We start from the raw sequence: 105641 nt of genomic DNA, 5'->3' as shown, positions 1-105641 counted from the left end.
TCAAGACGAATTTTCCATTTTAGTGTACCAGTGGGTTTCTTTTTTGGCATTTTATAACATAATTCTGCAGTTATAATGGCGGCTGTGCTATACATTAATTGGTTGGTTTCATATAGTGTGCTGGATGGGATGGAAGTTAAAATGTTGTTCACGGCAGTTAACAGATCTTTCACTCGTTTGCTATGCCCTTCACAAATGATAGTCTTTTTCTTTCTACATTTTCTTTGATGTGGTTTTCAATTTTTTCTTTCAGCATTTTTGCTGGATCACTTAGCTCTAACTTCCAAGTTGTTGCACAGGAAGTTCTTCATCCTGTTTGTTTGTTTCTTCCACTGGCTGGTCAATTTGTTCAGGCATTGGAGCAATTTCTTCACTTGTTCATCATCACTTGTTGTTTTCTTTCTAGCCAATATTTCTAGATGTTGCATTTCCACTTCTGTGAAAATGTTATTACAGATGATGAATCGCCATTGATCCATTGATTATTATTGTTGTTATTATTATTAATTTTTATTATTTTATTATTACATTTGTTTGACTGCCCATCTCTCCACAAGGTGATTCTTGTATTTTTCTGTTTTGTTTTTGTTTTCTGTTTGCTTTCTGTTTGTAAATTTGTCTGTTTATGAATGTTAAGAGTAAGTATATTGTTTTTTTTTTAATTATTTTGCAAGCATAAGAAAATACATTTTGTACCCGAAGTTTTGTTGCAAGTTAAAGTAAATTTTGGATCTGGATAGCACAAGATAACTTTGATAGATAAATTACTAAGTTCAGGCTTTATTATTCTAATTTTCAAAATCATGCAAAATGAATTTGTTACTGACACTGATAACTATAGAGATTTTCCATATTTATACAACATAAACAAATAACAAGCTGTAACCAATTATTACTAAAGATATGAACTACAAATGCTATAAATACATTAAACTGGATTTTTTTTTCTCATATCAGCATTCCATTGTAATGTTTCTATCACTGTTACCCAAGATGAGAAAGCATTTAGTAGTATATTTGTAGTTGGCCCATAGAAGGTTTCTATGGTTTCTATGAATTCCTCAATATTTATTACCTAAGAAATATTCTCAGAATATTCTGATTCTTGAAATCCTGAGAAAGGAAAAAATGGTAGAATTTATTAACACCCATGATGATGGTGCAGATTATAAGATCTGCCTCAGCTGCCCAATCGGACCCAGCCAGATTCATTGAGTAATTAGATATTGCTCAGAATTACATTTCCAGGAAGCTTAATCATAATTTAAATTTGGAAGTAGGTTTTGAAAGAGGTAAACATGCTGTCCACTTGAAAAGTTATTCTTAGCATCAATAAACTGCATGCATCTACTTTGGAAAGATAAAGAAAGGCATGTGAAATTACTTTCAAGAAAGTGTAAAACATGTACTTCTGCATTTGGTATCATGGCAGAGTGAGTACACCCTACTACATTTCCTCTAAAGAGACTTCAAAAATTGCTAGGAAGGAGCCTCAGCAGGATGGAGCAATTTCTAATAATAGACCTGAAATGTTTGCAATAATAAGTAGAGATGGAGAGATGTAGTTTTACATGTCTTATTTTTCTCCACTTTTCTTGTAAAAATGTTAAAATGCATGAACAATGTATTTCAAAATTTTAGAATTTCAGTGTACTGATCACTGCTGTCATCTCAGCAGCTGGCAACTCCTGGCCAGTTTTGAGTTAGGGTGCCAGGCTGTAGACAGAACTCAAAAATAATCTTTTAAGAAGGCAATGGCAAATAACTTCCATAACATTGCCCAGAAAACTGCATAGAAATTCAACTGGGCGTTGAATTTGATTTGAGGGTGATTATACTTTATACTAAAGGCTATCCTTTTAATTTTTATTCTAATTATCTCTAGGCTATCATATTTGGTTTTATAGAATAGGAGAGTTAAAACCTGCTGTTAGTCCAATTTTACCTGAAAAATCTGGCTTTGAACCAAAAGAAGAAAAATGTTGGAAGGATGAAATGATTGGGAACAGTAGGCCTGTTCCTTTGCTGGATGAAAAGAATAGATTGCCTCCACTGCCTTCTCACAGTCACTCCAGTCAGACATCCTGCTGTCAGAATATTTTACTTGAAAAATGCTTAGGACTTTTTTCAGGCCTCATTAGGAATCCAAAAAAGCCCCTTTGCTCAGAGGATAAGGAATGTTTTGCTGAGTGCCTGCTATAGTGAGAACTGATGAAAAACTCCAAGCAGGAAAGGCTTTGTCTACTTTTCCAGGAAGGACTGGTCTTGCTTGAGGAAATACTACCAGAAACCATACAGACTGAAACAATTAGTTGTTGGGTAAAAGGTTGGGAGGAAAAGAGCTTTGTTATGACCCAATTTGAGACAACTGGTATGAAACACAATGAGTTATTTTCATAGTCAGGAGCTCTCTGTTTCAATGGCTTTTCCCGCAGAGCTCAGAAAAGCCATTTAGGCCAGCAAACCCCTTTCCCCTGCTCAGTGCAAAATCCATATTAAAGCATTCCCAACAGATGCTTGAAATCCAGCACAAAGGAGCCCATTCCTTCCTTGGGTAAATGGTTTAAACTACTCAGGTCAGCAGGGATGATGGTGTTGTAGGTGTTGGTGCCTTTGGTCTTTATTTATCAGAATCTTCCCTTCTATTATTCAGAGAAAGGCAGCATTTTCTACACTGGGAATCCCAATTCTCCAGCTTGATGATAAAAGGCCTTCTGGGGATGTGCTGCCATAGCAGAATAACAGAATAAGAGAGTTGGAAGGGACCTTGGAGGTCCTCTAGTCCAACCCCCTGTACAAGCAGGAGGCCTTACACAAGTCTGGACAAATGTCTGTCCAATCTCTTCTTAAAAACCTCCAGTGATGGAGCACCCACATTTCTGAAGGCAATCTGTTCTCACCGCCAGGAAATTTATCCTTAGTTCTTAATTAGTTTAATTAGTTTCCAACTATTGCTTCTTGTCCTGGCTTCTGGTGCTTTGGAAAATAGATTGAGCTTCTTTGTGGCAGTACCTCAAATATTGGAACTGCTATCATGTCACCCGTAGTCTTTCTTTTCACTAGACTTGATGTTTTAGCCTCCAACCCCTAAACATCTTTATTGCTCCTGTCTGCACTCTTTCTAAAGTCTCAACATCTTTTTTATATTGTGGGAACCAAAACTGGATGCAGTATTCAAAGTGTGACCTTACCAAGGCATTATAAAATAATATTAACACTTCATGTGATTTTGATTCTATCAATACAGAGGATTACATTGGCCTTTTTGCAACTGCAGCACACTGCTGGCTCATATTTAAGTACTTGTCCACTAGGACTCCAAGATCCTTCTTGCAATTATTGATATTGACTCAGGTTCCACCTGTTCTATACACTATACATCACTAAGGCTGTATGTCTGAAATAATTCTATATTGCTATAGTTCTTATATTGCCTAAACAATGAAAGAGTGCTTTAACTTGAATACTGACAGTGCTGATGAATCTTCAACTGACTTTTACCACAAAAATAATATTGGACTTCATTACACTTGAATAAACAAGATTGCCTAGAACAGCATTTTATTGGAGGTGTAATAAAGACACATTTCTACAATTTCCTATACTTACTAAATTTTGGGAGAAAATAGTGGACTGTGTACTTATGATTTTATGATAAAAGTTAAACATTTCAGATGGTAATATTCTCTTGAACTTCATACCTAGTACATGGGATTTGATGATGGACAACATAAAACCAATTTTCTGCATCCTCACTACAGCGAAAAGACTGGTATTGCAGCATTAGAAAAATAAATGTGTAGTCTCTTAAGGTGTCAGGCTAGAAAATGGAAAACAATGAGTTCTAGTCTCACCTTAACCATGAAAGCCAGATAGGTGACTTTGGGCTAGTCACTCTCTCTCTGTCCACTTCACCTCACAGGCTATTGTTATGGGAAAAATTAGAGGAGAGAGTATTAGATATGTTCTCCACCTTGTGTTATTTAAAAGGTGTGTGTGTCTCCATGTGTTTCTGTGTACAACAGAAACACCACATAGAATCTGAAGATGTTTTTTCTTTGCATCCTAGGAAGGAAACATCTGCTGCTACCTGGAATTGAACTCTCAAATGTGAAGCCATCCATTATCTATACAGTGCATTCAGAAAAATTCACAGCCCCTTCACTTTTGTCAGTTTTGCTGCAGCCTGATTCTACAGTTGTTGAAATTCATTTTTCCCCTCATTAATGTGTAGACTCAGTACCGCATAATGACGAAGTGAAAGGCAAGGGGGCCCCTTGAGCTAGACCAATTTGATCAAACTCAATTTCATTAAGGGCCACATCAGCGTTGGGTTTGACCTCGGGAGGCGGGATGGGGGTGGCCAGCTAAACATCACTCATGTCAGGGTTGCCCATGTTGGCCCAAGAGCTCTGGAAAATGGGCTGTTTCCAGGGTGGCCCTGCAGGTCAGAACTAAGCACCCTGCGTGCTGGATCCAGCCCCCGGCTCTTGAATTTGACACCCCTGAACTAGACAAATCCGGAGAATGGAGATACCTGACAGCTTTCCCCAGTCAGACTGTGGAGAACTTGTGGGAGAGATTCGACCAGATGAGCATCAAGGGGATGGTACAAGAGTGTAGATTCGAACTGCCCAGTGCAATCCTGAGCCAACCTAACCTGACATTCCCACCTCACTACAGTCTGGCTCCAGTGGCAGAGCTCGGTCGGCTAGCCCTTCACTGGCACAGTTGATCCCAGGCCCACAGCAAAGCCTGCTATGCCACCATTGGGTGACAAGTCCACCTGGCCATACAACCCTCCAGGGTGGCAGGGACCCCCACCATAGGCATACTACCCAGAGCCAACTGGATCCTGGGACAATGGCCTCTGGCTTAGATGCCACCACCTCCTCCACCTTGCCCAGATGCCTCTTTTCCGAAAGCCACCTTTCAACAGGGATTCAGAGAAACTGACATTCTTCCTGAATCAAGTATAGGCTCATATAAACAACCATGTGGCTGACTACCCAAGTGACCAGGCAATGGTCCACATTTTGAGCATGAATCTGGAAGGGGAGATAATGAAATAGGTGACCCAACTCCACGACGAGAACGCACCAGAACTGGGGAACATTAACACCTTCCTTCAAGAGCTGAGGGGATTGACTGGTTGGTATCACAGCAGGACACAGCAGGATGGTTATGGGATAGTGGCGCTTCATGATCACAATACCCAGCCGGTACCTGCTTGTCAGGAGACCCTACGGGGCCAAAACCACCTGGAGGGGTGGTGAAGAAAGGAGGGATGCATTGTAGATCATGAGGAAAGAGCAATTTCCTCATTTGATCCAAAGAAAACCCTCCTGATCGGCAGCAGAGATGATGGCCATTTTTCAAGACCAAAGCTGTGACAACCATGACAAGAAGAAAATGTGCTGGAGCAATTTGTGAGCAGAGGATTGAAACTGGATGAGACAATTTTCAAGTTTTATATTAGAGACTTAAGCCCAAATAAAAAAATATTTTAAAAATATTGTCCAAAACATTAAGAAAGTGGCAATTTATTACATGGAGAAAGATTACAGACCTAAAAGTGAACTAACCAGCAAGGGAAGACTGTGAAGTTTTAAAATAGAAAAGAACTAGACTGGACCTGTTAGCAGCATGAAAAGTGATTTAATTTGTGGATAATATTGCTTGATTATTGTAAGAATTTGTATAAAGAGGAACTCTGTATTTTATTTTCTTATATTTTCCCCCTGAGTTTTGCTGGGTTTAAAGCTGGATTTTAGAGCAGAGGTGCCATCTACTGGTCAAAGATGATATTATATTAGTGCTTCATGAGAATAACCTTGGAAAGTAATAATTATTTGAATATTATTGGATAATACAAAAATAACAAGAGAAAAGAAAAAAAATAGTAAAAGGCAAACAACACCTGGAAGACTTTTTTATTTTGGTTTCATATCTACTGGAGTTTTGGCTGCTTAGTGAGCCGTTTGAAGATTTTTAAGGCAAGGTAAATTACAATTAACAAGAAACATCCTTGAAACTGAATGGGCTAAAGATATTTGGGGATGTTTGGTGAGCAAATCTGGATTATTAAGATCATTTGACAGAACATTCTATGAGGCAAAGAAGAAAAGGTGAATAAGACTTAAAAATTTGGAAAACTTACAGGGTGCAAATTGGAAAATTTTAAGGACTATAAATGTAGGGGATTTTGAGGAACAGTTCCAGGATGGTGTAAATCTTATTAATATTGGTGTTTTTGGAGTCTCTGGACAATTGGGATATTGAAATTTTGGTGGAATATTGAACAGTGATTAGTATAGTATATCAGCACAAAATGTCTCAGTAGGGGAAAACAAATGCAGTTTATAAATAAATACTATTGATATTTCAATGTATTAAGGAAGATATAACAAGGAATCATGGGGAAATGATGGAGTTGATGCAAGATACTGTGAGATTAGGAAAACCCAAGCAAATAGCAATAAAGAATAAATGAAAACCTCAGAAAATAGAGGAGAAACCAGAAAGAGCCAAAGAGAGAATAGAGGAGACAATTCAAAAAATGTTACAAGCAGACAAAGAGATGGAAGAGATAGCAATAATCTCTAACCCAGAACAAACAGAATATTTTTTTAAAATTCAAAAGAGAAAAGAGAATAAAGAGAAAGATCTCCTAAAAATGGGAGAACTGGAGATGGATGCTCCAATTACTCTATATATACAAAAGTTAGAAGTTGAAAATTTACAATTATGTATACTTAAATGGTAGTAGTATTATCAGAATTGAATGCAAAGTATATCAACCCAGATAATACACTGTTCACCAAGTACTTAGGGATGTTAAAGAAAAAAAATTATATAAAAATAAAAGAGCTGAGGGCTAAGTTCGAAGACGACTCCCAGGCTAATTGGAATCAGAACAAATCATCAACTTTGAGAATATAGTGCTGTCTTTAAAACAGTAACAATAGCGATAGAAATAAACTATAGTGCATATAGAATCTATTCTCTAGAACACAGAATATAGAACATGCAGTAATAAATATAGAAGGGACTAGAACATGTTCAACCTCCAGTTTGGGTAGGAAATCTATATCATTCTTGACAAATGGCTCTCTAGTCTCTTTCTGAAAACCTTCCTCTACAATCACCCCTGAATCATCCCTTTTCTTGCTTATTGGTGGAATAAGAATGAAGTTGTCAAGGAGTGAATGAATGAATGAATGCATTTAGTCTCTTCTCAGAAAAGAAATGGGTTTAGATATTAATAAAATACTTTCATTAAGTTAACAATTTATATTCATAAGGAATCCAATAGAATCTGATAAAAGAACCAGATGTGATCGACAATTTATAACATATTAAACAGAATAGCCTACATATTTTTCAAAAACTTCTTCCATCACACTCTCTAAATATTTGTTCCAAATTTCAGTACTATCTTGCCAAGTCACTCTCTTAGACATCTTCCCCTCAATTGACATCAGCAGAGAAGTGTCCTTTTTAACAAGGGATTAGTTCAATGATGTTTTCAGTAAATTACATAATCTTTGCACTATAGCTATTGCAACCAGAAACTGTTAGACTTAATTGGAATTTACATACCATAAAATTATTAATTACCATCTTCAGATAATTTGTAATTCTAAGAGGCATGCCAATTCAATGAAAATGTCCACTTAGCATTCCTATTTTTAATCATATCTTGGCAGTTAATTATATGTTGGAGAATATATTTTATGTTTTAAATGATTCTGTAGTTCTACATGTACTAGTGGTGGGATAGCTGAGGTTTCTGATGCAGTAACATTGTATGTAACATTGAAATTACCTGGTTTAAGTGAAATGCCAATTATGGAGAGGAATATAGCATGGTTGTTCTTACTTACTAAAAACACTTACACCTTTTCATATTTTGTTAATCAAAACTGCCATCATGCATGAGAGTTCAAGACTAAACATGATTTATCAATAAAACATGAAGACGAAATATTCATGTATTAGGATTGGCAATTTATTTTTTTTGAAAAACACATACATAGTACATATTCCCATAAATCAAATGAAAATCCAAATCCAAAATTGAAGCCAACATCACATATGTCTTGTGATTGTTTCATCTGTGGCACTGAATTAAATTAATATTTTACAGTATATTACATGTAGTCACTGCAGATGAGCAGTAGCACTTCTAAAGAAGAGCAAGATTATGTAATCTAGCAGTAATATACACTGAAAACCCAGTGCTTTCCTTGTGCACTATCATCATAATTATTAAACATAATACAATGAACATAGTTCATTATCTTCAATACCATGAAAAACAAAAATCATACATTAATTTTATTTAATGGCAGATTTCCTCAAGTTATACATGATCTACAGTTTTTTTTTCATATAACTGAAACATGTTAAGGGAATGGAATAGTTGTAACATATCTAGATGAACCCAGTCAGGCCTATTTTGAACCATAGACCACCTGGATAGCAACAGATTAGATTTCTTATTTGAAGCATTGTTCACCAACATGTTCTCATTTTGCAAGTCATATTGTTGGGAATTGTGAAAGGGCACTGCCATGTTCTCATTAAATACAATGGACATGCTTGCAGAAATTGCTGTTAGTAGACTCTGACACAAGCATATAGGCGAGCATTATTTTTCATCCCAGTTTAGCAAATTTGTAGATATTACTATTTCATGTCTCCAAGGTAGTCTATCAAATAGATTCTTCTCTATTTTGATAGTAATAAGTTGCATAGCTCAAATATTGCAACTTAATTAACTAAAAAGTGGCAATTTCAGCATATGGCATTCTAAGCTATTCATTTTCTACCATAATCACTGTTTAGTTTATTTTAAAGCATCTATTGCAGAATTGTGTAAACTCTTGGCTCACGGGTTACATCAGGCTTGTGTAGTATGTTGAAAGTCTCATTCCAAAATAAATGAACCCAAACTTGCTTTAGGTAAGGGTTTCAGTTTTGGTTTTTTTTTAGAGATGAAACAGGTAACTTAAGTCACAACAATGATTAAGGCACCCATTTTTCCTTTAATCCCAATAGTAAAAAAAACACATACACAAAAAACGAATACAAACAAACAAACAACAAAAACCACCAAAAAGAGAATGTGTGAAGTTTGGCCTTTGTTCCTTTTGTAAGATCTTGAAGCTGCAAAAGAATCACCTGCAATATTGTAAATATTTTTATATTTGAAAATAAAAATAAATGGTTTGGAACAGCTAGATGGTTTAAATTCACTTAATGAAAAAAAAGAGTGATGTGTTTCAGGTACATCTATAAAGGTAATCAACTTTCTCCACAAATATATTTAAATAGTCTTAAAGAACTAAAAAGTGTTCTCAGTGACTATTCATTCCAAGTTCATGAATTTGGTAACTTGCTATTTTGGCTTGATATAATTCTGAAAATAGGTTATTCCTAGACCCTTGGCACATAAACTGAATCAAGAGGACTACATATTTAATGTTGCTTGTAAACAAACTGGGAAGAGATTTGCATTCTTTCTATTAGGGATGACCATTTTAATCTATCACAATGCTTCAAAGGTGTAGGCAGGTGCATCTAATTTTCACACAGAGGCACCTGAAATAAAATAAGCATATATTAATAGCTTGTTATGCTCTTTTCAAATGAGATTCTTTTATAGTCTTTTCCTAGATTCCTTCTGAATGTACATATGTATCTAGAAAAGCTTTCTAATATTTATACATATGAAATTAAATTTTAATTGTTTCTTCCAATTGATTGCATTTTTCTGGAACAACTGGAAGTCTGGGATCTTCTGCCCCAACTTAATGCCAAGGAAAAATGTTCTGCCTTCAGATCCAAGATACTTTTCTGCCATCTATAGACAAGGTGTTCAAAGGTTTCTTTTCAACAGTGAAGAAGATTAAATGAAGCAGAAAGAAAAGCTTTCCTTTGCTGCAATATTTCTTACATTTTAAAGTAAATTTTCAGGCATCATCTTTGATATAAATTCTGGGACAAAAATATATAAAAGATTATTGATTTGGACAGTGCCTTGTTTTTGGAAATTGCTTTCTTACTTTACTTATTTTAATGCTATCATTTACATATCACTATTTTGTTTTTCTAGATGTAATAGCTTTATGCTATGCATATTTCCTTACAAAATGGCCTGAAAGGTGTTTTTTTAATGAGTTATTCTCCAAGCAGATTAGACTGCCATATTTATAAGCTTGCAGTCCGAGATGAAAACATTCCATTGTTTGTGAAAACACACATAACAGATAAGTATATCTGTGTTTATGTACTTATGGTATACTTCAAATATACTAGGAAATTCATTGATATCAGAGATATCAAATTGTTTCTATTGATCTTGCAAACACTATTACAGACATTGTTAATGATGCCTTTCAATATTTTCCTGTATGAGTCCGAGTGAGATCTACTGATCCAACAATTCCAGTACTTTAGTCTCTTTAGCAGTAGGTTTCAAACTTGAGCTTTCTCTAGGTCTTGAGAAATTTTTTTCCAAACCTATAAAGGATTTAGGGATTCACTTCTCAAATATAAAGGCCACATGCCTTTATATTTGATTGTACGTCGCCCCGAGTCCCTTCGCGGAGAGGGCGCGACTGATAAATTGAATCAAATAAATAAATAAATCTTATATATGCCATGACATGTAAGTTATGCATACACAGTTTTACAACTGTATCTGAAAACAAATCTGTCAAAGTGATTTCACACAACTAATATGTTTAAATGTTATACCTTCTGTGTCAAGCTATTCTGTGGAGAAGTAATAATACTTCTGTTGGACCTATTGCAAGTCAGAAGCAGGAGGAGAGATGATGCTTGATATGTTCCTTTAATGAAAAGGATATGGTTCCACCATCAGTCTTTTCACTAAAAGAGATGGTAACTGAACTGCCCTAACATCTAACTTACACTCACCTTCCTGTCATAAAAAGATCTATTAGCTATGGCACCTAATTTGTAAGAGCTGCTTCAACTGGTATAAGAATATGAAAGCCTAATATACTGTATTTTTTGGAGTATAACATACACCTTAGTTTTTGGGGAGGAAAATAAGAAAAAGAAAAATTCTGCCTCTGCTTACCAGCATCCATGGTATTCAGCTGACACATGGTAACAATGTCAACCAATGAATAGGCATAGCAACTAAGTCAGCCAATGAGGGCTATTTGGACTCTGAAATTTGCTTTGTGAACAATAAGGAGACTGGAAGGAGCCTGGCTTAGCCAGAACTGAAAGTAAAACTGCTTGTGTTTTGCTTGTATTTACTGCTACCTTGGAAACTTTGCTTTTCGTAATGTATTGTATATTATTATTATTGTTTTGAATCCTGCTGAATCAGTTACTTGTGTGTGCTTTCTGAATGTGATTACTGCTGCAAACTCTGACCGGCCAGGTCAGCTTTAGGACATATTGCAGCCTGATTCAGCACAGCTGATTGGCAGATGGATCGGACTGCCGGAATACCCCCAATCAGCTGTTCCAGGCTGCAGGGATTGCCACAGACCATCGCTGCCTCCATGCCTCGTGTTTTTGGCCTCTGGTGGGGGTACATTCGGTGTATAAGACGCACCCAAATTTGTACCCTCTTTTTTGGAAGAAAAAGGTGTATCTTATACTCTGAAAAATACGGTAACTGTATTTTTGCGTTTCAGTCAATTTTCCTGAAAGGCTTTTTACACAGATGTATGAAAAATCTTACCACAACAATTCAGGTTACAGCTGCTACTCATTTAAACAACTTTTTGGGGTGCTTAAGAATTGGAACACACTTTTACCCTACCATTTCTCCTCTCATATCAATATCCTTCCTACAAATACTTTTTTTTACCTTTCTTAAATGTGCTTTCCCAGCTCCTGAGCGGATTGCTTCCATTAAGGCCTGCCTTGAATTCCCTGGGTTATCTGTCATTCTTGAAAGAGAATGGGCTTTTTTCATTCTCAACTGTGCAGGAGATAATGGCAAAGGAGGTGGGGGTGGAGGACCATATTGTTTTTCTTTTGCAGAGTTGCTGTTATTCTTCAAAACTTCTTCTGCATTTCGGAATCTCTGCAACTCAGCAGAAGCAAATGAAGAAACCTACCAATTAGAAAAAAAATGTTCACAGAAGAGATACTCAAATAGCAACAATTTAATATAAGGCAGTTTAATATCCCATCTGAATTTTCAATTATTAAATTTCTATGCAATTTTATTTTTAAGACTGAACATCTGATCCTGTTTTTTCAGCTCTTCCAAAAGGACTGACAATCACAATTAAGGAATTAGTTTTGATGTGAAAATTCAAGCTTTATTGTTATTTTATTATTTTTCACACAGGAAGGAAAAATGGTTGGCTAGCCACTAGGCTAAATTAAAAGTAACCAATGCTTTATTGAATAAATGGTACTTGCTCAATGGCAGTAATTGTGGAGAAATCTAGATATCCTAGCGGAGAATCACATATGTCTGAGCCAGCAGTGTGCTGCTCTTGCCAAAGAGCCAATGCAGTCTTAGATCCCCACAACCATTAATCGTATGCTTTAGCCTCCAGACCTCTGAAGATCTTTTTTAGAATGCATTTCTCTGCACTCTTTCTAGAATGTCAACATTTTTTTTAGTACCAAGGTGTCCAAAACTGGGCACAGTATTCAAATATGGTCTTAATACTACATTATAAAATGGTTCTAGCACTTCTTATGATGTGTCTCCCCTATAAAAAATATAGTGAGGTGTAAGTTATAGAAATCCATACCAGCTCAATTGTCGCATGGATTAACAAGGACCATGCTAGATGTTGGAGTTCCTGGACATCTGGTGAAAAATGGGCTACAGGAATCGGGACTGTTGGCTGAGCAATAAAGGCCAGCAGCTGCATAGCTACTGGAAGAAATGGTGTTTACCCGTCGCAAATACACAGTAATTGAAACAAGAAATAATGATCTATTATTATTATTACAGGTCGTCCAACATGATGAGGATATTTGAAATTAATGCACCTGTTCTGGAAAGAATAACATGCAGAATCAGAAATAATAGAAATAGTAAAAGAAGAATTTTAAAGGATGAAAATGTTTTTGAATGCATTTCGGTTAATATAAAAGGAAATCACCCAACCAAATAGGAAATAATGAACTTTTTGCAAACCTAAGGAGTACAAAAAGCATACTATACTAGTAATGGAGAATATTAAGTACCCTCCCTTACATAAATTGGAAGACAAACTGTGCAGCAAATGAGAAATCAAACAGGTCCCTGATGAAACCAACAGACAACTTTATCACCCAAAAACTATAGTAGGAACTAGTGGGCCAGCTATACTGGACTGAATCCTTACTAACAAAGATGAAATGATAGAGAAGGTTGAAGTTGTAGGAACTTTGAGGGAGAATGTCCATATCGTACTGGAATTCAACATAATGGAGACTCAAGCAATAGAACAAAGTCAAACTAGTGTCTTAGATCTCAAGACAGATGATTTCAATAAACAGAACAGCTTGGGAAGGATTCCATGGACGGAAATCTTAGAGAGAAAAATAACTTAAGCAGCATTGGAAACTCTGAAAATTGAGTTTATAAATGCTCAGTCTAACTCAATATCTCTAAGTAAAAGAAATAAAGAGACTCCAGATGAAACTAGCATGATGGCATATAGAGCTTATGAACTTTCCATTCCATCTTGGCTTGGTTGATTCAGTGGTTGGCTTGGCTGGGTTGATTGTTGGAGACAAGAGAGCCTGTCTTTCACCACTCCAGTATGGTATTCCCAGAGACAACCTTTTCTTCCTTTTTATTTAACTGAGAGATCATCCATTGGTTTTGGGTGAAATGCCATCAATATTATCTTGGGTAATCTGAGTAATGCACTAGAATGTAATCCCCACACTCTAGAATGTATTCTTTATTGTGCAAAATAGGGAGGGGATCAGCTGGTATCCTGCTTTCCATTTCTATTCTATTGTCATTATGTATATAGAAGGATAAGAACCAGAAAAAAAACCCAACCAGAACGTCTCTCAGACTATCGTGCTAACTATTCAAGTATTACTTTTAGTAGTCTTTTGAATATAGAGATATTTTGCAAATTAACTATATTTGGTGTTTGAGAAGCTTAATCTAAGTTTATACCTTGTCCAGTATACTACTATATTTAATTCTTGTGAGGGCCTCCTTAGCTGAGTAAGACGATAGATATAGATACAAATAAAGGTATATATTTTTTCTAAAATATCTCATCTTATCTACTACTGGAACAGGAGGCTGAAAAACAATGTTTGCCCAGTTACAGCTGAGTTGTCAGATGTGACTATTTCTGGATCTGGTTCTAGTGAGTGTTAATCATGCATCCATAACCTCTGTGGATTATTGGGACCGCCTCTGAATACGACTTGGAAACTACAATTTATTTATTTAAACAATTGATAAGACCACCTATTTTGTAAAAGTGACAAGGATTAAGTGACAAGGATTAAACAAGGATTAAAAACAAGACAATTTAACAACTTCTATGCCCAAGGCCATAAACACAATCCATCTTATTTAAAAATCAGTATTAACCAACATTAACCAGCAGAGCTCACTTAACTATCTGATGCAACAGCTGGGGTAGTTACAGAATATTTTACAAAGGGATAACAGAGTTGGGACTATGCTGATCTCCAATAAATTCTACTTTATAGAGCAAGCGCTGCCACAGAGAAGGGCACATTCTGGCTCCCCCAACATTATGTTGTTTAATGGCAGGGACTCAGAACATGCTTTACCTGCTCTACCTGGTGGGGTAGAGCAGAAACCAAAGTAGATGGGCAGTTCCTCAAATATGCTATGCATGTTATATAGGTGAAATCCTGAACTCAGAATTGCACCCAGAAGCCCACTGAGCATCAAAATATTCATGGAGCAGTGCTGCTACATAGGACTATTGAAAACATAATCACATATACAGTATCTATAAACAATTCTTTAAAACAGCTTTTCCCTCAATCTTGCAGTCACCGTTTGTGGCTGCAACATAATTCCAAAAAGTTGTTGCTAACGAACACTATGCAAGCAATTTTTCTATTCAAATCCAAAGGGCTGTTCCAAACTATTATAAATCAAAAAAGAGCTCCAAACCTACATGAAGCTAGCAGCAGAAATACAAAAATCAATGAAAGTGAAGTGAGATGCATTAAAATTTACTACAATTGCTATGTTGCAATAGTTTAAATATTTTGTTGATTCTATTTGCAGATTTAAAAGTGAACAAACTATTTTTGCTACATAAGGACAATTTTTAGTCATTTAGTATCTTCTGCTTTGACTTGAAAGATTTACCAGGATGTTAGTTGGAGATCCCTTCAACCTTCCTTGAATAATTTTAAAGCAAATATTTAGGACCAGAGTTAGGATTTCAAATTAGAATGGATTTTTAATTACATCTTGTTAAATTACAAATATAATGCAGTGCAATTAGAATTACCTTTCTTAACACTGAGATTCCACTGTGCCCTCTAATAGATGCCAAAAGAGCTGAATGCTCAGTCTCTGTTTCCATGAACTTTGACTCTTTCGGACTTCCACTTACAGTACTGTGTGAAATCTGACATATAACAAAACATATATATATATGTATTTATTTTTTTAAAACTTAAAATTTGGAAACATGAGTAATATCTGATTATTTTTTTGTAAATTTACCTAATTTTGGCCTTTACCTGACCTGAATATACTGATATATGTATAAAAGCAGCTTTGCAAAATACTATAATATGCAAAATACTATAATAAAATACTTTTGTTTCCTAGTATGTTTGATTGTTTTTTAGTATCCTATGACTATCACTAAGTATTGTATCTTATGACTCTTGATGAATATATTTTATTTTTTCTTTATGTACACCGAGCACATATGCACCAAAGACAAATTCCTTGTTGTCCAATCACTCTTGGCCAATAAAGAATTCTATAAATCTAATAGTTATATATACTAGTATATATTCATATATATATATATATACAATCTCAACCTTACACGGGAAAACACCCGAATACAACAAAACCAGTAGGTATGCTGGTTTTGTTGTATTCGGGTCTTTTCCCGTGTAAGGTTGAGATTGTCTTTGCAACGTTTCGGCAGGATCACACCTGCCATCTTCAAGCTGTGGGCTTAAAAATTTTTAAGCCCACAGCTTGAAGATGGCATGTGTGATCCTGCCGAAACGTTGCAAAGACAATCTCAACCTTACACGGGAAAAGACCCGAATACAACAAAACCAGCATATATATATATATATATATATATATATATATATATATATATATATATATATATATATATATATATATATATATATATATATATATATATATATATATATATATATATATATATATATATATATATATATATATATATATATATATATATATATATACATACATACATACATACATACATACATACATACATACATACATACATATATATATATATATATATATATATATATATATATATACATATATACATATATATATATATATATACATATATATATATATATATACATATATACATACATACATACATACATACATACATACATACATATATATGAATTTTGCATACATTTCATGATAATTAACACCTCTTTAGGACAGGATTAGTCTGTTACACTATCTATAATCATAGCAGCAAATGTTACATATATGAAGCTGTTATGGCTGTTGCATAATACCAAATAGCATGTATAGAACTGATGGTAATCTACTACTGTATCTTGGTAATATGCAAATTTTAGCTTAATGGGTCACTGGAAATAATGATTATTATAAAAGTTAGTTATAACTTTGATAAAAACAACAACAAACAAGCCCACTCCTGATCTTATAGGAAATGGTGCTTCATCCAAAGCTGCTTTTACCCAACAAATATTTACCTTTCGGAGCTTGTCTTTTCCTCCTGAGTTTTGAATGGCTTCCATTAAAGCACTATGTAGTGATGTATTTTTTGGAAGTGGCTTCTGGATAACTGATTTAAACTTCTTCTTTGGCCCAAAAATATTGTAGATGTTGTCCTCTATTCTATTAGAACAGAGTTTACTTTCTGCCTTGCCAAGATTCTCATCTTTTTCTAAAGTTGTTTGGTTAACTATTGCTGCTGAAGGTAAATCGCTTGATTTTACATGGGAGCTAAATATTGTGGCAGATGAATCAGCATTAGGTTTGCTAAGAAAAAAGGGAGAGCTAACCTGATCAGATGGCTTTTTTATTACTGCAAAAGTAATTTCTCTATCTGTTACATCTTGTACTAAATCATGAACGAGTTCCTGTTCTGAGAGATTGTTTTTGTTAGATGTTATTATAGTAAATGGCCCACTAATGCTATTAGTAGATTTGTTTTGTTTTGCAGTCTTGATATTTGATACCCTAGGATCAGCACAAAATGGAGTGGTATTTGACACATTTGTACTGAAGGTAGTTGTATACAGTTTTTTTGTTTTTGCTGGCTCTGTTTCCATTGGGCAGTATTTCGCCGCAACAGTACATCCTTTAGAAAATGGCGCTATTTCAGTTTTCATTCCTTCTGTTTTATTTAGTTCTTCATAATGCTTTCCTTGAATGGTTTCAAACTGGGTTAGATCATTGGAATTGGCAACAGTTGTGGTTAAATAATCTTTTGATGATTGTTTGGGAGGCATCTGAAACTTGAAATCCTTCCTACTGATCACAGATGCTAAGACAGTTTTCCCTGAAAACTGGGAGGTATTACTAGGGACTTTTGTTTCATCTGGTCCAACAATATTTTCAGAATGGGAACCAACTATTGGCCAAGTTGTTTTCAGATTCCTAATACAATCAGGTTCAGTTATGGACGTTTTATTAGGTTGTTTGGAATTAATGGTGATCTCTGCTTCAACAGAATGGTCTAATGGTAATCCTTCAGTTTGCTTTTCCATAGAATTTGACCTCTTACATTCTTTATCTCTGCCAAAAACATTTACTTTGGAGGCTGCATCTACTATAGTTTTTCTAGCATGACCATTATTAGGTTTTACTAGGTTACCTAACTCGTCTATTTTAATGGCACCAGTATAAAGAGACTGATTTCTATTAAAATCTCTCATTTTGGGTTTGGGAGGAACTACTGTAAAAGTTGTCAAGCCAGTTTTAGAGCGATATATTCTACTTCTATTATTAATACGACGCCATGGAAATTGTGTTGGATCAGATTCTTCTTCATCAGAGTTTTTTGCTGATGCACCTTTCAATTCTAGATGACATTTATTAAGTTCATCAATGACATTTTCATAAGTATTTCCTGTAGAAACTTTTTGTGAGAAATTCTTAGGTGAATAGGAAGATCTTCTTACTGACAGTTTCAATTCCTTGCTGACAGATTCCTTACTGACAGTTTCAATATTTTTATTTGTGTTGAAAAATTTAACTAGATCAGTCAATTTAACTGGATTATTTCCACTAGTTTCTATCTTAGAAAACAATTCTTTTTCTTCTTCTTTATTGGAATGAGCAATGGTATAATTTTCTGGAACTTCATCAATAATTGTCACTGGCACAGGAAATGAAACATCAGAAGGATTCTCAGCTTTTTGTAGCAGTGGGCTGGATGCACTTTTCATCTCAAAGACAACTGATTGGCTTTTAGAATCATTACGTATATTTTCCGTCACTGCAAATATTGTCAACAAATTATTTCAAAAACTATTTACAATGAAATGGCAACATTTTGCAAAATTTTATAATCAAAAGCTACTATGTGTACATATGTGCATCAAAGCTACATATGTGTACATGCGTGCATCAGAGGTGGTTGCTAATTTTTTTACTACTGGTTAGGATGTGCTCTCACGCACCGCTTCTGTGCATGCACATAAACGTCTGGGCAGGTGGGCGGAGCCTCCCGCTGCCACTACTACCATTTTGCCCGATTCGGGCGAACCAGCAGCAACCCACCTCTGATGTGCATGACTGACTGACTGCCTGCCTGCCTGCCTGACTGACTGACTGACTGACTGCCTCTCTGTCTGTCTGTCTGTTTGTCTGTCTATCTATCTATCTATCTATCTATCTATCTATCTATCTATCTATCATCTATCTATCTATCATCTATCTATCTATCTGAATTCAATAATTTACCTTAGCTGAATACCACATAGACAATAGAATTTTCTATAATTTTTCATTTCTTCTGTGATGGAATAATCAGTCTTCCAACAATGTATCTAAATAATACTTTTTAGAAATTCATTCTCTTGCTCTATGCCTATAAATATAATAATCAGTGATATACTGCTTTTTTTTGTAATAGTGGTATACTATTTTTAAGAACTGGCTCTGTTGGCCCCATTGCTGTTACTGTGCCTAGCCCTTAGCCATGGAACAAAGGACCAGCATATTAGGCATTAAGGTTAACCTTTGTTCTTAAAGTTCCCAGAAATTTAACTATAAAGCTGGAGTGAGCCAGGTTCAACATATCATTGAATGTAACTATAGTAAGAGACATGACTAAAGAGAGAAAAATAAGTCTAATCATGGAAGTAGAACAATTTTATTGGCATAATATTCAATGAAGCTACTAGGTTATGACAGGCAATTATATTACCATTACTACTTTCTCCAATTTGGAGATTTACAGAAATCTTTTAAACCTTTCTAGTACATTCTCTGCTATTATTTCCTCCTCCTTTCTATTATGTTTGCAGATCAACTTCCACCTACCTGCTAGGTTTTTGTCTAGTGCAAGTTGAACCTTTTGCACACCAGCAACCATAAACGTATCAGTATTCTCAATTTTGGTTTCCATCATTCTGCCATCAGCCCTGTATTATGAAGACATTTGGTTAATTGCTGATTTCTAGCAGGGCTAATCATACTAATACTATAATTTGGGTGAAGCAGTGACTTTACATTGGGCCAAGGAACAAGAAAGTCAAAGTAGGTCAAAATAAGTCAATATGCATTGTAATGATTATAGAAAGGCCTTCAACTATTTCAACTATGTCAAATTATGGAATGTCCTCAGGAAAATAAGAATCCAGAATGTTTCACTGTCCTCATACAAATCCTATATATACAGAATAGGAAGCCAGAGTCTGGAGTGACTCCAGATTGGCAAGAGTGAAACAAGGATGTGTACAGTTCCTAATTACTCAGACTATGCACTGAATATATATTAAGGGAGGCTGGATTGAAAGAAGTGTGTGATTTTAAAACTGGGGGAAAAACATTGATGATCTGAGCTATACTTATGACACTATTCTGACAGCTGAGAATGCAAATGCTCTACAAGCTCTTGTAAGGAAAGTCAAGGAACACAGTAAGAAAGTGGAATTAGAGATCAAAACATAGTAGATATAGTAACCAGCCTTAAAACTCTCAATGAAAGTACTGAAATGTTGGATAGCTTCAGCCTTATAGGATCAACTTTCAACAGTAAAGGAATCAGCAATCAACTTGATAATGTAGCATTGGAAGACATGACATGTCTATACCTGTAAAGATCAGAATCATGTAGGCAATGATTTTCCCTGTAACACTTTTTGGAAGTGAAAACTGGACTCTGCAGAAGCAAAGAATAGGACAGAAAGAACAGTGATGCTTTCGATGTTGGAGAAAACTCTTGAGAATACCATGGATACCCAAGAAAATAAACAGATCATCAAACAAATCTATTCTGAGTTTTCATAAAAGGTACAAATGACCAGACTCAAATTAACATATTACACATACATTATGAGAAGACTTAGCTCTCTGATGTAGGTTACAATTCTAGGAAAAATGGAAGGAAAGAGAAGAAGAGGACAACAAGATGCAAGGTGGATGATCTCAATTACAGTATATATCATTGGTAAATCTGAAGGTTGGGGATATACCATGCTGGAGGAAGTCTATTTATGTGGTGACTAAGATTCAACACTGAATTGGCGGCCTATATTTTAATTAAATCCCACAGAACCAAATTGCTTTAAAATTACATGTAACAATAAAAATATTAAAACATTAAAAATTATATTTCCCTTGATAACAGAAAATTGAGCGGATTAGAACTGCTTGCCCCAACTCAAGCAAGTAAAAAAAAATGTGCCCTGAATTTCTCTAATTTGTATAGGGTTGGAGCATAGTCTAGACTCTACGGGCACAAAGACCCATTATTAATTGCTATCATGTACTAAGTGAGAGGATGGGGAGGAGTCAGAGGATGAGACACAGAGCTTGGGTTTCTTATTTGGATCAGAAACTGAACAAAGGGAGTAGAACACAAAGCAAAATTCTGCAAGTCTGCTCTTTAAGACAACCAAAAGCCAGCCAAAGGGCTGAGTAGCTTGTCAGCTCTTGCTTTAAATCTTAGATTTTTCTCTGAGTTTGTTGCCTGCTTCATAGTTCTCACCTTGATTTACTTTTTAAAAAAAACACAAATAGTCTATTTTCAAAAATAAAGCAAAATAACTTTTGCAAAAGAACTAGCTACAGTAAAGTCGGGGTGTTGTTAACTGTATGTTTAGGCCCCTGACAAAATTTATAAACTACTTGTTTTTTTGCAGCCAGCTATGCCAAAATAATAAACTTGCACATCATCTCAAAAATGTAACTTACCTTTGTTTAATATTCTCAGATTTATCATTTTTAAAGGAAGCATTATTTACAGAACATCCTTTTGCAACCAATATGGAATCTATTTCAGCCGAGGTCTTCTCTACAACAATAGATTTGTTTCTTGAATTTATGACATCTTTTTGAAAAGCCCGATGTACAATAACAGGGGGTAAATTAATAATTTTATTGCATTCTGGCTTAGAACAACTGCTGAAAGAGTTGGTTTCTTCTACAGTGTCTTCTTTATAAGTATGTGAAAGTTGAACATTTCCTAAAGAAAACACAGGAAAAAAGTAAACAATGAAGCTTTCATTGTTTGGAATCATACTGCCTAATTCATTGCTGTCTTCAAGTCTTGCCTTCACCATGAAAACCAGTTGAGTGATCTTGGTCCATTCTCTCTTAGTCCAACTCAGCTCAGAACAACTTTCCTTTTTCCTTTCCTTTTTTTCCTTCTTCTTTGAAAAGGCCTATAGTTATATATAAGTCCATCAAAAATTGTCAAGATGAATAGTTTAAAGTAACAACATCTTACTCAAAGTAGTTGCAGCTACCAGAATTGCTCCTCTATTCGGTAATTCTGAAAAGCAATTTCTTTCAGAAACCCAAAATATTTACTAGTTAAATACAGATTAAATCACCTTCACTATAGTATGTTATCATCTTCAGACATATAAAACCCAATTCATCTTCCAATATACACGTGCGCGCACACACGCACACGCACACACACACACACATGTATATATAGACATACTATAGAAGATGATAGATAGGTAGGTAGGTAGTCTTTAGAAATACTTTCCTTCTTACTGCACAAATGGGTATAGTCTTATCAAATAGTAACATGATAACTTTACATACACACACACAATCTAACTGTGAACTTTTATTTTTTTATGTGTAGATCACATTTATAATCTCATCCTTTCTCAACAGAATTATTTGAAAGTGTAACATATGTCTATCTGAAAGTTTACTCCCATTACAGGTATTCCTTGATCAATCACCTTTATGTTACAAGTGGTGATTGGTAAGCAGTCATCACATGACCGTGCCTGGTTTTACAACCTTTTTTGTGGCAGTTATTAAGCAAATGCTGTTCATTAAGAAAACACTGCAGTTGTTAAGGGAATCAATTTTTACAATGAGTGGTTTTTTTTTTGCTAGAAACCAGAACTAAATGCTAAACCAAAAACCTGCAAATATTGTAATCATGTGATGTTGGGATGCTGAAAACAGCTCTAAATGTGAGCCAGTTGCCAAAGTGCCAAAAATGCATTTATGTGACTGCAGGCATATATGTGCGGTTATCAGAACTTCAAAAAAAAAAAAAAGGTGGTAAGTAGGAAATCACTTCCGGTCCCGGAGGCGACAGATATTGCCGTCCGCTGCTCGTCTCTCCGGTGGGCTCCTTTTAGGAGCACAGGGGGTCTTGGAGGGTCCACCTGCCGTAGGATGGCTTGCTGGAGCCCCTGGAAGCGGCAGCAGCTGTCGGGGGGGCTCGAGTCTCGCCCCAGGAGCCGGGGAACGAAAGGGGGTGCATAGCGCAGCTGTCGGCTGCCTGCACCTTTGCTGAATGGATTCCAGAAGGAAATAATCAATCAGAAGTTGCAGTAGAAGTGCTGGAGGTGAGAAGTTTGCCCTAATCTCTTTTAACACCATTTAATTGATGAGCAACAACTTTTTGCAAGTTGTGGATTCAATCTATTTGAAGTTGCAAGATTGGAGGGGGGGGTTCATCCCCCTCAGTTAAAGCGGCATTTGGACTATCTCTCGATCTCGGAATGGAGTGAGAGAGTAAAGCGTTGAATTACCCACTTATACTAACTATGAGAAAGATTTACATCACAATTGCAAGAAGTGATTCCTGAGCTGTTTTAAAAGCCTTATGGAAACTTTGGATGCCTTGCTCCCTGGTTCCCTGTGAAAGGGGAGCCAAGATGGCCCACTTCCGTCTTCTTCTTTGCTCTTATAAATGAAACTAGCCTTTTGAAACTACCTTTGAAGGGATTTCTGGCTTTATATTACTATTACCTCCCGAAGGTCTCCTGGACCCCCACCCCACCCTGTTTTGTGGTTTTTCTGGATTTGGATTATTTGATTTTCTTCTTCTGGCTTGGAACTGTGACTAAGGATTAACATTCACTTCTGGGCTTGTCTGCCTCCTCGGCATCACCCAGCTGCGCATTCCATAAGACTTACACTTATCTCTGAACTTAACAAATGGGGCCTAAAAAACCACCTCCGGGTAAGGCAGCTTCGGCACCCACCTCCTCTACATCCAGCCCAACGACCCAACAGACAAAAATTTCATCATTCTTACAACAAGAAGGGGCTGGAGAGAGTTCAAAGGACTTATCAGTTACCCAAATGTTCCAGGCTATTATGAAGGGACAAAAGAGCTGACAGATTTTAAAGAACAACTCAGAGACGTACAGCAGCAAACAACAGAAAATAAACAGAGGGTTGGTGTACTGGAGGAGGGCATGGTTGGGTTGAGGGAGGTGGTGACGGCAACTCAGAAGTGGAATAGAGAATTGGAAAACTTCGTGGTAAAGATGGAACTTGAAAGAATGTCCCTTTTTCTCTGATTCCAGAACCTACCCGAGACAGAAGATGAAGATCTTAATGATACTATGTGTACAATTTTAGCAGAATACATTAAGAGAAATAAAGAACAGTTGTGGTGGGATATGGACCTGGTTTATAGAATCAATTCAGAATATGCCAGAACACATAATGTTCCAAGGGAAGTCCATGTTAAATTTCTTAGGAAGACCACGAGGGATGAGGTTTTGGGAGCCCAAAGGGGGGGAACCACTAAAATATAAAGATAAAGAAATTGCCATTCTTAAACAAATTCCGAAAAAATAAGAGATAAGAGGAGGAAGTATTCCTCCTTATCAAAGGAATTATATAATAAAGGAGTTTGGTTTAGATGGTTATTGCCAGAAGGAATGTTGGTCTTCTGGGAGGGAAATAGAATTAGAATCAATTCAGTTGTGGAGGCAGAGGCCTTCATGAAAAAACACAGTCCCCTCCTAGAGGACGAAATCATAAGAGGTAGTGAAAAAGGTGATAATACACAAGATATGAGGGAGGAAGGGGCTGTGACTCCGCCAGAGGACAGGGGGGAGGGAGCAATATTGAAAAGACTCAGGTCACAAAAATAAATGTATTTGAAATATTATTGTAATTGTTGATATATTAGAAAGTGGTAAAAGAGATGATTGAACATATGGTTGATACAATGTATAACAAGATGCTGTTTTTGCTTATCTTTTATTTTTTGTTTTCCTTTCTGTAAAACTTGTGAGATTTGGAGAGATTTCTACTTTCAGTACCATGTAGCTGCCAAAAAGTTTTGTATATCCACCTACCCTTCCCTATAAATGTTTAAAAACCAATAAAATTCTTTTTTAAAAAAGGTGGTAAGTACTGGTAGCATTGGGAAGGTCAGTCATTGCTTTGAATGGTGGCTGTCATTTTTTTCTTTCTTTTGAAAAACCTATTGATGAATTTGAAGTTGTCCATTCTGGTTTTTTGTTTTTGTCTTGTAACTCCAAATTTTTCCCTACAAAACATTTCTGATCCATTATCCTAACCGATATTCTTCACCCCAGATTTTATATCCACTGAAGAAAACTAAGCTTCTTTTTGGATGAGAAGATCCTTCTTGTATCACAATATGAAACTATGCTCCAGTAATTCATACAGAAATTTAAATGCTACAATTTAGATACTTCATTACTAGGACATCTTTCTTTTTAGAATATATCAAGAAGGATTTAAAACAAATAATAATTCTATCTATATTGATGCTTGGAGGTTTAAGGCATATACCTTTTTCTTGTGCAAAAAGATAAGAGATTTTTAATCATACATTGATTGGGGAAGGTGATTAAAATTTACTTGTCTTAAAACAAAAACTCTACAGTTAAATCTTATGAAATACTTATGAAAACTAGAGGGGCCAACAGATTGGAAGAGGTCAATCTACGTTACAATACAGATAATCCTCAATTTACAACCATTTGTTTAGTGAACAAAGTTACAATGGCACTGAAAAAAGTAACTTATAACTGTTTTCACACTTATGATGTTGCAGCATCCCATGGACATGCATGATCAAAATTTGGAAACTTGACAACTGCCACGTATGATGGCTGCAGTGTCCAAGGGCCATGTAATCACTTTTTGCAACCTTCTGACAAGCAAAGTCAATGGGGAAGCCAGATTCACTTAAGAACCATGTTAGTACTTTAATAACTGCAGTGCAATACATTTAAAACTGTAGCAAGACAGGTCATAAAGTGGGGCAAAACTAACAACTGTCTTGCTTATCAATGTAAAATTTTATGCTCAGTTATAGGTAAGGAAGTACCTGTACCTATAAACAGCAACTTAACATATTGTACAATGACCTTAATTTCACATGCTAGCAAAAGAATGCTTAGGATCTAATTTCAGTCTATATGCTGAATATATATTAAAGGAAGCTAGATTGGAAGAAGATGAAACTGGGAAAACTGAAAGAAAAAAACCAGCTCTATGCACTATGCTGATTATACTATATTGATAAGTTGAAAATGCAATGATTTGCAAGCCCTAGTATTGAAAACCATAGACCACAGTGAAAAAAGATAATCACTGGAAACCAGCATAGATTTGTTAAAAGAAGGTCATTTCAAACAAATTTTGCCTTTTTTGATAAAATGGCTAAATTAGCAGAGCAAGAAAATGCTACAAGTATAGTATACATAGTATACATTTCCATAAGTTATTTGAAAAATAAGCTGCAGCCTACTTCTAGATAAAATAGAACAATGTGGAATAACCGTACCACTACCAGATGGATATACAGTTGGCTGACCAACCACACTCAGCATGTGGTCCTCAATGGAACTACACCTACATAAAAGGAAGCATCCAATAAGATATCTCAAGGTTCTACCCCGGGCTCAGTGTTCTTCAACATCTTCCTAAATGATCTAGATGAGGGGATAGAAGAGGAAACCATCAAATTTGCAAATAACACCAAGCTGATTGGTGTCATTGCTGACACTTTGGAAGATATACTTAAGATTCAGAAGGATCTTGAGAGACTTGAGCATTGGGCCTTATCCAACAAGATACTGTTCAAAAAGTAAAAAAAAAGTAAGGTCTTGCACTTATGCAGGAAAAACCAAATGCATAGATACAGAGTAGGCAGTACCTGACTTAATGGTAATTACTGTGAGAGGGATCTAGGTGTCCTCTTCAGCCACCATTTAAGTTTGAGCCAGCAATATGATGCAGCTGCCAACAAAAGCAATGAAGTCCTAGGATACTTTAAGAGGGGTAGCACCAAGATCATGAAAAGAGATAGCACCTATCACTTATTAGTATGCAATAATAAGACCACACTTGTAATATTGTGTCCAGTTATAATCAAAATACAAAAAAAATGCTCAGGCTCTAGAAAGACTACAGCAGCAAAGAGAACAGCAACAAAGATAAGGGTTTGGAGGCTTAATTGTATAAGGATTGGCAAAAGGAACCAGGTATGTTTAGCCTAACAAAGGGAAGACTGAGGGGTGTTGATAGTCCTCTTTCAATACTTAAAAAGCTGTCACAGAGAAAATAATCGGTTTCCCTCCCTCCCCCCGCCCCCCAAGATGGCAGCGTGCTTAGACGCTGCGGCTTTGAGCTCCTGGTGCCACAGTAGAGTTAGGCAAAAACTAGTCTATATCCGCAGGGAGTTATTAAAGATTGGATCTTCTAGTTGACTAGATATTACCAGCGACTTCCAGAAGTCTCATAATATATCGAATGACATGGTAAGACTGCCCGATCCATCTTCATGGATCATTGTTGGGCCTAGAAGAGAGCGAAGAGAGCAGAAGCAGAAGCGGGGATGCAGAGCTCATTTGCTAGTTCGGTTACAAAAGCAGCCTCACAGACCAGCATTACCAAGCATTTTTCTAACCAACTCTAGATCCTTTGTCCACAAAACTGATGAACTAGAGCTATGGATGGCAGCGAATAAGCTCATTCGTGACTGCTGTGTGATGATCACCATAGAGACCTGGCTTCATCCACTTGTACCACGTGCGCTAACTAACCGCACCACACACCGCTTTAACAGAAACAGCAACTCTGGTAAAAGCAAAGGTGGAGGACTTTGTATTTACACACATAATAACTGGTGTACTAACAGTAGAGTTGCTTATACTCACTGTGTTTGCAGTACTGTTAACTGTCATTTGTCGGCCATTTTATTTACCTAGAGAGATTTCGGTTATAGTTATCACTGCTGTCTATATTAGACCTGATGCAAATGTTAGTGCAGCACTCTCTAAGTTATATGATGCCATCGAGAGGCAGCAGCAAACTTAACCTGAAGGTGCTTTTATCATGGCTGGGGATTTTAATCACGCCAGTCTAAAGTCTGTTCTCCCTAAGTTTGTGCAGTATGTGCAGTGTACCACCAGAGGTAAGAATATTCTAGACAAATACAATGAAGCCAGGGCAAACTTGAGAAGAGGCATTAAGGCTAAACAGAAATACAACCAAAAGGTAGAGATTTATCTGGAAGATAATAACTCAAGACAGGTGTGGCAGGGGCTACAACACCTAACAAACTATAAGGGCAATACGAAAAAAATAGCCAATGCTAATGCCCTGCTAGTAGAGGAGCTAAATAGCTTCTTCCCCCGCTTTGAGGTCAAAAGATCAGTCTCTGTGGCTCTAGCCCAAAGGCCTCTAACCTCCAGCCACTCAGCCTGGATGAACATCAAGTGAGAGCTGAGCTAAAGGCTGTAAATCCCAACAGAGCCGCAGGTCCAGACGGGTTGTTGGGGAAAGTGGTAAAAACCTGTGCTGATCAATTAACAGGGGTCCTCACAAGGATTTTTAACCTCTCCCTGCAACAGGCTAGAGTCCCATCATGTTTGAAAGCAGCCACAATTATCCCAGTTCCGAAGAAAGCAGCCATAAAAAGCTTGAATGACTATAGATCCATTGCACTGACATCTATAGTGATGAAGTGCTTTGAGAGACTGTTCTTACAAGACCTCAGGTCCTGTCTTCCACCAAATTTTGATCAACACCAGTTTGCTTATAGAAGCAACAGGTTGACAGGGGATGCCATCACCACTGCTCTACATATTGCACTGAGCCACCTTGAGAAATCTGGGAATTATGTCAGAATGCTTTTTATAGACTATAGCTCGGACTTTAACACCATCTTACCAGGAATTCTCATTGAAAAATTGACTGACCTGAATTTCCCTCCTCTCACTTGTGAATGGATCAAAGATTTCCTGACCGATCGTCCACAAACAGTAAGGGTTGGGTCCTTTACATCTTCCACACTGAAGCTCAGCACAGACTCCCCTCAGGGCTGTGTGCTCAGCCCATACATGTACTCGCTGTATACATATGACTGCATATCCTCTGATCCATCCAACATCATAATAAAGTTTGCAGATGACACAACAATGCTGGGTCTCATAACTGGAGGGAATGAATCGGCATACGAGGAAGAAGTCCAGAAGATATCAGCATGGTGCTCAAGAAACAACTTACATCTAAATACTAGTAAGACAAAGGAGATGGTGCTAGATTTCCAGAAGCACAGAGAGGAACCTGCCCCACTGTATATCGAGGGGGACTGTGTGGAGAGGGTTTCCTCTTTTAAATTCTTGGGACTGCTTATTAGTCAAGATCTCACTTGGAAAAACAACATGTCTCTGGTGATTGGAAAGGCCCAACAGAGACTTAATTTCCTTAGAATCCTGCGAAAAAATCAGGTGGAACAATGGCTGATGACCTCTTTCTATCGGTCCATCATAGAAAGCGTCCTCACATATTGTATTACAGTATGGTATGCTGGTTTAACAGCTGTGGACAGGAAGGCACTACAGAGAGTGATCAATTCGGCACAAGAAACCATTGGTTGCCCTCTGACACCACTGGATGACATTGCCAGATCTCGCTGCTTTAGCAGAGTAAGGAAGATACACAAAGATGATCCACACCCTGGTCAGTGTCTCTGCATTTCTACCATCAGGCAGAAGGCATCAAAGTATAGCCAGCCGAACAAACAGGTTTAAAGATAGTTTCTATCCTTGGGCTGTGAAACTTTTAAATACAACCACAATCACTCCATGCACATAGTTTTTTTTTTCTTTCTTTTTTCATTTCTGTTATAATTTTGCACCAGTGAGGTTAAAACCAATTTCATTGTATTTAAGTACAATGACAATAAAGATTATACTTATGCTCTCCAAAGCATCTGAGGGCAGGACAAGAAACAATGAGTGGAAGCTCATTAGAGGAGGATCCAAGAAGCAAATGAGAACAGTTGGATTTATACAACTGGATACTACAACCTGCTTCAAATTCTTCCCTAGATGTAACATCAGCTCTGATCAAATTATCAGGAATCCAACAAACAGTAAAGGGTTTAATCTCAAGGCACATTATCTGGAGTTGGAGGAAATATCAAGTTATCCCTTGTCATTGTCATTGATAGATCACCCTTTGATTGTCTGGAATACTTTATTCTGGTATTCTATTTTCTGCTGGGAAAATATGACCCATTTAATTGGTCTATCCCAGGTAACTGACATACCCACTGGTATTCAAAGTTCCTGAGAACAGTCCAATTAAAGTTTTAATTTCTTCTTTGAATGTAAAGATGACTATGCCCTTATATCAGCAGCATCTGTACAGCCTCTCTTTGAATACAGATCCCAAAGGTTCTAATTTTCATAAGAACTTCAGAAGATGAAATAACAGAAGAGATGTCTACAATGCTACTGGAGGAAGACAAGGAACAAATCTACAACACACGAGCAAGGGCCTTTTTAAGGATTGTATGATTATAAAAATGGCAAAAATGTGTATTTTATCATGTTGATTGCATCTGTTGACTATTATCTAGCTATCCTATTTAAGGCAACTTATTCTGTCCTGTGATAGGTCAGATCATCATCTGTAGGCCTGATGTGAGGAATTTTCTGGTATCTGTCAAATAAGATTTGCTCTGAACTAGATTCCAGCTGTATAGCATGGTTATCTGAGGAGTGTTTCCTTCTGCTTTTTGTTGCTTATGTTTTTGCTTCTGAGAAAGTTTAAGAATCCTCAGTTGTTAGTGAGACAACCAGTTTATTAAAACACTGCTCTTCCAAATTGGTCACATTCCCTGGGTTGGGTTCAGGAATTCTTGAGATAAGGGGTGGTTCCCCTATGCTTACGGAAGCAGTAATCCTTCCCATATGAGGACCTGACAATACTGGATAATTTCTGACCAGTTTCCAAACTTTCCTTTTCCAAAGAAAAAAAGTTGTGGAAAACACAGTTGGGCTGCAGCTTCAGAAGGCTCTGGAATTAACAGATTATCTAAATACCTAAAGTGGGATCAGGATGAGGTAGTGCATCCATCTTGGACCTCCTTAATCTTTCAGTGACCCTTGATATATTAATTAATGAGGACCTGGCATAACAGCAATTCTTTCTTCCAGAGTTGATTGTAGTTGGCGGTAATAGGAGGTGGTGATGCAGATCCCAACATTTGTTTTGGATAGTGTCTTATAGCTTGATTCTCTCTCCACTTCTTTTTCACAACTACAGTATATAAGGCTGCAGGGGGGATTCATCCATCAGGATAGGGTTAAGAATCTTCAGAATGCTGAGGACACCTAATTATATATCTCATCCATGGTTATTCAAGTGATTGCTCACTGTTCTGATACAATGTCTGGAACCCGTGAAGATCTGATGAGTAAGGAACAGAGCCAGGCTCAATCCTTTCAAATCCATGTCTTGTTTTGTGAAGCCCAGGTATTAGATTAGGTGATTTTGTAAACCATCTGGATTGACTGCCAAATTGCCTTTGCCATAACTGATTTACTTACGTTTTAATCATTTATTTAGTATTGTTCTACCATACTTGTAAGCTGCCTTGAGTTGCACATTGAATGGGTTACTATATAAATCGACAAATACATAAACATCTAAGAGGCATTGTATTGGGAAATGAAACCAATAATCAGTTTTACATGAAATTAAGGAATAGCATAAAGATTAATAAGATTAACAAAAAATGAGAAATGTGAGGATGGGTGGGGAATACCCAGTAAGTCTAAATTTTATGAAATATAATATATACCTCTTAAGACTTAAGAATGGCATTAATTCATAAATTTTTGTTTTGTTTCATGTTTACCAAATTCCTCTAATACTGTTTAAAAAGATTGGACATTAACTTCCTGGTTTTGTAAGTAATTTCAGGGCTCTTAATTCATACAATTGGATTATGGCTCTTTTTTGTCCTCTCTTATTTTTCATACAGGTAAATATATATAGTTCTTAAAAATGTAAATATATAGTTCTTAAAGATGTAAATCTAATCTAGAAAAGATATTGCTCAGCAATTCCTCAGAAAAATCAGTCATAAAGTCCTTTTTTATAAAGTTGACAAGTGAAAAAATCAACTATGTACTTGGCACTACTCTTGCTATGAGCAAAAATCCAATTCCTTCTGCAATTATAGTCTGTATAGGCAAAATCTACAAGTGGGATTAGAGACTACAAATAGTAACACTATTTCTTAAGAAATAATATGAAATGTAAATAATAGCCATTGGCTCACAAAGTCCAAAACCATTAACTACTATGTTAAATGCTTTCACATACTAATTTACCGTAAGTAATATTATGAATTCTATTATTGAAGATTTTTTATAAACATTCCTACGTGTACTTTAAAAAATACATAGGAAACATATAGAATTATTAGTATTTTAGTATTTCATACTTCTGAAATATTTTATTAAAATTATTACTTCTAGTATGTTATTTGTTGGAAAATTTACTGCATACATGGCTATTATTGTTATATTCAGATGGGCGTGAAGAAAGGATGAGAAGCTGAATTGAGTATCATCATAATTTAGGTGGTATATAGGCTGAGTTTCTTTACAATAAAATTAAGGAATTGTTTTAATATCGTATTGCAATTCCCAAGGGAATAAAAATAAACATTAAATGAATTAAATAGACATTCAAAGCACATTCACATTGTGATGTTCTTCCTCTGTCAATGGAGCAGTTGAAGAGAATCTTGTGCTAACATTATCTGGGGAAGTCCAGTTACATATTATTTTAATAACAGTCTTGTAGTATCCATAAATTCCCCACATTTATTCTGCCAAAAGTTTGCATCATCTACATAAACTATTTATTAGACAATATAGTACCAATGGGCAACAATCCATTATTTCCAGAAACAATCCACTGGTTTTAAAAAATATTTTTAAATTTAAAAATAAACTGCAAATCAATTTGGCAAAACAAGTTGTGTCACAAAGAAAACTGATTTGCTTTCTTGAAAGTAAGAGACAGATTTGCATGAATTGGTTTAGCTACTATTGTGAAAGAGATCTACTGTTTGAAGTTAAATTAATTGTTCTCCAAATTAATTTATGTAAATTAATTATTGCTGTTAATGCTGTGAAAGAGGATGCCTGTCTAAAGTTTAGTTGTTCTAATTGTCCAAGAAATTTCTACAATCTAGAACCAAGGAGAAATTTCTTGACAGTGAGAACAATTAATGAGTAGAACAGAAATTTAGCTGCTCCATCACTGGAGGTTTTCAAGAAGTGATTGGACAGCCATTTGTCTGGAATGGCATAAGGTCTGCTTGAGCAGGAGATGGGAATAGAAGACTTCCAAGGTCCCTTCCAACCCTATTATTCTATGTCTAAGAAGTTTCCAAAATAGGTAACTTAATGATTGCCTGCAGCATTTGCTAAGATAACTAGAGTGAAAGATCCTGAAAACAATCTCCACAGCATTTGCCAAAATTACTCAGTAAACAAACTCTTTGACCAGCACTGCAAAGGAAAGGAGCCTTCTCTTTTTTGCAAGATTTCCTGAAGATCTTTTTGACATTTAACATCGTGGACTTCCTATAAAGAAGAGGTAAGCAATTTAAAAAGGTGATCTTTCCTTAGCCAAAGTCAAGCCCCTGCACTCTCTCAACAATTCATTAGCTAACAGTTCAGACTGTCAAGTAGCATGAAATGATCATTTGCATACTACAAGGTTTTCTCTATTGCTCTGTTATGGCAATTAAAAGGCAACTGGCATGGAAAGACTGTCCTCCACCAATACTCCTGCCTTCTATTCTGGAAATCCCTAGTGATAATAAATAATACTTATGCACAGCATCATATCCATCAGCACACCATAATTTATTAATATAGGAAAGACAGATCTGGTAGTTTAAGCAGAAAGAATTTCACAGTCTAAGGAATTTCACAGTCTTTTCAGAAGGAGATAGCAGCCTCAAGTCCTTGGCCACTGAGTGTGCCAACTGATCTCCTAACTAGCCTCTTCAGCATGCACTTTGGACAGAAAAGCACTCACTGAAAGGTCTTAGGCATGTCCATATCTTACATGAGCTATAGGATTTCCTATAACCTGCAATAAAGCCACCAAGTATATTTGCAAGTAATTATTTTATCTCCCTCACCTGCCGCATTTTCCAAAGTAGGTACCTATCAGATTATTCCCATAATGAATCTTTTATACCTGTGCCTGAGACAATAACCACTTTATGTGCAAAGCAAGTCATTTTCTAAGTGTATTCCTCACATTTTTTCATCTTACAAATGCCTCAACATAAAATTGATAACCACTTTCTGTGAAGAGCAAGTAATTTTGTGAGTGTGTTCATCAATGCTTTTATCTTACAAATGCATTCTTGACAAGTTGCCTATCCTCAATATAAAATTTCTTGCAAGTCACAGATTAATTTCAAAGGGGAAAAATAATGCCCTACACAATTAGCATTTGTATACCATTTTCTTTCAGCCACATTAAAAGATTTGCAATGGTATTTCTTGAACATTTAAAGTAAAATTCATATTGATTGCATTAGATAAAGAAAATATTGAGGAATATTTTTCTGTTTAGAATGCATTTATTTGATTATATATTAAGAAAAGTACATGATCAGCGACAAATAAACAAAATTATAATAACCACATGCTTTCAAATCAACAAATAAAACTCTTTTAGGATAATCTTCAGGTTTGGAGAAGTAAATTTCCCACCTTTCCTTTTTATTGTTAGCATATATACCCCCTTTGTTCTGTTGAATTACCTTTCTTTTTCTTATTAAGACAAAATAAACAAAAAGAATTAAAATTAAATTAAAACTCTCCATCTGAAGGCTAATGATGAAATTAGGTAATTACTCATAATGTTGTTATTAAAACTTAAATACAAAAAGAACAGCACTTTTGCTATAACTCTTTTGCACAACTCTGAGTAAATAAACATTTGATAGGCAAAACTGGAAGTAGGTTCCCCAAGTGGCTTAGTGTCTATGATGGTATTACGACTCACAAACTCCCAATTTTTAGTCTGCTACCTTAACTAATTCATTAAGCTCTCAATAAATAGGTATTCTATTCAAAAAATTAATTAACCTATTTCTCACATGCTATTTGGATAAAACAGTGGGACCAGGCATAAGAACGTGATTGGGACCAAATCAAAAACTAAAATTTGTTAATTTTAATATACAAATAGCAATTGAATAATTTGTAATAAACAACAACTGGGATATACGTTATTTCTGGATTGCCATAAGGGGTTTGATTCTGCGTGCCCATCACATCTGGGCTGGAAAATCCGAAGCACAACATGGCATCACAGAGTTAATGTTTTCTATGTCTCTTTGCTGTGGCTCTAGATTTTGCAATTCAGATGTGTAAACCCAATGTCTACATACAGTACTGTAGGTGGTTAGTTTTCCTGGTGATAGAAAATTAGAGAACAAGAGAACAAAACTATTGGCCTGTTCCTTTAATAAACAAAATTACTTTCACTTAGAGCATCTTGTCCTCTGACCCTGAGATTTGGTTAACTGCTAAATTCGCCTCTTGATAAGATTTGTCTTAGAAGATATGAGATACCATTGAGTTACAGTCTTAGGAAGAAAGGCCCTAGTAAACTTAAATTCTAACCCAAATAATAAAAACTTTTCTTCCTTCTTTGATACTTGTAAGAGCATACAAACTGTATCTATTCTTAGCTCAGAATTATCTCCTTTGCACGGCTCTGAGTAAATTCATATATAACGGAAGAAAATGAAGAAAAAGCAGGAGAAGTCTTACATATATATTTCTCCTTAGTTAACATGAGAATTATCTTCCAGTCTAATGCTGAAAACAGAGGCTTTCTCAATGTACTGATCTCAGTAAAAGGTTTTGACTTGACACTACTTTGAAAACTGTTGATATACTTCTTTAACATATTGGAAATAGTACATAAAATGCCAGTAGTAAAGATGTTTGTATTATAAATTAAAACTGCTATGGCTTTAATAATATCCCATCTCATATAGAGATCAAATTTTCATTTGAACATTAATGGTAATTAATGCTTGCTAGATGTTTAGAAATTAACAGATACATGTGACTTTTAAAAAAGAGCAAGTTTTCCAAATCAATGCAGCATATTAAGTAATCAGAAAAAATCATAACCTTTTGAATGCAAAATAGTTTTGTGTTTGAATATTATTTCTGTACTTTTAGTATATGTGAAGTTCACGTTTATAGCTTTTTATATAAATATCAGTGCTTAAAATGGACAGTTCTGCTAAATAAAAAATGCTATCAGAAATACACACAAAAAACAATGAACATTATTTCTCAAACTAATACAAAAAGAACTCTATTGAATTAGATTTGCCATCAAACAGTTGAGAAAGTATTTAATTCAGAAACACACTTAATTTAGCATATGGTAATAGAACCACAACAAGATACTTAAATGCAGTTAAGAGTATGCAAAGTAGGAAAGGTAATGAATTAGTCTACATTTATTATATCTTCTGCATATCTTCCTATGTAGTGGTATGTGGGATTTTTGCTGAAAAGATGCTGCCTAGGGAATGGTTAGATAAAAGGGAGCATAGCCTACAGCTATGGACAGAGCAACAGGCTCAAGAGGGACCCACCCTAAATTATTCTGCTATAAAGGTGATGGTGAGGGAACTGTAATTTCAGTCTTCAAGATTCTGTTAATGTTCCTTTAAATAAAGTAGAATGAGTTTATCTGGCCATGTTTGTTCTGGTCAATCTGATAAGGCTGACATCAATCTTGTAATTCAGAAAGTACAATTCTCCTACCATCACTTTTACAGTTGAAATTTAGGACTTTTCCTTGGACAGGATCACTTTACACAATCTCCTAAGGACATTCCCACATACTATTAAATCCTGTGATTTACTTTATACATCATCAGGCAACATTTTGAAGCATTTTTATGATTGAATTGTCTGTTAATGTACTATCTTTGACAGTTCCTATTTGAACTTACTTCAACATCTATAGCTTTCAATTCTAATCCCTTATGAGAGGTTGATAAATCATGTTGAACAAACTGCAGAAGTTGGTTCTGACTGGCAGAAACCAAGCAAGCTGAACTTATTCATGTGACATGAAGACATAACTGCTATGTTCAACATAATAATAACTCTTCAACTCTATTCAGAAATAAATCTTGCCATTCTGAATGAAGTTCATGTAGAGTATGTATGGGTTTAAAGTCTCTTACTAAAATTCTGAGATAAATCCATTGGAATCAATGAGCTTGATTCCTATATAAACAGGCAGGAATGTAATCCTAAACAAACAGATCTTGCTTGAACCAAATGAGGGAACAGTATAACCATTTATTTATATACTATTAAAACTCTTCGTGTTTGTAAACTTTAACTGGGTGAAACAGTTCACCATAAGGCAAAATCTTTCAAACAAGTGTGACTCAAATTGCAAAACTTACAGAATGGATTCAAATTAGAGGATCCCAGAATCCCATGGAATTAAAATTTAGCAATTTTTATAAACCATTTTATGATATAAAAATGATCTTAAGAGCATAATGTAAATGCAAAATATCATCAAACATTTCCTGTGGTCAACCTCTGATATTTGTCTGTGACATATAGTTCAATATGGGCTACTTTCGAGACAGATACATGTCAGAGTATCTCACTGAATTTTAAAGAACTTTTCAGTACATTAAAAGCTCTGCCACTGTTGATGGCACTGAGGAATCTGGTAATATTTCTTAAGTGGTGACCCATGGGTTATCTATTGTCTACTTAGAATTAATCCCCAAAGCGTTAGATGCCTACATTGCTTTATCTCTATATTAAAACTTTTCTGAGCTCATTGGAAAACTAACACAAGGCCCCTTGTATCATTCATTACCTTGCTTCATTAAGGCGTGCCCAATTGCATAGAACAATAGAAATAAAATGTATATGGATCTAGCACAATGTATAGTAGTAAATGTATACTTGAAAAGGAAAAAATAAGAAAAAAATAGCATAAATGTAGTTTTTCAACTTCAACAACAAAACTGAGAAATGTCCTCCATCGAAGTCATTTTTTTTAAAAAAGCATGCAAATAGTCACTCAGCTGAAAACATGTGTCACTGCAAAATAATAACATATGAAAAAAAAATTGAAAATGTCATTCATGTAAGAAGAACGTTTTTCCATATGAAGGGAAAAGGCAACATAAAGATAGGTAAGGCAGCAGAGGCAATAGTTTTCAGAAAGATGGAGACCATAGCAAGAGCCAAACTGTATCAGATGGGCTTGGAAGGTGAAGGAAATGATGCACAACAATAAACTGTTGGGGAAAAAAGCAAATAATGCATTAAAAATTGAAAATACTGTAAGGCACACTCCTAATTTACTAATCTACAAATACACACTACTATAATCAAGTATATTTTAGACCTTCAAGAGCTACTAATGAAGATAATAGTAAAAGTGGGGAAGCATTCTTGAAGAATAACATACTTTGTCCAAATAAGCTTTTTAAAACTCACAGATGTTATATGTTACATTTCAATATAACACATATTCACAAAGGGGTGAAAGATATTTTATAATCTTTGTTCACAAAAGACTAGCAATTCTAAATGTAACATTCTTGGACAAAATCAATTTACATAATTGGAGCATGCAGTTGTTATATACCTTACTGTGTGAATACACATACACAACATATATAAACTACAAAAATCAAACAACGACAGCATAATTGACAGTGTGACTCATTCTCTGAGGTTATTGCTGCCAAGCAAGAGCATAATTCAAGCACATACAATCTCAGGTATATTTCAACAAATAGGGTTCTTGTGGCCAAATAGAATCATGTTTTGAAATATTTCAAATGGTCCTAATTTATAGTGATTATTCACTATCTACAATCCTGTATCAGTTTACTCCTCAGCAGACGCAAATAATGTTATGCTATATCATAAATATATTTATCTTAAGATAAATTCTACTAAACTTAGTATGATATACTTCACAATTAGTAGGCCTTTATGGGGCTGTTAATTAATTAAAACCTCAGCAACTATACATGCAATAAATGTATGAATCATAACAAATCTTCACAAAGTGAAAGTTTGATCAAAATCAGATATTAGGCTAGAAGAATATAAGAAATCATATTAGTAAACTAAAACAGAAAAATCTACTATGGATGGATAATGTGAGATTTGTGTGCAAAATATTTAAAGGACCAAATGTTAACAAGACAGAATTGTACTTGAACAGAACATATTTATTTCCTTTTATTTTTTTGAAGATGTGAAAAACGTGGACATAAACCTGAGAAAGGCAAAATAAAGCAGTTATGCACTGGCTAATAACACAGCTCTGACTTGTGGCTGTTGTGTGTATGTTTCAGGTGCTGCTGCATTCAGAGAGACAATAGGAACCTGGTGGCAGATAACGTTACCTAAGAATTGAAGGTGACCAATAAACCCTTCTCCAATTTTAATACTCAGAATTCCCCAGCCAGCATGGCTAGCTGGTGCATATTCTGGGATTTGAAATTCATGCATCTTAAAAGCTGCTGATATTAGGAAATACTATCCCTACGTACTTAGCAGAAACAAGTCTCTGGAAACAAATGGTCATCCTGATCACATATTATAAAATTATCCAGAAACTCCAGGAAACCCAGTAATAGCCTGTTTTTAAGCTATCTCTTTCCTTTTTCCATTCATTATATTCCAAACTGCAAATGTAATTATGTTTTAACATTTCAATTACAAATAATTCAAATATACATTTCTTACAATTTTTTTTAGATTAATTGTTGCTTGGGAGAACCACTCTTTTCTCTTATATGCTCCTTGCATTGATTCAACATTATTTTTAAAATAAATATTGTTATACGCTATGAAAAATCAGGATTTGGAAAAAGATTTAGTGGTTCTGTAATTCAAGTTCTTAAGTGGTATCAGGGTCATTAAGCTCCGTAAAACCAAACTATTATCTTCATGAGAAATGGACTTATAAAATTCCATAAAAGTAAAAAAAAAAAAAAAGTTAAATAAAATGTAATATTGAACTCAGATCTTGTCATCCAAATGCCAAAAATGTCATATCTGAAATCATGATCTTAAATGACTACTTCCAAAAAGATTTGGCACGATTGACTCAATATATTAGTCAAGTTCATATTATACATTTAAGAATTTTAAAAGGAAACATATTGATAAGGAAAGCACATATATGACTGGAAACAGAACAGAGGAAAGTCTGGAAAAGAAAGAGAAATAGACAATTTTTCAAACATACTTTTAGATACCAACTGGGTTGGGTCTGTAACATCTGCTTCATTGTACAATGCAGCTGGGTCCATAGTATCTTTGTCAGGAGGAGGGTATGATGGGGGAGGGGGAATCACTAACTGGGGTGGATCTCGTATGTTGCCTCTAGGAGGCTTTTGAGGCACTTGCTGTTCATTACCTATAGGGGAATCAATTGGAATTCACTAGTTACTATTACCATCAAATCAGATGCCTATCATATTTGCTCTATTGTACAATGCTTTTTGCAGTAATTTACATCATAATCACCTTCTGATTAGTGTTTGGAAATTACTACTCCAAAGTATTAGCTGTTTGTCAGTTTTAATGTATTTTTCAAGGAAATCTGAAACTCCAAAGCAGCATAACCATATCACAACATAAAAAGTTAGTGTGCCATTTACCATTGCTTTCTCAAAATGAAATGTTTGGTTGTGAGTCATTTGAAATAATCCATTGTTAATCTCTTTTTAACATGTATTATTCTCCACCTGACCTTTGTAATTAGCATACACACAAAACAAAGAAAGAGCCAGTCATATATTTAGAACTGTCATATAATCTTAAAAATTATGTATAGCTCATATAATTTCATTAAAATGTTACTGCCAACATAACCAAAAAAATGTACAAACCAACTTGCATTTCTCTTTATTTATTTAATTGTGTGTCACCATGATTAGTTGCTAACAAGATTAGCTGCTAACACTATAAACAGTGTTTCTGGGCTTTGGCCTCTCAAATTTCCAAAAATGTGAGGCAACCACCTGCTTCATCTGGCATAGGCAGAGTGCACAGGCCACCTCTAATGAAGAGAGGTGATCTACCAGATACTCAAGCATCAAGCCATAAATAAAGTGCTTTATAGGTTAATATCAGCACTTTTAATTGCACTTGGAAAAATAGGAAGTCAGTTCAGCATCTGAAAACAAGTGCAGTATGTACTAAATGGTAACCAACATGAGCATTTGGGCAATCTCATTTTATACAAAGTAAAATTTCTAGATCATCATTAAATGTAGAGTATGTTGCAATAGTCTACATGGGTGGTGATGAGGGGGTGAACCACTGGAGTGAGGTTTTCTCACCATCTTCCAGCCATGGCTTTATATGCTAATCTAGCAAGAGCCACAAGCTCAGGAGGATCTGAAGCCCTCCTGCTCTTCAAAGGGCTATACTCTCTATATCCAAGCAGTAGGCTTAGGGTACCACTGTTTTATAAACAGAACTGTCAACTTACTAGGTTTGGTTTAAACTTATTCTCTCCCAGCCAGGCTCACATAGCCTCTAAACATAGAAACAAGTCTTTGATAGCATTTCTGGCCCAGTTTGGAGTTGCAATATATGATTTGGTGTATTATCAGCATATTTATATCAGACGACAAAGTGCTGGATTACCTCCCTCAGTGGCTTCATGTACATAGAGGGAAAGGGAAGTGCTGATTCCTGAGATACCACATGGGAGAATCTATGCCCTTTGACTGCTACCTACTGAATTGACCACTGAGGAAAGAATGGAATCACTGCAGAACGGTGCCTTCAATTCCTGCAACTGGTGCAAAAAGATACCATGGTTGATGATAATGAAAGCTTCTGAAAGATTGAGAACCAGGACAGGTCATCAAGCAATTTATATTAATAAATGTATGTAGAAAATATAGCACAGTAGTAATGGGAGACTTTAACTACTTTGATTTCAACTGGGAGACAAATTCTGCAGCAAATGAGAGATCAAACAGATTCCTAACCAACCTAGCTGACAACTTTGTCATCCAAAAGGTAGAGGCGAGAATTAGAGGAAAAGCTATCCTAGACCTAATTCTTACTAATAAGAGAAGAAGTGATAAGAGGAAGTTGAACTTGCCGGCACTTTAGGTGAGAGTGCTGACATCATATTGGAATTCAATATAATGCAAACACAATAATGCAACAGAACATAATCCAGCCAATGTTTTAAACTCAGAGAGAGCCTAAGAAAAATTCCATGGATGAAAATTCTAAAGGAGAAAACAAGAAACATGGGAAACTGAAAAATATGATCATGATAAAAGCCCAGTCCAGCACAATATCACTGAAACAGAAAAACAGGAAATCCAAGGAGAAAGCAGCCTGCTTGTACAATGATCTCTCTAATAAACTGAAAGCAAAAAGGGCAAGTATAAAAAATGGAAAGAAGGACATATAACTAAGGCAGAATAGAAGATAGCCCGAATCTGCAAAGATTAAGTCAGAAAAGCAAAGGCTCGGAATGAACAAAGACTTGCAATAAAAGTCAAAGATAATAAAAAAGATTCTTTCAACATATAACAAGAAAACAGTAAGGCAACTTACACCCTGGTCAGCCCTTCTTTATTCTCCTACCATCTGGAAGGAGATATAGAAGCATACGCAGCCGCACAAAAAGGCTGAAGAACAATTTTTATCTGTGGGCTGTCAGACTCCTGAATGAAAAATAACTCTACAACAACATAGTACGATTTATTTGCAGAGCCAGCACAACGTGCAATAAGTTCACATGGTGCAATAGGACTAGTTGTTTGTTAGTAGGATTCACTGGGCTAGGGATTTTTTGTCTTTCACTGCGAGTTGTATTGTGTTGGGGGGGGTGCACGAAGGTAGACTCAGCCAATCTCATTGTACACATGTTGTACTCTGACAATAAAGATTTGATTTGAATTGAATTGAACTAAAAGAGACGATGGCAAGGAAGTAACAGGCAGCAGAGAGAAAACAGAACTGCATCAGATTCTTTGCAAAAGGGCATCAACTTACTTTTCAAAGCACCAGAGGGCAGGACAAGAAACAATGGATAGAAACTAAACAAGGAGAAAAGCAACCTGGAATTAAGAAGAAACTTCCTAACAGTGAGAACAATTAATCGGTGGAACAGCTTGCCCTCAGAAGTTATGGGTTTTTTTTATCACTGGAGGTTTTTAAGAAGAGACTGGACAATCACTTGTCTGAAATGGTATAGGGTCCCCTGCTTGAGCAGGGGGTTGGACCAGGAGATCTCGACCTCCATCTCTACTCTGATTGATTGACTGAAATCATATCTCAAATTTAAAAACCCATGAAAAAGATAGGAAGTTCATCAAACATAAAACTAAATAATCATAAGAAAATTTTCAGCTTCATTAAGCTTGTTAAATTTTTATAGCCAAATGCAACATTTGTGTCAGAATTATGTTATTTTTTTTCTACCAGTTATATAAACTGCCTAACAATGGGAGTTTCAGATAGCTGCACAAATGTGCAGAATTTTTTTATGTTGTTTCCCGTGTTTTGGTGAATGAGAAAAGATCACAAAATGTTAAAATCAGTTAACTTTATCCATATTCCTGGATCTTAATATTTTAATATTAGTGTTAACTAAGAACTTTCCAATTAATAAATACTATTCAATAAATACTGTTCAAATACTATGGCTTTATCTAGCTAAGTAAAGAATGCCAATTCCTAATTAGTTAATTATACACTCAAAGAATGAAAAATTATTTGTCATCTTTGTTGAGAATAAGTCTTGTACTGAAATATTTTATTAACAGATAATATATTTCAAAAATATATTCTAATGTGCAAAAATGTGCTTAAGGCACCTTAAGTATTAACATACTGTACATCATAAAAATTTGCACATATTTATAATGTTATCGTTTATGCGTTAAATCGATTTGCAAGAAAAACATGTTAAAGATTTGAAAAACTTTGTGAGGAAAGACAGAGGAAATTTTTTTTTTAAAATCAAGTTCTAGGATATTATTTGAAGGCACTAAAAATCAAGATTGTTAAAAGTAAATGGTGGTTCATCTGATCATTATTTATTCAAATAGATATATTGTTGTCTGTGGTAACCCTTGGGGGACTTTTGCTGATCAGGAGTGAAAGCTGGAAAGATTTCTTTATAGATGAGAAGTGTAAGAAGTGAATTATGAGAAACGATGACTGGTTATATTTTAAGGAAAGGTAATAAGTTATTAAAATTGTTTATACTTATGATGAAGGAAGAAGGAGACTATATCCTTGTTTTCTTTTTCTGCACTTTCTTGTTTTTCTTTTTTGAATTAAATATTGAAAAATATTTTGAAATAAATTTTAATAACATTACTATTAAAGAAAAATAAATAAATGATCAAATACCTCATTGTTTCCAGACTTTCATTCTGTTATGTTAATAGTAATATTTTGTAAACTGGGATATATTTTAGGATTATTGTTGATGCATCACACAACCTGCAAAGCAGCAAAGATCACATGCACTAGTGTCAAAACTAGTCGTCCTTACCAATTGCACTTTGTCTTTTATTATCCATTTCTTCAAATCTGTTTGGCATTTTAGGAGTTGGTGGAAGAGGAGCACGTCTCTTTTTCTTTTTTATTTCATGCTGCAATGAACTTTGAGGCATCTATAAAGACAGAAAAATTATGTGGACATATATTACATATTTTGTATATTTGAAGAAATATTAATAGGCCAATATTTGAGGCCTTTGTTTTCAGTGCCATGTTCCACTAGACTAGAGACAAAGGCAATAAGTAATCCTTTACTGAAGCAGCTAGTACTTGAAATCATTCTTCTCTAAACTGGCAATAACATTACATTTCCAAGATTAACTACCCTTAATAGAACTGTCAGCTGTGTACATCATCACTTCCCATCTAAAGCTATTAGCCTAATTTATTATAAAATATGTAAAAAAGAAATGTATTTTGTGTATTCTAAACTGTTATAATCTCCCCTGGATTAACCATCCACGTTTTCCATGTATACATGTTTTATAAACCTTGATCATATATCCCTCGTGATTTTTTAGTTGAAAACTCTCCACCAGCCTTTTCCCACATAGAAGAGATAGTGATAATTCCACTATCATTTTATTTGCCTTCTTGCACATTTTTTTGTTTTTCAATTGTGATAATCAGAAGCGCATCCAGTATTTCATGGGCAAATGTACCCATCAATATATGCATATATGGGATTTGCCAGGTTGGCCATTTTTAGTCCTTTTCCTTCCTAGTTTGGAATTGTCTTTTTTACAACATCTGCAGTGAGTCAAAATATTCATCAAATCATCAATTATAACACCAAGATTCCCCCACCCCCAATCAGTTACAGACATCTCAAATCTCATCAGGGTATATGTAAAGTTAGGGTTTTTTGTCCCCATGTGCATGACTTTTACATTTGTTTAAATTTAATCACATTTAAAGGAAAATATTTGTAGTTCAGGGTTGAAATGAGGGGTCCTTGGTACTCTCTGAACTTGTTTATTTTCTTGCAAATGTTACATTACGTTACATTAGGAGCCAAGGTGGCGCAGTGGTCAGAGTACACCACTGCAGGCTACTTCAGCTGACTGCTAGCTGCAGTTTGGCAGTTCAAATCTCACTGGTTCAAGGTTGACTCAGCCTTCCATCCTTCCAAGGTGGGTAAAGTGAGGACCCAGTTGTTGTGGGCAATATGCTGACTCTGTAAACCACTTAGAGAGGGCTGTAGAAGAACTAGGAAGCAGTATATAAGTCTAAATGCTATTGCTATTACCCTAAATAGGTAACATAATTAGTGCTTTGCATAATGTTACCTAGTTAGGGTAATGAAACCTTTGTAAGAAAACAAGCAAACTCAGAGAGCACAAACGACCCCTGAATCACATTTGCCATATGGATAAGCCTTCATTCAGTTTATAAACATCCTTCTGAAGTTTTACAATCTCTTCATTTTTACCAACTTTAATAGCTGGTACTACCTGAAAATTCACTCAATTTATTGTCTAAGCTCAGATCATTTCCTAAGAAATAAAAGATATTTATAATATTATATTTTATCCCACTTTCCCTTCAGGAGCTCAGGGCGATGAACATGGCATTCCCTCTTTCAGTATTTCTTTCCAACCGCCCTTTGAGATACAGTGTGCTAAGAAATCCAGTGAATTTCTATGGTTGAAGCTACAGTCCCTGATCCTAGTTTAACACCTGTTTCACTAATTCACACTGAGTTTTCTTGTTACTAGTTGCTCCAATATGCTCCCTGGAAAAGTCAGTACATAGTACATAGAAACAGTTATCTTTTAGACATATGCAAAGAATGTGTTCATTTTTTCTGCAATCTCTGTATCATGCTTGAACAATGCTTTCATTCCTATGTTATCTCATGGCCCAATTGCTTCCCTGACCAGTTTTCTGCCTTCCATTGACTTTGTGATATCATAGAGGAAAAATGATCTAGAGAATTTGGATAGGGTATGTTGATAATAATCAATTCATTTTTGGGGGCAACATCTTTAGTCTGTCACCCTAAACTGTTGCTTATATGTGATAATCAATTAGGTGAGAGATAAATTGAAACTGAATCCAGAGAAGACAGTGGTATTTACTATCACAATTGCAGATAGATAGTTTTTCTTTTTTGGAAGGATTAAACTCTTCTAGAATGAGCAGATACACAATGTGAGATGCTTCTGACTACTATCTGTCTCTACTTGTCAATAGTGAGGGAATGGCCAGAAAATGGCCAGGACTGTTTCTGATCAGCTAAGCATTGTCAGGAACTTGTTTGATCCTTTGCTTGATGCAGAGACTACCCTAACATAAACAGGGAGACAAAGCCCCCCATTATTATGTATTAATCCATATCAATACATTTCATTGGATTATTGATTACACTACTGAGCAGCTCTTACAATGTGGATTTTTCCTCCCTTTGAAAGTTGAAAAGATAAGTGTAAAGATTGATATTTTAAGTTTTCTTAGTTAATTTTTTTTGCTATTTAAATATCATTACTCTACTAGCAGCAGAAATGTATTTATATGAAAATCAATCAAACTTTGAGGATGAAATTTAACATTGTAACTCAATTTGATGTGGCCCTGAGTAAGATATAAAAATGTCAGATAAAGTATCAGATAACAGTAGTATAAATGCAGTAATTTTATAATATAGGAGTGAAGGAATGACAAAATTAAGATATTAATTCAAGGATAGGAATTGGATAATTACTCTACTTATTGCTAATATAGAGTTGTTTTCCCCCCATCTATGAAAATATAAGTAATTATCATGATTGATAATCTATCTTTTCCTACATAATCCTTTACAAATTATATATAGGGCTCTTGGTCTGGATGTTGGAATCCATTGGTTACTCTTTTGGAGTATTTTAATAAACATGGTTTGAAAACTGCATTGCTTTAGTTTATCTTTCATTCAATTGCTTGTTTTCTATGACTCACTGAACATGTGTCTATATTCCTATAACTTAAAGCAATTATTCAATGTCTTATCTTTTAACATAATAAATACAAATCTTGAGCTTCCTCAGGTACTTGAAAATGTAGCAATACCACATCTTCTCAGGGCCAAATAGTCCCAATTCCTTCAATCTCTTTTTATTTGAATCCTTCTTAAGATGGATTCTTGTTGAAAAAGTGAAATATTTCTGTTGGTAAAGCTTAAAATTGTTTTTGCTTTTCTTGCAGCCTTACCACTTTGCTGATTCACATAATCGGTTGGTGATGAACTACCATTTGAAAGATACTTTGACAAGTAATATTGTATCTTTATTTTGTAAATTTAAAAAATGTACAAAATTAAGATATAATAATACTTGTGAAAATATATTTCTCTCCTCGGAGTTCTCTTTGGTATTCACAAACAGACTGGCATAATTCTCTAAGATATTTCAACTTCCCAGAGGCTGGTGGGAGGAGCTGCTGGTTGTGAGTAGGGAATACTGAGAGGGAGTGCAGAGGATAAAGGCATGGTGAGTTGCCTCCCTCCATTGCATTTCAACTTCCCAGAGGCTGGTGGGAGGGGCTGCTGGTTGTGAGTAGGGAAGACTGAGAGGGAGTGCAGAGGACAAAGGTAGTGGACCGCGGACCTAACGGCACACAAATTATGTAAAAATTCAAAACAGCAATAATACATTCAGGGTAAGTGCATCGGAGATAAAGAACATATTTTATTTCAGGTTTAGTTCAGTAAAATACTTTTCTTGCAGCTGTTTTTCGTAATACTTTTTTCAAACTTGGATATTGTCCTATTTGTAAAGAAATTACTAGTCTACATGGAGAGATTACCTATCTAGAATCTCTAATCTCTGCTCTCCAAGCAGAAATTAGGCATCCAATTCAACCATTCTACTCTATTGATCTGCCGCGCTATCAGTCCTCTCAACCACAAGGATCCTGCAGGAGAAGGGCAGTATGGACCACTGTGGGATCTGTCAGGGTGAGAGCTACCATAAACACAAAGCTTTCGCTGTGTCCTAGCATAACAGATACAGTGCCCTTGCTGACCTTAATAGGGACACTAAAGTGAAATGTCAAGATTGTTGACAAATCTAATAAGCAGGGGATCGTGGTCCAAATTGAAGAACTTGCTGTGTTCCGTTATCTCAGGGGTGCCACAAATAAGAGGGAGCCAAACTATTCTCCAAAGCACCTGAGGGCAGGATAAGAAGAAATGGGTTGAAACTAATCAAGGAGAGAAGTAATCTAGAACTAAGGAGAAATTTCCTGACAGTTAGAACAATTAATCAGTAGAACAACTTGTCTCCAGAAGTTGTAAATGCTCTAACACTGGAAGTTTTAAAGAAGAGATTAGATAACCATTTGTCTGAAGTGGTGTAGGGTTTCCTGCCTAAGCAGGGGATTGGATTAGAAGACCTCCAGGGTCCCTTCCAACTCTGTTATTCTATTCTATATCCTATGTCTCTGATTACCAGAATACAATCTCCTGAAAAGTATGTTTGTGTATTTACACACACACAAACACACACACAGACGCACAAACATTTATACTTTTATAAAATTATACCTAAAGTAGAGCATGAATGGTATTTAGGTTAAAAAAACCCCACTTTTATAGAAAGGTATAAAGCAGTGTGCCCCATTTTCTGCAATGGTGATTTGGCAAATAGCTGTTCTATAATGAAGAGCTATGTAGTCATGATCATGTGAAACAAGTTAAAATGCTTCCTTAAAAGTTTCAAAATGTGTATATAGTAAAAGCTTGCTCATAAAATTGGTGGAACACAATTTGCAAGACTTTCTAGTTACAGAAGGCTTAATGGAAGTAGCAAAACACAAAGAACATTGTGTTTCTTTTGCATATTGATAGAAAGCAAAACAATAGAAGTTGAAAACAATTTGTTATGGTTGGCTGCTTCTTTTATAAAAAAATCAAGCCTTAACAACATCATTTGAAGCAATTGCCCACCCAACTTTATTATAAACACCTCTTGCCAAATGCAACAAATTCCTCACTGTTCTCAGCACTCTTTCAGTATTTTTGATAACTCATTAGCAGACTTCATTTTATTTAAACAGACATTGATCAGCAAAACAATGCAGCTAGAAGGAGAAAACAAAAACAAGAAACCAATAAAAATAAACCACATAAAACATTTTTTTTAAAAGCATGCGTAGTTGAAATATACTGTATAAGTATATTCATAAAATGGTAGGTTATAAATGCCTACAATAAATTATTCTAAAAAAAAGGCATTTCATGAGGAAAGTTATCTATTAGAAATAAATGCTGCGACTAAAAAAATGAAAACATATGTGAATAAAACCCAGTGGAAGATATTTTTCAAAACTCTTTGCAGTTGTGTTATTTTTTCCAGCCAGTGTTGTTTACCAATGCTTTTAAATATTCTTGCTATAAAGTAAAGGACTTCAAGTTCAATACTAATACTAGTATGTAAAACGTATATATACTATATATGTGTGTGTGTGTGTGTGTGTGTGTGTGTGTGTGTTGCATTTGTACTGATAAATAAACAAAGGGAGACTAATATAGATCTATTTTGAGCTAATTAGCTCTCATCAGCTAGCCATACCCTTACTGGGATTCGAACCTGGGCTGTATTATTCTTAGGCAGAAGTCTTAGCCACTAAGCCACAGGATCGCCTCCTTATCAGTTGAGCCAGGGAAATAGGTATGTATTTGTGTTACAACCCCTGGTATGCCTAAATTTGGGAGGAAGGTCACTACTCCCTCATTTCTGTCCTTCGGCTTATCACAGAAGACCATACAGGCAGAAAACCATATTTTTATTTTTAATGTTGCCTTTTTTATATTTGTGTTGTATTTGTACTGATAAATAAATAAAGGGAGACTAGTATAGATCTATTTTGAGCTAATTAGCTCTCATCAGCTAGCCATACCCTTACTGGGATTCGAACCTGGGCTGTATTATACATACCTATTTCCCTGGCTCAGCTGATAAGGAGGAGAGCCTGTGACTTAGTGGCTAAGACTCCTGCCTAATATGTAATACAGCCCAGGTTCAAATCCCAGTAAGGGTATGGCTAGCTGACGAGAGCCAAAAAGCTTGAAATAGATCTATACTAGTCTCCCTTTATTTATTTATCAGCATAAATACAACACAAATATAAAAAGGCAACATTAAAAATAAAAATATGGTTTTCTGCCTGGATGGTTTTCTGTAATGAGCCGAAGGACAGAAAGAGGGAGTAGTGAGCTTCCTCCCATATTTAGGCATACCAGGGGTTGTAACACACATACATACATACATACATACATACATACATACATACATACATACATACATATGTATATACTAGTATTAGTAGTTGTTATATTAAATTTAATATTTAAAAACAATAAGGGAATTGTTTTGTATTACTTTATATTACCAGAGAAAAATGACCAATGAAATATTAAAACTAATTATTAAAAACCATTGTGTAATTTTTTCAAATTTTGTCAGATACTTTCAGCTACAATGAGTCGTGATATGAATTCAAATCTAATTTAAAAAGACTTTGATTAAAATAGCAGCTCTTAATTCTTGGTTTTTATTAAACTAGATTTACAAGGAAATTTCTGCTACAAATAGCTATTAATATGAATTTTCTAAACTTTTTAGAAGTTTCTGACAATTGAACAGAAACAAAATGTCATTTATTACAACAACAATTAAAATTGACTATTGAAACTATGAATTTAATCATCTTTGGATACTTCTTTTGGTACCTTTAGTACCTAACATTTGACAACTGCTAGGGCAAGTCACTATAGTTTTTTTGGCAAAGTTTTTAAGAAGTGATTTGCCACTGTCTGCTTCCCAGGGATAAAAAAATGTGATTTGTGTCTATGATGGGACTAGAACTCATGGTTTCTAGCCTTAATTAGAACACAGAGTTGTCTGGTTTGGATATGTAAGTGTAATTGTAATGTATATTGTAGATACAATATCCATAGCTCACACAGATAAGATGCTTTTATATGGATGATATGCATATCTATCAATCGTTATTCAAAGAAGTAGTATCCCAGCTAATGCCACGATATAGGATACATTAAAAATGTATCTAGGGCAGAGGTGGCATTCTGCCGGTTAGCCCCGGTTTGAGCGAACAGGTAGTGGTGGCGGCTCCACCACTCGCCTAGACATCATCAGGGATGCTCGGTACATGCGCAGAAGCGCCCTGCACGCGCACCCAGTTCCGAATCAGTAGCAAAAATGCTTCATACGAAAAGGAAGTGTTGAATTTTTAAATTTGAAAATTAGTTTGAAAATAACTATGCAACTAACTATGGCAACCATTAAGATGTTTAAAGCCAAGATTCTGAGTATAATGCTATATGAATTCAGCTGTGTATTTATAAGGAAACCCCAAACCTAGAAGTCTGTGACAGTGAAACAGTCATTTCTCACTTGACTTCTAATGCTTCAGTGTGGATAGGCTTAGGCTTGGGGTTTTGAATAAGACTCAAAATCTGGTTGAAGCATGTGTTTGGGGGAGGGGCTTCCCTGGTCCATCTCATCTTGCTAGATAAATTTGGCTCTAAAGAGACAAATTAATATTAACTTGGCTTATTCTGAACTTTTCTTGCTTGCACCTTCTGCTTTTGATCTAGATAAACCTCAGGCTGAATCAAAACAGGATTTTGACTAAATATTTAAATTAATCGATCCAATATTTCCTATCTTTTCTACAGCATCATTCCCCTGCCTCCCTGAATAATGCCCCTAGATCAGGTATGAAATGCTATTATTCTCACTTGAAATTGACCAACAGCTGGAAGACAAAAACTAAATACCCAACATAGGAGAGACTGGTCAAGCCAAAGGAGAGGTCAAACAGGGACTTAGTATAAAATCTCTACATGGGCCCTACATCAGAACGAACCCTACAGGAGAGCAAACTCACTCTCTCTCCCTCCCCCTCTCTCTTTCTCTCTCTCTCTCTCTCACACACACACACACTTAAATTTTATCTAGTCTCACCCAGACACAATATAGGCTTGAGCAATAAATCAGCTAATTAAATTCTCATGTGGCCTAATTGTTCAGGTCTGAGAAAAAATTTAACTTATTCAATAAATTTCTCATTAGTCATCCATCTAATTTGAAAACTTAAAGCAAAAGATAAAACAATCTAATTGGTGACTTAAAGAGAACATCACAAATATTGATTTGGTTAATTCAGAGTACCCACTAGCAAAATGAAGCAGTAAAACTTAGAGGCATTGTCATGAAACAGACAAAGCAGTTGTCCCAAAGGTGCTTTTTCAAGAGATAACTGGACTTTCTGGTTTTTCTTTGAAGATATTTTGCTTGTCATCCAAGAAGCTGAAGAAGAGCTAAAGAAACTTCTTGGGTGAGAAGCAAAACGTCTTCAAAGAAAAGCCAGAAAGTCCAGTTGCCTCTTGAAAAAACACCTTTCGGAGAACCATGAACTCGATGACTGAGAATCTCCATAAACAAACAAAGCAGTTGCATCATCAGTATAATGAAGGGCAATGAATAAGGGATAGATGATGGAATTCTGGCTCAGCAGAAACCTTAAAAATATCACTAACACAAAAAGTTATACAACAATGGCATACGGCTTTAGCTTTGTTTGATGTATTTTCAAGGAGAGAAAGCTCAGTTAAATTTCATAATTCAATTATATAATTAGGAAGATTAAGAAAATATAGTCTGAAGTGACAACTAATTTACTTGAGAATCTTTCACAATTACTGTGAAATATGAAGGGTTCCTTAAGGCAAATTATAATATTTCTCAGGAAGATTATGTATTGCAACACATATACAATATCCATGGTAAAATATCCATGGATTGTAATTATAGTTGGCTGACTGATTATGGGACATGAAGTCATTTTTTACTCTAGTGATCACATATTTTCTTCATGATCACCTATCCCAACCCTATTCTTTCAACAATGTCCTCATCACCACTGTAAATCATCCACCCTGCTGATTTGCCATCTTCTTTTTCCTTCTATCTGTCCCTGCATTACAGTCTTGTGCCAACCATTGCCAGTATGAGCGCAGTGTTTGAAATTTTAACTGTGGAAAGCACAAACAATATTCATTTCTAATAATTGCAAATACTGCTGAATGAAATGGACTAAAAGGACAATTCTATATTTTCTAATTTACCAGAGAAGAGGTGGATGAGTTTCATTTAAGGAAAATAAGATTCTTCTGCCCTCCTATGCCTGCTCTTGACAGTAGCGGGAAATTATAGGAATCCTAAATCCACATGTTACATATTGGAGGTTTCTGAACATGTTTGGAGTGTTTTTTTTCTGTTTTTCTTACAGGAAGTTGGCAAAAGAAAAAATTGGATTCTATTTAGGGGAAAAAAGGAAGATGGTGATTTTTTCCACCAAAACAAACATCCTCAGACCAGTGAAGTCTCTACGTTTCAATGCCTGAGAAAATATTTGGTGATGCAAACTGACTTCCGTAAGTGGAAATAATCCTGAGAATTAATAATTAGATTGTACGGAGAAAATCTCAACAATTTTAGTAACCGAACTTGGGTATTTTTAATGGATATTATTTCCTGACAATTTTAGTCTGTTTAGCTAGTGATAGAGTATGAGTAAAATGAAACTAGGAAGCTATCCTATACTGTTATAAGCCATTTAATTTTTTCAAACTGTCTGCTCCGTTTCCCCAAAAATAAGACCTCCCCAGATAATAAGCCCAATCGGGCTTTTAAGTGCATGCGCTAAAATAAGCCCTCCCCTGAAAATAAGCCCTCCCAGAAAATATTGCAACACAGCAGCAGCAATGAGGTAACCACACTCCTGCACCTCAAAAAGAATAAGATCCCCCAAAAATAATACCAAGTGCTTATTTTTGGGGGGGAACGATACAATGATAACCATAGAGAATTCTTATAAATTTTGCTTTTATATATATATGCATACAAGTTCATATTATACATACATACATGCATATATGCATGCACATAAAGAATTTCTTTTACTATATGTTGAGGTGGTAATGATTAGAACTGTTTATAACCATTGTAACACTTAAGGGGAACAAATTCCATATCTTGATTATGCATGTGTGCAGATATTTTTTCTCAATCCCCCTCTGTTCAATTTCAATGGAAGAGAGGCAAAAAATCTTAACGTTTCCATGCCATGCACATTTTATGTCTGTCTTTCTTGTTTTTACCATAATAATCTCATAGAGAATTCTTATAAATTTTGCTTTTATATATATATTATTTATTTATTTATTATTTTATTTTATTGAACTTATTAGTCGCCCCCTCTCCCCACAGGGACTCGGGGCGACGTACAGAGCAATAATCAAGATAGCACCATAAAATCGTGCAGAGGAGGTAAAAATAAGTCCATAAATAAGCATACTTACAAAGTTTAAAACCCCAAAAATATTAAAAACAAAATTTCCCATTGTAAAATGACCTGGGGTGGCAAGATTATATGCATACAAGTTCATATTATACATACATGCATATATGCATGCACATAAAGAATTTCTTTTACTATATGTTGAGGTGGTAATGATTAGAACTGTTTATAATTTTATATATTAATATGAAAAAAATTTACAAAATTTTCAATTTCTTTCCTAATGCTTCCAAGCCTGGAATTTATGCTTTTCACAGCATCCTTAGACTGTTCTGACGTTTTCATATCCACTGTGATTACAATATCATTTCCTGATCAGTTTTTTCCAGTTCAGATATTAATAACGTTGATTTAGCAATTCCCTTTTTTAGTGACCATTTTAGCAGTTATGATGGCAATGAAAAAGGAACTTTCAGAACAATCCTTACATATAAAGACCTGGTACAAACAAAGAAAAACTGAAGTAAGATCATAAGCACATGATTTCCTCTAGCAATCACTTCCCTTAATGACTAAGTCGCTATCCCAATTGTGGTAGCTAAATGAGGACTGCATATATATATATCCCTTTATTTATTTATCAGTACAAATATCACACACACACACACACACACACACACACACACACACACACATACAATACAATACAATACAATACAATAGTAGAGTTGGAAGGGACCTTGGAGGTCTTCTAGTCCAACCCCCAGCCTAGGCAGGAAACCCTATACCATTTCAGACAAATAGCTATCCACCATCTTCTTAAAGACATCCAGTGTTGGGGCATTCACAACTTCTGGAGGCAAGCTGTTCCACTGATTAATTGTTCTCACTGTCAGGAAATTTCTCCTCAGTTCTAAGTTGCTTCTCTCCTTGATTAGTTTCCACCCATTGCTTCTTGTTCTACCCTCAGGTGCTTTGGAGAATAGTTTGACTCCCTCTTCTTTGTGGCAACCTCTGAGATATTGGAACAATGCTATCATGTCTCCCCTAGTCCTTCTTTCTCTTAAGCTAAACATACCCAGTTCCTGCAACCGTTCTTCATATGTTTTAGTCTCCAGTCCCCTAATCATCTTTGTTGCTCTTCTCTGCACTCTTTCTAGAGTCTCCACATCTTTTTTACATCGTGGCGACCAGAACTGAATGCAGTATTCCAAGAGTGGCCTTACCAAGGCATTATAAAGTGGTATTAACACTTCACATGATCTTGATTCTATCCCTCTGTTGATGCAGCCTAGAACTGTGTTGGCTTTTTTGGCAGCTGCTGCACACTGTTGGCTCATATTTAAATGGTTGTCCACTAGGACTCCAAGATCCCTTTCACAGTTACTACTACTGAGCAAGGTATCACCTATACTGTACCTGTGCATTCCGTTTTTGTTGCCTAAATGTAGAACCTTACTCTTTTCACCATTGAATTTCATTTTATTAGATAGTGCCCAATGTTCAAGTTTGTCAAGATCCTTCTGTATTTTAAGCCTGTCTTCTGGAGTGTTGGCTATTCCTGCCAGCTTGGTATCATCTGCAAATTTGATGAGTTCCCCATTTATTCCCTCATCCAAATCATTGATGAAGATGTTGAAGAGTACTGGGCCTAAAACAGAGCCTTGGGGTACTCCACTGCATACTTCCCTTCATGTAGATGCAGTTCCATTGAGAACTACACGTTGAGTGCGGTTGGTCAGCCAGTTACGAATCCATCTGGTGGTGATGCTGTCTAAACCACATTCTTCTACTTTATCTAGTAGTAGGTTATGGTCTACCTTATCAAAAGCCTTACTGAAGTCCAAGTAAACTATATCAACGGCATTCCTCTGGTCCACTAATTTTGTCACATTATCAAAGAATGCAATAAGATTAGTCTGGCATGATCTGTTTTTGACAAATCCATGTTGGCTTTTGGCTATTACTTTGTTTGCTTCTAGGTGTTCGCAAATTCGTTGCTTGATTATTTTTTCCAGAATCTTTCCTGGTATTGAGGTTAGGCTGATAGGTCTGTAGTTTCCTGGATCTAATTTTTTCCCTTTTTTGAAGATGGGAACCACATCAGCTCTTTTCCAGTCCTCTGGTAGTTCCCCGGTGTTCCAGGATCTCTGAAAGATATAATTCAGTGGTTCTGAGATCTCGTCTGCTAGTTCCTTCAGAACTCTGGGGTGAAATCCATCCGGTCCTGGTGATTTGAACTCGTCTAGGGTAGACAGGTGCTCACTTACCATTTTCTTCCCTATTTCAATTTGTGTTCCTAATTTTGTGGTGCTGCTTTTGATAGGTTGGACTGTTTTATCCCTTTGTGTAAAGACAGATGCAAAACATGAGTTAAATAGTTCTGCTTTCTCCCTGTTGCTTGTCACCTTCTTGCCACTTTCTCCTAGCAATGGACCAATTGTTTCCTTAACTTTTTTCTTGTTTTTAACATGTTGGAAGAAGCTTTTTTTGTTAATTTTTACTTTTGTGGCAAGCCTTTCTTCATTGTGAGCCTTAGCTTTCCTCACTTCATCTTTACAGGCTCGGGCTATTTGCTGATATTCTGCCTTAGTTATGTCCCCCTCCTTCCACTTTTTTATACTTACTTTTTTTGTCTTTCAGTTTGTCAGAGAGTTCTTTATGCAGCCATGCTGGTTTCTTTTGGGAGCTGTTATTTTTCTTCTTCATTGGTATTGTGTTACACTGGGCTTTTGTAATCTCATTTTTCAAAATTTCCCAAGCTTCTTGAGTTGTTTTCCCCTCGAGGATTCTCATCCATGGAATTTTTCCCAAGCTCTCTCTAAGTTTATTGAAATTAGCTTTCTTAAAGTCCAAGACTCTAGTTTGACTTTGTTCTACTACTTGTGTTTGGATAATGTTGAATTCCAATATTGCATGGTCACTTGCCCCCAGGGTTCCTATGGCTTCAACACCTTCTATCATTTCCTCTCTGTTAGTGAGAATTAAGTCCAGTATGGCTGATCCCCTTGTTTCCTTCTCTACTTTTTGGAAAACAAAGTTGTCTGCTAGGTTTGTTAGGAACCTGTTGGATCTTCCACTTGGTGCAGAGTTTGTTTCCCAGTTGACATATACAGTATGTCTCTATGTCTTATATGTATTGTATCTGCCTGCCTGCCTGCCTGTCAGTCTTGGAAGATAGCAGAAATCTCCTCCCCACTTCCAAGTATAGAACATTTAATCATGGATTTATTTATGCAATTAGAATTCTATATTTAAGTATGAGGGGAAAGAGGAATACCTACTATCATTAGACACACATGCTTCCTATTTTAAAATGATCCTTCAATTGAAATTTATATTTACATTAAGTAGTTAAGCAGCAAGGTTGTTTCACTATTTTAAAGAATATTAATAAAGTTGTCAGTAGAGATAGGAGATTAAGTTTCTCCAATCTGACAAAGTCAGGCATTGTTGCTTTTTATTAATTTATATTATATAATGTAACAACTATTCTACTAAGACATTGGTATGGTTTATAGCATAATAATAAACTTTGTAAATATAAAATATAAATGCAATGCAAATTTTAATCAATAATATAAAGTACCACAATAAAGAGACAACAATGCAACAATAGCATACAGAAACTATTAAATTATAGCAAACTTGAGTGCTGAATTTGTACTGACAGGCACCTGATGAAATTTGAAGACAGAACATTTTAGAGTTTCTTCTCTTCAGAAAAGAAACAATTGTACCTCCTGCTCTCTAATAGAAAGATCTGTGACAATGATATTAAATTCCTAGCAGACTTTCGTCTTATTTGCACATAATGTTACATAAATTCATAAGTTGTTCATGAAACCTAGAATATTTTTTTAATAATCATTGACATTGTGCACTCATGACAGTGTGCTTAAAGTATTACCAATATAAAATTAAGTTTGAGATATTAAAAAGTATTATTTCTCAATACAAATCTACCAAAGGAAAAGTATTAATAACACTGAACAGGCATAGTTGCTAAGCATAGAAAATAGTAGAAATAAAAGGGCAATTTTTATATTATTTAGATTTATATATTATTTTATATTAGAAGGATGTGCAGAAAGAGGTCAAGATTGGGACCATGCTTTTTCATTATAAGTTATCGTGTTTCCCCGAAAATAAGACAGGGTCCTATTTTCTTTTGACCCCCCAAATTTTGCTTGGGCCTTATTATCGGGGAGAGGGGCTTATTGGTTTGAGCTTGCCGGGTGGTTGATCTGTTGCGAGCGGGCACCCGAAGAGCCGGGCACAGCCTCAGGGGCAAACAGCTGTGTTGCACTGTCGCAGCAGCACAACAAAACCGTCATGAGATGACCACGCTCATGAGCAGCCACCCGGCTACGCCCCTTTCCAGCCGGGCAGAGCACCACTCACCAACCCAGTAATATTCCAAAGGCGCTAAGCTGTGTGGTGCTCTGCCCGGCTGGAAAAAGAGATTGTGCGAGCACTTGTTCTGCTTCCAGCTCGCGTGCCTCCCTGCCTCCCCATGCCCAACTCTCCTTGCAGGGCTGGGCCAGGGCACTGCCGCCGTCACATCCCCGCTGCCGCCGCTGCCATTCTCCAAGCATAACCAGCTTCCAAACTCCAAAGATCCTCTGCCGAGTCTTCCGGCAGTGGCTGCTCTGGGACTACGCTCTATGGTTATGGGTCTTCCAACAGCCAGTCCACAACAATGGACTCCCAGAGCGGCCGCTGCCGGAAGACTCAGCAGCAGATTCCAGAGTTTGGAAGCCGATTATGTTCAGAGCATGGTGGCGGCAGTGGGGCAGCGGGGGCGGCAGCGGGGGTGTCCTGGCCCGTGCCCTCCAGGGAGAGTTGGGCATGGTGAGGCATGGAGGCAAGCAAGCGGGAGGCAAAACAAGTGCTCGTGCAACCTCTCTTTTCAGCCAGGCAGAAGAGCGTCTTTGGGATATTACTGGATCAGTGAGTGGCGCTCTGCCTGGCTGGAAAGGGGCGTTGCCGGGTAGCTGCTCGTGAGAGCAGCTGCCCAGCAACCCCCTGCTCCAGCTGGGCACAGCGCCACCCACCAACCTAGCAGTATCCAAAGGCATCAAGCAATGTGAGCACGTTTGCCTCCCCCCTCCCCCAGCTCCTGCAGCTTTGTGCCTTCGGGATATCGCTAGGTTGGTGAGTGGTGCTCTGTCTGGCTGGAGGGGGGAGTTGTCCAGGGGCTTATTATTGGGGGAGGGCGTATATTTTTGTCCACAGGAAAAATATGGCCTGGTCTTATTATCAGGACATGTCGTAATTTCGGGGAAACACGGTATATGGACGTGAGTGAAATGATTCAGTTAGTTCTGTTACTCAAACTTCTGTTCTGTTCAGGATAGTAAAATTAAAAATAAAAGAATTGGGAGGACTTTCAAAAGGATCTCTCCAAACATGTAAATTGCCTTTAAAATGTGCAATTGCAGCTAGAAAGCAACATGTCATATATATATTAGTAAGTGGAATGATTGGTTGTGTGGTTGTATCATGATTGGTAGATTGGTGCTGATTGGTGCAGGCTGTGTGTGCATTGTTGTTGAAACAAAGCCAGCACCCCATCCCCTCCCACCAAGACTTACAGAAAGACGGCAGCTCCGTTCCCATTTTAAGCCCACGCTTGAAGATGGCAGGTGAGATCCTGCCAAAACGTTGCAAAGACAATCTCAACCTTACACGGGAAAAGACCCGAATACAACAAAACCAGCATACCTAAACCCGTGAAAATCTACGAAAACAAATTTTATACATATATATATATATATATATATATATTGATTGGAGACTAAAACGTATGAAGAACGGTTGCAGGAACTGGGTATGTTTAGCTTAAGAGAAAAAAGGATTAGGGGAGACATGATAGCATTGTTCCAATATCTCAGAGGTTGCCACAAAGAAGAGGGAGTCAAACTATTCTCCAAAGCACCTGAGGGTAGAACAAGAAGCAATGGGTGGAAACTAATCAAGGAGAGAAGCAACTTAGAACTGAGGAGAAATTTCCTGACAGTGAGAACAATTAATCAGTGGAACAGCTTGCCTCCAGAAGTTGTGAATGCCCCAACACTGGATGTCTTTAAGAAGATGGTGGATAGCTATTTGTCTGAAACGGTATAGGGTTTCCTGCCTAGGCAGGGCGTTGGACTAGAAGACCTCCAAGGTCCCTTCCAACTCTACTATTGTATTACTATTGTATTGTATTGTATTGTATATACAGAATATACACATTTCATAGTTGTGTATTATAAAAACAACATAATTATAACACCAATATAGGCAGTCCCTGACTACAGCATGACACTTTTTATTCTAATATTTTTTTTATTTTATTAGTTTTTCTAAAAGTTTTACATCAAAAATAGATTAAACATTTGATAAACTCATAATTTCAAATCATCCTAAAGACGACATGCAGACACAGGCAACAGTAATTAAATCAGCCATGGATTGGAAATCAATTCACTGTAACAGACTTGAAAGAGAAGAAGTTTTGTTTGATAACTGAAGACTTGCTAGAAGATGCTGAAGAAGACATTAATGAATTGGACTGTCTCAGGAAAGTTGCTAAGATTTTGCAAAATAGAGCTATTCATGCAACTGTGTCCCAAATTTACTGAGCAACTATGTGCTATGGAGATATGCTCAATGAAGTATCTATGTTACAGAAAAACAGTTGTTGGGAAAGATTCCACTTATAACTTTAAAGAATACCAAAATAAAATTTGTATTAACATAAACTAAATCCATTTTAGATTTTTTTAAAATTTCACTTGTACCAAAACATAAACAACTAAAATTTTACATTTCTCCAATCTTTATAGACTATAATAATGTAGTATACAAATAGACACATACACTTTTATTGTATGTGTTATCTTGGGACAGAATGAGACCGTAAAATCAAAATCACATGAAGTATTATTACCGCTTTATAAAACCTTAGTAAGACCACCTGGAGTACTACATCCAGTTTTGGTCGCACCATACCACAAAAAAGATGTTGAGACTTTGGATAAAGTACAGAGAAGTGCAACTAAGATGATTAAAGGCCTAGACTCTAGAGCAGGAATGGCGAAACTTTTTTGGCTCGTGTGCTGTAAGGGGGGGAGCGCATGGGGGTCGTGTGCAGGGGTGCCACATCCATAATGCAATGCACGACACCCATCCCAGTGCACATGCGTGCATGAGAGGCGCTCCCCCCATTTTTTGCATGCTTTTTTCGCCCTCCCCAGGCTCCTATAAAGCCTCGGAGCCTGGGGAGGGCGAAAAATGGCTTTAAAAAAGGCTTAACTCAGCTGGATAGCGCGCGCATGTATGCTGGCCAGCTAACAGGGCACTGCCTCACGTGCCCTGACAAATGGCTCTGCATGTCACTTGTGGCACGCGTGCCATAGGTTCACCATCCCGACTCTAGAGCTTAAAGCATATGAAGAACAGTTGCAGGATTTGGGTATGGCTAATCTACAGAAAACTACTAGGGATGTCATGATAGCAGTATTCCATTATTTGAGGGGCTGCCATAAATAAGGAGGGGGGGTCAACTTATTTTCCAAAGTACCAGAGGATAGAATAAGAAACAATGGATTGAAACTAATCAAGGAGAGAAACATCTGAAATTAAGGAGAAACTTCCTAACAGTGAGAACAATGAACCTGAACAAGTGGAATAGCTTGCCTTTAGAAGTTGTGGAGGTTTTAAACAAGAGACCGGACAGCCACTTGTCTGAAATGGTATAGGGTCTCCTACTTAAGCAGGGGATTGGACTAGAAGACCAAGGTCCATTCCAACTATTCTGTTCTGTACCCTTCTCTTCTCAAATGATAAACCAGCTGTTTCTCCAAAATTCTACCCAGATTGCAGACTATTCCCCTACCTCTTCTTCAGGAAATACGTCTTCTAATAAAAAATAAATTTTAAAATTTAACACAGTCAAGGAATTTCAATTCCAGAATTAAATATCCCAATAATGTAAACTGTTGCCATTTTGGTGTTTCAGCATTACATTGATTAGCTACCAACTTAAAATATCACTGCCTGCATTTGATGAAAAAGAATTTAAATTAATGTCTTCTATGCTTATGGCTTCATTTTTAAATATTTTTCTACAATAAATCAAAATAGATGTCTACTCCTGAATCCTGACTCATATAATTACTTTTTGGAATGTTCTTAAACATATAGGGTACAGAAAGAAAAGCATTGTCTTTTAAATATTACTGGATCTATTAAAAGATAAGTTAAAAAAAAACAACCTAATATTGTTTCTAAAAAGAAAGCATAATATCTGACACATTAGAAATATCAACAATTCCATTTCTGAGTTTCCAAAGACAGAGCTATACATTTTGTTCTATGTCTTCTTTGCTACACACCCATAAAATCAACTTGAAAAGAATGTGCAATGTCCTGTATATTGTCAACAGGAAATTAAATGATGTCAGCCTAAAAACCCTACAGAGCAATGTTATTTCATAAATTATCTTGAACAAAACATTTCATTGGGAAAACAAAAAGCAATATAACCCCTTATTTCTGGTGAATCCTTGATTTTTCCATTTTCTTCTCTTTTTAATGTGTATCACTACAAAACTATCCAGAAGTTCTGTTTCAATTTCCTTATAGGGCCATCAAAGTGATATGTATCACCTCATTTTGGAAAATCCAGGTCACATAAGAAAAACCCCACAGTGAATTTCCTACCAGTATGTATGCCAATGTTACTTCAGGTCTCTAGAGAATCAATAAAATTATGCAAAGGAGCCTATTACAAAGCCTTTTCCCACACAGGGAAAAATTCCTGAAACAATGTGAGACCAATACCTATCATACGAGTTCATACAAAACAAAAATTCCAAGCCCTGAACAACTTACCGTACTTAGTCCCTGAACCTCATACTTAACTTTGGCTTTCTGAGCAGGAATAAAACTTTTAAAAGCAGTTGCATGAGCTGAATACTGACCATGCCGTAGTAATTTCAAATTATGACTACTTATTCAATTTATATTTCTAATGTAGGTTTCTTACCGGACTTGGCATTTTTTCTTCTCTCTCAGCTTTCCCACCAGAAAAGGGTGGAATTGTTGGTAGGGGTGGTGCTCTTCGCTTCTTCATTTCAATTTTTGCAGTTGCCCCTTCTATATTCCCAAGAGATAATGATGGTGACACCATTACAGAACATAAATTTTGTGAAGAATCTGCGATCATTGTTTCCTGTAATCAGATGAACAAGCCACCATCAAAATTTACTGTGACATTTCAAAGCCATTTATTATAAATTTACCTGAAACAATAACAAAATGCTGCCTGATATTTCACCCTATTTATGTTGGTCCTTCAGAAGGCATTTGTTAACTGTCTGACTATTTTATGCCCTGCTAGATGGTTGCACTGTGACTGATTAAATGCACTTCGTATTTTTTCCACCATTCTGTTTTTACCTTTTAATGTATTTTGGTTGTTTTTTAAAAAATTTTTTAATCAATATGGATTGTTTTATTTTATATACCATCCAGAGTAACCACATGAGATGGATGACTATATAAATTTGATCAATCAGTCAGTCAGTCAAATTACTTTCTCTTATTTCTAACTAATAATCACAATCATATTAATTTAAAAATAAAGCAAATACAAATAACTTCATGTTATTAAAATGAGAGGGTATAAATGAAGAGGAAGGATGAACCTGAGTTAAGCTGCCAGATATGCCAGCAAAGTTGGTCAGGCAGCAACAGCAGCAGTCCTTCGCAGAAGTGTTGATCCTCTCTTTCCAACAGAAGAATTAAGACCAGAACTGTTCTTCACTAAGTCATAGGCTATATGAATGCTTACTACCACTAGCATTCCATCAATGATATCCATGCATTACCCCATCTAGTAAAGCTTCATAATAGCAGAGACTGAAGCAGTCATTGTATAAATTAGCATGAAAAATATCAATAATTTTAAAGAAACAGCAGCAAGTGCAAGACAAATGCACACAAAAATCCTTCAACTACACTTTACAGAAGACCCTGAAACTTTCAAAACAACACTACCATTAAATTATCTTGGAGAACCAAAGAAAACTGCTTGTTCTTTACCAGGAGTGAAGCATAGCATATATGTTTTGCTTCAGCCTTAGAACAATAGCAACAGCCTAATTGAGCATCCTTTTCCACTTTTTCCATTGGCCAATGTACATGACCTGTTTTGTTTTATCTTTCAACCCTACATGTTAATATAATTAATGTAGAATTCAATTCTACTGGCAAGAGTACAATCCAGGGGTGAAATTCAGCAGGTTCTGACAGGTTCTGGAAATTTTGAGTAGTTCGGAGAACCGGAAAATACCACCTCTGGTTGGCCCCAGAGTGGGGTGGGAATGGAGATTTTGCAGTATCCTCCCCCTGCCCCACCCACCAAGCCACGCCCACAGAGCAGTGGTAAATTTCACCAGTGGTACAATTGTATACCCCCAAAGGACTTTTAAACAAACAGATAGACTATAATGAATTATTTAATATCATAGTAGCACTATCTAATGAGTAAATTAGGACTTACATCAAGGCTTTGTTTACGATACAACGTGGATTTTAAAAATTCTCCACTACCCAAATCTTGGCTTCTTCTTGAGGATTTCTCTGCCTGAAACTTAAATAAAAATCCTACATTATATTTTTTAAATAAATATATTACACACCTAACTATGAACAAACTCAGTAGAAAAGTCTGTAAAAGCAATGTATAACTAACCACAGATTCAACTGCTGCTTGGTCATTATTTGGCAAACTGATACATAGATTCTGAAAAGTAGTTAGTATGAGCATGGGATAGAGAAAAATACAACAGATTCTGCATTATTTGAATTATATTTTTTTCCTTAGGCGCAATTAGAAAATGAAACATTACACATTCATCAAAATTGTAGCTTTGACTGGAGATAATCTATAGTATTATTATATAGAAAGTATGTCAATTTTAATGCACAGACAGATGAATACATTTGCCCTGTCCAACTCCACAGAATACAGGGAAGCCTACTAGAAAAGATACCCAGAATTCCCACCCAAAAAAGCATGTTTATAGGAGTCAGAAGCCAGTCCTGGAATGATTCCCTCTCTCTGGTGAGGAACAGAGTCATTATCCTCATCTCTCCTGTGTTTCAGTTCGAAAAGAACTGACATATTTATATTAGGAAGCTTAGATCTAAGAGAAATAAACCTCAATCAGCAGTAATCCAGAAGATAAAGCAAAAATATGCTCTCTTACTATGGTACTGTACCTCTCAAAAGTTATGGAGGCTTTTAAAAAAAAGACTGGACAACCATCTGGAATGGTATAGGGCCGTGATGACGAACCTATGGCATAAATGCCACATGTGGCACGCGGAGCCATATCCACTGGCACGTGAGCTGTCATATCCAGCGTGCATGCGCATGCTGGCCAGCTGATTTTAGGCCTTCTGGAGAGCCAGGGGAGGCCATTTCCGCCCTCCCCATGGTTCAGGAAAGCCTCTGGAGCCTGAGGAGGGCGAAGCACAGGCCCAACAAGCCAACAGAACTTCTGGTTGCCTCATCTGGCCCATTTTTCACCCTCCTCAGGCTCCAGAGGCTTTCCTGGAGCCTGGGGAGGGCGAAAACAGTCTTCCACAGCCCCCTGGAGGAAATACCAAGCTCAGCTTGGAGGCAAGTAGTGCTGCATGCATACACATGTGGGGGGAGCTGCTTTGCATTATGGGTGCCAGCATGCAGGCACGCTACCGTCCACACAGCCTCACATTTTTGCACCCAACAACAAAAAGATTAGCCATCACTGGTATAGGGTCTCTCTCCTGCTTGAGCAGGAGATGGGATTAGAAGACCTCCAAGGTGCCGTCTAACTCTGTTATTCGTTTATTCTAGTTTTTAAAGAATAAAATATTTTATTCTAGAAATATGAGTATATTTTACATAACATAGTATTATAATTTATATCTACGAATGTACATATTTTTTTGAAACACCGTTCTTAACATTTAATTGTCTGAGCAGTCTTACCTCGCAACTTTAACCATATATCTATATCTATCTCTATCTCTATCTCTATCTCTATCTCTATCATCTATATAGATAGAGATAGAGATAGATATTTAGATTGATATGAGCAAAGTCATTAATGTGTGTAAATCATAGAAAATGCATATAGAAGAATTGTACATTTCTCAATTGATATACAGGCAATCCTTAACTTACTGGAACAATTGAGCCCAACATTTCTTTACCTTTACCTTTATTTCGATTTTTATACCGCCCCCTCTCCCCAAAGGGACTCGGGGCGGTCTATTGCTAAGCAAGACAGTTGTTAAACATGTTTTATTGCCTTTGTTGACACAATTGTTTAAATGAATTATCTTAGTTGTTAATAACATAATTTAACAACCATTTAACAGTCAATAGGGAATCTGGCTTCCCTATTGACTTTGTCAGAAAGTCACAAAAAGTGACCACATGACCCCAGAACACTGCCACTGTGATAAGTGTTAAGCCAGATGCCAAGTGTTCAAATTTTGATCATGTGACCATGGGAATGCTGCACTAGTCATGTGAAAAATGATCATAAATCACTTTTTTCCATTGCCCATTGCAACTTTGAATGGTCACTAAATGAATGGTTGTAAGTCAAGGACTAACTGTACTGTATATGACCTGCATATATATACCTGACCTGTATAATATACATTATATGCACAATGCGGAAACAACTAATATTTTAACAAATGTTAACACATCTACATTTCTCAAAATGAAAGGCACAGACTTTCATTTTATGTAGTTCTTTGGAGGGGTAGCAGCTAATGCTGTTTTTTCATTTGCCACTGAGACTTGATCTTTACAAGTTAGTTTAAAAGGCATAAAAAGAAGTAAATGAAATATATATATTAGTTTTAGTGGAAAATATAAAGCAATATTAGGAATAAGAAGATTAACTGTCCTGTTTTTAGAAATCAGGAGATGTTATTTTACATAATATGAGAATGTTCAGGAGGGGTTTGAGATTGTTTGCTGTTGAATATGTAGTTCCGGAGTTGAAACATGAACTTAAATTGTCCTATAACTGCCATACATTGATTTGATATTCATAGGATCATTTGCCAAAACTACTTTGATTTTTTTAAAATCTAATTTAGTCCCAGTAAATGGAATTTATTAGGCACAGTAAAAACTATGTCTCTATCAAGCAATAGCAATAACATTTAGGTTTATATACCACTCCACAGTGCCTTACAGTATTCTCTGGTTTACAATGTCAGTATATTGCCTCCAGCAATCCAGGCCTCATTTTACCGACCCCGGAAGATGAAAGACTGGGTCAAGCTTAAATTAAATCACGATCAAATTCCAGGCTGTAGGCAGAGTTTGCCTGCAATACTACATTCCAATCACTGCACCACCATGGCATGAGTAATAGCTGAGGAATAGCTGAAAGAATGACTATAAACCATGAATCTATACCTATCTGCAGCATTGGATTCTGGGTTACAATACATACATACATACATACATACATACATACATAGATACATAGATACATACATATATATATTTATTTGTGTTGTATTTGTACTGATAAATAAATAAAGGGAGACTAGTATAGATCTATTTCGAGCTAACTCTCATCAGCTAGCCATACCCTTACTGGGATTTGAAATATAAAAAGGCAACATTAAAAATAAAAATATGGTTTTCTGCCTGCATGGTCTTCTGTGATGAGCCGAAGGACAGAAAGAGGGAGTAGTGACCTTCCTCCCATATTTAGGCATACCAGGGGTTGTAACACAAAATACATACATATATGTATGTATGTATGTATGTATGTATGTATGTATGTATGTATGTATGTGTATATATATATTGTTGCATTTGTGCTGATAAATAAATAAAGGGAGTCTAGTATAGATCTATTTCAAGCTATTTAGCTCTCATCAGCTAGCCATACCCTTACTGGGTGGGTACCCATAAGGGTATGGCTAGCTGATGAGAGCTAAATAGCTTAAAATAGATCTATACTAGTCTCCCCTTATTTATTTATCAGCACAAATGCAACACAAATGTAACAAAGGCAACATTTAAAAAATGGCTTTCTGCCTGGATGGCTCCTAGGATGAGCCAAAATACAGAAAAAGGGAAGCAATATGCTCCCTCCCATATTTGGGCATACCAGGGGTTGTGACACAATATATATAATCAATATTTAATTGAGATGCAGTAAGAGTCATTTTAGCAACACCCTAAGTACAAGCTACAAGAGAAAACTTACACAGATAAGTAGGAATCACTAGCTGAATGAACAAATATAGCATTTACCTTGCTTTTCTTACTTGTCCTAAAAAATCCAAGAAATCCTTTCTTTTCTTTTACTGATGTGTCACAACGAGTTGATAGGTTTGTTTCTGTTAAATGCACAAGTCACAATGACTATTCAAATCCAGTTCAAATAACATTTTAATATAATAGCTTATATATTTGAAAATTGAAATCAGAAACCTCTACTGCATAGAGGATACAGATATATATTTAAAATAATGTTTATTATTGTTTTGAGTTACTCATGAGAGAAAAAAAAGTCATATGGCATTCACTCAAATCACTTATTTTAGATTTCAGTCCAAGTTTTATTTACCTATATTAAAACTTTCTCTCTTTGTATCTGTCTGTAGGTATAGATTCCTATCTATACCTTTAAACGTGGAATGACAAATACAGTTTGTTATCTCATACAGTTTATCATACAACTTGGCAATTTTGTATAGACAATTGTTATCACTCCTTTTATTCACTCCTATCAACTATCCATTCTTGCCTAGTCAAAAATTATCTAATATAGCCCTCCCTATTTTGTATACAATATTATAATAATACATACTATTTTCTGGAATCTGCATCCTTTTACACACAAAAAATCACATTAAAATTTAGCTAGTATCTGCAAACGAATAGCAATAGATAATTTATATTGTTTGCAGCTGACATAATCTATGAAAAATTCACAAATGGGGTGTTTCAAGCTAAAATACTATATTGGATGGACGGACAGACAGACGTAGATAAGAGACTAGAATGTTGAAATATATTCACTAATATATGAAGGAGTGAAAAATTAAAATGTTACAATTGATCAAAAAGCCTGATATCAGATTAAAACATTGCCAAAGCAAAAAATTGATTACACAATAAAATAAAAGTTGTGATTGATAATACATATCAATTGATCGGATTCTCACAAATGGCTTTTCTAGGTTTTCTACAATAAGCCAACATATTTGAGAATTTGTGTCCTTAGAAGTCAATTCTTGCAGTTTCTTGCCTAACTAGTCAAGACAAGTCTGTTTAATCTTTAAAGAAGTTAAGGCACCTATTTCACTCCTTAAAGCTCCCATAAAGGCCAAAATATTTGTCTGCATTATTTCCACAAGTGACTTGGATCCAAGTGGTTGGAGGGAAAGGTAACGCACAGCTGTGGATTGCCCATTTTATATAGTTAATGAAAGCTTTGGTCTTAAAGGCTTAAAAATAACTATGATACCCTGCATGTTACAGATTACAGCTGACACCCACAGTTTACTTTCGTGCAAATAAAACTTTTTTTTTGTTTCATTCAAAACAAAAAGTGTTTTATTGTTTGCTAAAATTCATTATGATTCTAGAAATAACAAAAACTATAAAAATATTAATATCAAAACATACAAAAGCAAAGCCTAAAGGGCAAATTTCTCTCCAAGTGCATTTTACAGTACCTCTATAATTCACAGTAGGTTCAGAGTGAGTTTTTGATGGAAGAGCTGCAACAACAGGAAAGTTACACTATGAAACTATGCAATATATTGATTTATTTACTTATACAAGATTTTAATATATTGCCTTTTTTCCCAAGGTTTACTATAAAAATACCACGACTAGCATCCAAAAAGGTAAAGACATTCTTTCTATCATCAATGCCTAAACATATTGAATAATAATAAGAGCTGAAACATCTTAGACAAGACCAGGTGGTTGGGCTATTCCATATCTTAGGAGACATCTATTCCAGAATACAGGAGCAACTTCTAAGAAGATATATTGTCAGATTCCTGCCTCTTTGTGAGGTGAAAGTCTTAAGCATTCCCTCCTTCAAAGACAATGCAGGGTAGGCCAGATCGTATTGGGAAAGTCTTATTTCATAAGATAAGAATGGTCTCCTTTCTGGTAACTATGTCTTTACACCATTAATTAATGATTCAGTTAAATGAATACTATAAAACACATTTGAACTGAGTTTAAAGGAGAAAAAAAACTTCACTGAGTTTACTCTATTTTATTTTTTGGGTAGTTGAGTTCCAGCTTCCAGCTACTGGCCGCCTTACCCTATCCCCAACACTTTTGTACTTATAGGGGACCTAGGAACATCATTAATCTTAGATCCAAATAACTACTTCAGAAGTTAAATGCTTAAATGGCCAATTAAAGGGCAGAAAAGGATCCAAGTTGTGTTAGGATTTCAACGAATTTCATAAAGGTTAATAGAGATTGATCAGTACCTGCCTCAACAATATATTGCCCTATATGGCACTATTGTTTTATGTAAAGGGTTATATATAGTTTTCATTGATTTGAAACACTTTGTGGAATAAACCTGAAGGTATTTGTATAGATAAATGCTTGTTGCTGCTCCTATTAATGTAACTGATTCAATTTGTTCAGTGATTTAGTAATGTCATGTCAATTCAATTCAAATGCTTACAAAGAAATTTCACCTTGAAATTAGTTAAAAAGCTTTTGATGGGTGCTCTGTGTCTTGACAATGTAACTGTTATGTCACTGGAAGCAACAAGAAGTTTTTGATGCTCACTATATTTTATGGCAGATTACTGAGGGTTTGTTAATTATCATAAAACAAAACTAGTTGATTTTTTTTTACCAGATCAGATAATCATAAGTGAAAAATAGCTAAAATTTGCAGTGAACAAGTTACAATTATGTAAATACCTTGGCATTTATTCCAGATTCTTGGATCTAAAAAAAGACAAATTCAATATAATACAGAAAATTAAAAGACATGCCAATGTAGTAAAACCCTGGCACATATTATGTTGCAGCAGCAATTAAAACTTCCAAGGCAAAACCACTGCTCATCTGGTATATGATTCTTAAATTTGTATTTATTAGGATAATTACTCTTTATAAATTATACAGAAATGATATTTTATATATATTTTAAGATTTCCTCTGCTTATTTTACATATAGCTTTAATATTAGAAACATGCTAGTGGAAATATAAACCTGATTCACTTCTTTTCTTTCTTTTTATACTTAAATCAATTTATTTTTTCATCAAGATTAATTCTAATATTTTTGTATACCACTGGCTTAAATGGAATAAAGATCTTATATGAAACTTAAGAATAGGATATACGCCGGTCTGATTTCAATGGGATATGAAAAGTAAATTGTGTAATTGAAAAGTATTTCTGAAATAAGTGATATGGACAGATGCCTGGTTTACAAACATCCAGATTTAAGAAGTCCTATAATCAAAAAGCACCCAGCTAATTATTTAACTAATATAGCAAAACTAAAGCATTACAGAGCATTTATAACGGCTTGTATCAATGTGCTTTGTTCAACTGTACTAGAGAGTTGGTATTAAAAGGGCTCTTTCATTACTGAAGTGTAGCCTTCCTGTGTGCAGGAGGGGAAAAAACAGCTGATCACTTGATTTTGTATTGTTTCTTTTACCATTTCTTTTAAGAGCTACCCAGGTAATTCCAATAAGGCTTTTTATCTATTTCCTTTATTCTTTAAAAAATATATGATTAAAATATAAAGAGAAACAAAACTGAGAAAGATTCATCATGGACAAGCAGAGACTCTATCTTATTGAGATTTAATTTGATTTCATTCAGATCCACCAGGCCAGGATTTCAATAGCATCCCTGTTCTAACGCAAGCTAGCAATACAAAGTTGAGTTCAGGTTTTCTGGATTAGTCACTGACCATAATAAAAATTCTATTATATTATATACAATTGGATGTCATTAGCATACTGAGGATACTGCATCCTGAACCAAGAGATGATCTGCCCCAGCAACTTCATGTTTTTTAAATAGCATGGAGATTAGATCAAGAGAGTACTTAACTGCATCGTTAATTAATTAATTCATTCAATTTGTATACTGCCCATCTGACTATCAAGCAACTCTAGGCAGCTTCCAATACCATACATACCTACATACAACAATTACAGGATTAAAACATAAAAACATAGGGTATTAAAAGTTAAAACTTTAAAATTAATATTAAAGGTGGATAAAAAGAACCAATGTATAGAAAGACTGAAAGTGAGTTCTACTTATCTACTAGCCACCTCCAAAGTGGACGTCCCCATTTATAAACATTAATATTTACAGTGGTTTCCTATGATAATTTAACATAGATCATGATTTACCTTCATTGTTCCAGGCATAAAGCTCCTTTATCCCTAGGTCATTCAATGACTTTGTCAATTCCAGTTTTTCTCCAGTGAAATTATCTTTTAAGAGAACAATGCATTCCTGACTAACTTCACACTTTTCGCAAATGATTGGGATTATATTCTGAAGAGGAACTTCAGGATTCACTCGAACTACTGTCTTTTGTGTCTTCAGATAATTTACTACCAGTCTCACAGTTTTCTAGGGGAAAGCAATTAAAAAACAACCAAGATGTCCAAGCACAATACTTCATCAATAAAATTCAAATAGAATTAAAATAGATCATTTAAACTGGGTGAGGAAACTGAAATATAAATGTGCACTGTACCTTCATTTCATTTTAACATTATAACATTCTGCAGACATATATGAATGAACAGAAATCATAAGTATAATAATCATATATAACACTCAAAAAAATAATCAAGAGAAAGGTAACTGAAGAGAAATCACATTTACTAAAAAAACAGATTGTTGTCTTAGAAAACAAGGATGCACACTATAAGGTCTCCTGATTCCCTGAATCTTTTCTCATAAATTAGTTTCAAAACCTGCAAATGAGAACCATGGAGAATTTACTTGGCCGGAGAGGGTGTACAAGTGGCCGAGAAAGGTGTGTGAGTTACTGAAGAGACACGGGACAAGTGCATTGAGGCTTAGGGAGTCTGCACAAATATGAATGAGAGGTGAGACATGGCATAAGCACACTGAAGCTTGAGAAGGGTGCGCAGGTGGTCGGGAAACACATAAAGAGGTTTGAGGAGCTGCACGAGTGAGGCATGGTGTGAGAGCAGTAAAGCTCAGAGAGGGAAAGAATGTGTGGGTGATAGGAGAGGCACTGACAAGTGCAGTGAGGCTCAAAGGGGTATGCAAGGGTGTACGGGTGGCCGGTGAGGAGCAGTGTGAGTGCAGAGAGCCTAAGGGAGGGTGCACAGAGGGTAATTGATTAAGTTTGCTTGTGGAAAGCCAGCAGGGAAGGTTGTAAATCATCATCATGGGATACTGCAATTGTCCTACATATAAACCAGTTGTCAAGCACCCAGATTATGATCATGTATCTGTGGAGATGCTGAGGCAGTCAGAATTTCGAGGACTAGTAACCACCACTTATTCAATGCCATTATAACTTGAACAGTTATTGGACAGGTGATTGTTAACTGAGGACTACCTGTATGTCTGTTATACTACACATTTTGCATGATTCATTCCTGAAATGATTTTCCCTCACTTTTAAGTCAGACCTAGATGTCCAAGCCATAAGCTTTTTGTATGCTTCAATTAGTTAATTCATACTTTCACTTTTTATTTTAATAAATATTCATATACTGCTTATTTAAAAACATCAAATTATTTAAGATGATAATTTATTAAACTGAATGCAATTCATAAAGCAACCACATTTTCAGGTTTGACAGCCTACTCAAAAGAACCTCCAACTGTAAATTCAATCAGAAGAATGGAATCACTTGATCCTTGTGAATTTGGCCAATGATGCCTATTCTTGTGATACTCGGTGGATTAAAAGATTGTATCAGCAATACTAAAATAATCCAACACAGTGTCCCCTTCTCTATTCCTGGCCATAATGCAAGAAAATGCATCATAAGAAAATGCTTTTACCTCAGGAATCTTTGGTGGAGGCCGCTTGATTTTTTTTTCTTCATGAACCTTCAATTTAAGAAGTATCTTCTGCACGTCTAATGTCCCTATCAAAGTACTTGGCTTGTAAATCAAAGATTGTTGGGTCTCCCCAGACTTCAATTCAAAAGTATAATGGGTTGGGTTTAAGTGGTACTGGCTGCACAACTCTACAAACAGATCCATCACAGGTTTGCTAGGGGGAAAATGCTGAAGGTTATTCATGAAAAGGCCAATTATGAACTAGGATTAACTATAGGCTTTTCTTGAAGATTTTACAATAAATACCTATACAACATACATCACAACAAAAGATATCAAGTCAATGTTTTGAAAAGCCTTAAAAACACTTTAAAACATGGAAATTATAAATGTTCAAAATCTTTTATATATCTGCATTTTACAGAGGAGTGGGCAATTAATTTTCCCAAGAGCACATGAGAAATGGGGACTGTTGTGGAGACCCTAATCAATGGGAAATATTTTTATTAGTATAGTTAGTAATTGTCATTTTATTAACCAAGGAGATGGTTTATCAATTATCATTAAATAAATATTATTGCTTCTCTAAATAAAATCTTCAGGAAATATAATAGGGGATCAAATTAAATTTCTTTTGATTTTAAAAATTTATTAAGGTTTATTATAGCATAAATTACATTAAAACATTTTTTTTAATAGGGGGAGTGCAAGATGGTTAAAAAAAGGATAGAAGAAAAATGTGTTCCAACTCTTCCCTACACAGTAAAATACTTATATAATTATGATCTCAACTTTTTACATCACTTATACTTGCTACAAGTCAGTTCTATAATTGATTCTGTGATTCTCTTATAGAATCATACAGCTTGAAAAGACACTGGAGGTCTTCTAGTCCAACCCCATGCCCACTTGCCCTGGTAAGTTGCCTTGCCTTCTTATTCCATCCCAGATGAATTATCTAATTCCTTTTTGAAAAACTCCAGTAATGGAGCACAACTCTGTGAAACAGCTTTTCCATTGAGTAATATTCTCATTGTCAGAAAATTTCTCCTTAATTCCAGGTTGGATCTTTCTCTGATAAGCTTCTATTCATTGTTTCTTATACTATCCTCAGTATAAATCAATTCCCCTCTTCCCTTAGCCTTTCAAGTATGGGAATGAGAGCCTTCTCTTTCATTACTAGCTCCCTAAATCATATGATTATGCCTCCAGTCCCCTTATCATATTTGTTGCTCTTCTCTACACTCTTTCTAGAGCCTCAATATCTTTGTACATTGTAATGACTAGTACTGGATATAATATTCAATGTGACGCCTTACTAATGCAGTATAGAGCTGTACTATAACTTCTTGTGAACTGGATGCTAAACACCTGAGTTTATGGAGCTCAGGACTGCACTGGCTGTTTTGGCTGTTACAACTCATGGCTGACCCAAAGTTAACCAGAGGCCTATTTGGACACTTAGATCCTTCAACAGGAAACCTAAATCCTCAATGGGTTCTACTGTAGAGCCAGGTACTGACTATTGTGTAGCTGCACAATTGGTTTTTCCTGCCTAAAAGCAGGACTTTACTTTTCTCATCATTGAATCTTGTTAGATAGGGTCCAATGCTTACAGCTGTCAAGAACCTTATAAATCTTATCTAAAATGTTAGCTATTCCCCCAGCAAATTTACTCAGAACATAATAGAGTTGGAAAGGACCTCAGAGGCTTTGTAGTCCAACTGCCTGCTCAAGCATGACACCCTATATCATTTAAGACAAAGGATTGTCCAGTCTCTAGTTTGAAAGTCTCCAGTTGCAACATAACCCAGGTAAAAACAAGGATAGAGAAAGCTCAAACAACATCCTTCAAAATGAAAAAGGTCTTTGCAGTCACTGGCTAAGATTGAAAATCAGGCTTGTCAGATGTTACATCTTTTCTATCCTGCTCTATGGAGTAGATAGTTGGTCTCTGACAGAAAGCCACTTAAAGAGACTAGAAGCATTTGAAATGTGGATTTACAGGCAATTGTTATGTATAAACTGGATTGCCAAAATCAGAAATGAGGATAATGATAAGCCGTCTGGGAAAGCCAAGGGAAATCTTAAAAACCATTAAAAAGTAAAAAAATATTTTGTACATGTGATGCAAAAATATGGTATACTTCACTTAATCCTCCAGGGAAAGATTGAAGGCAAATGAAGTTTAGACAGAAGAAGAACATCATGCCTTCAAAATCTAAGGAACTGATTTGGACAAAATTCAGCAGCACTTTTTCGTGCGGATATTGATAAAAGTAGAATTGCCAACATGATCGTCAATGTCTGATGATGGATATGACACAAGAAGTAGTAGTAGTGATGGAGCACCCCCAACTTCTGAAGGCAAGCTATTTCATTGGTTTATTGCTCTCACTATTAGAAAACCTCTCCTTAATTATAGGTTGCTTTTTTCCTTGGTTAGTTTCCAAGACCATGGTTTCTTGTCTTCAATTTTGGTGCTTTGAAAATAGCTTGACCCCTCATCTTTGAAGGAGCCCTTCAAATATTGGAACAGTGCTATGATGCCACCCATAGTCCTTCTTGTCATTAAACTAGACATATCTAATTCCTGTAGCCATTCTTTGTATGTTATAACTTTCAGCTCCCAAATTATTTTTGTTGCTCTTCTCTGCACTCTTTTCAGAGCCTCAACATCTTTTTTATATTGTGGTGACCAGAACTGGATGTGGTATTCCAAATGTGGTCTTATTAAGACTTAGTAAAGGGCTACTAAAAATTCATGTGATCTTGATTCTATCCCTCTAATAATGCAACCTAAGATTATATTTGCTTTTTTGGCTGCTGCCACACACTGTTGGCTCGTACTTATGTGATTGCCTATTAGGACTCCAAGACCCCTCTTGCAGTTACTGGGTTAAGCCAATTTTCATCTAGTCTATACCTATACAGTTGGTTTTTCTTGCCTAAATGTAAAACCTTATTTTTATCTAAGCTGAATTTTATTTTGTTAGATAGGGCCTACTGTTTAATTATGTCAAGATCTTTTCGGATCTTGAGCTTATCTTCTGGGCTGTTGGCTATTCCTATTAGTATCATCTGCAAATATGATGAATTCCACTTCAATTCCTTCATCTAGATTATCTATAAAGATATTGAAGAGTACTGGGCCTAAAATGGAACCTTGGTGCATCCCACTGCTTACTTTCATCCATGTGGATGTAGTTCCATTGAAGACTACAGGTTGAGTGCAGTTTGTCAGCCAGTTACAAAACAACCTGATGGTGGTGCTCTCTATCCCACATTTTACTAACTTGCCAAGATGTAGGTTGAGGTCTACTTTATCAAATGCTTTACTGAAATCTGTGTATTCTATGTCCACAGCATTTTACTGATCTACTAATAACATGATTTTGTCCAAGAATGAAATAAGATTTGGAATTATCTGTTTTTGACAAACCCATGTTGGCTACTGGTTGTAAGCTTGTTTGCTTCTACATGTTACATATGTGTGATTACATATACCTTTATCATGTATTTTTAAAAGTTGTGGATAGTATTATTTGTTTCAGATATTAAAAACCTTACCTCCCATGTACAGTACTTTTCTGTTCTTCTCCATTTGGAAAAACTATCAGAATTTCCATTGTGGTTTTAATCAGATTTCCCTTCATAGTTAAAATATTCTGATTTGACCACATTCCTAGGGTTGGGATTACTTTATGTTCATTAACATCATGAACAATGGGATGTTGCTTTGGTGGTTGGGGAGCACGGCCCTTAATTTTTTGCCTGAAAAAAGAAAAAAAAGACAATAGTGACCACATTTGCCTTATTTATGTACCTAAGACACTATCCCCTTTACTCAAGTGAAAAGGTCACCTGTTCTGGCATGGCTACTTGAAAATAAACTTTGGTGGCCAGAACTATTACTAACGAGGTCTTTTTTATGTCTCAGGATCCTCACACCCCAGCTTCCAAAGATTTTAGTACTAGTTTGTAATATGATATCTATAAAAAGAATAGATATTAGATTGTGTGCATGTGTGTGCATATATATAAAATGTTTAGATAATTTTTCAGCAATTTTAATAATGTTAACTTTGGCAAAGAAACAGTTTTGAGAACTCTGTTATGAAGTTCTTAAATGCTGTTTATGAAAATGAGAGTTTGCAGTTGGGAAGAAAGGCTCTTACAGGTGGTTGTTAAACCTGTTAAACCAATCGTTCAGCAACCATAATTCAAACTAACAAAGGTGCTGAAGGAGTGGTAGTTATGACTAGTCCTTGTACTTACAATATCATAGCATCCTACAGTGATGTGATTACAATTCTCAATCATCTTTGCTGGATTCACACAAGCAAAGTCAATGGGGATGCTGGTAGGTTACATATGGTGATTATATGATGTCCTGCTTAATGACCCATAGTAATTCCCTTAACAATGGCAACTGGAAATCCCAAAATTTCTATTGCTAAGCGGAATGGTCATGTAATATACTTTTTAACTGTGTCGCTTAGCAACAGAAATTCCAGTCCCAATTACCTTTGTTAAGTGAGGACTACTCGTATTCAATTTTGGAAAAACAAATTATCCACAATATAATAATGCAACCAATAACTTTATAGTCCTGCAAAGAATGAGGGAATCCTGAATACTTGCATTAACTTTGAAAATACATGCCAGCCAATAGAATTTAGCATATAGGATGCCATTTTATTTACTCTAGATCTATTTTCAAACTGGCTGGCTTTATTCATTGCTCAGTGCTATTATCAGCTTGTATAGAAATCCAAGTTTCTTAGATATGGGTTTCTTATAAAAGTTGTAATACTCTCCAAAATTGAGAGTAATTTCATACTCTCAATTTACAACCTGCATCTGGCAGGCTTTTTTTTTCATGTTCCTCTTGTGATCTTGCAACTATTCATCACATGTTACTCTCAACCTGCTGGTGAGGGTTTCATCCAAATAAAGTGGATTAATTTGATTCTGAAATAATACTACATAAATTATTAACAAGATAACCAATCTCAGCTTTGTCACTTACAAAGTTCCTATACAAATCTTTATATCTTTAAACTCATCAAACTCGTTTTTTCCAGAGAGGATAAATTCTACCATATTCCTTTTTCCCCCACAATCATTTTCTTCCCATAATGATTTTCCTGCTACACCTCGTAGCAGACCATAATCTTCTGGAATTGCATTCCATTCAAGAAGTATTAGTGGGTAGTGCAATAAGCCAAGCAAGCTTCAGACTAAAAAAGTCATTTAGAACTATTATGCATTTGATTATCCAAGAAGCAGTCACTGGTGTAACAGCAAACAAAACATCTTGTTCACTGGACCCTTTTTTGTCTCTTTTTCTGTTTTGACAGATCTTTACTAACTCCTGATATAACAATACTTTCAACTCATTTGAAACTCATCATTCAAAGAGCTCAAATTCTAACATTCTATTATAAGAGAACAATTGATTATTTAATAGGAGAAAATTGTGTAGTTATCCGAGACATTTGCAAACTTCAATCAGGTTCTTACAGTCCCACTAGCCTACAAGAGTTGTATATCAAAAGAGGAGGTAGTATTTGTAAACATTGTAGAAATAAAATACCATTATAGAATAACTCTACTTTTCTGGAAATCAGCTCAGATTTGAAAATCAGCATTTGATTTAAAGACTGCAATGTACAAATTTCCCTTTGTTATGTATACGTCATTCCTGGAAACAACATCTATTTGTGAAATTGTGCAAGCATTTACCTTATCTCCTATCTGCTTAACAGATCTCCCTGATGTAATCACTTTTCACTGAACTTTGTTTTCTTATCTTCACACCCTGCTACCTTGCTTAAAACAGACCGCTTTAGCTTGTACAATTATTATTCTGAGTAATCTATTTTTAAGAAGGAAATCAAGTTGTACATCCATGCAGTATTTTGTCTTCCTAATTCCAAACCATGACAAGAAAAGTTAGTGAAGCATACCTGCTTTATGCTGTTATTGCATTTACACAAGATAAACTAGGGATGTATTTCACCACTACAGAATACTTCCTTCATCAGAATATTGAAGAGGACAGTGGCTCTTTGAAGGATTTTTAATGTAGCATAGGATTGTATTGGTTTTTTTTTATGTTGTTACACACTGCTGGGTCATATTTAAGTGACTGTCCACTAGAACTCCAAGATTCTTCTCACATTACTGGTATTCAGCAAGGTTTCACCTAATCTGTACCTGTACATTTGGTTTTTCTTGCCTAAGTATAGAATCTTAGTTTCCTCTACATTGAATTTCATTTTGTTAGATAGGGAATAGTGTTTGAGTCAGTCGAGATACATCTGAATCTTAAGCTAACTTCTGGGATATTGGCTAGTCCTGCTAGCTTGATGTTATCTGCAAATTTGATGAGTTCCCCTTCTATTTCGTCTAGATTGTTTATGAGAGATTGAAGAGTACTAGGCCTTCCAGCAAGCCGGCCTGGCCTGTTAATGTTAATGTTAATTTATTTTAAATGTATTATTTCTTTTTTTAAAAAAATCGGTTTGGTCTTTTTGGAAATGGGTTTAATCTTTTTTTTTAACTTTTGTGATGTGTGTTTTTAATGTTGTACGCCGCCCTGAGTCCTTTTGGAGAAGGGCGGCATATAAATCCAAATAAACCTAAACCTAAACCAGAATCTTGGGGGATATTCACCTATTTCCTTATTTCCATGTAGATGTAGTTTCATTAAAGACTACATGTGGAGTGTGGTTTGTAAACCAGTTACAAATCTATCTGGTGGTGATGCGGTCTATCCCATATTTTTCAAGCTTCTTAAGAAGCTTGATTGTGATCTACTTTGTCGAATGGTTTATTGAGATCCAAGTACACTACGTCCACAGCAATTTGCTGGTTCATTACTTTAGTCACTTTGTCAAAAAATGAAATAAGATTTGTTTTTGACAAACCCAAGTTGGCTTCTGGTTATAACTTGGCTTGCTTCTAGGTGTTTGCAGATTTGTTACTGATTATCTTCTCCAGGATTTTCCTAATCTCAACATCTTTTTTATAATGTAGCAACAAAAACTAGATACACTATTCCACGTGTTTTCTTACCAAGGCATTATAAAGTCGTACTAACACTTCACAGTATAGTAAGGCTATATGCAAATCTAAATATGCAAGTCTTTTTTTAATTAAAGTTTTTTATTTTTCCATTTTCATAACATAAAGATAAAGGTAGAGAGGAGAAAATATATTCAGACTTACAAGATTTTGTTACTGTAAGTTTATGATAAAGGTAACAATTGTATTCAAAATTTGGTTTTCTAGTTTGATCTACCTCAAAAGGTTAACACATGATGAAGGGAACAAGACAAGGTTGTCCATCTCGGCTCCTTCATTTTTACTAGCATTAGAGCCATTGGCAAAGTATATACATTAAAAAAATAACATTTAGGAATTAAACTGCCATTTCCAAAACACAAATTGAAATTATAGGTAGTCCTTAACTTACAAATGGTAAATGGGACTTGAATTTCTATCTGCCACTATGCAATATAATTGCAAAGCTTGACCATACACCACTTAACAATAACAATACCTGCAGTCTTGTTTGTTAATGTTAATGTGTTGCTTCACCTAGTGAATCCCATGTTCATTAGGTGAAGCAACTTCCTGCTGGCTTCCCACCTATAAGTCAATGGAGAAACCCAACGGAAAGTTGCAAATGTCAGAAGGCTCGCAGGGAGGTAAATGGCTGCTGCCCGGTGAAGAAGCCAACAAGAGATGCATGAGAAAAGAATGGCAAGGGTTGGGGAAGGTATGCAGGAGACACAATGACATTCAAGCAGAGTATGAAGGAGGTGCAATGATGTTCAAGGAAGTTGCACAGGGGTGGGGAAAAGTGCAGGAGAGAATGTGATAAAATTTGGGGAGGCTGTGCAGGAATGCAAGGGAGGCATGGTAAGGCTTGTGACAGGAAGACACAGCAAAGGTTGGGGAGGCTGCACAAGATACAAAGGAGGCACAGCATGTGTAGGGAATGCAAAGGAAGCATGGTGAGGATCAAGAAAGGTGCATGGGAATGCTGAACAATATGAGGGATATATGGCAAAGATCAGGAAGGATGCATGGGGGTGCAAACATGGTGCACGAGGGCCTAGTATTAATGAGATATATAGAGTGATGTTTAAAAGTCTGTGAACCCTTTTGAATTTTCAGTATTTCTGCACAAATATGACAAATCCTAAATTTACATAATGTGAACTCAAATAGATGATAGATAGATAGATAGATAGATAGATAGATAGATAGATAGATAGATAGATAGATAGATAGATAGATAGGATGTTCATTTACTTATTGAGGAAAATGATCCAAAGAATGTGGATTTAGGTCACTTACTGGTTGAATAAAGATAACATTCAAATGTTCACCTGGAATTTAATAGAGGAAGAAAAAACTGGTATATAATTGTTAGCCACACAAAATAGATCAGACTATGAACCAATGCCATGTAGGTCAGAACTACTTATACTGTAAAACTATAGTAACAATATATTGCAAATCTGAATATGTTTCCCCTCCTCTATCTTAATGTGAGCAAAGGAGGACTTTCTGAGACACTTATGTTCTTATTCTGGGATCAGACTCCTTTTACTTGAACATTGCCTTAGTTGCATCTGTTCTTCCTGTCCTTCAAGGCTATTCCTTCTTCCCCTACACCAGGGGTGTGAAAGTCAAGGCCTCAGGGGCCACAATCAGCCAGCAGAATCCTTAGATCCGACCCACGGGGTCGCCCTGGAAACAGCAAAGGACTGGCCTGTAGTGCCTCTGCCAGCAAAAACAGACCTCCGTGTTGGCTGGCAGACTGTTGCAGGAGGCCATTGCAGTCAAAAGTAGAGCTTGTGAGGGCTGCGTGTGGCCATCCGAGGCTCCATTTTCGCTGGCAGAGGGTTGCAGGAAGCCATCCCAGCTGAAAACTGAGTTCCGGGGCCCATTTTCACTAGCAAAATGCTCAGACCACCAAGGCGCCCTCAAAATGAGTGATATTGAGCTGGCCGTGCTCACCCCTGCCACACTCACTCTGGTTCCCTGAGGTCAAACACAACCTTGATGCGGCCCTCAATGAAATTGAGTTTGACACCCCTGCCTTACACTAATAATAGGGTTTAGCACTATTGCAAAAAAGATCATATACAACAACAGATAATTCCAGATACAAAAATACTTTGCATGAAGGTTGGGTTTTGCTAAGGTGGGTTTCAGCCAAGGTGAAGTGGAGATTGAAGGGAGAATCCACTCCAGCTGATTATGATTAGTAAGAGAGAGAAAGAGAAACTCCTATTCAATATGGAAGGAAAAGAAAAATATAAAAGCACAGGGTATAAAGGCTGAGACTGGTGAATCAGAGACCAAGCTAGAGATAGCCATTATGTAATAATAGGAAGAGAAGGTCTATTCAATATGTTTGCCATCTTGAGTTACTTGTAAAAATAATAAAGGTGGGAAATACATACATATTTATGTACATATGTATGTACGTATCCAAACTGTCCACCTGCAAAGCTACCAATGCTATATCAAACATTCAGAAGGAAAGGAGAAAAGAAATCTTGAACCAATGTTTGGTTTTGATTAGTTCATTTCAGTATGTTTTTCAGATGGGTAATTGTGAAGCCAAAGACATTAACTAGAAATGGTATGTGTCAGAGTCCCAAAGGTGCTATTTTCGAGAGGCAACTGGACTTTGTTTTTTCTTTGAAGATGTTTCGCTTCTCATCCAAGAAGCTTCTTCAGCTCTGGCTGGATGGTGAGTTCTTCAGGCTTGTCATCCAAGAACAATGTTCTCTGTCATTCAAAGAAAAACCAGAAAGTCCAGTTGCCACTTGAAAAAAGCATCTTTGGGACAACCATGACCTGGATGACTGAGAATCTCCATAGACGTATATGTCAGTGTGTCTAGTACAGGGATGGCGAATCTATAGCACAGGTAACACATGGAGCCATTTGTCAGGGCATGCGCACACTGGCCAGCTGAGTTCAGCCTTTTTAAAAGCCATTTTTCACCCTCCTTAGGCTCCAGAGCTTTATAGGAGCCTGGGGAGGGCGAAAAGAGCCCCGCCGGAGGCCTTCTGGAGGCTTCAGGAGCTTGCCTGAAGGTCCCTGAAGCCCCTGGAAGCCCTCTGGGGAAGGGCAGGGGAGGCTGTTTTCGCCCTCCCCAGGCTTCTATAAAACCTCTGGAGCCTGGGGAGGGCGAAAAAAGCATGCAAAAAATCAGGGGGAATGCCTCTCATGCACTCATGCACACTGGGGGGTTGCATGTTGCATTATGGGTGCGGCACGCCAGCACACAACCCGTCTGCGCTCCCCCACCTTATGGCACGTGAGCCAAAAAAGTTTCTCCATCACTGGTCTCGTAATATCTGGGGTGTTCCTTGTCAAGTAATATTCTTTAATAATCCTCTTTTAATTATTTAGCTGATTTTATTTTTAAATATATATTGTAAACATTTCAAAGAAAATATGTAAACAGGCAAACAAAAAGAATTGAAGGGAAATTTTTAAAAAAATTCTAGGCCATCAACCTTCATATAGCATACATGAATTGGGGCTTGACCGTTACCAGAAATGATAGGAAAGTGATTGTAACAAAGGTGCTAAAATATCTGCTTGAACAACTTTTGTTATTTTGTAATTGCTGAAGCTGCTTTTCTTTCCAGATCCAGAGTCACAAGAACAGAAGCGCTCCTTGACATAATAATCTTACACACAGATCAAAGAAATACGATCTTGTTCTTTAGTGATATCTCAGAAGAACTCTTAAGTTCTAGAAATGACAGCCAACACCTGAAGGGCTCAATTGAGACCAAGAAAGATTACACCAACAGTGCTAGAAAAGTATATTAGCAGTCTTTGTACTAAGTACAGGTGCATATAACTGTCACTCCACTATTAAGGTTTGCTGGAAATCATGGAATAATGAAGTGGGCTAAGAGAGTATAATAACTTATTTATCTATTTGGATATTTAAAGCTCACCAACAATTACATTAATTTCAGAATAAGTTATAAAGAAATAAGATGAACGTTTTAAAGATGAATATATTAAGATTTAAAACAGCAATGCCACAATGCCAGGATAGGCCCAAAATTTGGGGGGGGGGGGAGTTCTTAAATTCACTAACAAATTTTTCATAGATTATGAACAACTTCTGACATTTCCTGAATTGGAGATGGCAAACATAAAAAGCATCTCTCTCCTCACTTCCCTCCCTCCCTCTCTCTCACCCACCCCAATATATTTACTACAGAAATTTCAAATAGACTTTATTCCCGTGATTAATTTGGCAACATCATTCTTTTGGACCACTTACAGTGCCATATATCTCAAAGGCAAAAGATACCTAATCTCTAATTTTGAAGTTATCCTGGTAATGTTATCCTTGTGAACAGCTTGGGTGTTTAGCAGGTTTATTGTTATTACAATCTTCAAAACTGATGAATCAGCATAAACCCCCTAATAGGAAGCCAATTAATTTTAAATCAATTAATAAAATTATATGCAAAATTTCTTTAATTTAAATTAGAAACTTGTGCTTATGTAAATAATATCAGATTACAAGAATAAAACATGCTAAACAAAATACTCACAAACAATACAGTTAATGATTCTCTCTCTCTCTCTCTCCTCCCTCCCGCTCTATTGTGATCAAGTAGAAAGTAAAACAAAATATAAAATTGTCCTTCAGTTCTTCTCATTTTATAGTAAATTTAAATAAACCCCCCTCTCTATACACACAAATAGAGATTGGGGGGGGGTGGTTATTCCAATTTACTATAAAATGAGAAGAACTGAAAGGATTTAATATATTGTCTTACTCTCTACTTGATCACAATAAACCTGGCTCAATAAAGAGCCATGGAGGCACCTAATCATTCTGTCTGGAAATATTGGAGAATGTTTGATATAACAAGTGATGGCTATGCTATCAGATTTCTAAGATTGTTAATGCCTACATCTGAGGAAGCACTTCAAGGGCTCATTCTAACATTCTAGGTTTTTTTTTAATGTCACTAGCTGGATGTCAATTAATCAGTTACCCCAACTTTTGTTCTGCAGAACTGAAGGAGTAAGGAGGATAAAGACTGTTCTACTTCTTTTCAAATTTTATAATGATTTCAAAATAAAATAGAAATCAAATTAATAGATACAATCTGTAATAAAAATATCAGAAAGAGAACAAAGTTTCTTGTTGATATAATGTGAAAATACTGAAATGACAAAGCATTTCCCTAAAAGACAGCTGGCTGGAAAATACAGGATATCCTAATGTTACAAGGACAGTAGGGAAAAAATATATACTTTTATGTATATTTTCATAAAAAAAATATTTGAGATCTTTTCAAGATCTTTTAGATCTTTAATTTTTAATAGCATTTATTTTTTGAGAATACATTTGGAAGTAAAATAATGATGCTGTACAGTATGTATTCATTTCTGAAATTAAATATTTGGCTAACTCTTTTAGAACTACAGAATTCTTAAAATAGAAGGCTAATGCAACCTCCCATTCTGATATTAAATATGACAAAAATGTTGCGTTAATATTTCTGAAATCATCATAAAGGTAAATTGTAAATAAATTCCAGTAATATAGGCTTCTTACTATAACTGCACACAACAGCATTTTGCAATCATAGTTTCTTATTTTGGAAAAACATTATGTAAGTATGTAAGACAATTTAAATTCTAAATATCCTTTCTTGGAGTGGGGGGGGCTATATATATATATATATATATATATATATATATATATATATATATATATATATATATATATATATATATATATATATATATATATATATATATATATATATATATATATATATATAACTTGCTAATAAAATGAAATGAAAAATAAATCTCTCCCAAGCCTCTGACACATTAAGAATTGTTAATGTTGCACATTAGAAAAAATATAATTTAATACTGTATAAGCTACCTTTGGGAAGAGCTATATAGACAAGGGCCATTGTGTTGGAAGAAGAGCATGAGTAAGATGATAAATTATATACAATACTCATAACATGTTCATGATTCAAACTGAAAGGATGCCATGGTGTGTAAGGAAAAAATATAATTGAATCAATCAGAATTACAAAAACCCTGTATCTGTTTCCTATTTTTGAATGATAGCTCCCAAAAATTGTAACACTGGATTTATACATTTTATACAAATCTTAAAAATAAAAAAGGATAAGAAATGTTTTTTTTTAATTTAAACACTCCATTTTATCTAGGGGTGGTTTTCAAAAATTTTATTACCGTTTGGTAGGCATGGCTAGATGGGGGCATGTGACTGAGTGGGTGTGGACAACTTGACATCACTCATGCATACTCAGTCACATGGCCCCCTCACCAAGTCATGCTCACCGAAACAGTGGCAAAAAGTTTTGACAGGGGGGAGGGGCTTCCAGCCTCGCCAGAGCTAAGGGAGCGCCTGCAAACTATCCAGTAAGAAAAAAAAGTTTTTGTCCTCTGAGTCATTTTTCACAAAAACGGGGGCATTTTCCTTTCCCCCAGCCCTGCTGAAGCCTGCAGAGTGCTTCTGGAGGCTGGAAGAAGGGGAAAACACTGCTGCTCACCCCACTCTCAATGTGTTGCTCAAACCTCCCTCCCGCATTCATCCAAAGCCTCACACCGCACCAGGAGGCTGAAGTTGGAATTTCTTTGCCCCCATTGCATACCTTGGCAACGGCAGTAGTGACTGAGGGAACGGGTTGCCATTACTACCGGTTTGGAAAGGTACGCCAGATTTTTACTACCTATTTGGGCGAACCGGACTGAATAGATAGGAACCCACCTCTGATCATATCATTATGCTGAAATAGATTTAATTAAGAATGGCTATACAAATATTATGCATGTTATATCCACAATCATGTAATAGGGCATGAATGACAATGTAACAGTAGCAAAAGCAGAAAAAAGTGCTAGAATTTTCCTCAAAATAGTTTCCTACCAATCTAACAAACCTTTGGGCCATTCTACACATTAAAAGAATCTCCACCCATCCTTGAGTTGGCACAAAACAATGTTGTCATAAAATCTGTGTCCTTATTGCCAATCACTGCCTTGCTCTACTGTGTCTCTTCTGAGTCAATAGTGAATAGTGAGAATTTCATTCATTAGGTAAAATAATTAGCTTTTCCTTTAGGAATGCTGGTATGCCCTTTTAGGACATCACCAGCCACAACAGCATATAGCAGAACCCTGAAGAATTAATGGGCCAAGCTCTAACTTCTTCTCTAGACTCATCTAGAGCACTGTGGTACACTGATTAGAATGCAGATCACTGCCAAAAGTTTGATTCTTATTGGCTCAAAGTTGATTCAGCCTTCCATCCTTCCGAGGTCAGAAAAAGAAGCCAGATTGCTGGGAGCAATATGCTGACTCTGTAAACAAATTAGAGAGCTGTAAAGCATCATGGAGTGGAATATAAGTCTAAGTGCTATTGTTATTGCTATCTGTCTTCCTCTTCCCAAATTATATTTGGGCATCTCCCAAGGCGAAATAATTTGGGAAGACACCAGTGCAAATACAGCCTAAGAGAGAATGGAAACAGACCTAGGTCCTAAAGGACAGAATAACTGAAGTAACTTTTCTTATTTCATGGTATGTCGGTTTCGTTGCATACTTAGATGTGTTTACATATGATTGATAGTAATAAATACAAAGATATTGGCAAATAAGCAATAAAGTCCAATGCAGTATAAATGCTTTCTGGGCACTATATTGAGAAATCAGTTGTTGCTTTTCAAGGTAAAAATACATAATTTCATTTGATTATATTGTTAAAGCAGAACAATGCCAATAAACTCACCCCTCCCATAAGGGTATGGCTAGCTGATGAGAGCTAAATAGCTTGAAATAGATCTATACTAGTCTCCCTTTATTTATTTATCAGCACAAACACATGTGTGTGTGTGTGTGTGTATTAAGTGAATATATATGAAAAGTGAGTAATTTCTTTCCAAATGTTCTTTCCAATTCTTGTTATTAATAATATAAAGACAATTTAATATATACTTTTATGTTTATTGTATCAGATCTGCAAAGATAAGCATTTGGATAGATTAACAAAGCAGGAAGGGACTTGTAGGTCATCTAGTCCAACTCCAAGCCCAAGCAGGAGACTCTACAACATCCCCCTTTACAATATTTACTTTTTACATTGTAGTTTATATTATATTTTACATAGAATTTAATATATTCACTTAATATTCAGGAGAAAAAAAGTACCTCTGTCAAAAGCAATAGACATAATGTATCAACGTATTATCCAATTTCTTTCAATTTATACTATGAAAATGACCTATTGAATGTAAAAGAATTAGCTAATTCATGAACTATTGAATTTCCAAATAGCCATAATTTAGAATTTCTTAAGGGTGTTTAATTAGATATTTTATAATGAATTTATATTTTAAAACAGTGCAAATACTATAGAAATCATTAGATCAAGAATAATCACAGTAAAACAATTCTATGTAGTTAAATGGCTTATTAAGCAAACTTCATTTAAAAAGCTTCAAAGTAATAAATAATTTTAGCTAAAACACAAATATGCTGTTAAAACCATTTTCAATCTATAGAAGTATTGTTAATTTCTAAATTAGATAATATTTCATTAAATACTTAAAGATAGGGGAAAGTAATTAAAAATAACAATGTAAATAAACCTCAGACACTTCATAAAAACCTTTTCATTCATTCTTTCTCACACAAATGATTCTTCCTAATTGAATTACATTGTTAAATAATTAAAGAAAGTAATTTAATCAGGCTGGTTTCAGCTGATGAATAAAGTAACAATTTGTTTAAACTTGAGTAATATAAAAATAATTTAGCATATACAGGCAATCTTTGATTTACAACTATTTATTTAGTGATGGCTCAAAGTTACAATGGAATCGAAAAAAGTGACTTATGACTGGTCCTCCTACTTATGACTACTGCATATCCCAGAGTCACAGGATCAAAATTCAGGTACTTGGCAACCTGCATATATTTACAATGGTTGCAATGGCTCGGGTGATCATCACTTACAACCTTTCGAGTGCTTTTAACAAGTAAACTCAATGATGGAAAGTGGACTTGCTTAATGACCATGTGATTCACTTAACAATGAATTTCTTAACAACCATGGCAAAAAAGGTAAGAAATTCAGGCACCTCACTTAACAACTGCCTTGCCTAGCAACATAAATTCTGGTCCCAATTGTGAATATAAGTTGAGGACTACTTGTATTTTGTTAGGTGCTAACATAGAAAAAGGGTGTTATACATATAGTTCTTGATTTATGAGCACAATTGAATGGAATTTCTATTTTCCACAATAGAAAATTCATCAATAAGCATGCATTATTAACTGAGACATTAATGATGAGGATCACACCCGATTTTATGACATTTTTACATGATTGTTAAGCAAATCACCAATGATCATTAAGCAAGACATCATATAACCACAACTTGCAACCTCCAGGCAGTTTCCCTATTGATTTTGCTTGTCGGAAACTGGCTGAAAAGTTTGCAAATGGCGATCCCATGACTGGAGGATGCTGCAATTGTTGTACATGTGAAACAGTTGCCAAGCTTCCAAATCATAATCATATGACTATGCAGACATTGTGATAGTTGTAAGTGCAAGGACTGGTCATGTCACTGTTTTCAGCATCATTGTAACTTCAAATAATTGCTAAATGAATGGTGTAAGTTGAGGAATACTTGTGATCCAAACTTCTATTCTTACCAATATGCCACAGCAATAACATGTACTCATATGTTCTGAGTACATAACACATTTAAGAGAGATAGATGGGGGGGACACTGATCGCATAATTGTGGGGCACTAGAAGAGCCATAACCGGAAGCCCAGGCATAAGCACCAGGCATGTTGAACAATCAAAAACCTAAGTGAGAACTACTTATACAGTACAATGCAATCTGGAAATAGGGTAAAACTTTAGGAGATTGAGCAGCGAATTGTTAACATCGCTCTGCCAAAATGGGTTTCAGGAACTCAAAACAAGGCTTGGAGTTAAGACATGAATTTAGATTATCAGAAACGTTTATCTCAATCAAATTCCAAGTCTTCATCTAAACTGATCCAAATTTACAGAGTTACCAGTAGCTACTGAAAAGTAATAGTCAACTTTTAAGTACATTGTCAAATAGTCAGAAGACACTCTCCCAAGCAATCTGGCATTCCTTTAACTCTTTGTCTTTGGTTCCTGATTTATTTTCTCCAGTCATGCAAGGATTTTCCTGGGAAGCTGTCTCTGATTACCATATTCCAGAATGTCAGCTATAATTATTCCTCTTCAATAATACAATAATAATTACCAGAAAGCTACAATAAGCAAGGAACCTATGCCGGGGTACATAAGCCCAGAGGACTTTGGGGAGGGAAGGTTTGAAACCTTCAATCTTTTAGTTTGCAAACTCAATCTTAATACAGGTAATCCTCAATTTAAGATCACCATTGACCCCAAACTTTTTGCTATTGAGACATTAGTTGAGTTTTGATCCATTTTACGATCTTTCTTGTCACAGTTGTAAGTGAATCACTGTTGTTGATAAGTTACTAACCTGGTTGTTAAGTGAATCTGGCTACCCCATTGACTTTGCTTATCAGAAGGTTGGAAAAAGTGTTCACATGACCCTGGGACACTGCAATGGTTATAAATATGAACCAGTTTCCAAGCATCTGAATTTTGATCACATGGTCAAAATGATGCTGCAAAGTCGTATCTCTAAAAAATGGTCATAAGTCACTTTTTTCAGTGCAGTTGTAATTTGAACGGTTACTAAATGAATTGTTAGGATTCAGTGCTTTATTTAAACAATCTCTTTGTTAAACGACACACATTTTGTTTAAAAATGCATTTGCAGTGATTTAAAAATGCCCTCTTAAGATTTCAATAAGGTGATGTTATTTGTGCATACAACAGAATAATCAAGTAAAAATTTCTAAGAACGAATGACTGATTCTTGTTGTAGGCACAAACCATTAACAACTTTTCTTCTATTATTGTTGTTGTTGTTTTTTATAATACACAATATGAAAATTCAAAAGGAAATAGGAGGAAAATAGGAGATGAAAAAAGGGAGAGGAAAAGTGTGGGGCAATGGGAAAAAAGAAAAGGCATTGACATTCGACTTCCTTTGGAGCAGCAGAATAAGTTAATAATATCAAACCTCAATGTGTTACTTTTACATAATATAAACTAGCCATTTCTATAACAAATTATTAATTAATAAAAACCAATTTTTTTCCACCTCAAGCACAAAGTCCTAAAGCGATTTCCAAGTAGTTAATTCCAAGTAATTGCATTTTTTTCTTTAATCAAAGCAGTCAATTTGGCTGTCCCTACTAACTCCATCAGCTTTTGGAACCATTCATCCATTGTAGGAATCAAAGTGTCCTTCCATTTTTGTATGTAAAGTAATTTTGCTGCAGCCAATATATATAACATCAAAGTTCCCCCAAAAAATTTCCAAGTCTTTTTTCGTTAGGCCCAGAAGAAAAGGAATGTTGGTCCTACCTGAACGTTCTTCTCAGCATGGCGCAGGATGGTCCAGGAATGGGTTGTTCAATCCTTATTTGCCCAAGAGACTGAGTCAGAATTGAAGCCATGCCTCCAGCTTCCACTGCGGATATCCAATTCCGCTGAGGTGCATCTCCAACTAGAGAAACAAAAGAAGAACAGGCCCTGCCCGGTAGACCCCGGGGACAAGAACCTAACCATAAACAACAACTAGGGTGGGACCTGGATTGTCCTGCGCCACGCTGAGAAGGACATTCAGGTAGGACCAAGGTTCCTTCTCCAGCTGATGGCGCAGGAGGATCCAGGAATGGGACATACCAAAGCGGCAGTCCCTAGGGCGGGAACTCACTGGTTCGTGGCACCCGAGGGAACATGTACTCCCTGCAGCACCTTACGCCCAAATGATGCCTCTGCAGATGCAAACGCATCCAATCTATAATGCTTAATAAAAGGTGAAGGGGAAACCCACTTCGCAGCTCTACAAACATCTCCAATTGGTGCCTGAGCGTTCCACGCGGCCATGGTAGCCGCACTCCTAGTCAAATAAGCCATTATCCCTTGTGGTACCGGTTTGCCTCTCGCCTCATAAGCCCTGGCAATACAAGCTCGCAACCAGAGTCCAATAGTAGAGGAGGACACCCGTGACCTCATGGCAGAAGGCTGGAAAGAAACAAACAATGCCTCCGTTTTCCTGGGGGGCGCTGTTCTCTTTATATAAATATGGAGGGCTCTCCACACGTCCAGCTTGTGCCACGACTTCTCCCTTCTATGAGAAGGGTTATGGCAGAAGTCCGGTAGAATTAACTCCTGGGCCCTATGAAAATAAGAATTTATCTTGGGGATAAAGGCGGGATCAAGCCTCAGTACAACCGTATTAGGTTGGAAAATACAAAGGTCCTCCCTGACAAAGAGGGCACCCAGCTCTGAAATCCTCCTAGCCGACGTGATGGCGACTAGGAAGACCTCCTTTAAAGTGAGGAACTGCAAGGACACGGTCCTCAGCGATTCAAAGGGGAGATCCAATAGGGCTAGGAGGACTGTGGACAACTCCCAAGATGGGAACTTGTGAACTATCGGGGGCAGAAGGTTAGCCACCCCCAGTAGAAATCTCTTCACCACCGGATAACGGCCCAGGCTCTCCCGGCGTCCAAGACCAGGACAGTTGACAGGGCCGAGACTTGTATCCGAAGTGTGTTATGGGCCAACCCCCTATCAAGCCCATCCTGGAGGAATTCCAGGATATTAGGGAGCAAGGGACATTTGGGGTCCACACGCGCTTACGGCACCAAGTACAGCACCAAAGTGGACACATGGTGTTATAAATCCTGGTCATGGCTGGGCGTCTGGAAGCCATGATGGTTTGTATCACCCATGAGGAGAACCTTGCCTCTCTTAAGATCTCCCTCTCAAACACCAGGCGATCAACTGAAGCCATTGAGGCTCCGGATGGACCAGGACCCCCTGGTTCTCCAGGGTTTGACAATAGACAGACCTAAGAGGTCTGCGTGGCCAGTATGGAGCGACCATGATTATCTCCGCCCCTTCCTTCGCTATCTTACCCAACACCCCTGGAATCAGTGGAAGTGGGGGAAATGCATAAAGCAGACTCGGGGGCCACCTGCTGCATAGGACACTTCTCCCCTCCGCTCCCCATCAGGAACTGTGTGAAAAACCTGGGGAGCTGGGCGTTTTCCAGGGACGCAAAGAGGTCCACCACTGGCCATCCGAATCTCCTGCAAATCTCTTCGAACAGTTCCGGTTCCAGCTGCCCCTCCATCTGGTCCACCGTGGCCCTGCTGAGCCAGCCCGCTTGGTGATTGGCATCTCCGGATATGTGCTCCGCCTTGATGGACAACAGGTGCCTCTCCGCCCAATGGCTCAGGCACTGAGATTCCACCCAGATGGCTCTGGAGTAAGTCCCTCCCTGCCTGTTTATATGCATCTTTGTGGCCACGTTGTCCGTCAGAAGTAGGACGTGTCTTTGCTCTGCAAGGGCCTGAAAGTGTCAAAGGGCCAGATGAGCCGCATGCAGCTCCAGCTAGTTTATGTTATGTGCAAGATCCAGAGGGGACCCTGGGCAGCTGTGTCCCCAGCAACGCCTCCCAGCCATAAAGGCCCGCATCCATGGTCAGAGTAAGTCTTTCTGGCTCCCTGAATACACACCCTTTGGCTAGCGCTGGGGAAACCCACCACCTTAGGGAAAGTCTCATGTGGGGGGTTACTTGAACTTGAAAAGATGAGATGCTGCACTTGCTCCTTTGATATGGGAGCAAGAACAACTGGAGAGTTCTAGCATGGAGCCTCGCCCAGGGGACAAGATCTATACATGAAACCATCTTCCCCAACAACTGAGATAAAGTGACTATGGGCACACGCCATTCTCTCTGCACCTGGTTGACCAGTTTCACTAGCCCTGAGATCCTGAGACAGGAACACCATGTCGGAGGAGGAATCTATGATCACTCCCAAATGCAACAGTCTGGTAGAAGGTCGCATGTGGCTCTTCTGGAAGTTTACGGAGAACCCATACTTCTGCAGGGTCTCCACTGTCAGGCCTAGATCTTAAAGGGACCGCTCCGGCGACTCTGCCTGGAGGAGGATATCATCTAAATAACAATGAAGTCTGATGGGAACCGTTCTGAGGTGAGCAGCCACGGCTGCCAGGACCTTCGTGAAAGTTCTGGGAGCCGAGGCAAGGCCGAAAGGAAGAGCCCTTTACTGGTAGTGGTTACCAGTGTAGGAAAACCTAAGGAACTTCCTGTGCTCAGGAAGGATAGATATATGAAGGTAAGCCTCCATCAAATCAATGGAAGTGAGGTAGTCACCGTCCCTGACACCTTCCAGAATGGAATGAAGGGAGGCCGTCTTAAGCCGTTTGTAGCGGTTCAACCTTTTAAGGTCAAGGATCACCCTCCAACCACCAGAGGACCGTCAACCTTTTAAGGTCAAGGATCGCCCTCCAACCACCAGAGGACCGCCTTAAGCCGTTTGTAGCGGTTCAACCTTTTAAGGTCAAGGATCGCCCTCCAACCACCAGAGGACTTTGGAACCACAAAGAGGTTGGAATAAACCCCTTGCCCTGGTCCTCCTGGGGAACCACCTCTATCGCCTGGATCTCCATCAGGTGGTCTATTGCCTGGCGCATGAGCTGTCTCTTAAGTGTGCATTTGGAGGACGTAAACATACAAAAGGAATTCGGGGGGACGGATAGGAATTCCAGTCACAGGCCAAACTTTACTGTATGGAGGACCCAGAGATCCGAAGTAATATTCTCCCATCGGTCGGCAAACAACGCCAACCGGCCACCAATGGGAGCTGTCCAAACCCGCTCATTTATTCCTTCAGAAGGGGCATCCGTCCCCCCAAAAGGGCCGTTTACCCTAGGTTGGAAACATGACCTATCCCTGTAGGAAGACTTATCCTGCCCCCTGTCCTGACGTGGCTGAAAGTTTCTAGGCTGGTAATGATAATCTGTGTCCGTACCCCTAAAGGTGCCCTATGTGTATATGGTGTGTACGTGTGTTCCTGCTTTTTAGTTGTGGCAGGCAAAACCTTAATGTTTGTTCTTATCCTCAATGAGGATTGGGTCCAAAACCTCGCCAAATAGCTTTTTCCCTGCAAATGGGCCGGCTGTCAGCTTCCACTTCGCTTTGGCCTCCGCCTGTCAGTTTCAAAGCCACACCACCCACCTAGCTGAAACAGAGGAAGAGCGAGCCCTGGAGGCAAACTTAGTGGCATTCAAGGTCGCATACACCAAAAACTGAGTCGCAGCCATGACCTTGCTGATGTCCTGAAGCAGCCTCACATCATGCGCTGGGACACGCTCCTGCATTTGCTCAAGCCACATCAGCATGGCACAATTGAAGGAGGCAGAGGAAGCGGCCTTAATCACCCATGTTGCTGCCAGGAAGGTCTTACGCAACGCCAGTTCAGTCCTCTTATCTTCTGCCTTTGTCGGCCACGTCACTCACCACCATGGGAGTTGGAGAAGGCAGGGCAGCTACAGGAGCGTCCACCTCTGGAATCTGCAATGCCTGGGAGAAATCAGGCTCCATATTATAGAACCGTCTGCCATTCCCACCTGGGGTGGGGAAAGTACCTGGCTTGGCCCACTGCTTCTGGATGACATCCGGAAACAGTTTCGGTGCAGGGATTTCCTCTTTCCTTGTTCCAGAAAGAAACACTTTTTCTTTGGCACTGCCTTAGAAGTCGAAGCCTCGGTCTGGCCTCCTTCTCCTTCTGTTTGTCCTCCTCCGTCTCAGCAGCTACAGTGTTCCTGGCAAGGAACGGAACAAATTAGGAGGAACAAACCGGCAAAGGCAGGGGAATCCAGTGCCAAACCTTCATCATCAGAAAGCTCCGTCTCCTTTTGTTCCTCCTCTTCCTGGAGTGAAACCTCGCTCCTCAGCGAAGGAGAGACCTCTCTCTGTGTTCTGCCTGGGCGAGCAACCGGATCCTGGATATTTCTGCGCTTGGCCTCCAACAGCTCTGTGTCCGCCTGGTCAGGTGAGCGACCCTGGAGGGCTGTGCCATGTGCAATGGCTCGATGAATAAGAGATTGAATGTTATCAGGCCTCAAATTCACCAACGTCTTGACTGAGCCCAGGCCTGGGGGCCAGCGAGTGCCTGTGTCCTGGTTCAGGAGCAGGCATAATGCGTGTAAGCGGATGGTACTCACCTTCCTTGTCCTCAACCTCCGAAAGTGGGGGTGAGATGGAACTGGCCCTTGGGGATCCAGAAATCCTTGAAGGAGAAAGGGATGGAAAACGTAGAGCCGCCCTTAGGAGGGAGGAGACCTCACCAAAGACAGAGGAGCCTTATCTATGCCTCCCTGCCTGGATTTCTCCCCATCCCCTGAACCCCCTTGCCTGGGTGGAGCGTGCTTCACCAGTGGAGGAGGATCCTGGGGGGAACACTTCCTCTTCTTGGAGCTCTTCAAGGGAGCTGTCGAAGTTGTCCCAGAGCTACTTTCACTGAAGGAATCAGCCATGGCACTGTAGCGATCTCCGTGCCCCAAGGCCTCACTCTACCTAGTTCAGGAACCAGCACAGTAATCTGCGACTGTTCTCATTGGAGCCGACACTTGTAATGAGCCTTGCATAAGCGAGAAAAAGGAAACAAAATGGCCACCGACCATGTGACCCACCGGATGCTCAAACAAAATGGCCACCACCATGAGGGCCTCTCCAAGATGGCTGCTGCCCAATAAGGTCTCCCAAAAAATGGCTGCCCCAGGGCCCCATACTCATGAGGGAGAAGCCTTCAGGGAAAACCAGCAGTGCCAGTGAGCAAACAGCCCTGAGAACGTCCGGTCAGCCATGCAGCTCTCCTGTAAGTCCAGGCAGCACCGATCGACCCTCTTGTCATCTCTCTGGCTACGTGGGAACGCCAGCGTGCAACACACACGCTCTCCACACCAACAGCCTCAATGTCCGCCCGCTGCAGCCCCTGAGAACCAGCGGCAACGCAGGGAAATCTCCCTGGCCTCTTCCGAGCCAGTAATCGGAATCAAGTCGAACGGAGCAGCAATAGACTCCGATGGCCAGCACAGCCAGCTGCTTACTTGCGAGGAACCTGAGAACCTCCAGGAGGATCCAGCCTGCACAATTTACTATCCTAACACAAGTAGGTGGGAAAGAACTTGTGAACCAAGTTCAAACAGCTTCCTTCCGCTAATAACATTAAAGATAAGTGAAAGAAAAAAATAAATGAAAAACTATTCTAAGGAAGAAACCAATTTTCACTCACAGCCAAAAATTTTACATCTGTTTTTGGGCAAGACTGAATTGGAATTGGATATCAGCAGGGAAGCTGGAGGCATGGCTTCAATTCTGACTCAGTCTCTTGGGCAAATAAGGATTGAACAACCCATTCCTGGACCCTCCTGAGCCATCAGCTGGAGAGGTTTCTGGTTTTATCTTTATAATCACTTTGAGAATTTTCTGTATTAAGATATGAATCCTATTCCAATATTTCTTTGCTTATCACAAGCCACCATAAATGATAAAAGGTGCCTTCTTTACATTTCCAATATTCATTTGAAACATCTTTATACATTCTTGACAACTTATATCAGTGATGGCTAACCTTTTTCTCCTCATGTGCCAAAATCATGCACCAGCGCACACGTGCCCACACCCATAATGCAATGCACTCCATTCCCCTGCGCTTGCATGCGCATCTCCTGCATGCAGAGACCTGAAAATCAGCTGGCCAGCAGGAGGCGCGTGCGCATGCACAGTGGAGCTGAGCTGGGTGACTAATGATACATCATCTTATAGAAATTTTATTTTAGATTATAGTGTAACTATAACTTCATCATACCATAAATAGTCATGTCATCCAAATCTTAATTTGTGGCCCTCAAAATTGAGTAACCTCTTATTCTAAAGATTAATCCACTCTTTTAGCCAACCAAACAACAAGCATCAAAGTACAATTTCAAGTCTGGTAAACCCAAACCTCCTCTTTCCTTAGCATTTTGAAGTAATTTGTATCTAACTCTTGGGTTTTTTCCCTTGCCAGATACTAAATGAACTGTTGTTCAATCAAGGACTACCTGTAACTACATATCTGTATGAATGAATCTGTTTTCTGCTGATACTGGCAGAAATGTTGCATGAACTGGGGCAGCCATCTGAACTTTGCAAAACATGCAACTGCTTTAAAAATTCAGAGATGCTTTTGTTTACAAAAATACACCTTATGAAACATCTCTAAAAATTTGCAGACCCCTAGTAATTAACTATTCTAACAACCTGATGAATGCCACAAGAAAAACAGTATGATAAAAAGTTTTTTAAAAGTTATATGCAAGTACCTTCTGCATATAAACAACTTCTAAAATGATACATCTTCTTTTAACACCAATGGCACACATAACTTCTCTTTCTAAAAATGCATCCCCTGGTCACTAGAGGGTAAGGAGTGCAACTGTTTTCAAATTGCACATCTAATTTCAGAACATTTTATAATGCAGAGACAAAACTGGATGGGATTTATCATCAGGAAAGAAAAATAGAAACATTGCTCATAGATAACTTTAAAACTATCTAGCTCATAGTTTTAGCTATCATAAATCTCTAACAGATTCATAAAACAAACATTTTTCTGTGTAAACACTCATAAACAACTATATTTGATTTACATACAATTTAACTTTCATAATCCACAACTCTGTTACAGATTTCACAATGAGTGTTGGATAAAAATCAGTTCCTGGGTCTCAAAATATTGCAAATGTCTTGTTGAGTGACACTCTATAAACATACAGGCCAGAGGTTTAAATCATAAAAACATACCCTCAAACTCTTGATTTCCAATAAAAAACCTGTAAGGGCCCAACAGTGCAGATCTTGGCTAAATGCTACAGATTATCTTATTACATTTAAATTTTCAACCTTTTAAAAACTATCTCTTTTTTTCGTTCTGAATTGACCTTTTGTTCTGCTGTTGTGTACCCATAGATCTTTATATATCATTATATATTTACAAGTGTCTATGTCTACACAACAGCAAACAAAAAGTTAATTTATTGATATAAATTGAGCTAGAACATTCATTTAACTATAGCAATAGAAAAGAAGCCTAGGACATGACAAATTACAGTAATGTGGTTTGTAAACCTTTGTCAAAATATTTTGCAAACTGTGGCTCACAGCCTAATATGTGTGAATTGAGGCACTGTGATTATTAGAGACAGTTAGCAAGCTAACTTAGCAGAAGTCTCATAATCATCTTCAAAATCTTTAAAATTCACATACAAACATTGTAATAAATTAGTGTTTCTTCTTGAGTTTATTTTACAGTACATAAACCAGACTGAGATGGGGAAATAATTTATTTCACTCTGAATTAGAAACTGTGAATTAGAATTTATAATTCTAATTAGAATTTTATACTAAAAATATTTAGTTCACAGGCAAATCAGAGAGATTGGAAGCCTACACATTGTTGAAAACTGGGTGTTATTACAAGTACTTTTATCTATGGTTTTAAAAATAGTCATTCCAAAGCTGTTCTCACATTGTCAAATATTTGTATGCTTTTACATGGAAGGCAATAAATACTATTCACATTTAAACACCTGATTATTAAAAGGCATTTCTTTAAACCATGAATAAATAAAAATATTTAGTGCATACTTTTTAAATTTTTCTAAGTTTATGCTCTCATATAACAATTTAAACAATATAGTTAACATTTATTCAATATCAAATCATGTATTTTTGTTACCTTATTGTAATAAAACAATATGAGTCAACTGTTCTCTCATAGTTGTATGACTTAAGTATCAAGAGTTCCTTTCAAAAGAACTAAACCAAATATATGGAGCATGTCTATTTTTAAAGTTAAACAGAGTTAATAGTTTTAGGAATGTTTCCAACTATGAAACACCAGAGGAACATAAATTACTACACTCTTCTCCAGTTGCCCATATCAGCCCCATCCAGCACTACTACTGTACAGTATTTATATTTTTTATATTTATATTTCATCTTTCCTCTTAGAGGTCAAGGTAGCTTGGAATGGAAATCTCTTAACATGTTATCCCCACCAAAACAATCCTGTAAAGTTAATTAGGCAAAGTAAGTGGCTAATCCAAAATCACCTAGTAAATTTTCATGGTTAAGAATGAATTGAAACATGAGTCTCCCTTCATCCTAGTCCACCAATAACCAATATGCCACATTGCACTGCAGCTCCTGGAATCCTTTAAACTATGGTGTCATGGTAACACTAAACTTGGAATAACCCCAATCACTGGTTAGTCTGTGCGACAGAGGAGCGAGGCTAAACGGGTTCTGAGCCAAAAAGCTCCTTCTGCTCCCCCTGGCATGCGAAGCCCAGCAGCTTGCCGGGACCCAGCCGTCGCCCCCAAGGAGCTACCCTTCACTGTCTCCTGCCGCCTTAACTAAGCAAGAGACTCGGCTCCCACTTGCTCCCTTCCAGTTGCCAGCCAGGCTCCAACTCCACCTTCAACTGTCAACAGCTGAAGAGGCGGGGTAAAGGAACACCTCCCGAGTCCAGATTTGACTGTGTTGAAGAGCGCTGGCGCCTTCGTTTTGAAGAACGTCACCTATTGCTAGTTTTTGTTAACCATCTAGTTAGCTTAGGTTGAACAAACCCAGAATGGGTTGGAAGTACTGTGGTCAGGAAAGGGCTCGCGTGCCTGCGCGCGTGGTTTTTGCGAGGATAATTAAGAACAGAGTAACTACGAACCTAAATTTGTTAACTCTTAAAATAGTAGTGCCTGTTGAAAATGTAAGACCCGAAGGCGGCTTTTCTCCGTCAAAACGCCGTCTGCGAAATACACAGCTTGTTCTACCCCGCCCTGAGCAACTTGCAGCCGAGAGGAATAAAAACCGGGACAAGCCTCTCCCCTTTGCTCTTTCTCCTATCTCCAGCTCTTCTCCTATTTAAAACTACGTCTAAAACGTTTCCCCTCGAGTAGCCTTACCCGCTGGCGGGTTTGTAGTCCCCGGACCTAGTAGCCCCGGTCTCCATAGTTAGTTTGAAAACAGGTGCTTGCGCTGCCTTGAATGAAACTGCTCAACTCAATTAAATTGCAGCTGGCGATGGGGCAGATGGCGGGCGTCTGCTGGGCCAATTGGTTGGCGCGCGGCGTTTCATTCACGCCGGGCTCTAATACTAGCTGAGTCCCGAGCTTCTTGCCTTCTCCTGTATGAGAACGCGGGGCGTCTAAAAAGAGGATAAGCGCGGAGCGGAAAGTTATTGCTGGCTCTCGACTGGCATCCAGGGAGCAACTAGAAAGGCAACTTCCGTCCCGAGGCCAAGAGAGAGAGAGGCACAGACAAGGGCAATCTCTTAGCTTGCCTTCCCGTTGGGGAGCTGAATGTCTTGCAGGATAACGACTTTTTGTTGTTGCGTTTGCTAGGCAGGCAGACAGGGAAGCTATGCAATATTTATAGGCAGGTGTGTTCTTTCGGAGGCCCAACGAACCGGATGTGTTATTTAAACAAATTAGCGTACCGGGAGCAACTGCTGATTATTAAAGCACCAGAACATATCCCCGTATGTAGGCATCGACCAAATTATTCCTAAACCGGTTAGAGATAGAGTAAGCACAAGGTTGGGTGCGTGATATTAAAACGTTCACAAATAGTTAGACTGCAGTAGTGTAGTGTAACATACTCCCATTCCGCTGGGTAGCAATTCTTTTCTAAAGACCGAGCTGTTAAATAATGGCGAACCGGCATTCATAATCTTGGATCTGAAATGGAGAACTGAGCTGTAGCACCTGTTAGAGAAGCTAAGCTTGGGGAATAATACGCGCTGTAGTAAAATGGCTACAGTTACTCGCCGACAATACAAAGCTCGCTTCAAGCTCCAATACCACTTTGGCTCGTGCAAAGGGCAGGTTCCTCACCGTGCTCCAATATAGAAGATTTAGACGAAGGCTGGGGCTCACAGCGAATATAGCAACTGAAGAATGACTACAAGGTCGAGTGAGAAAACACATTTTTGTCAGTGGTTATGGGCAAAAGCGGGCGAACAAACGCAGATCGCATACCTGCCGCCGTCAGATAAAAGATTTAGATTGCATAATCAATAATCCGAAAAGTCGATTCCTGCCTCGAGTGTGTTTCTGAAAAGAAGCCCCATTCCCTTCCTAAATGCTGCACCCATTAAAAGAGGAGGGCAGTTTTAAATTCCTGTAGTGAAGTACTGTAATGAAAACTTGAGGGAGGGGAGGGGTTTTTTTGTTTTTTTTTAGGGATGAATATTTAAATTCAGAGTCCTCCTCTAATGTAAACAAGATCAAAGCTTGTCTTTATACAGCCAGTCTTCGTTACAAAATAATTTTACAAAGGTGATAGTGTTTTGGGGTTATTACGCTGCTATAAAGGACCCTCAGAGGTAGTAGCCCCATTGAAATTGCTTATATTCTCATAATGGTCATCTTTTGCAAATATCTCAATCAGTTTATTATTTAATTCTATGTAAAGTTAAATGCACATATTTTAACTCTTGAGCCTCTAGCTTTTAAAAATGGATCTGTATCAATAAAGTTAAACTAATATTTAAGAAAAATAAGACTATCTTTCAATATAAAGTAATGTCCAGTTTGTAGCGATGCATTTGATATTGCCTCCATAATGTCTTTGTGTACAAATGGCAATCACTGCAGCAGAATGAAGAGCTGGCCATTAGAACAGCTCTTTGTACTTTATCTCCAGACAAGATTGTCCTCAAGTACTCCAAAAAGTTATTTCTTGTGAGCAGACTGTAAGACAACAATGTCATTTGCATTAGAGCCCTGGAAGATGAGAAAAAGCCACCTTGTTCAAACTTTTAAAAGGGCACTACATTTGTATATTTTTTTCCAATAATTTTTGGAATTATTAACTGCTTTTCAGCTATTAGGAACCTTTGGATCAATAAGTTTTATTGTACCAAGAAAGTTTCCTTTAATCTTTAGCAAAATAAGTTTTAAATACAAGTTTAAATACTTAAAAATATAGAGGGATGGGGAGGGAATAAACAGCAAAAGAATGATTAGATCAGTGATGGGTTGCTAACCGGTTTACTACCAGTTCATGCATCCATGCACACAATGCTTATGGTGGGCAGAGCCTACCACCACCACCACCACCACTATCGGTTTGACCGAACCGGGAGCAACCCACCTCTGGATTAGATTATTTACTTTGGAAAATTACAAAACTGGCTAAAGGTTTGTTGGAAGAAATGTCCTTCTGGGTTCACCCCCAAGTGGGGAAAAATACACTGGAGGCATGGAGACTGCTTACAAAGATGGTTTAATGGAGGACAGGACCGCATGGCTGGAGGTCCTGGAGAAAAAGGTGATCACATGCTTCCAGGTGTTGGGTGATGAAGAAGAAAAAGGTCGAAGAAGGGCTTGCAGGGCTTTTTATAATCTGTTCGGCCCCACCTATCTGTTTCCTGTTCCTGTGTAAGAAATATATTCTGATTGGTTTCAGACTCACATGGGCCCATGCAAGGGCAATCCTCTAGCCTGAGTTTTTGAATCCAGGTTTGGTTGAGTTCAGATGCCATGTGGTCAGTTGAGTAAAGGCT

The 105641-nt window shown here is 36.9% G+C and overlaps 1 protein-coding gene across 1 annotated transcript; it reads right to left on the bottom strand.

The window, feature by feature from the left end:
- Positions 1-9110: 9110 nt before the first annotated feature.
- Positions 9111-103511, bottom strand: COBL (cordon-bleu WH2 repeat protein). The gene is made up of 17 exons (XM_081970846.1): positions 103039-103511; positions 78563-78766; positions 74993-75206; positions 73348-73573; positions 71888-71914; positions 70660-70704; positions 69230-69315; positions 65447-65536; positions 63929-64114; positions 44579-44699; positions 40286-40456; positions 21605-21875; positions 19730-19830; positions 16930-18680; positions 15471-15590; positions 11861-12109; positions 9111-9606 (listed from the first exon to the last, which is right to left on the bottom strand). The coding sequence occupies exons 1-17, from the start codon at positions 103083-103085 to the stop codon at positions 9586-9588; spliced, it is 3930 nt and encodes a 1309-aa protein (XP_081826972.1). The 5' UTR covers positions 103086-103511; the 3' UTR covers positions 9111-9585.
- Positions 103512-105641: the final 2130 nt, after the last annotated feature.

Source organism: Natrix helvetica, assembly GCF_964273705.1.
Source record: "Natrix helvetica genome assembly, chromosome: Z".
Classification (NCBI taxonomy): Eukaryota; Metazoa; Chordata; class Lepidosauria; order Squamata; family Natricidae; genus Natrix; species Natrix helvetica.
This window is presented reverse-complemented; position numbering and strand designations above follow the sequence as displayed.

Excerpts from the sequence above, each read along its gene's own strand:
- COBL (XM_081970846.1), bottom strand. The coding sequence starts at position 103,085 with ATGGAGACCGGGGCTACTAGGTCCGGGGACTACAAACCCGCCAGCGG. Across the intron at positions 73,574-74,992 it reads CTCCACCAAAGATTCCTGAG|AAAACTGTGAGACTGGTAGT; the intron begins GTAAAAGCATTT and ends GCTTTCCCCTAG. Across the intron at positions 65,537-69,229 it reads GGACAAGTAAGAAAAGCAAG|TTTCAGGCAGAGAAATCCTC; the intron begins GTAAATGCTATA and ends TTTTTATTTAAG.